This window comes from Gavia stellata, chromosome 8, assembly GCF_030936135.1.
Source record: "Gavia stellata isolate bGavSte3 chromosome 8, bGavSte3.hap2, whole genome shotgun sequence".
NCBI classification, from domain to species: Eukaryota; Metazoa; Chordata; class Aves; order Gaviiformes; family Gaviidae; genus Gavia; species Gavia stellata.
The window spans coordinates 32,522,624-32,664,291 of NC_082601.1; the positions used below are offsets into that span (position 1 = coordinate 32,522,624).

At 40.4% G+C, this 141,668-nt stretch overlaps 6 protein-coding genes across 11 annotated transcripts; 3 read left to right on the plus strand and 3 right to left on the minus strand.

Annotated features, from left to right (window-relative positions):
* The first annotated feature begins 1,173 nt into the window (after nucleotides 1-1,173).
* RFTN2 (raftlin family member 2) lies at nucleotides 1,174-34,239 on the plus strand. 2 transcript variants are annotated; one of them, XM_059820591.1, is made up of 10 exons: nucleotides 1,174-1,211; nucleotides 1,602-1,806; nucleotides 6,853-7,036; nucleotides 9,085-9,196; nucleotides 11,283-11,592; nucleotides 14,556-14,756; nucleotides 19,550-19,671; nucleotides 20,840-20,943; nucleotides 27,702-27,780; nucleotides 33,143-34,239. In XM_059820591.1, exons 2-10 carry the CDS (start codon nucleotides 1,668-1,670, stop codon nucleotides 33,410-33,412), a joined length of 1,521 nt encoding a protein of 506 aa, XP_059676574.1. In that variant the 5' UTR covers nucleotides 1,174-1,211; nucleotides 1,602-1,667; the 3' UTR covers nucleotides 33,413-34,239. The 2 variants fall into 2 exon arrangements, with proteins under 2 accessions (XP_059676574.1, XP_059676575.1); XM_059820592.1 differs by having other exon boundaries at nucleotides 19,553-19,671.
* A 4,813-nt stretch (nucleotides 34,240-39,052) lies between these two features.
* On the minus strand, nucleotides 39,053-49,749 carry MOB4 (MOB family member 4, phocein). Of its 2 annotated transcripts, XM_059820398.1 has the most exons (8): nucleotides 49,667-49,749; nucleotides 47,388-47,450; nucleotides 46,770-46,870; nucleotides 45,115-45,157; nucleotides 44,780-44,866; nucleotides 43,606-43,685; nucleotides 42,674-42,785; nucleotides 39,054-41,472 (listed from the first exon to the last, which is right to left on the minus strand). In XM_059820398.1, the coding sequence occupies exons 1-8, from the start codon at nucleotides 49,724-49,726 to the stop codon at nucleotides 41,341-41,343; spliced, it is 678 nt and encodes a 225-aa protein (XP_059676381.1). In that variant the 5' UTR covers nucleotides 49,727-49,749; the 3' UTR covers nucleotides 39,054-41,340. The 2 variants fall into 2 exon arrangements, with proteins under 2 accessions (XP_059676382.1, XP_059676381.1); XM_059820399.1 differs by lacking the exon at nucleotides 47,388-47,450 and having other exon boundaries at nucleotides 39,053-41,472.
* A 5,409-nt stretch (nucleotides 49,750-55,158) lies between these two features.
* Nucleotides 55,159-59,845, minus strand: HSPE1 (heat shock protein family E (Hsp10) member 1). The gene is made up of 4 exons (XM_059820400.1): nucleotides 59,788-59,845; nucleotides 57,593-57,757; nucleotides 56,088-56,177; nucleotides 55,159-55,516 (listed from the first exon to the last, which is right to left on the minus strand). Exons 1-4 carry the CDS (start codon nucleotides 59,788-59,790, stop codon nucleotides 55,466-55,468), a joined length of 309 nt encoding a protein of 102 aa, XP_059676383.1. The 5' UTR covers nucleotides 59,791-59,845; the 3' UTR covers nucleotides 55,159-55,465.
* Nucleotides 59,846-60,322: 477 nt separating this feature from the next.
* On the plus strand, nucleotides 60,323-70,592 carry HSPD1 (heat shock protein family D (Hsp60) member 1). Its single transcript, XM_059820770.1, has 12 exons — nucleotides 60,323-60,405; nucleotides 61,310-61,485; nucleotides 64,284-64,536; nucleotides 65,096-65,178; nucleotides 65,902-65,997; nucleotides 66,310-66,403; nucleotides 66,818-66,986; nucleotides 67,331-67,430; nucleotides 68,333-68,578; nucleotides 68,946-69,120; nucleotides 69,726-69,904; nucleotides 69,996-70,592. Exons 2-12 carry the CDS (start codon nucleotides 61,312-61,314, stop codon nucleotides 70,146-70,148), a joined length of 1,722 nt encoding a protein of 573 aa, XP_059676753.1. The 5' UTR covers nucleotides 60,323-60,405; nucleotides 61,310-61,311; the 3' UTR covers nucleotides 70,149-70,592.
* COQ10B (coenzyme Q10B) lies at nucleotides 70,448-84,082 on the minus strand. 3 transcript variants are annotated; one of them, XM_059820771.1, is made up of 5 exons: nucleotides 84,000-84,082; nucleotides 79,968-80,114; nucleotides 78,318-78,510; nucleotides 75,639-75,740; nucleotides 70,448-72,927 (listed from the first exon to the last, which is right to left on the minus strand). In XM_059820771.1, the coding sequence occupies exons 1-5, from the start codon at nucleotides 84,080-84,082 to the stop codon at nucleotides 72,760-72,762; spliced, it is 693 nt and encodes a 230-aa protein (XP_059676754.1). In that variant the 3' UTR covers nucleotides 70,448-72,759. The 3 variants fall into 3 exon arrangements, with proteins under 3 accessions (XP_059676754.1, XP_059676756.1, XP_059676755.1); XM_059820773.1 differs by lacking the exon at nucleotides 84,000-84,082 and adding an exon at nucleotides 82,217-82,465; XM_059820772.1 differs by lacking the exon at nucleotides 84,000-84,082 and adding an exon at nucleotides 80,481-80,570.
* Nucleotides 84,083-91,101: 7,019 nt separating this feature from the next.
* On the plus strand, nucleotides 91,102-114,507 carry SF3B1 (splicing factor 3b subunit 1). Of its 2 annotated transcripts, XM_059820208.1 has the most exons (25): nucleotides 91,102-91,155; nucleotides 97,340-97,506; nucleotides 98,834-98,935; nucleotides 99,632-99,746; nucleotides 101,582-101,661; nucleotides 102,859-103,026; nucleotides 103,157-103,391; nucleotides 104,192-104,404; nucleotides 104,762-104,883; nucleotides 105,547-105,744; nucleotides 105,836-105,937; nucleotides 106,667-106,846; nucleotides 107,291-107,377; nucleotides 107,503-107,773; nucleotides 108,050-108,195; nucleotides 108,284-108,430; nucleotides 108,577-108,702; nucleotides 109,100-109,321; nucleotides 109,572-109,754; nucleotides 109,854-109,965; nucleotides 110,052-110,172; nucleotides 110,587-110,718; nucleotides 111,594-111,866; nucleotides 112,360-112,576; nucleotides 113,886-114,507. In XM_059820208.1, exons 1-25 carry the CDS (start codon nucleotides 91,128-91,130, stop codon nucleotides 114,042-114,044), a joined length of 3,906 nt encoding a protein of 1,301 aa, XP_059676191.1. In that variant the 5' UTR covers nucleotides 91,102-91,127; the 3' UTR covers nucleotides 114,045-114,507. The 2 variants fall into 2 exon arrangements, with proteins under 2 accessions (XP_059676191.1, XP_059676192.1); XM_059820209.1 differs by lacking the exons at nucleotides 102,859-103,026; nucleotides 103,157-103,391; nucleotides 104,192-104,404; ... (15 more) ...; nucleotides 112,360-112,576; nucleotides 113,886-114,507 and having other exon boundaries at nucleotides 101,210-101,609.
* Nucleotides 114,508-141,668: the final 27,161 nt, after the last annotated feature.

Here is a 141,668-nt window from a genome sequence, read left to right on the forward strand (position 1 = left end):
AGAAGAGGACACTGAGGGATTTCCTCTTGGTTTCAGCACCTGGGAGCTTATTTTAAAGACTGTAGGATTGAAGTCGTAATTATTGCATAGGCTCTGCACTCAGAGATTTTTAAATTCTTCCAAAGTTAAGTAACTTCATGATGTGGATTTCAAAGGGGATATAGTCTGCAGACTTACCATTCCTGGTAAGTCTGTCTAACTTAATAAAAGTTAGATCACTTTGCTTGCAGTAGAACAGGAAGAAAACCACAAATGGTTAATGCCTCACTTGCAGTGATTGACTACATAAAATGTGGGCATTTCTTATAAGATTAATATTTTTCAGTGGGGAAAAAAAGTAAAAAGCTTTTAAAATTCAAATGAGCAGTTCCTTTCATCCAAAATGGCATTATGAATCTGTTTTTCTCTAGATGACTCTTAATTTCTCTAGATGCAGTCTAAAAATAAAAAGGTAAATTTTCTAACTGCCTATCCCAGCAGTCACAGGGCCTGAGAAAACAAATCACTGTTCCTTTTTTTTCCCATGCATTATCATGGTCTGCATCAGGTGTAAGACAGTTCCAAGTGACTGACAGTCATTAATGTAAGAGTAATGAGAGCCATTAATTGTACTAAGTTTTCAGGACCTAAAGAAGAATATACTTAGGAAACAGTGTTGAAAGTCTCTGGCTGTACTAACTGAGGTCAGCCTGACAAAGACGATTTAATTTGTTTAATATCCATGAAAAATGGGGAGCAAAGTCTTGTAACTATATTCATATATAACATTGAAAAAGTCTTTCTGATTTGAAGTGAGGAATATTTGTGTCATTTTTCAGTGTTTATCAAAACCAATTATGTAAGTTGATTTTAGCGATGTAGATGCTTATTGTAATCATATATTTTCTTGACAAGAAATTTCTTTACTACATATTTTTACATTATTACAATATATTACACTATGTTAATGGGGTTTTTTTCTTCTGGAAGAAAGTTCCTGTGGAAAGGAAATAGGAATCAAACTTTGAAATCTAAAATAAGGACTAAACTGCTTTTCATTTACTTTTCTACCCTTTGAGATGCCAGAAGCAATTTCCTCTTGAAGCTGACTTCCTTTCTGGAAATGATTTTCGTCTCCAACCATGTTGAGGCTCTTTTCTCATTCTTTCATTCTGACTAACTTGCTTTTTTCCCCTCTGACTTGCTACTGCAGTTGAGTAGAACTTCTGGAGGTAAGTAATTACAGACAAGTTTCTCTCTAACTTTCTTTTTCAGTTCTTGTCCCCCCACAGACCCCCCCCTCACCCAGTCAGTCTAGAAGGACAAACAAAGCACTGTTGGTGTCCTCTGCAAGAGAGCACTGATAGGGGGCTGGCTGTGAATTGACGTGGCATGGAAAATCTCTGCTAGTTTGGAGCAGCTCTAACATCGCTGCGAAATCAAGCCTACTCTTAGCAAGTTTGTAGCTTTAAATCATCAAGGGCTTACTGTTTCTATATTAAAAAATGAATGGAAAGTACCTTTTCTTTTTCATTTGGGAACTGGACTTTTTCCGTATTTGGATTTACGGCTAATAGAAAACAAAATCGAAGGGAATTATTTGGTTGCTTTTTTCCCTCTAGTGAGAGCGACAGATCTTGCTGCTCCCCCCACCTCTTCCTGCAATTTAATCATTTGCAGATCTTGCCATGGGGTGCGGACTGAGAAAGCTGGAAGACCCAGATGATAGCAGCCCTGGAAAAATCTTTTCTACATTGAAGAGACCACAAGTTGAAACAAAGACGGATTCTGCTTATGAATATGTATTGCTGGATTTTACTTTAGAAGGTATCTTTTTATGTTATATCTTTAATACTCTGAGAAAGCAAGGAATAGGATTTAACTTAGTTCTGTCTTGTTTGACTTACAGTAAATACTTTTATCAAAGCTAGCCAAAACATAAGACTTTTATTTTGAAACACACATCATGACGAAGGTTCTCACTTAGATAAAATTACAATGGAAACTACTGAAGTATTTTTAACAACCAAGCCCTCCAAATTACACAACTGTCCTTGTAAGGAAGCTGGCTAAAAACTGTTAGATATTTTCCTAGTTTCCCGTGAGTCAAATACTACCATCCATACTCACTTTGCATAATGGTTGTCTGAATTCAGTGTCATGGTTCAGAAAATACTCTGTGCCTGAGCATTAATTGAATAACCATTTTTTAAGATGTGCTCAACTTCCGAAAACAGGCTGGCATTGTCCTTGTTACTTTATGCAGAAGTAAGTCTGTCTCTTATTTGTATACCAGGAGTAGCTTCCCCTTTTATGCCCACACCAGTCTCTTGGTAAATACCTTAGTAAGAGTCTTAGTTTCATCTTACTGTTTTTTCCAAATGCTTTACTTGTAGTTGTTGAATAGTCTTTTGAAATCATGACCGAAGTTAAACAAAATTTGTATGTGTAGCTCAAGGCAGACAGTGCTCTGTGGGATACTTCCTTCCTGAGGGTGTCCCGTGTCTGACAGAGCAACTCCCTGTTCCACAAAGTTGAAAACATAAACAAGCCCAGATGGCTGCCCTCTGAGAACAGACAGCTCAGTTTTGCAGTCACTTCATAGTAACTTGCATTTTATAACAACCCAATCTACTGGAAATTCTTAATAACAAGGGTTTGAAGTAAATGCAATTGCTAGAAGGGTTTGATAAAGGCAGAAAGTATAAATGCATCTCTTGTTAACTTTTTCAGGAGCTTTTTCATAAACAAAACTTGGCCTCTCCTTAGTTTTAACTCTAAATTAAAGGACTGTAGTAATGATTTTATTTGAAATGTATCAGTCTGTTAATTGAAAAGCTGCAAGATACTAATGGAAGCCACACTCTATTAAGTTATAGTACTTGACATCCAACTATTGTTTTATTTATTTATACATATAGAGTTTCTCACTGGCTTGTTCTTCTTGAAGAAATAAAACTTAGAGTAAGTAGTAGTGGTAATGTGCTGGAAATAAAGCTAGGCTGCCTAATGCATTCATGAGTTACCTACTAATCTACTGATAATAAAAAGGATACTAAAACTTTAGAGACTGAAGATCATTTAGTGTTCTTAAACAGTCTGTGTTCTGAATAGTTTTGCTATATTTTAAAGCAACATGTTTCTGGAAGTGTTGTGTAAAGGATTTGTTGTAAAGGTGGTTGTGACTTTAGAAAAAGCACATCAAACAAGTGCAAATGAAGGTGCATCTCTGTATTATTTTAACCTATCACTACAGCAGTAAAGATTCATTTTCTCCTGTTTAGTCCAATATTCAAAAGTGCTTAGCTTCAGTGACCTACTGTGGAAATATGAATGCTAAACAAGAGATCAGTTTTGGATAGTTGCTCAACTTTTTTTGCTTTCTAACTAAGCAAGTGGATTTGTAAACACAGGTATCTTTCTGTTGAATAGTTCTAGTTGCACATGTATTTGACCTTAAAATATTTTTTTGTTTGAGGTCTCTACTCTTTAGAGCAAAGATCATGAATACAGGAAAAAAACTGGTGTATATACTGTCTTGGAGGCATTTCTGAATTCTGGTTGCTTATGAAACATGGAATTGGCTAAAGTACTGTGGGGCATATGTTGGGCTTTGGTTTTTTTTTTTCCCCCCCACACAAATCAACTCGCTCACATACTTATTGCTACTTGAATATCTTTTGGCTAAATGAAACCTAAGTGAGAGCTTTTTACCACTTCAGACCAAAGTTAGTTTTTAGTCTGCTGTCAAGTTGTGTGTTAAGTCTTCATGGCACTCTGTACCTGCTGATTTCCAGAGCAAGATCTTACCCAACATCTGAGGTTTCTGTTTGGTTGAGTGACTTGTTACTGCTGGATCTGGCACCAAGTAAAACAGCAAATCTACACTTAGCTTACTGTAGTATCTTATAAAGGGTACTATGTCCTGCATTAAGATAAAAGTATAGCAAGCATAAACGTATTATCTCAGTTTAATACACCTTCTTTTCTGCTTCATCAGATTTATGCTATGTGAAGTCAAAATGAGCCTGCTGGGGGGACTTTCAGGAGTCCCTGATCTTCTCCCAAGCCATGATGCAGATTAGGTCAACCATGCTGTAATCTAAATTTGCTGGCTGGAGTCCCTGCACACCTTAACTAGTTATCAGCAACGTATTGTACCTTGGCTTCTCCCCTTCTGGTCCCCAAAATACTCCCATCCCTACTGTAAAAATCAGCTTTGAGTTCCATGGAGGTTCTTCTGCATCAGGAGAATCCCAAACAAGAAAATTACAGCTAGTCTTTTATTTTGGTGGGATTGAACAGTGCAAAGGAAAGGGAGCAGTGGACTCTGAAGTGTAATTGTAAATGCCTGTCAAGAGTTGTAAATACCACCATCTCAATCATGAGGCATATCTCAGTTACAAAAACAGCTGTTATTTTTTGAGGTCCGTTTAAACCATAAAGTAAGGATAGTTTAAATACTCCTACTCAAGCAGAATGATTATGCCTTTTCCACAACTCCCCTATTAGGTAAAAGAAGGAATATTGAAAGGGTATTTCACATTAGCACATTAAGATGACATGCTGTGAAGTTCTTGTCACTCTGAATAACAGTATGAATATGTATGAAGTAGCTGTGTTGCTGTCAGCTTCAATATTATGCATCTGAAGTTTGCTATAAAGCTAGCAAGTTAGCTGTAGTTCTGTTATTCATGGAAGTACTTTGCCTACCTGTTGACAGCACATCAGGAAGGAAATTTTCTTAATGAAAAATGGTTAAGACATTTGCAAAATCAGTGAAGTGATGATCATGTTACATACATTCCTGCTTTTTTGGCTTGTGCACTGTAGAGCAGTTATTTCTTCAATACATATTTAATGTCTCCTGGATTTACTATGAGCGGAATCATGGGATGGAGGCGTTACTAAGGGCAAAATATCATCTGTCTATGAAAGGGAGGGCTGTGATGCTTAAAAAAAAAGGCAAGAAAGTGCAGCAGCCCTGTCCCTATGACTGAGAATGGCAGAGTTAATAGGTTGAGTTTGCCAGTTATCAGCAATAAACTGTCAATATATATGTTAGTGATACTTTTTGGTAGTGTGCAATGGTACACATTATTCTGGTTTCTCTTGATAACTTTTCTGAGCTGTTAAGGCTGTTGCAAGTGACAAGCAAAGTAGGCTTCCATTCCTTCTTCTCTTCAGTAAAAGTTGGTATTTGAAAGCATTTGAGTGTTCTAAAACATAAGTTTCTGGCTTGTTTGTTTTTTGGTTTTTTGATTATTTTTTTTTTAAAAAGCCCTCCATAATGTATATGTATCAGTATTATCACCATTTTATAGTGAGTAAGCAGTATAGAGGTTGTCGTTTTACAGAACACATCACTCATGAACCAGCAGAATTCCAATTCAGTTTATTAGAATAAAAGATTTAGGCAAACTAAAGATTCATATGTCTGGTTTATGATACTTTAAACCAGTAGGATAGGTAGACTTTGTGACTTGATGTGTTTTTGATAAAGTCCTTATATTCCTTGCTATTGCCCACTTACAATATAGGGCAGGTAGATAAGAGGATGTAAGAACATGAAGTTAACTCTAAGGAATACATATACAAAGTGGCAAATGAGATTTATCTCATTGCATTTATCTGTTCTTTTTTCTTTTATATCATTTTTTTAATTAAAGAATCAAAGGAGAATAAGTGTATTTAGTTGGTTTCAGTTTATTGTATGGTTTGAAAGGGTATGTTTAAAGTAGCATGTTAAAATGTTTGTATCTCAGTGTTGTGAGGTCACCTAATTCCAACTGAGGCATCCTTTAATACAGTTGAACACTGGTCTTAATGCACTTGCAAAGAGAAGGACCCATCAGAACACAAAAAAGTACATCACTTGCAGCAAGGGTCACTGATAAAGACCATCAAATTCCAAGCCAACCTGTCTTGTCATAAGAGTTTATATCTGCAAAGGATGAAAACTTTGATGATTGCAAATACATGCTGGCAAAATTACTCTTCAGTTACTGTCTGTATATGAGTATTGGTTTCCTGCTTTGTGGAGGCTCTGAAAGCATCTACAATTCCAGTTGGAGTTGAGGGGAACAGGAAATACTGACCATCAGACTTACTGTGGCAGAATATATAGTCTATTACCAGTGTGGAATCTTCCTTTTCTCTGTGCAGAAGCTGTGGATCAGACCATTCAAAAAAGGTTCTCCAAAAAGTCTTCCCTTGAGCTATGCAGTTTCCCCCAATAGCTATGTAGTACCTAGCTGTTGTCTACTGATTGGTAATGCTTGCACGCACTCAGAGGGATCCTCCTTAGAAATTAGTGACACCACATAGCTTACTTAGGTGACATGTACTTAAGTCTACTGGAAAAAAGAATGGGGACTGTTAAAATTTCGATCTACAATCCACAGATCACTTCTAAGGTATCTGAAAAAAAAAAGTATTTAAGAAAAACAAACCAATTGTTCCAGGCTTAGATTCATTGTATGGGAATTTACCTCACAACTAGGGTTGAAGGATACTGCTTCAATATGTTTAAGGCTTTGGCTAGACAAAAAAGCTGTTTTGTTAAGTTCAGACCCATTGTGTGTTTAGATGTTGATGCAGCTCTTAAATTAGCTTGGCAAAGCTAGATCCAACAGAAGGTGTTGCCAAATAGATTAAAAATAGATCATATTAACTTGTAAAAATATGTACTTTAGCTAGTTGAATACTGTTGAATCAGCTGTGAATCTGCTTCTTCTTGTGTAAATTGAACTGTAGCTTTTTAGTAAATGCCTTGGGATAGATTTCGTGTGGTTTATATAAAAGGAGCTCCCCCAAAAAGTATGTGGACATACACAGTATAATGTGCTTCTCTTCTGCTTTCAATGCTTTTAGCTTCCTCAAATCCAGAAGTTATCAAGATCAATTCTGTGTTGGATATAGCATCTAAGGTGGAAGAATATTACAGCAAAGGATACATTGTAGGAGCTGTTCATCCTATTATACTGCCGATTGGACATAGAAGGAATTTCCCTGCAAGTCACATGTATCGAGTGGTACTTTCACGATTAAAATTAAGGTAATAGTGAAATAATTTGAATACATTGGTCCATTACTTAAGCTATTTGTAAGTGGATTACTCAACATGTGTAATTTATTATCAACTTAAAATGCGCACCTCAGAGAATCAAATAACTGTTCCTTGTCTAGAAATATGAGCAAGTTAGTAACTTTTTTTAATTAACGCTAAGCACACAATAAGTTAAAGTTTACTTTGCCTTATAAATGTCCAAACAAAAATCCAAAGTTGCTTATCATAATTCTTGGGAAGATAAATTATTAGTTTACCTTTTTTATTTTTTATACATATTTGTAAGAAAGTATCATCTGTCTTAAAACTTGCAACAAATACTAGAGTAATAAGTTGATTTAAATTCTTTCATCTCTGCTTTTTCTTCTTCATTTTCAAAACTTCTGTGTTTTCACTTTTCCCATAAGAGCATTATTCAGGGAAAATTACCTATAAAGTGTGAATTACTTAGTTTGTCAGAGAGAAATAGTTTATTTTTCCTTCTCAATAAGAAGAAATAATCATTCTGTGATTGGGGGGTATACAAAAGCTTAGTTTTGACATTGAGAGAGAGTCAAGAGTTTGTGTTTATGGTCCAGCTCCCTAGTTTTGTTTATTACTCCTGTTTTCACTGCATTGTAATCACCATGTGATTATAAAGAAAATGTACAGAATTATACCGTTAGTTCTTTTGAATGCAAAGAAGATAACCTTTTGTTCTTATTTCAAATAATTAGAAAAGTAGATGTCTTAATGCAATAAGAGCTGTCATACTTCCCATTCTCTCCTGAGTCCTAGTGCGATGCACAAAGGTTCTTTGATTTTCTTTTGGAAGACCAGAAGGCTGTGAGTTGGAAGATAGCCCCTGCCACTCCAGTAATACTTCTGGAAAACATTTGATGGAGCTTCTCAAATGCTTTGCTTAAACAAGCATTGTCCATGGTATTTGCTGCTCGTACAACTTACCTTTATAAATTCATCCGCAAACAAGGTGAATGTTGTCCATGTGGGCAAATGCTTGAGTAAGAAAAGCAGAATACTTGCTCTCTGGAGCTGAGGTTTCTAAGACCTGACACTGCCAGCATGCAGCTCGCACAATTCACCTTATCCCTGTAGATGCGGGATCCTTATGAAGTTGTGGTTTGAACCTTTAGGCCCTTGAACAGGTGAAGGATGAGACCCTGCAGCCAACACATGAAACTGCTGGCTGTAGGTTCCCAGTTTCCAATGCAGCTGCTATATGTACCTATGTTGGTTCTCCTATAGGCAAATACACCTTCTTCGACTACTCTGTGGAAAGTTACGTTTATATTTAAGTGTGTCTCATTGATGTTTCATTCTAAAGCAAAAGATTGTGTGAAGGAAACATCAAATAAAGTATTATTGAAACACACCAAATATTGTTGTGTTGAGTAATAAACTAACTGGCTTTAAATAAAACATTAGGAATACTGTTCTTTAACTTCAAATGGAAGTTAAAGCTTGTCAGATTATCAAATCTGAGTGATTTAAGCGTTATCTAACCCAAAGTATTTGTTACTGCATTGTATTTTTAGTATTTGCCTGCGCTGTATTTCATACAATAGCTGTAATTCTGCTTTAGTTATGAAAACTAAACAGCAGCATGTTAACAGTCTAAAAGTACCATTTCTATTCATAGTGTGTCTTCTACAAAACTGAATCTGTTTTGTGCCTGCTAAATATATAGCTTAAACTTGTATTTTTTTGCATTATCAGAGATTTTTGGGTTTATTTATTGCAAAAGCAGGGCTGCTTGTCAATAAAGCTCAGTTTCCAGAAGACTTCTATTAAGTCTTCAGATGAAATTCCTGTTAAATATTAATATTCTTATCCTGACATTGTAATACACATACCTGCCACTTTGTGTAAGAAACAGAACAAAATACCAAAAACCACTGAGTTCTAAATAAAAGTATGAAGAAGCTTTGCAAGGATTTCATTCATAATTATTCCAAAAGAAAAGAACTGTATATGCAAGCATTTGCTCAAGTTAGCAGCAAACTACTGACAAAGACTGCTTTCTTTCTGTGTTCTAGCCAGAAGCATGCAGCACCCAGAGGACAAAGGCACCCTAGGCTGGTGATTGAGGAATGTCCTTTAATGTATGAAACACTGACAAATGAGGTAGTGAAAGAACTATTAGAAAAGGTAATAGAGGGTTTTTTCAAACTTCTCTTGAGATTTTTGTTTCTACCATATACATAAGTTATATTTAGTGCTTGATGGTTTTTTAGTTTTGAGTTTTAACCGTGGTTTATTTTACAGAAGCTACAAAGTCTTTTCTTGATGTGAAAGGAGTTATTTTTCTTCACTAGTTGTGTTTTTTAATTTAGGACTTAGTACTGAGCCCAGTAGTGCTTTGGGAGACTGACCACTTACACTACTGAAAGCAGAATCAGGCACAAACTCTCAGTCTTTTTAAAATGCTTGTATGACAGCTTTTTCTGGAATTAATATTAAAAAAAAATCTGAAGTTTTATGTTCTGGATTAAGAAAGGTATTACTAATGAACATGAATATATTCAATTTCTAAGAAAGAGATTTTTTTTTTCATTCTTTAACAGAAATACAAAATACACAGTTATTGTATTAAATATTTTACTTGGCACAGCTTTTGAAAATATTGTGTAGTTAAAAAAAACTAAAATTCCACTGGAAGGCAAGCTCTAGTTCTAGGGGGTTTTTTGTGTTTCACTTCCTCTGCAAAATTGAAGACTTGCTGAAACAGGAAACTATTGTTATTACAAGAGTTAGAGCGATATCTTTTACATTAGTTGCCAAAGGAAGAAGTAGAGGAAAAAGCATACTGGAGATCTTTAATGATCTTTGAAATCATCACAAAGTTGTTTAAAATTTCTAAATGGCTTGTTTTGAAATTTTCAGTTGTTTCAAATTTAAAATGGGATTCCATTACACATTTATACTATAAGGGTATTGCCAGCTTGGTTGTATATGCATACTAGACGAACTTTTAAAGGAAAAATACACTTGAAATTAGCGGTGCTTCAGTCTTGCAAGCAAATCTGGAACAGAAGTAGTAAGTGAAAATAATTTGATTTTTAAAATGCTCCCTGTGTTTTTAAAAGACTGAGGCAGTAATCCAGTATAAAATTACTTCTTTTCTAAATAAAAATAAAAAATATTAATCCATAAGACTTTGTGGCATTTCAGGAAAAAAGATTGTCATATTACCTCGTTTTCTGCATGTTGCTTGTCACATTTAAAATTGATTGTCTTAGAAGCAGCAGCTCTGTATAATCACAGTGATTGGCATATCATATCATTGCTGTACATACATAATGGTGCTAGATAGTAACACTTCAGTCTATCATGGTACTAAAAAGGAGTTTTAGTACCATCAGTTATTTGAGTGTTATTCACTCTCTTGATTATTCATTTATGTGAGTTAACTGGGTAGAGATTCTTCTTTCTCTGACCTCACTAATCTAGTACTTCCCAGGCAGTTTCATCTTTCTGGGCTGGGGTTTCTGTATTTTCCTGGAAAGACTTCATTGCACAGGGGAGCTTGTAGCACAAGATGGCAGCGGGATGGCCTTCCTAAATGGCAATGCTCCTTATCCCAGCAAAACAAACCCCTCCCTCCAAGAACAGACACATCCCATAGGTGTCACATATTCTACAGTTCTATTTTGAGACTTCAGTTCAGAGAAAAAGACCCACCACTGGCTGAAAGCAGAGTTAAGAGGGTTTTAATTTGATTCTAGCTCCCTCCTTTCTCTGCTCCTTCACTTTTCTCAGGAATAGTGAACCTGAGTAGCCTCTAAGGGAACCAGGAAGTAATGAATCATGACACATGACAAATAGATACTTCTATAGTATTAGTGGTCAGTAATTTTAGTATGACTGCTGTCACATGTTTAGAGAAACAATACTATTTATTGCACCAGTATACTGCTTATCACTATGACACAGCAAGTAAAATACTTTAGCTTTGTTCTAAATGAAGGGTTTTGTATACACTAAAGTCAGTAACACTGTTGGCCACCTTATTTGGCCTGAGTCCAAAAACATGATGGAAGACTTCCATTTACTTTGAAACATCGGCAGCATACAAAGACAAGCCACCCTCCTATAGTACAGTGTCGTGTCTTTATGTCCTTGAAAATCAACAGTTTAGTTAAACAGGACATTATATATATATAGTTTGTTAAAAAAAAAAAGTTATATGCCATTCTAAAATCACTTTGCAGATAAATTTCTATTGTAAATACAGGTTAATGAAGCTGCTAAAAGAGGAAAGAAGTTTGTGGGATTTGTCATGCAACATTTTCTTCAAACTAAAGCCTGTAATGGAACAAGCACAGATGGAAGTGCAGAGCTGGAATCAACGCTGGGCAGAAGAAATAGGGAACACAGAAGAAAAAATTCTGATGAAAACTATAAAAACTGGAATGAAGGGACATTGAGTGGTCACTCATCTGAGAGTGGGATAGAGGAGGAAACACAAGGAGAAAGCAGTCTTTTACACGATGCGGATTTCCAGTTTGGAAAAGTCAGTCCTGGTAAACCACAAAAAGGAGACGGTAATAAATGCTGCTTGTTTATTGCAGAAATAAGGTATTTTATTGAGCTGTTGTTTTAAAAAGGTGTTGGAAAAAAATAACAACAGCGTGTTCTGTTGTTTCAAATACTGGTTTTGGAAGATGCATCTTCCATAAATGCATACGTATTTCTAAAAAAGTTGCCAGTTGAGGAAACAGAGGTAATATTTACCTTCTGCTGTATGTATGAGTGAACTGTGGTAATATATTAAAATGATATTTCAGTTCTCATATAGAATATTGTAAATGTACTGTCAAAATTCTAGTTTGTAATTTAAAGAAAAAGGAAAAAACCCCAAACCAACCCAAAAAAAAAGTCACCCACAGTGTAATTCTGATTTTAAATGTGGTGCAAACAGATAACTTTTTTGCTTGATACATGTATAACACATATGTGGCAGTAAAAATATTTTATTTTAGAAGGGTGCAATTGTTTTAAAACCTTTCTGTAAATGTATATAGTTTTCACTTACTCTTAGTATTAAATCATAAGCATGTAATGGATTTCCAAGAATACGATTCCAGTTCGCCTGCTTGTTTCAAAACTGACAACAGAGATCCCATTCGAGCTGGAGCTGTAATTTTACATGCTTCTAGCCAACTCACATAATGTACAGCAACCAAATCCATTCATAATGGATTCTTTCTGGTTAACGTGCCTTCAAGAAGCATCCTGAAAGAGATCACTTAAATTAATGCATTGACCATGAAATCAAAGAGGATAATTGTTACAAAATGAATTTACACTAGAGAAAAGTAAGCATTAAAAAGCTGTAAAGGAAGGAAAAGTATAATTGAAAAAAATGTTGATGCTGTGGTAGAGTACTTAGTTGTAGAAGAATCTGAGATACTTAGTGTAGTCTCTGTGACAGATTGCCTGAAACAGTGACTTCTGATATTGAAGCACTAAGGCCTCCTGGTTTGCTAGGAAGGAAAGGTAAAAAGGACGAAGTAATCTAAACCATGAGAACTAATGCAAGATAGTATTGTGTAGAAAGCAGGCAGCATGAAACTTTTATGTCAGATTGCATTCTGACATAATAGGTTCTTCCCTGATGGGCCAGACATGTTTTAATTACTCTCAAAATCAACCTTTTCACTTTTCTGTCAGGAGTTAAGCACCCTCTCCACTTTGTAGACTGTCAGGATAATGACTCTAAGCACTGAGATAATCAATGTCCCTCTTATTTTTAACACTTGAATTAAAGCAGTTGGGGACAACATGCTGAGCCTTTATAGCATGATCTATTAAAGCTTAAGTCTTTCCTTACAGCTTGAAATAGTGGGTTTGCTCTATATAGCAGAATAGAAATCCTGTAAGCAAAAAGCAGAAAACCCTTGGTTCTGTTAAAGAGCTTTGTTTGTGCAGACTGGTGTGACCAGGTAGATTAGCAACCAGTGCATCCCCTACATACAGTGTTCTCATAAGATTCTTCAAAAAGCTTTGGGCCAGAATATGCTGGGCTTCTCTACTACTGGCCAAATACTCCGTAAAACTTATTGGAATGCCTGAGACAAAACTTACGAAAACACCTTTCTTTGTAAATGTTGTATGTAACCATCATTTTAAAAAATACTGATGGGAGTTTTCAAAGAAAGTCTTACCTGCATGTAGGTATGTACTACCACTTCAGTATGCCATTTCTATTTGGGTCTGCTTAGAAGATGCAAAACTGTCTGAGTTCTAGATTTAGGGGTCATAACATGAATTTTGACTACTTATAAACAGCACTTGCAGAGGCAAATTTCTGATACACATGAGCAATTGAATAGTTGTATTGGGGAACTTGATTTATATTTATTCTTCAGAAAAAAAATAAAGTCATGTCACTTTAGTGTATGGGAAAGGAGATTAAGGTTTGTCGGGATAAACACATTTATGCTAATACAACCACCTGTGGAGGTGAGACAACTGTAGAAAGGAGAGTCATCTCTTACTGATAGAGTTCAAAATTTTGTCCTGAATTTACTCTACCGTACTCCAGGCACCTGATGTCACTTGCAGTGGGTGTGGTAACACTTCTCAAAACAGAGAAGGCTTCTCACAGAGATTGGTTCAGACTACTTACAGTCCAAATCCTACTTTGGAAATCTCCCTTTATTTCTGGAGCCTAGAGAGACTATCATCTTAAGCAGGGCCATCTAAACCAACTTCCTTTGTTTTGGCAATGTAAACAGTTCTGGTTTCTAGAGTTTTATTTGTGTTATTTAGGCTGCTCAAATGTTGACGTGTTAGACAATCTGAGAGCATTTTTTAGCAACTGCTTTGTGTTATTTCTCCACAACAGTGACATATGTGTGAGTGTATTTGTAGAATACATATATATATCTAGGACTTTGTAACTTGTCACCAGTGATTTCCTAAAATGGCATGGATTTGTGAATTTTAATTTTTTATGAATGCTTGTTTATGACTGTGTAACAGCACTATATTAATGCCTAGATATAAAAAGCATTTGAGGGTATGCAGGTCTTGTGTGCTTAACTCACACACTTACCAGTTACTGTGTGGGAAGCCCCAGTAGGCAACTAATTATACTGGTACTTCAGTAATCTTCAGAAAATAATGGGTAAAAATCAATACTGTACAAGGCATTCCTAATATTTAAAAATTTAGAAAATTGTATTTAATCTTCAGTTATAATAATTTCAAATATTTGTAGTCAGAAGTTCCATGAATAGCAGAAGTGAAGCCTGTTTCCACTGGGTTTTTCTTAGCTCTAGTATATTTTTTCTATGCAAAACCCACCTACCGAAAAGGTTCAGTAGCAACCCAGCTGTACTATGTTCAAATTTTTTCTCGTATCCCAGAGCATACCCCCCTCACACCTCATCCCAAGTGTGTTTAGGGCTCAAGCTGAGTACAGTCACATCAGGAAACAGTATTTTTATTTTGGATCACTGTCTTCCAGAGGTTCATTCTTCTTCCTTTTTTCTTTTCTTAGACAAGCTGTATATGATCTTCAATGTTTTTGATGATGATTCTACCTGCTGGACCTATCATGAAGGTGTTTTGTCTATGAAAGTAACAAGAAAGGGGCCAGTTATTAGTACACTGGAAGCAGACTGGCTAGAATTAACCACGTTTTATTATAAACAAGGATTGTCCTTAATTGATTCTTTTGTACACTGGGAAGCTTCTAAAGGTGAGTACTGTCCCAGAATACCATGAAGCTTTTACTTGTTCATGTAGAACTACGTAATTTGGAAAAAGTAGATCACGTTTTGCTGCTTGGTGTGTAGGGCAGTATCTAAACATGTTCAAATAGTCATTGTAAATTTATAGAATCTGGTACCTGAAAAGGGAATAACTTGTTTTCTGGACAGTTACAGCTCTGAATAATTGAAATTTCTGCTTTCTTTTATCAAATTGAGGGTTTCCAAAGCAGGAAAATAGTGTGGTGTTAAAATGAAATAAACCTTTTGCGCTAGTTCCTTTTTTCTTTGTTTTGTTTTTTTAAAGGAAAAGATAATGGGGGGAAAAAAATAATTAGATACATGTTTCCCTGATGTTCATATTCTGCTGCTCACTGTAGATACTGTGCTGCACTCTGAATATTTCTAATGAGACAGAAGAGCACCCTGAGTTCTCATTGTGCTTACTGTACTGTTAAATCTAAGTCAGACTTTATGTGCTTCCTGCTTTCTCCAGGTCCTTGCTGGGCTTAAAAATTCTTTCCAAAACACCAAATTGCACTGAAATTCGACTGTTGATCCTGAAGTTTCAGGATGTTTCTGCAGGTTGTTCTGGTCAGATGTGGGCATACGCAGAGACTAGAGAAATCTGGTTTTGTCCTTGCCCTCAACTGTAGGCAGGTCCTCCAGGACCTTTTCACACAGCTGGGAGGGAGGTCTTCCCTGGTCCCTCCTGCTGCTTGCGCTCTTCTGCAGGAATCTTACCAGCTCAGTTAACACTCAAATTGTTACAATGGTAGAGCTACAGGCCACAGGATTTTCAAATTTCATTTTCATTCTGCCAGTCTCTGTTTGATCTCAGTTTTTGTTCTGGAGAGATCCTACTAGCTCTTTCAGAGCTCCTAGCCTTCATCCTTCTGATGAAGATACCCAAGCCCGATGCCAGCAGTGCTGCTGCTGGCCCAGGCCCATCGCTGCACACCCTGCTGAGCCCAAAATCTTGCCCTTTGGCAGAGCTGTGAGACTCTGCTGTACCACTGCTGACAACAGGAGAAGCTGTTTATTGGCTGAAGTATTTTGGACTCTAAAACTCCATTGTTGGTAAAACGGTAATTAAGAGATTCATTTCTATGTGAACTGAATTTGTCTGAAAGCCAGAAATTAGAAGTGTTGCAAAAAATAGTATGTGGCTACTGCTGTGCAATTACTTGAAAATAATGTGAAGAAAATGGTAGTACTCTAGTGTGAGAGGAACAGACCAAGAGAGTGTGACAGAGTTAATTGTTTCAGGATTTATTAATTATTGTAATAAATGTTGTTTGATAACAAACTAAGAATTTATACTTCACTAATGTGATACTTCATCTTTGGTTGGATTAGTTCATGTCTTGCTTGTACTAAGTTCTAAGTTGTTGGTGTTCCTTTAGAATTACTTATGGCAGTTCAGTGTAAGCAAGCAAAACATGGCTGCAACGGAGAAGTCTTGTAAAAAGTTTGTTGAAAAGGTTTCAGAGACCTTAAACCATTTTTGCAATACTCAGGCTGATTATCAAGTGCAGTAGTTTACTTAGTAATGTATTAAAGAGGTTTTCGTAAGTCATTTTACAGCTGCTTCTTACATGAATTGCACGAGGAGGGTAGAATTACTGGGGTTTCAAGTAGTTTTAATATTTACTATATGTCTTATTTAATGGTGGTTACTCTGATTTTAAATAATATGCATTCAGCATCCCCTTTGCAAGGCTTGGATGAGTTAAGAGCATAAATTAAAAGAAGTTTTAAACGTAAGATCTTTGGAAGTTTGTGGGTTCTTCAAAAATCAAACCCTGGAAATAATGAGAACTCTTCAGTTTTCATTGTTCTCAGTAGTTTAGTTCTGAATGTGAATCACTGCATTTCTGTAGCTCTACAATAAAGTAAATTTAGTGATTGTCAGAGAAACACAAGCGCATCAACATCACTATATTTACTTCAGATTGAATTTGGCAGCTAGTTCCTCTCAAACTGCATATTTTGTGCACATAAACAGTCCAATGGTACAGTTTGTATTGGTCATCTTTTTTGCTCTTAAATTATTATTACTATCTATTGAAGTTAGTGGAAGAACAAAGTTTTCTTTGGGGGAGGAGAGATGAGAAATCAAACTCCTAGTTTTCAATACAGATTTTTTTTAGAGCTGGAAAATAACTCTCTGGAGATATATTACAATTCACCGAGGGGTGGTTTTGGCAGCTGTTGAAACTAATCTTTGCAGCTGTTGTCCAACAGCAGTTATGCAGTCTTCCCATTCCCCTGTAGCTGTCTGCTCTTCTCTGTGTGAATAGCTATCCATCTTGAATACCCAGGTTATGACTTATTTAGGGATTTCATGCTGCCTCTTTGCAGCAGTTGGTGCTTCTGCTTCAGCCCCATGTGACTGGTATGTGTTTCAGTTACTCATGGGTGGGACACTACTGAATTAAACTGGATATGTTCAAAGGCACAGCTCACTATGTGGATGGAATTCTGCAGCTGATCAAGTGTCTGTAACCATAGTAAGAAATTAATTTAGCTACTGAGTTCTTAAGCTAAAGTGTTTGTTCTTGAGGTGAACATTGAAAAGTTTTATAACCATATAAGAGTTTGGCATCCACAGAGGGAAATCTAAAATATTTTGGGGGGAGAAAAAGTATTTAAGCACTTGCACTCATTACTAGAATTACTTCTTGTATGTCTGCATGTACATCTAATTGTCATCTTCACCTCACTTTGTTTGTTTGCTTTTAGACTGTGAGGTGTCTTTAGCAGTAGTTGTCCTTTTATACAGCTTTAGTGAAATGAGCAAATTTTAGCTATTGTTTTATTAAACATAAAAACACCAGATAAAAGTGAGGCAGCTGCAGAAATCCTTCACTGGTTTGGACTCTACAGATGTTCTGCAGAGTCAGCAGAATTCTGTTACTACCAGGATCAAAATGCAATACCCAATTTAAGGTAGGAAGAAGTTTTAACATAAAAAGAATTTTAAAAAGAAAAACCATTGTCAATTCTTAATAATTACCAACTTCTGTGTTCGGCTGCCAAAAGAGGATGCAGTCATAAAAACAATTCAGGTAAGTTCTCTTTTAGCAGCCATTTGGCTCATTGTAGTGTTTCCTCCATTTGTAGCTGCCTGGGAGGCTGTCATGATCATAGAAGTACCTAAGATTAGTAGAAGTGCTGTGGCAATATTTTTGCTTTTTCTGGTTTGTGTTATCTGTCATGCAGCACTTTTTTTTTTCTTTTTTTTTTTTGGGGGGGGGGGGGGGGTGGGCAGGGAGGGGAGGCAGTACTGATGTTAATGAAGATAAACTATTGTAATTGACAGATGGGCTGGTAAGCCAGTTAGCCACACATGTAGCTTTTTCAAAAGAGGTGATTTTTGACATGGTACACTTCATGAATTATCAGTTTGTCTCAAAATGCCACTGAGTGGAGGTGTCTTGTGTCACTAACTTTAAAATTTAGAGTTATTCTGTCACGGTTGAAAAATGATAGAAAAAGAAATACTAGAATATGCTGTAGGTGGACTGCCCATTTTAAGTATCTGCCTGAACACTGAAGAAAGGTCGAAGTCCATGAATTCATAAAATTGAGTATTTATGAATTATTAGGAACTGTGCAGATATTCGTATGTTTGTGCCTGAAGCGATATATTCAGTTCCACATACAATCACATTATATTTGTGTAATCTAAAAATAAAATAACATGTCCAATATCTCTACAAATGTGTGGAAGAGATATATATGCATGCAAGTATCTGAATAATCATAACTCAAACTACATAAATCTGCTACGTGCAATATGGTAAAAAGTAGTATGAATAAATAGTTGGTACTTTATGGTACATTAACAAGCATGCTCAAAAAAAATGGGAATTCCTGGTTTACATAGCACAACTTCTGTGCCAGTCTGGTCAATTTTTAAAACCAGACCAGTTGTTTTCTGTATTTTCTTTGTTTGCTAAGTGTTTTTTTTCTTTAAGTTTATTTGCCTTCCCTGAAGCTGTGGCAAAAACAATCATCGCTTTATGTCTCTTTGTGCAATATTGGAGAGGATTTAAATCTGATATTCTGAGGATTTTACTGTAATTTTACTGTTCAAAGTTGGTTTAAGATAGTCAGCTGTCAAGGTGCATCTGCACAAAAGGCTTCCCGACGGCACTTGGGAGGAGCAAAACCAGAAAATGAACCAGTATTTGATGCATAGCTAGTTTGGGCCAACCGGATACTGTCAGGCTTCGACAAGTGAGTCAGGGAGTTGTGCTCTGAAACTTCCTTCCCATCAGGAATCTTCCTACAATTACTTCTGTTTCAGGCTCTTCCTGTGGCCATTTACGTATTTATTTAAGTAACAGTAGCTAGGCTTTGCACTTCATGCTTCATTTATCTTTATGCTCTCTCCCACCACACCAAAAGCCATATTTATTGTCAGGCTTACAATATTGAATTTTAATAAAGAGGGTTTGTGCCCGTCTGCTGTGGGGGATATGTTGAATACAGGAAATTGGAATTCAGATTTGAGCATGGAAGAGGCTAATGCTTTTGAGAAAATGAAATGGTTCATAGTTCAATTTGTATAGAAACATGGTTTTGAATAGTAAGTTGACTTGCATACTTCAAGTTGTAACTAGACACAGAAATAACCACAAATTTGAGTTGCTGTCTCAGTTCATTTTATTTTAGAGGACTGTTCAATGAGAATAAACAAGCCCATGTGTACATCTCAGTAAGATATCAAACTAAAACTTTATATTTCAGTTCATATTTGTCTTTATGTTCACAGCAGACTATTTGCCCAAATCTTTAGAAGGATTATTTATCTACGAAGAAGAAGGTGCTGGGGTTCCAGGTTCTAACAGGAAAGGAAATGATGCAATAGTTGTTGAACAATGGACAGTCATTGAGGTAAATTGGTGATTATTTAGCAACGCTATTTCCTATGTATATTTTTGCTTGTTTTTTCCTTAGAATGCTTGTACCAGTGTTTGATAAACATTCAGGATGGTTTCTTGAAGCCACCTGTGTAAGCTAAACTAAAGCCTTGAGTCATAAGAAAGAAGTTAGGCCTGTGGCCCTTGGTCAGTGTGCATAAAAGAAATATGCCACAGGGATTCTGGCCTGACATTTACAAATGTTCATACCAACAAATACAACCATCAAAGAAAAGGTGTTTTGTTTTTTTTAAACATGTTTCAGACCAATTTAGACATAATTTCAGCAAGTGCAACTCTATTGACAATGTGCTGAAGTATTTTTAAATGAAAAGGGGAAGAAAATAGTAAAAACTAGAAACAGAACAAGAAAAAACTGATAGTGAATTAATTGAGTATGGTTTTCAGATGTATATTCTTAGTAAAATTTTACTGCTAAATATGAAAGACTTCATTTTTCCTAGTAAATTTACATGTACTACTGTAGCATGGTACAGCAATAAAATTTTTTAATGTTTTTCAATATTTTATAAGATTATTGGTATGAATTAATGATGTCTGAAAGTAATCGTTGTTGGAGGATACTAAGGGCTTATTTTTGAAATATTTAATGATAAATACGTTTATCAATCAATGTGAAAAGAAATAGCATAAAATTAAGTCCTTGTTATTAAAAAAAAAAAAACAAACAACATCACCCCCCCAAAAAAAACCCAATAAACCCAAACAAAACAAAAAAACCAATGACCAAACCCCAAAACCTTAAGTATATAGCTAGGTGAGATGTTTGTTATTCAGCTGTGAAGTAAAAACCTAAGTACATCAATTGACATAACCTATTATGGTGGTTTTAGGCATTAGTTGAGCAACATGACAAGTTTAACAAGCGAGATGTGCTTTAAATGTCTTGCTGAATCAGGGCTCATACCTAAAGTTAGTATGTTCTGTCTGTTTTCTGTAGTTTTGAACTTTTCAAATTGTTTTCAGTTTGAAATAGTGAATCTCCACCAAACAACACAGTTCGATATCATCTCAAAGGATTATCTCACTATAAATGGAAGGACAGTAGTTGTAATTTGTGTAGAAATGCAAATAAAACCTGTACAGAGTCTCTTTACTACTTTTTATAATTATTAATGTAGGGGTGTGAAATTAAAACAGATTATGGACCTTTATTGCACACGCTGGCTGAGTTTGGATGGCTCCTGACCTGTGTCCTGCCTACACCTATCGTACGACATGACAGGTACCCGAACAATAGATTACAGGATTTTTGGTGTGTACATCTCAGAATTATCAAGTGACTACTTGCATACTTAAATGTAAAAGGAAGAAAAATGCTAATAATGTTAACTGCATATAAAACTTGAGATGTAAGTAGCATTATGGTGGAATCTTTTTTACCACATATTTTTAGGACTACTGACTGCAGTGAGTTTCAATAGACCAATAATCCTTAATTTAAAATACATTGTTTATATCTAGACATCAAAGATTTCATTTAGGAAACTTTCTCACATACCCCATTGCTGTCTCATTGCCAGGGACTGGGTTACTCATATGCTTGAAGTTTAAACAAGTGTTGAAATGTTTCACTAATTTAGGACCTTGGTGAGTAACTGGTTTAGACTACTTAAGAAGTGATGTTGTCACAAGACAGTCATGCAGTGTTTATTGCAAATTAGGGAGGGGAATGTGCTAATCCAGCAAGTTATTGGGCTGTTTCTCTTCTTCTTTAATGTACATGCTATGTTTCATTTCAAATACAGTACCAAACTACTGGATTTCAGTTCTCTTATTCTAATATTTATTTAGATGACTGAGGGGGCTCTGTAAACATGAAAGAGCTAAATAGCAGACCTGGATCCCCTATAAGGTTCCAGGTTTTCTTTTTTTAACCGAAAAAAAGTACTGTGCTTTTCTTCATGGTATCAAGCTAAAAAATGGCAAATGAAACACTGGAATAGGCATACACCTCTTCTCTCTCTCTGTCTCTCTTTTTTTTTTTTTTTTTTTTTTTAATTCTCCCATTAGATTAAGATTGCCAGGGTTTGAAAACAAACAAATGTAGTGAGGCATGGCTTAGGGCTCATTGAGGATAATGGAAAGAGTGGGTGACTTGAGTAAACTTTGGATCCAGACTTTACTGTATTAAATCAAGACAGCATGAAAAAGGTTGTGAATGAAAGGTTCTAAGAGAACTGCTCCAAGAAAGTGGAATTTTGTTCAAGTGATTTGGCATTAAATTGACATTAAATAACTCACCCATGTGAGAAGGAGGTTTTTCTGGACAGAAAATTTTGGTGCTGGTGTTCTTTTGCCTGCGTTTTTTTCAATAGCTGATTTTAACCAACTGGTTTAAATGCAAAGGCAGAAGAAATTGTGGTAAAACAATATGGCATGTTCTGCTTTTTTTTTTTTAAGGGTCTCCATATGTTTTATTTTCTTCTGGAATTTATGAAATTCTGAATTTATAAAGCTCCTACTCCAGAGGGAAGGAGTTTTTGGAATATGAACCGAAATGTTTATAACTTAATTCATTTCTTCAAACAAAATTTCGTAGTCTAAGTGTATTAGTGTTGAACGTGGTGTCTTGTAAGGGTGTGTGAACCACGGAGCCTGGTTTTCATAAACAGCTGAAATTTCTGGCCAAATCTTAAAGCTTGAGAGTAGCCTTCGGGATCCAGATCTAATTCTTGAAGGACGTCAGTGGACAATGGGAGAGAAAGATTTTGGTAGTCATAGTGCGCTGTGGGTCATAGGATGAGAGAGAGATGTTAACCTCAAACATCTTCTAGCCCACAAGCATCCCTGTAGGGTTTGGAGAGCAGGGACAAGATTGTCCTGAGCAGCTGCTGGTCAACCACTCTGCGATTTCAGTCTGTGCTTGCTGCAGCCAAAATGATGCTATTTTCTACCTCGTAGATTGCAGAGCAAAGGCAGGGCCATTTAAAAGAAGCTAAGTGCTATAAGGGGAAAAAAAAAAATTGGAAAAAGTGCTGTAGGAAGTGCTAATAGATTCATTACACTGGACCTGTTCCTTGAACTAGTAAGAGGGTAATAATATACCAGCAAGATATTTAAGTTGCACTAGATGTCTGAAGTAGCATTGCTTCTCAGATGTGAAACAACCAGCCCATTAATAGCTGTGTCCATGCAAAAGGGGGTTGTAACCTGGCCAAATCTGAAGTTTCATTAATTTTGTATCAACACTAGAATAACTCAGACTAATAAAAAGCATTTGTTTTCTGGCCTAAATGGTTGGGTTGGTGTCTGCATGAATTGTATAATACTTGTCCTAGTGTAGCTTGTGAGATAATTTGGGAAGAAAAATGATAAATCATGTTTTGTGTGCCTATAGAATATCTAATATACAGCTATTCAATTTTCTGGGGAAAAAAAAAGTAAAAAAGCCCATGAACAAGAATTCCTAATTAGGAATTAAGAATTCTTAAGAGTCCAAAAAAGAATGTGTTTCTGTCTTGATAGGCTAAGTAGTGATTGATAAATACTATTTTTAGGCATGTTGGTATTCAAAGAGGAGAAGGAATTCCTGGGTGGTTACTGTGTGTCTGATATGAAAGATGCCATTACTGTTGTGGTGGAGTATCCTAGGAATGCAAGTTAAATGTCTCAATAAAGAAGGACACTTTATGCTGCCGAACAGCTGGTCTTTTCCCAGACCTGGAACTCTGACCTCAAAACCCAGCCTGAATATTAACAGACTTCAGACTGAAAAAACAAAATGAGCAACACTTTGGGATGATCTGGCAAATTCATGTTTGTATATTTTGTACAAATTCTGTTTTAAAAATAAATATTAAAAGAAAATTCTATCTAAGAATAAAATGTTAGCAGGCCAGCCTGCTCCCCATTTTTATTCACCTTAATGTTTTGCTCTTGATTCTCTGTCTTCCTCTTCTTCTACTTTATCACAGAACTCCGTCATCTCAGATCTTCTGTGATCTGTTCCTAGCTGTTTTGCCCACTGCTCATCTGCAGATGAAGAGTGTGAGCAACAGGCTAACAGATTCTGGGGGGGTGACAGGATTGTCATGCACGGATGTGTTCCCTTTTTTGGTTTTTACATGGTTAGGATTTGAAATAGTTTAAAAAGCACCAGGCTGTCATGTCTGTTCCTGTGTGGTTTTATTGTTGTTTGAAGTTTTTCTTTTTTACAGATATTTCTCTCCAGAAAATAAAATGTCCTGTCGTGTGGAGTGTTATGCCATGTCGTTACTGAATGTTATGGATCACTGTCCCGTTTCAGGCAGGGGCAGCAGTCTGTAGGCCTATTTAGTCCTTTAACTTCTTATCTCAATGGCTAGATCATGTTGGATGCAAGAAACATTTCCTTGAGAAATGTTATCTTTGCTGTTACAAATAGAGCAATGGTAGATGTCATATTCTTGAAACGTGCAGAGTTGCTATTTTCTGCAATGTTGTTTGAAAAATAAGCAGCGTGGGTTTGGGGGGTTTTTTTGATCAGCACACTATAAAACCCCCAGAAGTTCCCCTCTTCTGTCAATGATTCTTTTTTTCCAGGGATATGAGAAAACAGAGCATAAAAAAGCGCATATGGTGCAATGTTTGTTGTATCCATCCATATCTTGCGTATTTAAGTCTTGTCAGCAGTCAATTTTTTTGACCAAAAAAGCAGACCAAAAATGAATACAAGACAGGCCTACATAATATTAGTGACCTAAAGAGCTTCCTGCATTATATACAACTCTTACCTACTAGGTAAATGTCTTCAGGAAAATAATTTGACAGTAATTATGCCAAGATCAGAAACTGTGTGGCAAGGATAAAATCAATAGTCCTTTTAGGAGTTAAATCTAGTGAGTGGGGAAAAAAAAGATGTTAGAAGATATTTTGGTAACTTAGTGGTACTGTAGTTACTAATATGATATTATCATGAGTTTGTAGAATTTCATACAAGTTTGGTCTAAAATTAGAATTATTTGTAAGGTTTTTATGAATTTTTCATTAAACAGATCCTTTAAGTCAGGAGACTTAACTGTCCCAAGCTGGTGTCTATCTCATAACTGAAAGTCTAGATGCTGTGCAATTTCAAAGGAGTGCAAAACTTTAGTTTGGGAAATGCAAAAGAACCAAATCGGTTAAAAGAATTTATCTTGCTCCTGCTGTTCATTTTTCAGAAAAATTCGTCTAACCTTAATTTTAAGTGCTTTGTATACAAGATGTTAATGCATAAAAAATAGACCTGTAAAAATCAGAGCCATGGGCAGTACTACTTCGCGTCTAGCTTGATGATTGTTTTTGGGTGACTTATTAAATATATAATAAGAGGACAAATTTATTGCTCATACAGCATAAGCAGGCAAACAAATTGCTGGTGCTCTAACAAAAGAGTCTCTGTTGCTCTTCATCCCTCTTAAAAGAAGAGACAGGAACAAGGCTTCAGCAGCCTTACTCTGCAGTGACCTTTATTTCCCCTCGCTGATTACTGTAGTCCTTGAAAATGGGCAAGCAGACTGTCTACAAACGCTGGAAAGCAGGCAGGCAAATACAGTGCAAAAACACTGACTTTGTGGTTATTAATTTATCATGACAAACTACTTAATCTAGGTTTTAAAAATGCCCTGACTTACGAGGCAAAGATGGAATGTGGAAATGTGAGGGAAGCTATGGACTGGCTTGCGCTAAGCACTTTTTCTCATTTAAATTCTGTGGAAATCCCACTGTCATTGAATTCTTTGTGAATTAAGCTCATAGCCACTTTGTCGTGTGTGGCATTTTAATAAGGTCGGAATTACAAAATTGTTAATTTACTTATTGTCTACTCACCATCGTGTCCTTTCTCTGTTCTGGTAGAATCTGTACAAGCTGTATCTTAATGCTTGGGTTTTTTCTTTTCTCTGAAGGAATGCAGACGATGTTACAAAATAAGCCGTAGGCCCTTCCTCAAGCCAGGGACTGTGCTCAGCCTTCTTGATTAGAAGAAAGATTTCCCGATTGATATCATCAAAACAGACATAACTGAGGCAGGGAGGGACACCTAGCCAAGTGGAATAAGGTTGCAGGATTGCTGATTTCCTAGTCATGACATAAAATTGTAACATGTTTTCTTCTAAGGAATGCAAATTGTGAGGTAGGGATGCTCAGAGCAGGAAACCTTGTTAATTTAAGGAAACTAGTGAGTTCATTCTCCTACCTCCTTGTTTTCCCCACAAGCTGGAGTTTAGGATAGTTCTCTATTCTCATCCAAGGAAGACATGCAAAGATATGCCATGATCTGAGTTCAGCTGGACTGAAAGGAAGATCGTGAGGGGCCAAACACCATCACAAAACCATCATCACTGACTGTTGATCAGACGTAGCTGAGTATGTTGGGAGTAGTGCTATTCTGTGTGCTTTCTCAGAGCTTACTTCCAGAAGCTCCACTGGGGCAGACTGTTAACAAGCTCTTCCTGATCTCGTAGGAACAGTTTTAATCCCTGCTTTTTCTTGGAGCAAGTCCCTAATATTAAATATAAAATAATTCTATCAGTCCTAGCCCTGGCATGAAGCATGAATCAGTTATCTCAACTTTGAGTGTGGTTGTTAAGATTCTGACATACCCGTACTGAAGTACAAGCTTACATTATTTTAGTAGTTCTTTCTGTAATGTTGTGCATAATAATACTGTTTTATGATTGATAGAATCATAGATACTTCAAATTAACTCACTACATGTCTCTTGTGTTTCTATTGTGCTACTTTCCTTTGCACACTCTTAAATCTGTAGTCACTTTTCTGCCAAAGTATTTCAGTATCTTTCCTTTATATGAATAAAGATCTCACTGAATACTGCCCAGAAGTAGGAGTTGGGGGAAGAAGAGTTTATCAAATATACAAAATATAGTATCTGATAGTTAGAAGAGCACAGGAATTTTTTAAACCCTCCATTCTAGAGCTCTGGTCTTCCAATTCTTGCACTCTTTCAGTGCCACAGAGTCAGGCTTTGTAGTACATATGCAATCAATGTGCTGTCCTGTATTTCTGATGGAAAGGTGATGAAAATAAGTACATAAAAACTTAAAAAGGATCTACTACCAGTACTAAAAGAGTGTAACACTTTTGTTACTGATACAAGGTTTCATCTGATTGGTCTTGAAGAACAACTTTTCACATTTATATTTCTAAAAGTATTTCCTTTTGGGGGAAAAAAAAAAATTAACAGTACTTCTTTAAATTATATCTACCACAACAGCATCAACATTTGTAAAAGTTACAGGACGAAAAACAAGTTCCTCTTCCACCCCCACCCCCACCCCACCCCACCCCCCCCCCGCCTTATCTTACTACTTTATTTTCTTGTCCTTCCTATGCATGTACCTCCCATGGGCAAAACAGCCAGTGTCATTCATCTCATTGTGGATGTAGAGCTTATAAAAACTGAGCTGAGTCCTTTTATCCGTATGTGATGAGACAGCAAGCTTATCCCACTGTGTCAGATGTCATGTTACAACTGGAAACCATCTTTTAGTTAGCAGTAAAGAATGTTACTTCCCAAATTTCATACCATGAAGTATTGAGATATTTGTTGAAGCTGTGGATCTACTGAGATTGGGCCTATTTGCTGTGGTGTTAATAGGTAGTAATATGTTGGTGTATATTTAACAGTGAAGATTAGATGAAAGAAGAACTCTTTGAGGTTAATTTCAGGCATAAAGATACAGACTTGGATTAAAAATAGGAGCTCTGGTACTTAAACTTCCAAGAGGAGACATGTTAAATAACTCTAATCATAGTAATACAAATTTTTGTTTTATAACCATTTTCATGTGCAACATCTTAACCCAGGTCTATGCTTCTATTTTTTTTTTCTAAGTGTGATTACAGAACTGTTCAGGAATTAATAATCCAGTTAGTGCTTGGTAGTCTGTCCTCTTCTCACTCCTGGACTTACGTACACATTAATTAACTCTGAAGGTATGAATGTGTTACAGTGACTATTACTGCCTTTAAAGTATTGAAGCAATTTTCTTTAAATTTCAGTGAAGGAAATCTGGCCACAAAGCAAGTTGTTTTTCTTCAGAGACCTGTTATGTGGAATTCTGCTGTCCAGACACCAGAGGTGAGTAACATGTTTATGGTATTAATATAAACAAATTAGTACTTCACATAATGGTTAGGTACAGAAACAAACTAGATTTCAAAATTGTCAAAAAAGTGGCAGAAGAGGGTTTCACTTGAAACAAGTTCAAGTTTGTAGAGAGCTTTTGCAGCTGAACTCGTATGGTTTTTTTTTCCTCGGACGTATACCTCTTAAATTAAGCCATAGAGAAAAGCTAAGCATGCTAAAAACCTGGTTTGTGCTAAGGAATTACTGTGTCTCAGGTGGCTGAGGTTGGCTATGCTGTAAGTATTCCTTTAGAAGTCTTCAGGAAATCTTAGCTAAATCCTGGATCTGTTGCACATGGAAACATTGTATTTTGACCTCCAAAATGCCTACTTTCACACTTGCAGAAGAATACAAGTGTTAAGCTGTGCAAGGTATACTGTAATCTAGAGATTAACAGGGTGAATGGCTGTTAGCTGTTGCTGCATGAAAATGTGTGATAAAATAGAGGATTTAAAATTCCTGCAGCTGGACCTCAGCAGCTCCTTGGCCTTGTTGAGTGAGGGTCCCATAATAGTGGTTGTATGAAAGTGCTTTGAGGATTAAGTAACTGGCAGTCACCACATTCTGCCCCGAGTCAATGTCACAACAGTTACTGCACCTGTATAGCGCTATAGTAAATCCTGCTGTGGCCAGGGAGGGATGAACTGGTGGGTTCTTTGCCAAGTCTTTCAACATCCTCTGATGGATTTTAAATTTTTGTTATTTCTGTTTTTCCGTGGCCATTCAACCCTTTTCTAATCAACACAGCTTTCCTGTGATAGTCTTAAGCAGCCATGAAAACTATGGACGTTTTCACTCATGTCCAGCACCAGAGTAGTAACTTTACAAACTCTGTCATTCATGGTGGTATCATATACTACTATAAGGCAATGACACCTAGTCTCTTCTTTTGCCATCTGTATAAATAGTTCCACGAGTCTTTACATTTCTTGCATTCATATTTGATCTTTTTCTGTCCTTTTTACATTCTATCCTGACTGCTAACCGTCATCTGTATTTTCCTCTGCTTAGTGTTTCTAAAATATACTCTCCCTTTTTTTGTTCTTCAGGCTTTTATTTATCTCCAGCAACTTCCTTTACTGTGTCCCCTGATAATTAATACTTCCATGCCTGGAAGAACTGCATTCAACATGCGCAATTAAAATCCTGTTTTATTTTTTGTCTCTACTGTCGTCTCAATTCTCAGCTAGTTCTTGTACACTATCTATAATTGATTTCCTCATTTACAAAATGTGAGTGCCTTTTTTTTCTCTTCAGTGTTCTGTGTAGTCTCCCTTGCCAATGTCTTAATCTCCTTTTCCATTTGTGCCCCCTTCTAAATTCTGCCAGTTCCTCATAAAATTTTTTCCTTTAAATTCCCCCTGTGTACCAAGCATCTTCAGCTTCTAGCTTTCAAAGCTTCCGACCCCTGACCCCATGCCTGACTCTGTAGTCTTTACATTCTTTTCTAATACATTTCCTAATATGTTTCTGAAAGTATGTTTTGGAACATAATTTTGATATCAGTACTGTAAATATATAAAACCTTATGTCAGTCATTATCAAATAAAGTCACAGAATCACTAAGGTTGGAAAAGACCTGTAAGATCATCAAGTCCAACCATCAACCAACACCACCATGCCCACTAAACCATGTCCCACAATGCCTCGTCCACACGTTCCTTGAACACCTCCGGTGATGGTGACTCCACCACCTCCCTGGGCAGCTTATTCCAGTGTTTCACCACTCTCTCAGTAAAGAAATTTTTCCTAATATCCAGCCTGAACCTCCCCTGCTGCAACTTGAGGCCATTTCCTCTTGTCCTGTCGCTAGTCACTTGGGAGAAGCGACCAAGTCATACTTTTCCTGATGCTTCCCTACTTCCTTTAATATTTTGTATAATAAGGGCATGGATTCCTGATATTAATACTCTTTCCTTGGTAAGGCATATTATTTCTAACTACAAGCATCTCCTAAAAGGCAGCATAACTACATGACACAAGTTAGAACGGTTGAGACTGGTTTCTGCCAAGAGATGTAATACAAACCAGTTCTGTAAAAACACTCAGTCTGAGGAACTGACGAGTCTTTGAGATGTGGTTTAAATTAAAAATAGGAAGCATTATGCTCGCAATTTAAATTCTGTCACCCAGTTGGGAGGTGGTCAGCAGCTGAATGACCTATACATTCTTTGGTTTATACAAATAAAATGGTGGTGTGTTTTGTAGTCATTGTTTTACTTTGTTATAATGGGAAGCCTTTGACTTAAGCATTAACATACTGCGAGTAAACAAGAAATAGTTGATTTGTAGCTATTTACATCAGGATTACACTGTTTAAAATCTGAACAAACTTAGTATCTAAATGTGGTCCTTAAGTACCAGTAAATGTTTTACTTCTCCACCAGGAAATTTTAGTATGCTGAGGTCATTTTAGCATGGGATAAAGAGGTAGTTCAGGCTGAAGCTGAAACATTGAGCAGAGTAACATTTTCCTTCAGTTTTTCCCATTATGTTGTTTTCCCCTAAATTTTAATCTTTTTACTTCAATGTTTTTTTTACCAGAATATCTGAATTGGTGAACAGCATATTACCTTCATTACAATTGAAATTCATAGATTTGTTGGTAAGACCTAACTGGTATAGAAAGTCATGCTAGCTTTGTATTGAGTAGCCAGACTTCAGATGCAAAACAAGCTACTGAAATCTGAAAGCATTAACTTCTGCTCTAGAGATTTTAATAAATACATTATTTTAAATGTCCCCTGGACAGTGATGGCAGAGCTGTACAATTTTATCAAACGCTTGCAAACATTTCAGTAAAAACATTTAATTTCTGTGATTCTGTATTGTTGGGCATGATATTTTCATTTTGCTTTGTACTGCATATCTTTTCATTGAAGTTCAAATTACATTAAAGCTGTTGTTCAAAAAATTTTCATGTCCACAACTTAGGACGTTTTTGAAACACACAAATACTTAAGATATCCACAACATTGTGAGTTCAAAAAAAAAAAAATTGCATCACAGCTTATGTTTATTTAAGTATATCCTTAGCATGTTTGCAACCCAGACACCTGGAAGAATGCTACCTATTGGAGAGTCAAAACAGGAAACCAACAAGGCTCTTTCATTAACTGAATCTTAATAAGAAAGCATCCTCATACAGACCTTCTCAAACACTTAGCTGTCAAGCCCCCAGAGCCCTGATCACATCACTTTCCAGCTCTCACTGGGCAGCGGGGTCTGGCCATGGCAGGAGCTTTACCCCACAGGCAGCTCTAGCTGTTGGATCTCTGTGACTTGTGATCTGGAGAATGGCAACACTGGGTATGGGTTGCTTTGTGTGTTCAGGATTTTTTGTTGTTGTTTTTAATTGTTGGGTTGAAGTTGTTATTGCCATTTCTAAAGGAAGTCTTGCTTCGGTAAGAATTGAGGGGAAAACCCTTATTACCGGGTCTCTTACTCCCACAGGGTCTCTTTTTCTGAGGAGAGTGTATGTTATGTCCTCACAGCTCATCTCTCTGCCTTCTTATATATTCATGGGATAGTGTATTATGACTTGGCTTATGATTTATGTAATGGTTCAAAGGCCTCTTGGATTAGAAGGGCTATACTGTCTCAGTAGGTTCTTTATCACATACCTTTTGCTTTTCTAAGAAAGTAGTTCAGAGGAGGAGATCCAAGATTGAACCACACCGTGCTTAAGGGTTTTCTGTTCTTTCCTCTTTTTTCTTTTATTTCCTGCAGGCAGACTTCTCCATCCTCTTACCGTGTCATCCAGGCAAAGCTTATTTCCTTCTGTTTCTCCTGAGGCAACACTATTTCCCCTAAGTCTAATTTCCCAATGTCTCCTGTAACAGCTTCCCTAAATACATTTCCTTTGGCCACAAGGGCCATTGTTTTTACTGTTTCAAAAGGGCTTGAGAAAAAACTTAGCAATGTATAAAAGGGGGGCACAGAACTTGCCAGAGCATGGCAAAAACAGTTGTGGGGTGGTTTTGTTTCTTCAAGTGTTAGCATTTGTGCAAATTCCCCTGCAAGAGTGCTCATATCCTTTACCCAGCGAAATGCAGCTCTGTGCTGAGGCTGGATTCTTTCTTAGCTAAATGTCCTCCTTCTGTGGAGAGGGCTGTGTCCCCTGGCAAAGCACCTCCTGGTTTAGCAGTGTATGTGCTGACAGCAAGGCTCCAGGCAGAAAGCCAGGGCACTTCTGCCTTCCTGACCATGCTCTTCTGTTGTGACTCAAGGCACTGACACTGCCTCTAGAGATACTGCATGATCAGAAATCAGAGTACCTTGGGTAACTCCTGATGCTAAAATAAAATAAACTTTTTATTAATTTGTAATGCCTGAGAGGACCCTTAGCATAGTCTGATGGGTCTATTGTTTGCATAAAGCACAATCTGCTTACTTTTCTTTTTGACATTGGCAGCCATCACTTCAAGAAGCATGTCAGGAGATCCTAGTACTAATGTCAGACTGTACTTACACTGACTTCTTCCTGTTCACGGTCTCTTTAGAGCCCCTCGCAAATTGCTGTACAGGACAGCCTCTGACTTCCATCTGCGTAGATCCACCATGTGGATTGAATGCAGTTCTTGAGAAACTTGCCCTTATCTGAGGAGGCCTCTGAAGGTCTTTATCGGCAGAACGGGAAAGATGGGAAAGCATAGCAGTCTCACCATGAGGTGGATCAGTGGAAAATCTTCAGTCCTGTGAAGTGGTCAGATCACACTCTTAGAGCTCAATGTCGATGGAGTTTAATTCACATCTTTATCAAATATTGCACTCTTGTTGAAGCTCTGGGCCGCAGGGACCTCTGCAGCTGAGAGGAAGCTGATAGCAGGAGCTGTGCCACCCTTGAGCATTCATCCAGGCAGAGCACAAGTAAGGGCAGCACATGCATATGCCGTATGGCAGAAGGCATCAGTCAGGGTATGTTAGATGTGTATGTTAGGCACAGAAATCATGCTTTCCACAAACAGCTGACTTTAGCATGGGTTAAGACTTGTAAATCATTCTAAATCTGCCAAGTACTATGTAAGAATCGAGCATCGTTGGAGTACTTTTTCTTAGCATTCATTTGTGCTTTCTTGAATCTTGACTGTGTCTTGTATCTTCTTTGTCTCACTTGAAATTTATTTATAGAGGAGAAAAATGTATCTGTTGAAGGTTTTTTCTCCAGAGGAGTTCATAGTTTAAACCAGAGTATTAAATGCTGCCTTATGTTAAAATGCAGCTCACATTAAATCCATGCGTGACTCATTGCAAAGTGTTTGGCTTTTTTTTTTTCCTAAATAAGCTAACATTTAAACATCCTCTCGTATTTCAGAAGAAATCCTTAAGACAAGTTATTGGGGAGGAAAAAGGCAAAGTCTCTAGCAGAAGTGTTGGATTAGACACAGCTACTTCTCGCCCTGTAGAAGCTGGACAACCACCTGATGAGTTTCACCTATCTCCTTCTAAACAATGTTGGATCAAGGAGGGATCCTCCCAGTATGGAGGCTTTCCAGGATTCACTAGCAGTGATGGAGTATTAAGGGAACTGGATGATGGACAATTTGACCAGGAAGATGGAGTCACTCAGGTCACATGTATGTGATAAAGTAAGTAACTACATCAGATGGACCATGTACATAATTCACACAAATGTTTTTTTTTAAAAAAAAAAAATCATACTACTTTAAATGCATTGGTATAATCCTATGACTTTTCCCAGACTCATTTTGTATTTTTGTCTGTTTCTTTGTTGTGTTAATCCTACTGTAGTAATAATACTACTGCAAAATAATTTGGTTTTCTGTCTCTCTTTAATAGAATAGCTACCTGACTGGGTGCTCTGCTAACTTGTTAATGCTTTTGACAAGCAAGGAAGCAAATGCTGCAAAACAGTGACAGTTTGAATTGCGTAAGAGGGAAGGGAATGAGGATGTTTAGTATTTTCCAAGCTGAAGGAGTGTTTATTTTTTTTTTCTAAAGGGTGTTGTAAATATTTGTGGGGGAAAAAAGAAAAATGAACTATCTGGCTGTTAAGTTTTATTGTAACTTTCACTTGCCTTGCATAAATTCAAAAGCCTAGAGAAATGTAAGCCTTACACTAGAGTCTTAATAATTTGAGCTACATTCATACTTGGTATGTACAGAAAACCTCTGGAGGCTGTAGGCAGATGCTTGCCTCCTGTAATATAATTTCACCTATGCAGGTTTTTACCAGGGTTTCTTGTACATCTAAGACAAAAGGTATCCGAGCATATGGCTTGTATAATGATGTATTCATAATTTACTCATGAGTGGAAATTAAGAACCACTCACCCTCTGAAAGATAACTTGTAGTCTATGAAAAAGTAGTTTGAAAAACTTTGTAAGAAGCATTGACAGCAAGGTGCACAATGATGCTGATAATATAAATGGAGGAAGAAGTAGGCTAAACTTAATACGCAGTATTAGATTATAGACTGTATACAAATATGCTGATGTAAATACAAAAAAATTCTCAGCTAAATGTATTTCGCACTGGGTAAAGTGTATTCAACTGCATCAAACACCAGAAGGAATGTTCAGAGGAAAGGATGAAGCTGCTGTGCTTCCATCCTCACCATGGGGAGGAGCTGCTTGCGTTAAGGGAGGCTAACACTGGCAGGGCTCTGTGGGGAGAGGCAGGAACAGGAATTACTTTTATGCTGCAGTCTTGAAATTAGATTTTACAGAGGAGAAGCTAAATAAAAATGCATTTCCAAAAGATAAATGTGATTATAACTGAAAATTGCTTTTTTCAGTTAATTTTAGAAGCAAAACCTATAAATGCTCGTCACGTTTAAGCTAATGGAGAATTATTTGGTCAAAATGAGAAATCAGAACAGAACTGAGCAAATGTATTCACACCACTTCTCTCAGTGTTTGCAGTACAGCTCACACATCACCCAGGGCGTTTGATACCTGTCTGTGTGTGGTGTACGGCAAACAGAGAGAGAAGAGTTGTGAATACATTTAACTACACCACCCCACTTCCCTGGGGTGGTATCCCACCAGCTGCCGTGTGGGTCTCCCTGTCCACAGCAGTAGATGCTGACGCTAAATGCAGTGGGCAAATTAACGAGCACCCTGGGAGATGACCAGGCTGGTGGAAGTCTGACTGCGATCTCTGTGGCAGGACCTGTGCAGAAAGAACACTGGCAGAAGGTGCGTATTTCAATCAGCAGAAAGTAACTCATGAAAGAAAAAAGTTACACTTGCTGTGATAAGCAAAAGTAGTACAAAGCCTTAGTGCTATTTCAGTTTATTTTTACGAGGTGGGGGAAACCCTTTATACTTGCATGATTGTCATCATGGAAGCTTGAAATTATTATTGCTTTGGAGCTGCTTCCCAATTTCATTATGAAATTGTTGCAGGCAGGCTTATTGTTTATCTTTCACTTTGGAAGAGCAACTCTAACAACTGTTTGTAGCAAGTTTGGGGTTTTTTTCCAAAAAAATCCACAGCCCTGCAGCTGGAGACATTCCTTTAACTTCTTTTTCCTATTGCACATTGTTGAAAAGGGCACCTGCTATTTTCTCACTTGAATTTCTTAAGAAAAATGTTGGCAGCCTGGAAAAATAGTTCTGAATTTGTGACTGTTTTAAGAGCCAAATACATGCCAGTAGGGCAGCAGGAGGACCATGCATGTCGTGGGGAGCGATGGGAGCACAGGAGTACCTGTGACAGTAGGCATGGTACGAAATCCATTCTTGCCAAGGCTTCTCTCCCTGCTTTCCCACCAGCATCTCAAAGTCACAGATGTGGGGCACAAACTTCTTGTTCATTCCCTGTCTGGGGGCACCAGGTGGAGGAGGATCGCCCTGCTAACGGGGAGAGTGCTGGGCTGGGTGTTCTCTGCAGAGCCTGACCCTACCGCTGCTTTCTCATGCCGCCCACTACTCTGTGAGCAGCGGTCATGGTCATGCAGTAGCAGAGATCTCCTCCATGGTACATAGATGTGGAAAAAATGATCAAAGTACATGTTACATCTGTCTCTGGCAGAAAGCCAAGTAACTCTAACATATCAAAAATGGGGTAACAGCTGCTCTTGTGCAACTTGGAATATGTTGCTGTACTTAATGCTGAAAGTATTTTTCATGAGATATCCAAAACTCTTCTCTGTGTGTGTGTGTAACTAACTACTGGTGGTGTTCCATACAAGTCAAACCTGTAAAAGCAGCAAAAATGGATCAGAAAAACCTAGGAATTCTGAATATTCCAAGTTAAAGCTTTTAAAGCATATCAAAGAAATTACTGACCTTTTATAAAGCAGTATCCCTGCCTGAGATGGTTAACAGTAGTGAATCCTGAAACAAAACCGAAGTACAACTCTTTATATAACAAGTTACAATGTATAAAGTATTACATTGAATGCAGTTAATCTTTCTAGAATATGTTTATCGGGTAAGAAGAATCATTTAACTGAGATCGTTTCCTGTCAGCTGTTGAGAATGCAGAAAATTAAAATAAATCAGTATCTTTCTAAAAGAACTTTTCCCTTACGATTAATGGGATATACCCAAGGGAGATTCTGTTTTGGAACAAGGGCAGAAATTAAATATGCCCTGAATGTCCACAAGGTGCATTCTAGAACATCCCCACTTTCAGCAAGAAAGGCTTTTCTTAAAACAAAATAAAGCCATATTCCTTTTCAGTAGCCCACAGTTTTAACTGTGCTTTAGTCCTTCCTTTTCAATCTCACAGGTGTTGACTGTGCTGCAAACCTCTGTGAATTTCTTTCTAGTCTTTTTAATGCAGTGTAAATATGCTAAATTGCTTCCTCTGAACCCACTCAGCAATTCCTATATAGTTAAGGACAGCTGTTTTTATTTGAATGCCGTTTGTCTCACAGTATGTAAAGTTGCCCCTGCTGTAGAAACGTTAATCTAGATTGTTTTCCTAGCGCTCTATTGTCTTTCACCTCACAGGGCTATGTTTAGGCTCTGTACTGGGAAAAAATAAAATACAATTTTTCACCTGGGGGGGGGGGAAAAGTCAACCTGACAGGAACCAACATAGAGGTCTGTAAAGTGAGTGGCACAGAGAGGGTAGCAAAGGAATAAATTCTTCAGTGTTCCTTTTGTGATACAAGGACTCGAGGGATTTGTGGAAGTGGTAAGTAGCATGTTTGAAACAAATCAAGGTATTTGCTCAGCTAACTAGAACTCCTTGCTGCAGGACGCTGTGTGTAAAAACTACATGGGTTTAAAAGGTGACTGCAAAATCCCTCTAAGTAAAAAAAATCGCCCTATTCTCTCTGAAAGCCATGGAACCAGAAACTGTTGGAGACTGTCTGTGAAAGCTGGTCTGACTGACTGCGTGCTTATCCTGTTCTTTAAGTTACTGTAAACCCCAGTGCTTCATCGCTGGTGGGCATGTTGCTGCAAGACTTTCTTTCAAAATTGAGGGGGAGTAAGTTGCTTGCTCAGCCCGTGTGAAGACTGTGCAAGAATTATCTGACTTGATACACTAGTTGAAGAACACAGAATAAATCACCCATTTTCCTAGGGCGTGGATGCTGAAACAACTGAAATGCACCTAAAATGTATGATGGGAAATCTTTTGATTTCTTTCTTTGTAGTTAAAAATTCAGGAAGCCATCTGTATCTTGCTTGGAAAAGTGAAAAGGGGAGGGTGCATTTTGGGTGCAGGGGGTTCTAATTTAAATTACTTGTTTGATCACCTGCTCCTATATGAACTAGAGCATGAAGGTATGCCTTTATTAGTGTTGTGACCAGCACCATCCATTAATTAAACTACGTTTGTAAATCAGAAGAGCTGTCAGAAAGAGCAACTCTGGCAAGATATTTTTTTATGCTCCTATTTTACATATATATACATACACACTGTTCAGTTTTCATTTTACCAGAATGTATTTTACATTCTCATCTTTTTATTGAAAGAATTGCAAATCAAACTTAAGGCATGGATGCATTCTCTGACAAAAAAAGTAAGTACACTTATTTATTCAGTAACCAGGCTTCAATTAGGAGCCTGTGTGTCTGAACTGAAAGTCCTTTACCTGTATGTGACAACAAAAATGCCCTGCAGCTACTTAAAAGAACAGAGATAGAAGGGAACCAGTGCTGTTCATGAACCTCTGCAAAAGACTGTTTATACTTTCTGATTCTTAAATTGTTTGGAGAGGAAATACTTTTCCAGTGCTTACAAGCAGGGAGAAACTATCCACTGTAAAAAAAAATTTTGTGCTCATAATTGTCAGAAGAGTTTATTTATATACCTGGTCAACTGCAATAAACTGGTGTGTAATTTCTGTGTTTCTGGTCTGTAAAATACTATTTTCTTTTTGTAAAGCTAAGGTCTCTTCTGTATTTCTGACAGGAAGCTTCTCACCATTAAAAGCACTTACCAAATCAGCTATCAGTTTCTTTATTATGTTTGCCTCACACTGACATTTAAATAGGTTAGATCAATGTATACTTCTCCTCAAGCTAGAATTACTTTTTCACAGTCTTGTCTGTACATCCATACAGCTCACAAGGCAAAGCTTGTTAGACTTACAGCCATCTATTAAAAGCTGATTAGGTTTTCTTCCTTCTTATATATTAATCTTTTAAAGGTAAAAAGTGCAGGTTGCTGTCTGGAGAATTCCCTATGGGTTAATTTAGACAATAGTGTTAAGATTTAGACTTCTCAAAGCTGAATTTCAACAGCTGGTATGAATTGAACATTCCTGACTTCAGGTAAGCATAACTTGAAAGAGACTAAGTGTTTTAGGGGAACTGGTCTGGTGGCACGTTCTGAGCTGTTTAAGCAGATAAACTTTGACATCTGAGAAAATTAAAATCTTGAAAGAAGCAAAATCACTGTGGCTGACTTGTTGCAAGATATGGTAAGCCAAACATCAGGAAAAACCTTGGTGGCTAAGGAAAAAGTCATTTGAAAGTTATCCTTTGCTTACAGTATGCCCTTGCATCTGTGATGTGCTATCATCATGTGCTTATTTTGGTATCTGAAAGGTCCTCTTCTAGATCTCCCTTGCTTTCCAGTTGTAGAACCATCATTTTCTGATTGGAGAGATGTATAAATTTGAGGTCTGACTTCAAGATGCGAATGAGTATTGTATTTTTTTTACTTTTGAAAGAAGAAATACAACTTCACTTCAGCACACCTTGTAGCAGCGACGGGAGAGCACCGAACTTCCTCTTTGGAAGCACTCAGTTGTTTGCGTTTGTGGACGACATGAAAAATGAGAATCACTTACCAAAATATAGCGGTATGGATAAAGAAACAGTTTAATTTTATCCTTTTTTTTTTTTTTTACAATATAATTCAAAGACAGTCTTGATTTCCCTATTATGCAGAGTCTAAATTAAACCTGTTAATATTTATTAGATAAATCAATGGTTTGCGTAAGCTAACTGAAGTTTTATGGTACCATTCAGGCACATGTGTGTACATAGTACTCATGTAAACAATAGCAAGGGAAAATACAAGCAGTGTTTCACTTAGGCCTTACATAAAATCAGCTTAGTATAGCAAGTCAGCTTTACAGTGCAAATCTGAATAAGAATAAACAGGATTAAAACTTCCCGAGTTTTGTTTTGAAGTGAAACTCTTAAAGCGTAAGAGGAAGAAAAGAGGTTTAAAATTTAATGCAGTCCTCAGCACCACATCATTTTCTTCAGTTTTGCAGAGGAAATGTCATTAGCAACACCAGTTCCATGTTTTTGCCTGTCTCAGTCACCACAGCCAATATAAACATGCAGAGTGACTGTACAAAGAACCACACCATGGATGGTCCTACAGCAGACTGTAACAAAACTACATATATTTTACTACCTCCAGAATACAGTTGTCCTACCTGCAGTACAAACTTCAAGTTATCTATGAAAATCAAGTAACCTGGTCTATACATGGCAAGTTACAGCTAAGTGTATAGACAGTAACTAAAGCTACTTCCACTCAGACAGTATCTCATGCAACTATCCTGCTGACAATTAAATACAATGATAAACATGAGACAAAAAGAGCTGCTGAAGTACTTAAGCTTAGTCTCTCTATTTTCTCATTGTTTAAATTCCCTTTACATCCAGGTGGTACAGTTGCTTGAGGTGTGCTTGATTCATATAAAGAAAAATAGAATTTAAGGCATGTTTAGTATATTACTAAAAAGGACTTATTTAAAAATAGGTGGACTCCCTTCTTTCCAAGTAAGTAAGTACAACTTGGAAAACAAAGTATAGATTACAGAAACTAGCTGAGTTAGCCCATTCTAACCTGCTTAAAGAAATAAAAAGAGGGCCCCTGGCAACCTCAGAGAGAAACAACCAGCTAACTTCTCGAACAGCTAAGCAAAATTCATTTAACAGAAGAACACTGCTAGTGCTTTTAAGCCCTGCATTTGTGTATGCTTAGCAGTACATCTGCTATATTCATCTCTAAAACCTTTAGTTCTGTCATTCTAGATGTAACACGATTAAGCAGCACTCATGGAAATTGTCAGTTATTGCAAATCTGCAAACACAACTTGAAATAAACATCTGATAGGGAACAGAAGCATGAATCCAGATCTTTCTGTCAAAGAATATAATTCAGGTGAATGAAGAAAAACAAATGAACATACATCGAAAATATGATTAACTCTTGCAAAGAATCAGGTTCAACATTTCAAGTACTTAAAATGTTTTTACTAGGAATACAAGCAAAGACCGTGCTAGTGTGTTATGTAGTGTAACATGAATATTTGTGAGGTATAATCTAGAAGCAGTTGCCATAAATATGCACAGGTATAAGCCACTGACTTTACTGCCACAGTTATTTTTGAGAGAAGTTGCGGACTAGAGAACAGAAGTCTGCCTTAACACAACAGAACCTGTCCCCTGCTGTGCACAAACCTCCACTGTTAACAAAAAAAACAAGTCCACAAAGTATGTCAGATGTATATCAAGAATATATATGTTCAATAGCATAGTGAAATTATCCTTTTGGTATTACTAATACTATAGAGATCCTATTAGTATTTGGATATACACATACAGGAATATGCACATCCAAAAGTAAATCTTCGAAGCCATCTTAAAAAAATAAAAGCTAAATTAGGAATAAGCTACACTGCAAGAAGCTTCCTGCAGAATTATATATTTAAGGTGATAATCTTTGAACTAAGACTTAATATAGCTACTGCATTAAAAAATGGCTTGCTGTGAAATCTTAATCTCACTTTTTTCCCACCCAATCAGACACATCTTCAGGATTGTGATTCAATGATTGTTTAGCAGCAATTTTAGAGAACTGTAAATTCTTTTATTAACAGGCATTATAAACAGATACTACTACTTTTATTTAAAAACCATGAGTGCCACATTGATGAATATACAGCTTATGAATAACTTAAAGTATTTCCCGTATTAAAAGGCAATGCACACAGCATACAAAAAGTATACTAAACAAAGCTATGAGGATACGTGATTGAAGTGTCTAAAAATGATATATACAGTACATAATTAATGTTTTGTTTATATTCAGTAGAGGCTTTTGTACTGCCATTCCCATCATGCCTCACTCTCCCCTGACACTGAATTCTGCACTTCTTCTTCCAAAATTGGTACAATCAGGTTATCCTTGGACATCAGATTATACTTCATCACAAATTTAGTGAACCGGTGACACAAGAAAGTTTCATTCTGGAGATGAAAAAAGGAGAAAAAACAATATATACAGAAGGAATATTTTAAACAATTGAGGAGAGTACACTAAAAAAAACCCTGCTTATATGTAATTGCCTCATTAGATTTGCAAGTCTTAGAAAAAAGTAGTAATGCTTAAATGGTAGATTTATATTACTCTTAAATCTTTACTGCTTGCTTACAGTTACTGCAATTAACAAAAAACCCTACTGAAGTTCAGGCTTAAGTCACAGCTCAATTCAACAGCACTTAGACAAGAATATATTCAAATATCAATGTAGTCCTGATCCACTCTCTAAAAGAGAATTTTAAGGTATTGTGAAACTCCTCCTACATACACTATCCCCAGTGGAACAGAGCACAACCATTCCACAGCTTTTCCAGCAACCTTAAGTGGGATTTGGCAAAGGTTTCCTTTTACATCCAGCTATACCCCTTATCTCATCTATTAATTTATACTTTTCTACTTTAAAAAAAAAAAAATTGGAAGTTACTGGAGGTGCACAAGTTGCTACCAATTACTGTTTCTTTGCAGTTTTACAATTACAATCCCTTAACTGTTGGGTAACATATACAAGCAAGAAACATAAATACATAAGCAGTACTAACTATACAAAGTGCTTGACATTGAGCAATCTTTAAAACAAGATGAATTTGAGTTGTTTGTACAAAAACTCTCAAATTCTGACCTTTTATCCACATGAAGGGAAACCATAACTGGGTAAACTATACAAATTAATTTTCATTTCTATATATGTATGAATGAATAACATAGATTACAGTTTTATAGGAACTGAAATGCTACTATAATCAATACTTCACTTGAATGCAGATCTTCTTTTTAATCAAAAGAAAACGTGTAATACACACAGAATCACAGAATCATTAAGGTTGGAAAAGACCTGTAAGATCATCAAGTCCAACCACCAACCCAACACCACCATGCCCACTAAACGATGTCCCACAATGCCTCATCCACACGTTCCTTGAACACCTCCGGTGATGGTGACTCCACCATCTCCCTGGGCAGCTTATTCCAGTGTTTCACCACTCTCTCAGTAAAGAAATTCTTCCTAATATCCAGTCTGAACCTCCCCTGCTGCAACTTAAGGCCATTTCCTCTTGTCCTGTACAATTACATCCCAGCTACAATGTCAGTAAGTGCCCTTCTTTCAAGATGTAATTTGAAACTACTTACTTCGTATTCATCAAATATCTGCCGGTGATGAAAGTAAGCATGTGAAAATATTCTGTAAATCCTTCGGCACACTGATCCTAATTTGGCTACAGAGGATTCCTTTATGCTAACCCTGTAAGCACCAGGAGAAAGGTTAAAACAGGTCTACCACAATGACTACCAAAACAGATGTTGACATGAATTCTAACTCTTAAACTATACTATATAATCGTATATGAAATTTAGATTTTTGAGTTGCAGACATCTGTGTCTGCAATTGCTTATCTTTGCAAGGAAGATAAAAAAGTTGGTGCGTGCTCCACATTTAAAAATTGTACTCTGACTACAAAAACAGTTTTGCCTGTAGTTAAACATTAGTTTTCCTGGTAGGGGCTGGATTTCTGGTTTCTAGCATTGATGGGGCAAAGGGAAAAAGACTTCCAGTTGTACCTCCTTGCCAATACCAGACTCCTAGAAAAGCACAATTTTGACTTCTCCAGTTAGGTTTCCATGATCCAACACGTGGGCTGCCCATTCAATACACTCTGTCTTCACTGATGTCCCACAGGAGATTGGTGTTGACTTCTGGAGGCTTTCAGTGGCATAGTGGTTTAAGTCCTTTGAGTCACTCATATCTGAAGGCCATCCTGTTATTCAGGTTGGCACTACTCCAGCGGAAGCCCCATAACACAAACAGATACTAGTAAAACAGTTTCCACCTACAAAGCACCCATCAGCTCCAGTAAATTGCGAACTATTTAAATAGGTAGGAATTCCTCCCTGGCTTAAAGGTGACAATAGCTCTACTAACAAGTGACACGTGCTGCAGGATTTCTGGTATTTTCAGTAGTAGTCCATGAAAAACGTGTTATGCATTTCCACATGCTTTGTAAGTGTTGAGGTGCCACCTACTCCCTCCCTCTCTCCCGCCTCCCAAAAGAAAGCATTTTTACCTGCTGGGGAAATATTTATTGCTATTCAGAAGACATGCAGCTCCATCAAGTGTGTGTCTGGTGTAGTCTATAGCAGGACACTACAAAAATAGACAGTGAGCGAGCACTTGTATGAGTGCTTGCATGACATTGTCATATAACTTGTTTAAAGAAAAACATTTTAATTATGTTTCCTGATGCTTTTAACTTCACTGGTCATTTTTACTCCCAAAAGCTTCACATAGCTTCTCTGAAGGTCTAACTACATTTCCTCCTTAAGTAAGCCATTTCTTTTCTGTGTTTCACAACCTATGTAAATCATTTCAAGAAAAAAGTTACTATGGAAATGTGATTACGCACATGAGTAGTGAATTTTATGCATCTCCTTAAGTAAAGCTGTATAATAAGAATACGTACTGGAAGTACACTGAAAGATAAGACGATCGTTACCTAACAGTTCATTTGTTTCCCACATAGTCAAGTTGCCAGACTCTTTCTTTTACACCTTACCAAAAAGAACCAATACCTTACTCTGGAAGGAGAAATACAAAGATAAATGTGACAGACTGCACTATTGCCATAACCAATAGCAACAGAGAAAGAGCTTCTGAAGGCAAAAAGGAAAAAAAAAAAGAAAGATAGAGATCAAATGGTTCAATAGGAGATCTGAACAAGGTGTAAAGTAATGGGACACTCAGGTAGACAAGCTAGTGCCATGCTGATAACTGACTTGACATAAAGTATTTTTATGGCTCCACTACCTTTTAGGAGTCACTTCCCTAAGAGTGTGCACATGTGGTCACTTTCAGAGTGTCAGCTCAGGCTTATATGCCTAGCGCTATGAATCGAGGCCAAAACTTGAAGAGGACAGCTTATTCTCAGCATGTACTCTTCTTTCAGTTGAACAAAGACCTTTTTCCATTGAGTTTCAGGCTGTCTCAACACAAATTAAGAGAGAAAAGAGGGGAATGTGCAAAGTCTCTAACACTGGTATAAAGCAGCTCCTTCCTACCTCATCCCATTCTTTTTTAAGCCACTACAGAATGGCAAAGAAGGAAACCTCAAGTGATATTCTTAACCCACATAAGCTCTCAGTTTGAATAAGAAGCCAGCTATGGTGGTCTCCCCATGAACATATGAACTGTGAAGGAAAACCCCACATCAATGGGGTCAGTTTTCCAAAATACATCCGTACCTCTTTGGGAGTTTTATGAGCTGCACAAAGAAAAATCCATTGTTCGGTTGCTGTCATCTGAGTACATGTGTCTGGGTGACATTCACTCTGTTGAAACAATTGTTTAGTTGTGAAAACCACCCAACAGCAAAAATGAACTGATCTTTTAAAATCACTTTCTTGCCCTGTCCCCCACCAAAAAGGGTTATTTGCCAGAAGTCTTTAAAATCCTAAAAAACTCTTCCCTGAAACTACTGCTATGTGTATAAATTTAGAAGAAAGCTCTGCAAACTCTGCATCTTACAATACAGAAAATTACAATATATACAATATAAAAATATCAAGAAAAGAATTACCTGAAGCTTGACAGCTAGTCCATTGAGCTCAAGGCAGAATTGTCTAAAAAAAGTTGAACACAGCATCATCAAAATCAATGATTTGTTTTCCCACTGGAAACTTCTAATACAATACAAGGTTATACATTCTGATCTTCACAGATCTCTTGCTGGTTTTGGAAATAATTCTTGTAAAGTGGAAAAATACATCAGAACATAAAAAAAACCATACTTAAAGAATACCATCAAATAATTTCAGCTGATGCCACACCTGAAAAGGCAATAGGCTAAGAATTAACATACTATAAAAGGACTACAAGTTGAGAGAACAGAATTCACACCAGCATATTTTTTTTTACTCAGCAAAACAATTACATTTTAATTCTTACCTGACAGCAGAGGCTGAGCTTAAATAATGTACTGCAAGTGTTTAAGATACCAACTTTGCTAGGGCAGAAAGTGCTATTTCACAAACGCAGATTTTAAAAAAAAAAAAGACACTTCAAGAAAATTAATTTCTTAAGAGTAAGTTTTAAATTCATAGAGCTGGATCATTCCATCCTTCTAAGATATACTTACTCCAGATCAGTTAAGTGGCTAAAGTCCCACCACAGATCATTAACAGAGTGGGACTTCTAGAAATACTGCTTTCACTAGAATGAGCCTGAAAGTGCATTCTTTAACCCAAGAGAAATCATGCCTCCATCCTACAAGAAAAATGTGAATGAATTTTCCAAAAGTGACAAGTATTTAGTGACAAGTCACTTCTATGAATCGACAATGATTTTCAGTGTACGTGAAAGGACAGAGGAAATTCTTAAATGTGTCTTTTGCAACTGTATGTATACACTTTTTCCTCTTTTGAGGACTCCCTGCATCTACTGGAACTGTTCCAGACCAGAGGAGAGAAAGAGAAAACGGGAGGCAAAAAGTCAGGATATATAAATCTAGGAGCAGCTTAGAACTATTCTTATTCCTGAAAGTATATTTGGTAAAGTTGGAAGGCACACTTCTAAATAAAAAAAAAAAAAAAATATCAGGACACAAGGATACGAAGGTAATGCCAGGGAAAAAGGATTACTATGCATGTATTAACAGGGTGCAAACCTACACTACAACTGAAAAATGCTTTCAGGCACAAACTACCTAGGCTGAACATATGTTTTATCCTGCCTAAAACAAACTGACAGAAGGACAAAAAGTTTTGAGTTTCCTTACAACTAGAAAAAGAATGGTAAGACATCAGTACTCTGGCTTTCCCAGCTAAAGCCTATTTTCCTGCAAGTTCCAGAGAAAGCACAGGGAGCATGTGGAGTGAGGGAAATTATATTCCCAATTAGTGGAGATGAAGAACTGATGATACTAGGAGAAAGTGCTGTGGAAATTCATTACTGTATTTTCATATTTAAAACATGCTAGTACAACTTTTGAAGTGAGGTACAAACATTTTCTTAAAAAAACATCAAAAACACTAGATCAGAGAGCATCGTAAATCTTTAGAAAGAACAAGGATTTCAGAAAATAATTAATACAAAAGTATAAAAATATTTAATAGTAGAAATATCAAGTTTCATTTACGTTACTCTTGATCTGTCATATTCAAAAAGACTCACTACTACTATCAATTAATACAACTTGGAACTGGGACCCTATGTTGACAAAAGACGGATTCTTACCTTAAATGTTCGTACTTCCATACACCTTCATCCTGGCCTTCAGGAGGTTCAAGGATCTTATCAATGTTGGAACAGTCTGCCCTTATGTTTTGCTGAATATACTAGGAGGGGAGGAAAAACTAAATCTAGATCTTGTTGTAATTACAGTAAGACAGTATATTTAGGACATTACATCTTTGAGGGACTTACTGTTTCTCTTTACTTAAGTAAATGATTGATGGACTAAAAAGTTAAAGAGTACATGGGCAGGGTAAGAAAATTGGTATAAAAAAATGCCAGATGTGAAAAACGCCTTTCCTCAGTTAGAAAAGGTAAAAGAATGGGTAAATTTTACAGCTTTTTTACAACAACCTTCTCAAAACAAAAGAACCCCACAGGAATCCCCACCATTTTCTTAAATCTTATTTGTTTAAACCAGACATAGGAAATCTAGTTATTTCTGCATACACAATTAATAATTACAATTTTTTTAATATACGTAGGGTGCTTATGAAATTCACTCCTGTACAGCAACATTCTAAAGAGATGAATAGCATGCCCGGTTCCCTGTTTTTTTTACAAAAATACAAAACTTGGGAAACTGAACTCATTAACAACACTTCACGTAAATAAGAATACCTGCTGAACAGCTAATGTACTATCCATTTCTTCAAAGGATTCATCAGGCCAATTGTAGAAATCCTGTTAAAAAAAAAAAGTTTAAACCAATTTAACAAAAACAGAAGGGGAGGAAGAAAAGCGCACAACCTACAATAAGCTTGAACATGCAGGAAAATAGCTGTAGAGGTAGTTTATACAATTCCAGGAAGCTACATCTTAACAGAAGCAGCACACAATCCTGGCAAAACCAGGGTGAAATGGGACTTACGCTCCTAATGTCACAATAGTAGAACATCTTGAAATGAAAGTTGTGTGTGACTCAGCACACTGTAAACATCATCTCTCCCCCACATCTTGCTGTAACACCTATATAGCCTGTATTTTTTCTATGAAATATTTGCATACAGTGCCCTTTTTACATGTTAGACCATGTAAGAATGGGGAAGAGGTCTGTAGAGAGTAGCATCATACAATCATTACTAAACTAAAAATCCCAGTATATTCTAGTAATAACACACCACTGAAAACATCTTCTCTAAGCTGAGATAATATAATGCAGCGTTGGCCTAACTCGGTACTACATTCTCTTGGTATGGTCAGTATGCTGCATAACTGGATGGTTATCAGCTCTGCTAACCCACGGTGTTTAGTGCTGTTAATGATAAAGCCCTCCTGAAGTTTTACCTCAGATCCAGCTGTACTGCAGTGTTCGGCAGCAATCCACATCTGGTGCAACTATCATAGTCCCAGACATATGCATTTTCTTACTTTGCATTTTTCGCACCTAAAATTTAGTGCTACTCCCTCTCATTATTCAGAGATGCTGCACGTCAGCCTCCCATAGCCGTCCTAGTAGACCCAATGACTCAATGAAAACATTCCAACTGCTTAGCAATATGTTCTTGAAAGAATACAGGCATCTCCAGAGAAAGGAGTGAATATCCAGTGTTGAAATATCATTAAGTAATTGTATTTACATACTGAATAGCTATACCACAGTGTCATCCAAAATTAAAACTTAAATACAGCCACAAAAAAAATCACGATTGCATCACTATACACAAGATTCTTCAACCTACATGAACTTCATAATAGTTGACCAAATCTAGGCCTATAGTCAGCTTACTGTTTTTCAGAATACCCCAAATTTATCAAACAGAAGACACGCAATGTTCTGTTTCCTTCATACACTAAACATGTATAGAATGAACCGATGTACAGGGTTGTGTAATCATTTTACCTCTGTACATTATGATAAAGAATAGGAGGAGAAAAGAGATGGATTTTCCTACAACATCGTGTCATATACTGCCCCGTTTCCGACCATGAGCTCTCCTCACAAAAGCAGAGTGAAAACATCTTGCAAAGGCCCCACGGAAGATTACATCTCTGAAATAATCTGAAAAACGTAGTTTATGTGTTTGAGATACACCTTTTCAAGATGACCTCGAAAGCCCAGAAACAAATCCATTTCATTCTGATCGAGAGAAAGGACTGGGCAACAGCCCGGGTGCGCTGTGAGAGGGGCGCAGGTTACGGAGGGGAGGGCAGACTTCTCTCTCCCGAGGAACAGGCCGGGTACCGCCGACCTGACCGTGCAGAACTCCCAGCCGAGGTCCCCTTGTGCGGTCACAGTGATCTCGCTCGGCTGATCACGTATTTAGTATTTTAACAACAGTAATACGTTGACAGGTATTAGGAAAACAGCCCTGTGCCTGAAGCAAGCCCAGGCTCTAGGAAGCAGCCCTTCGCCTCAGCCAATACCCGGTTATTTCACAAGCGCCCGCCGACGCTGTCGGCATCCCCGGCACCGGCGCACCGCCTGCAACAGCCGTCCCGCTACGGGACGCGGCTCGACCCCAGCAGCGCACTGGACGCGACGCGACTTGTGCCCCCGAACCGGAGCCTGGCAACCCCGGGGAAGCGCGGCGCTCCCCCGCCGGAAAGCCGAGGGGCAGCCGGCGCTGCACCGACCTTCTTCCCCGGGCCCGGCAGACGAGTGCCCCGCGGGGAAGGCAGCCGCCACGGCCCCGGCGCCCGCGCCCCGCTCCCTCGCGGCCGGGTCTGGCCCAGGCCGCGGCCCGGGCTGCGGGGAACAAAGCCACCCCGCGGAGCGGGGCCCGCCGCCGCAGCCTGCCTGCCCGCCCGCCCGCCCCGGCGGGCAGCGCTGGGCCCCGGTAGGCCCGGCGAGGGCCGCGGCGACGCCCCGAGGGCCAGCCGGGCCCGGCGCCTCGGCGGCGGCGCTGCCCGTCCCCGCGCGCGAGCCGGCCGCGGGCCGCGCGGCGGCGGCGCCTCACCTGGGCCTTGGTGCCCGGCCTGTTCCGCCTCAGCACTGCCGTCCCCTCCGCCATGACCATAGTGACAGCGGCGCCAGGACCCGGATGCGGCAGCGCCGGGCGGGGCGGCGGGCGAGGGGGTGGAACGGGCGCTGCGGCTGCGGCGGCCGCCGCGCGGCGGGGAGCGGGAACAGCCGCGGGGCGCTGCTTCTCGCGAGAGGAGCCGGGAGGCGGCGGGCGGCCGCTCCCGCCCCCGGCGCGGGGGGGGGCGGCCCTGAGGGGCGGCGGGAGGCGAGGCGGGGCCCGGCCCCGGCCCTCCTCTCGTAGCAGCCGCGGTACGTGCTGCTGCTCCTTCTCCTGGCCGCGGGGGTGCGCGGAAGAGCCGTTCCCCACGCGGGGCTGGGAGCGCGGGGAGGCCGCGGTGGCTTCCGCGGCTGCTTAGGCCTCTCTCTGGGGCAGTGCCGTGTGGGCACCCGCCGGTTGCCTGGGGAGCCTCCCCGAAGGCAGAGCTTTCCTGTGAGGGAGCACACACCCGCCCGGAGCCCCCCGGGACATGGGGACGGTTTTAATGGTGGTCCCCGACACCTCCTGTCCAGGTCGCTCGGTGCCGGCCCGAGAAAGCGCGAGCTGCGCGGCGAGGCCGCTTTCACCACAGGGCTGGAGCGGGGAGCGGAGTTGTTGGTTTCGTGAGACGAAGTCTCCAGAGGTTAACGAGGTGGCTGGTGGTTGAGAAAATACATTCTTCAGATTTCACCCCGTTTCATCGGCATCCCGCTGTCAGCATCTGACGGTGCACGCTGTCCGCACGGTCAGTCCTCGCTTGCTCTGTGCAAGCCTCCGTACAACACAACTGAGTCTATCAACTTACGTACAAGATAAACTGTAAGGGTGTGAATTTTTAAAAGTGTTTACAGTCCTATATTAAAGATACATAGGTGTTAACGCTAAGAATAATGAATAAAGAAAAACCCCAACAACAGTGATTTGTGGCAAATACTTCAAAGTAGGTACAACGCCTTTCTAGGTCTTCAAAGGCAGGATTGATAGACTCGTCAGTTTGGTGTGCAGGGGTCACGGACTGCTGTGCTAATGGAAAACAGCGTTAGCTTGGGTTTCAAGGTTTACTAAGTCAGGTGTTACATGTGTTGACTGTATGTGGGAAGAAGACATAAAAAAGGCACTGTTAGCTTATAGCTGGCTGATAAATAGGTCCCTGTTACAAGCAAGTTGATATTTTGGAAAACTAGAGCAGCTCATACTACTGTAGGATAAGCAAGAAGAAAATTATTTGGAAGGTGCTCTTTTTCTGGGGAATAGGTAGTAGAAAGGAGTACAGAATAGGTAAGTACGGGTGAATTGGTTTTGTCTGTGAGCAAGAATGATGGAGCAACAAGGTAGAGACAAGATACGTCCCCTTATACAATCAATAAATAAATGGTTGCGGTTGTATGTTGTTTCCTGAAAAGTGAAGAACGTTGATACTTGATACTGCCCCTACTTCCACGCCATTTCAGAGTGAATGCTAGGTGTGGTTTCCCCCTCTCACTCAATTCATTTGCTCTAAATAACACATGCTTCCCCATGTCAAAACCTCTTCCTTCTACCCAATGAGAGTTAGGGTATACGTGAAACATTTCTCAGTTGAAAAACCTGAAAAATCTCTGATTAGGTTTTCCCATCAGAAAGCAAAGTGTATTTTGAATATTTATTTTGCTTGGGCAATGCCGTGACCAGGATCCAGCCTTGTTCTGGAGGCCAGGTTAAGAGCTGAAAGCTGGACAATGTGTGAGTGATGAGAAATGGGTAACGGGGTCATCTCCTGCCCGGGTGCATGCACCCAGCTAACCAGCAGTTTATAGTGACAGCAGTGGCAGCTCTGTTCACATTACACTGTAACACAGAGGTGGCATTCCTAACTACCAGAGTTCAGTTTGCGTTAGTTACTCTTTTACTCCTGGTCAGCATTCCTGCCCCAGAGGTGTTAGCTATTTCAGTCACGTGGTGAAACTCAGCACTCTTAGCACTTTGCGTAAGAAAGCATGAAAAGGTTAATAATGTTGGGAGAAATTGGTGGGTACAATGAAGGGTACAATGTCCTATTGCCTCATTAGATCAGCTGTAATCCAACATCAATTTTTTATGAGATTGGTATTATAATTAGCCAGTCCCAAAATAAAAGCAATTCTAGCTGTTTAAGTCCTTCAAAATTCAGCAGCTTGTTTGGATTTTTTTTGTTGGTTTTTTTTTCCCCCTATCATCATATTCAAGGTTTAACTCCTATCTAAAGCACAAAAGAGTTGCGGATTTGACTTTTCCATTTGTCCCTGACTTTTTATTTCATGGACGTCTTCCTTCTAAAATGGAAATAAATCTGCCTGTGAAGAAATACTTCTCAGAGAGAAATATGTATCTGTTAGTTCAATCTGCAACTGGCTCATGGGTTTGCAGAAAAAAGGAAAGAAACCTGTAGTGTTTCTTAATGAAGATGTTTAAGTCTGTAGGTTTCTTGTGTTGCCCTTTGATAATTAACCCCATATTCCTGGAAGCTGCTCATTATTTTTGTTTTATTGGATTTCAAGTTAATTTTAAACAAAATCCAATCAACAGTAATTTTGCTTTTTGGTTTTCACCTGGTCCTCATTGTCTTATGAGCTTCAAGAATGAAAAATTGAATATTTGGCCAAAATCTTACTGGCTATTCCTGTGCTGTTAGGGACCTGGCCTTCTTTTTTTTTCTAATAGTGAGTAAAAGTGTCATCCTTTTCTTAATATGGCAGGATAACATAACCAGGATGATAAAGGTTTTCTGAAAACAGTATAGCTGCTGCTAATGGAAGTTGTTCTGAAGTGTTAGGGAAAGTAGCGAAAGTAGATGGAGTCCTCCTTGTTTCTTTATGATTCAGATAGCCTGAGGAAAGGCTGGGAAGAACTGTATCCCCCCAAAAAAGCAGGTAGGGCAATATGTAACATTTTTGCAAAAATTGGAGCTTTGAAATAGTCTAGAAAACAGTGGAATAAAGACATCTATATTCCTGCAGGAACAACACAGCAGAGAAAGAGCATTTGTGGTTAATTCTGTCCTCCCCTATAGCACCTGGGGGTCACAGAATTTGGCATGCAGTCATGGACTAAAAAACAGTAACAGCAGATGGATCACCTTGGCTATGTAACGGTTGCCTTGTCCTTGCTTGCAGTGATAGCCTCATGGTGCAAGAATAAAATGTTCTCTATCGATCCATCAGACACTCAAGTGCGTCCTCCATTTGATTAGCCCTAGGGATGCTTCCCCGCCTCCCCGCCCTCCATAAATTACTTATTCCTGTGAAAGTTTTCATGAAACTGTGACTTTTGGGTTTAACCAGTTATGTAAAAAATAGTAGAAGCAGCCATGCTAAATATTTTATTAAATAAGCATGATACCAAGCTGCTGAAAATGTGCTGGGGCTGAAAGCATGAGTTGGAGGTGGGGTCGGGGGGAAGAGAGACTTGTGTGGTGCACACTCTGCAGCACTGCAGTGCGAGTTCAGGGTAACCCTGTGGGGAGCGTGCCGGTACAGCCGTGCTGCCTTGGCTGGGGAGTACAGCACTTGGGGCGGGGGGGGAAGGTAAGCAGTGCAAGTAGTAAGGGGGTATGTGCTACCTCTGGGTCACCTGCCCTCAGATTGCACCCCCCCAGATTGTAGTTGCTCCTCATAAGAACAGTAAACATTGTGAAATTATTTGTTGTGAGTGGGGACCCTACGTAAAGTGTGTCTCTGAAAGATACTATTGAGAGAAATGATGAAATGTTAGGCCTAAATATTTCTCTGTTTGGAGTTGCTTCCAACTGCATCTTTTTCTCATTGAGATGTCATCTAGTTTCTGTAAGGTAAGTAAGTAGTTTGTAAATATGTTAAATACCTTCCCCTCTTTGGTATGTGACTACACCAGAATACCTACCTTATCATGGAAGATAAAGGCATGCTCGCTCTAGCGGAAGATAATGCTTCTCAATGAGTTTGTGTTTCATTGCACAATAAATTGTCTTTTAAGATGCTTGCAGTGTGATAATCTTTCGTTTCAGCTGTAACATGCACTGCTGTAACCGCTAAAGTAAAACTGCATGGGGCAGATTTCAAGAAGTAGGCTTTTTATACTAAAATGTAACTTTTTTATTTCGCATCTTCCCCGTTAGTATGTATTTGTTCAGTGGGAGTTTAACCACCTCAATGGTGTAACTTTTGCCTGGTTTTCCTACAGCTCCAAAGTAGGTGGGTGGTAACTAGCCAACAAGCAGCACACCACCCAGCTGTGCCGAGCAAAAGACATTACAGCTGAGATTATCAAACGTAACTCCTAACGGAATAGCTGGGTGGTAATTGGCATCTAGGTAAAAAAGTGGCCCCAGCTCACCTCTGTGCTGCAGTTTAGCTGTGGGGAGGAAGGACCCGAAACTGCCCTGGCAGAGAATACATTGTGTTAAGACTATGTCAAAGCTGAAGTCCCCCACTGCAGCTACTGAAGTTCTGAAAAAGTGTTCTTCCTTAGTCCTTTCCTGTTACCTCCAGATGAAAATAAGGCTTATAATGTGAACAGCTTGAATGTAGCGAGAAAGAAGTACTACTTAACTACTGCTATAAACATTTTAGTAGCGACAACAGTCAGTATAGATTTGTTTCATTTCATGTAAGACTACATCAAAACATTTTAAGGCGGTGTACGTTCTCAGACTGCCCTAGACCAACATACGTATACCAACTCTGAAGGCATCATTAGGAATGCACGGTATCAAGTGCAGATTTTTGTGCTCCAGTGTGTATAACCTTGAATCCTTTTCCAAGGCAAGACAGCATGGTTAAAATACACAAACTTGTTGCTTCAGCATAACTTAAGTAAATGTCTTGCTATTTAACAATGTTGCATTAAGGATAAAGGAAATACAGTTTCTCAGATCAGCTCTTTACTAAGTTACAGGAAAGCTGGGTATCTGGCCTGAGAGAGTCATCAGTAAAGAAATTTGCTTTAAGATCAGCATCAGCCCCGATTTTGCTTGATTACCTTCTGGAAGGAACTTAATTGTTTTCTATTGGCAAAATTCAGTGAGAGATATGCAAGAAAAAACATTATAATTCTTATCTGCTCTATCTATGAACTGAATGATTTTGTTCTAGCACAGGTATGACCAGTACCAAGCTCCTTTTAGCCTGCTGTGGGACAGGCTGTTTGCAGAAGGGTAGTTTGTGTGCATTAATCTTCCAGTGTACCAATATCTTAGCTGTTGCTAAGACAGAAGTTGTTAAACATGTTATCTTAAGATAAAATTCAATGTGCAAGGGAGCTAGCTGAAAGTCCCCTTCATCACTGTATACACACTGCATCTGTGTGATAACCATTTTAAACTCATCTCCCAACTTCATACAAGTTTAGGGAAAATAACGTATTACTACAATTGAATTGTTTCAGAGAAATTAGTTAATGACACAATTGAGACTCAGTTTCACTGAGCAATAGCAGAAACTGAGACAGAAGCAGAAGAGTTTTAGAAGTTTATTGTAAAGACCTTTACAATCTCAGTACAGAGAGAAGGATATAAAATGATGTTGTTTGGAATAATTAAGGCTGGTGGGTGGTCATCTGAATTTCACTGTTCAGTGGAACTCAAGCAAGAGCAACCAATTTCTGACTATACATACTTTTTATTTGTGTTCCATCATTACAGTGAGATCACAAGTTATTTCAGAGACTCAATGCCTGTTTATTACAAAATAAAGGACATTATTTACATGATGAAAGAAAAATTTCAGTATTTTAGTGGAATGGATGACTGATACTGCAACAAGTTTAGTCCACGTATTTCCCAAGAATGTCACCATCTCTAAACAAGTAGTAGTCCTGCAAAGAAAAGAAAACATTAGTACCTGTCCTATCAGTTGTTCTGCAAATACTGTCCTGTTCTGAAGTCAGGGCTACCATAGTGACAAAGAACAAAATCAAAAGTGAACTAACCAACACTAGCTCTAACTCCCAACTTGTTGAAAATTTTTTTTTTTGTTCATAAGATACTCTTTGGGAAAGCTACCAAGTTACTGTTTTTAGTAGCAGGAAGCGCAAGAACTGTTAGCAGACAATTCTACAAGCTTTCTCTGTCAAAAGCAAGGATACACCCAGTAATTTCAAAGGCTTTTAGGGTTCCCTCTACTATATGCTTGGCACACAGAGCACTTTGTCCACCCAGCAAAGGTCAGGCCAGAGGTTTCTTTGGTTACTTCCTTTTAAGCAGGGGTGGAAGCAGCAAGTACTACAGGTACCAGAAGCTGGTTGGATTCAGCTGCTGCCATTTGAATACCAGCAACTGCATTTCTTGAATGCTGCTAACCCTACAAAGTAACTACACTATTTATCACTGGCAGTATGACAATTTGGGAACCAGCTTAATTTGCATTCACAAAGTTGGGAAACCCACCTTATCTTCTAGTACAATCTTAGTACCACCATATTCTGGTAGCAAAACCTTTTCACCAACTTTTACACTCACTGGCTGAATCTCACCATTCTGAAAGAAAAAAAAGGAATCCTTAGTTTTCCACAATATAGACAGATCTAATAGAATTCTTTCAAACTATAATAATCCATCCACATATAAAACATTCAGGAAGTCACAACAACTCTCTATTTTCATTGTACAGTGAAACTAGATTATACAGGTTTACTAGGAAGAAAAGCACACCAGTCAGTTCTCAAGCACTGGAGTCCTGCAATATTTAGGCAGTAGGACTGCAGTGACTTCCCAAATATAATTAATTTTCATTTAGTTTTGAGTGTAAATACAACTGTGAGGTCTTCGCTAGACATACTGAACAGGACTTCACTTAAAGAAAAAAAACCCCAAGACACCTGAGAAATTAAGTGACAGACCATGAAACACCCTTCTAAAATGATGGGAGAAAGTCTATTTCCATGTTCTATAGCCAAGGCTAATTTCTCCAAGCGCCAATTAAAAGTACCTTCCCTCCTTTGGTACTTTGATCAACTTGTCACTGTTACTGGCAAATGAGTTGTTTAGAAACACCTGATAATTTTATCTTTCTATTATAAATAAAATATTAGCACCATTTCACAATATAAAGCTTTAAAAACCAGATACTGACACAAAACACCATGATATGTATGGAGGGACTCATGGTAAAGAAAACGTCCAAGTCAACATGCCCAAGTTAAAATTTAACCTGTTTTTCACTGTTGCTACTAACTGCACACTACTTTGGTGGGGAAAAAACCCTTCTGATGCTGAAGCCCACAGCCATTGTCATTTTTGTGAAGACTGTCTTTTTTTTTTATAACCCCAGACGCATATTCAACATGCAAAATTAACAAAAAAATTATTTAGCACTTATTTTGTTTGATTCCTGATTTTCTTTTGTCCAGTAAGCCTAATCCTTATGGACAGTATTTTGCACAGTACAAGACAGCAAATGCCACATTCTGAGATTCCACCCTGCTCACAAGTCACAGAAATTTAGGCATGTAATCATTTTAACAAAGGCGGCTGCCGGTCCTTCAAGGTTTTGGCTGAGAAGTGATGAAACAAGATATGCCCCAAAACAATGTTTACATATTTAGAACTAAAAAATCCCAACCAAAATGGAAAAGAAAAAAAAAATCCCACACCACTACTGTTTAAAGCTACTTATAAATATCAACAAATAATATTGGTGTTTAAAAGGCAAGTATTTTCCATTTTACAAGTGATGGAAGGAATGCTGGAATTCAAGGTCAGAGCCAGTCAGGAGAACTTGAGATTTCTACCTTCTCTTTGAATCTGTACTTACAACTCCAGTCATCGCTGTCATCCATTTTTGTGAGCTATCACTAAATTTACACTGCAATGATCCCTTTCTTATGATAGTATTCCAGCTACCACCACACCATTACTAATTCTACCCAAATGTACTGCTTCAGGATATTTACCTTTCCTCTGGCTCCTGATCCAACTGCTACTACTGTTGCTTGTAGCACTTTCCCTTGAGCTTTTTCTGGAATCATGATGCCTCCTTTGGTTACTGACTCAGCCGCACATCGTTCAACCAGAACACGATCAAAGAGGGGAAGAAATTTCCTAAATGCCTTTCCTGCCTGTGGAAGTAATTGTACATTGTAACAAGAGGAATATTACAACAAAATCACAATTGAAAAGAGTTTAAAGAAAAACCCCAAAGTGATTTCTCTTTTGAGAGAAATTAATAGTTTAAGAAAATTGCTGAGCATTTATTTTTAATAGTAGCGAACCTATGCCACCTTTGATTGCATCAGAAATTGCTAAAGACAGAGGCAGATGCTGGACAATGCTGACACTTCAGCCGTAGATGTACTCCCACTGGGGGATGAACCAGCAGATGGAGCAGCCTCCTCCTCTGGCCGAAAAGCTCAGCAGGCTTTTAATCCCAAACCATTAGTTGCTATAGTTTGGTGAGCATAATTACCGATTATATTTAATATATTCATTCAGTTCACAACCAGATTTAATGATGATCAAGGACCTCTTGGGACAGCTGCATTTTAATTCGTGTAGTGGAGTTTCATAGTAAAGGAGCAAACGTCTAGCCAGGTACCCCGTATCAGTCTTTTTCAGGTACTTTCAAACCTTGGCATTTCATGTAATGGTATACAGCCTCTGAAGTTTGAAGTCTGAGGCGAGAATGCTGTTACTTGTATTGAGTTCTAGAAATAGACTACAACTTTACACGAAACTTTAGGTTTAAACCCCTAAAAATAGGAAGGCTGGCGTACTTCTACCTTTACTTCTTTGATACCTGTCTGTTAAGCGTTAGGGGTTTTTTTGTTCGGTTTTGGTGGTTTTTTTCTTTTTTTGCAACTCCCTACTGCTACTAGCCGCATTTCAGAAACAGCGGTCTAACTCCCATGTACTAGATAAATGCGAGCACTGAATCCCAACAAGCAGGGGTCAGGAAGAAGGAAAGATATGGCAACTTGCCAAGTCACATGGAGATAGTGCTCCACTCGACAGGTACCCAGAGCCCACGCTCACAGAAACAACTAGAAATGTGGGCCTGGCATCCACATGCCCTTTATGGACACTCATCAATACACACACTCTTTAAAATTGGGAGAAAACAAAATTACAAGCAGAGCATGAACAGAAAACAGTACGTGAAAGGCATGTGTCCCTCCCAACTGATGTTATTACCACAATGATGAAAAACAACGGAGGAAAAGGCTGCCAACTGCCATCGGTTTCATTCTGTAAAGATAGCAGCTCTGATCTTCTTTAAGACATGTTCTGCGTTTAACAGAACTAAGCAACCAGACTTATGAACGCAGGCATTTTAGGCTAAGTTTTCAGAACTGCTAATTCCTCACATTAGCAGGATCATTAGAACAAAGATAAAGCATCCCTGCAAGAACAAGGGCTGCTCTGCTCTTGCCCAACTCTCCTTCCAGGAAAGATCGCTGTAAAGCAGTTTATAAAAATATAGAGCACGAGTGATCAAGAATGCAACATAAAAGCTTTATTTTCACCTGCGGGCTCCGCAGGACCACACCGCGGCGTGCGCGGCCCTGCCCCGCGCGCTTACCGCTAACGGGACACTCCCGCTCCCGCAGGCGGGAAGAACCTCTCGCTGACGTGCCCGGGAGGCCGCGGCAGCCCCTGCCAACACCCCCGCCACCCCCCGGCCCGCAGCCTCCGCGCCTGCCGCTGGAACCGTTTCCACCCCAAGGACTGCGTGACCTTGCGGCGCTACCAGACGGCCGCGGACATGGACATCCCCCGCGGGGAGCGGCTCGCTGCTAATGCCCGGCGGGGCTGCCGAGCGCCGCGCCCCGCGGAGCCGCTGCGCCCGCAGGCGGGGGCCCGTCACCTCCCTCCCTCCCTCCCACGGCTCAGCCCGGCCCCACCGGCACGACAGGGACGGCCGCTGCCGGCCTCCGGCAGGCTGAGGAAACACCCGTGCGCGGCAGCGTGGCCGCGGGCTGCCCAGGGGCCCCCGGCGGCGACCCGTCCGCGGCGGGCGAGCGGGCGCTGCGGGAACCTCCCCCTTTACACCGCTACGGCACGCTCAGCGGAGCCGGGCCCCGGGCCCCGGGCCCCAGGCCGGCGGCGAAGGCAGAGGCGGAGTGCCGGGGCGCGGGCGGCGGGCACTCACCATGACGGCTCCTGCGCTCCCCGCCACCGAGTGACCGGGCCGCCGCAGGCACACGTGAGAAAGGTCACCGCATGCGCATGCGCGCCCGGCGCCCCGCCCCGGGGCGGAGCCCAGCCCCCGGCCCCGGCCCCGGTTAGCTTTAATTCCCCCGCTTCTTTTTCGACCCCGAGGCTACGTCCCGTTTCCGGAGGCCGCCGACAGCTCGGCGACGCCGCGAACCGCGCTGCCCAGCGCCCGCCGGCTCCCGGGGTCGGACACCCGCCCGGAAGTGAGGTCAGCTCAACTTTGACCTTCGGCGAGCATGAGCGTTCCAGAAGGTTCTGGAACTGGCGGGCCCCGGAACCTGAGTGGTTCATGCTGGAGCTTGCTGCGCATGCGCGCAGCGCGGCTGGCGCCCCAGCCCTGCAGGAGGCCTCCTCCCGCCAGGGGCGGGGCCGCGGCGGCTATGCTGGTTCCCGGGCCGGGCGGTGCGGGGCCCCACATGGGCCGGAGCCTGGCCGGGGGCGGGGCAGAGGCAGTGGGAGCCCAGCGCCTTCCCGCCCCTGCGCGCAGACCTGCCCGCTCAGCTCTGAGTCCGGACGGCGGAGGTGCCTGCTGCTCCCCCCGCGCTGCCCGCAGGTGAGCGCGGGAGCACGGCGGCTCGCCCCGCCTGGGGAGGGGGTGCCGGCGGGCCGGGGGTGCTGCCCCCGCCCTCCCCCTGCGGCGGCGGCGGCGGTGGTTACCGTTGGGGGGGAGGGGTGCCCGCGCGGTTAACGGCCGGGCCTGTTCGGGGCGCGCGATGCTAACGGCCGCCCGCGCGCCGCGCGGGGAGAGGGGTGGTCGTGCGCCCGCCCGGCGGGTGTGGTGGCTGCGGCCGGGCCCCCCGCACCCCCACCCGCCTGGGGGCGACGCCGGCGCGGCGCGGCGGTGCCCCGGCGGTGCAGCGCGGTCGGGCTGGCGGCAGGGGGCGGGCGGCGCTTGACCTTGCTGCGCGTGTCCTGGTGGAAGGGGACATGTGGCCGGGGGCCGGCGGGGCCCCGGGACCCCTCCGCGCCGCGGGGCGGCGGCCGCGGCCCTTCGCCTCCCCTCGTCCGGCCGCGCGGTGCGGGCTGCTCTTGCCAGGCGGAGCCGGGCGCGGGAGCCTCGCCCGGGCGCCCATCGGAACGGCACCGCTGCCGCCGCCGGCCTGCGCGGCCCCCCGCGCTGAGCCGCTGCCGGGGGAGCCGCCTGGCAAACGGAGCTGCCGGTGTTCCGCGGTGCGCTCGCGGCCTCCCGTCCTGCTGCCGGGGAGGGCCCGGCGGGAGGAGCTGGAGGCTGCTCAGTGAGGAGCTGCTGCAGCCCTGATCTTGCCTTGAGGACCTGGGCTCCCCAGCCCTGTTACTTGCGGTGGCTGGTGTGTCTCCATTTCAACCAGTCGAAGAACTATAAAACTTCACCGTCACTCGCTTTATTTCCTGAATCCTCTTTCCCCTCTTTTATTCTAAAATTACCTGTGCAAAACCGTAATGCTTACACTTTCTTTGGATTTGTTTTAACCTTTTAGACATGCTCCGTTTATCTACAGTACTCCGTCAGATAAGGCCAGTGTCCAGAGCGCTCGCCCCCCATCTAACACGAGCATATGCAAAAGATGTTAAGTTTGGAGCAGATGCTAGAGCTCTTATGCTTCAAGGAGTAGATCTTCTAGCAGATGCTGTAGCTGTCACCATGGGCCCAAAGGTAACGGAAGATTTTGTGTTTGTATTTTGCGTTAACACTTTGACCTGGTTGAAAACACCTTAGTGGAAAACAGTTGTTCGTTTCCTTCGGTAGAGCTGCATGATTACCATCTGCAGATCTGTAACACAAACATGTAGGGGTATGGACAGACCACTGCAGGCAGCCATACTCTCATTTTTGTCACCTGAACCATGACAGTGGTGCATGTGCTTTTCATAGTAACAAAGTAAAATGAATCGGATCACTGTGAAAGGTGCAGTATATTTGTTCAAACAGTTTGAAGGTTAAGGGGATGTGCATAATAGGTTACCATGGCTCAGTTGATAGCCTGTAGCAATGCAGTAGATAACTATCTCATGAGCCGGGTTAATTAGCATGTGGGGTTTGTTTTTTGGGGTTTTTTTTTTACAAATTGCAGTGTTTTTTCACTATACCTTTTAGTATTAACAAGTTGAAAGAGACATTGAAAGTGTAATGTTGAGTTTTCAGTTGGCTGGTAAATGTTATCAGTTTAAGTGAAATTCCATGGCAGATATTAGTTTATGCTGCTTATAGGACTGAATATAGTGTATGGTTCCCTGTAAATTCTAGGTCTTTTGGAAGACTAGCTAGTGTATTCTGCATAGTCATGCAATGTGCAGTAAGGCTTGAAATGAGATTCATTTTAAGGAAGAGACACTGACTTTCTTTGGGCTTATAGGAACGTTTGTTCCATATAATAACAGGATGTGCATGGTAGTTTTTCTCAAGGCTGCCTGGCCTCTGGAAAATTCATTTATGTATTTCTGGTGCATTTTTGGTGCTCTGTTAGCTTTATTCAAAGGCAAAAATGCCATAAGCTGAGCAGATGAAGGTTAAGGAACAGTGGTATCAGCAAGCTGTGGCTGTTTTCCATAAAGGAACAAAGTTTAAATGTAGTCAGTTAAGTTAACTCTTGTTTTTTTGGATCAGGCTACTTTGTGAATGCCTAAGTATAGTTTTAATGCACTGGTTAAAGGGCAGTTCCTGATGCAACTTACTGTAACCTTGTGGGTTTTTTGTTCCAGTATTCTCACTTTATCTGCTATTCGCTATGTATTTGTAGAGACTTAGGGATTGTACTGTAATGCCTGAGTCAGCTTTCAGCATTTTTAAGAAATATCACTCTGGTGAGGAAACTTCCCTTTGGCACTGTTCTATATTTAAAGAAACGTGGTTTGCAGTCTCGCGCAATCTTTTGATCTTGCTGCCAACATGTTGACTACTTTGTCAGAACTAGTTTATGTGAGTGCCTGGATTCTTGATATGCAGGACCATTCAAAATGCACGTGTATTTATTGGTGGTGTTTCTTTTTTCAGAAACACAAATAAAAAGTGTTTGAGTGTAAATCCTTTTATGTGATAAGGAGATTTTGTTCTGCCACTCTCCATATACCTACCAAACATTTGGAATAAGATCATGTCAAAATAGAGAATAAAATTAAGCAAAACAAGGAGAGACTATGTGAAGAACTTACCAGTAGCAGGATCCTCCAGAGAGTTTTCTTACTCTTGAACCACTTTTGGATTTAGGAGAAATGCAGGTCAAATGAAATAGCAGTAAGAAGACAGATGATGCATTATTTTGGAATAATTGTTTTATAGCACGACGTTAGAATTATGTAAGCTCAGCAGTTCAACGCTAGTAACTGAAGCGTAATGTTTATTCTGCAGCTTCTAGGGCCAGTTGTGCTTCAGAAGCAGCATAGCCTCACGCATGGCAGGAATCCCAAGTTAGTTAAATCACTGAGGCAGATGTGTGTGGGCTCTGTGCAAGCGAGGAACACGGTGCACAACAGCGGTAGCATGCTGTATGGGAGTCCTTAGCTAGCTTCTTGGCACGTGATCCAAACTGGTTGGAGCTGAAGCTGCACTGGCGTGTGATCAACTATGGCAGTGTCTCACCAGGAGCCAGCGTGGTCAGCTCTGAGCTGGACCTGACAGGCCAGGTGAGGGGACTTGTGCAGGGTCGGCCAGCAGAGACAGTGGTGAGGTGAGGCAGTTGCTCTCCCTTCCCCTCTTCCAACAGCTCTGCCTGTCAGGATAGCTGAAGAGTTTCAGGGCAGCAGTAGACCAGAGTTGTCTCCTTGCTCTTCTGCTGCTTCCAGCTCAAACTGGAACATGATTGATTGGGGCAGCTATTCAAGATACTGAATTCTTCTGGGAACAAGCAATCCTCTTGTGCAGGTGCATCTGCCCCGTGGTTGCTGTATGGTCCATAGTTTCCCGTATTAACTGTGTTGGTATATGTTGCAGAGGATAGTCCAGCTTTTTAGCTGAACGTGAGTACAGGCTAACAAGTTTGTTAAGCATTCTCAGTTCTCTTTGCTAATCACTAAAAAGGTTTGCAAGTCTCTGCTTTTTCTTTATTGTGATTTGATGGAAATTTTGCAAAGTTAGTTCAGTATGTTGCTATATTTTAATTTTAGGGGAAAAAACCCATGTTAGAGGGCATCTCTTCAATTATTTTTCTCTGTAAGGCCAGTCTTATTACCACAGACTCAGAAGTCAAGACTTCTGAGTCTGTGGTATTAAGCATTATGGCTAGGGAATGAAGCCTCATTCTGTGAAAATATAAAACCTTTGAGCCATTTTTCCAGTTTTGCAGAACTTTGGAAATGTGTGTGCTTGAAAAAAGTCGCAGCTGAAAGCTCTGTGCAAGGGGATGTTTCTGTTCGTCTGTGGCCGTTCAAAAGGATTTGCATCATTGGTTGAACTCATAGAGTAACATGCTGTGGATTATGTGGCTTTGATTTAATGTTTGTTTTTTGTCACACTAGGGAAGAACAGTTATTATTGAACAAAGCTGGGGAAGTCCCAAGGTGACAAAAGACGGCGTGACGGTAGCAAAGGCAATTGACTTAAAAGACAAATACAAAAATATTGGAGCCAGGTTAGTTCAAGATGTTGCCAACAATACAAATGAAGAAGCAGGAGATGGTACCACTACTGCAACGGTACTTGCACGTGCTATTGCTAAGGAAGGCTTTGAGAAGATCAGCAAAGGAGCTAATCCAGTAGAAATAAGGAGGGGTAATTTTTTTTCCCTTGTTTTTGGTGTTTAATTGCTGTCTTTTTACTTTTCATATCCCAAATTTGACTGGCTTCCTGAATAAGTTGCCTTCTTTTTGAAGAGCCACATAAAGCTTTATATGAAGAGCAATGTGTAGAGAACCCACTTGTTTCTGTTACTTTACTTACTCTGAAAAATTCTTCATTTTTCTAATAATTTTACTATTTTATATGTAGTTAACTTGTTTAATTTGTCATAGGTAAACTCCATTTGAAGCCATTTCTGCATTTAATTAATTTCTGATGAGTATATAAATTTACTGCTGCCATGTAAATCGCCATAAATGTGAATCATGACAGAAAGTGTGTCACACCAACTCCAAAAAATGATCACTAGGTATACAAATGATAATATGGAACTAGAACTGCCAGTCACTTGGTTTTGAACGTGCGAACTTTATGCATTTTTGCAATGTGGACTTCGGTTTGAAACTTAACCTGTTTGTGGGTGGTTGGGGCTTTTTTTTCCTGTGCTGTATACCTTGTTTTGTTCACTCAGAAGTATTCCATTCATCTTTAGGGGTGATGCTTGCAGTTGATGCTGTCATAGCTGAACTGAAGAAGCTGTCTAAACCTGTTACAACTCCAGAAGAAATTGCACAGGTAAAAAACAACAACAACAAAAAGAATTAAACAAAGTTTACATAGCTAATCTTCAGAAAAAGTTTTGTGAAGTCAGGTTTAAAGGAGCTAGGTTGTGGGTATATGACACCTGAGTATTGTTCTTTATATATATCAAGATTCAGAGTATGTTTCATTGAAATGATCTTCATGGTAGCACTTCCATTTTCTTAAGTTACTTAAAATTTCCAGTATTCTGCCTTCAACGACACTGCTAGAAGTTAGTTCAGAAGTAGGCAGTTTTTCTCATCTTCAAGTTTCATTCTAAAATGTGGTCTTAAAACATAAATTTGTGTACTTGGGAAGAACTGGCAAGAGCAAAGATGTGGATGGGAGGTGATGGCAGACTTCTGGGGGTGTGGCAGATCTGCTGTGGGAGGTTCAGGTTGAGGTGGGTGCCCAGCTGGGTCTCAGGCACACAGGTGTGTGGGCCTTCGTGGCGTATTTTTCCCCATGGTCGCAGATTCACATGGCCTATGCGTGCTGTGGGAGCCCCGTGCATGGGATCTGGCCCTGTGCTTGAGCTGCCCAAGAGCTGTTAGCGCTTCTAATGGAGTTCTTGGGTCCTGGTGTGGCTGTGCTACAGTCAGCTGCCCTGTCTTGTCAGGAAATGTGAGAATTTAAAATGATTATTCTGATTTTCTTTATAGGGGGGAAACAAATCATGTGTGTTGTGAAATGAGATTAAATAGCTTACTGTTGCAGGTTGCCACGATATCAGCAAATGGAGATCAGGAAATCGGCAATATAATCTCTGATGCAATGAAAAAAGTTGGTCGAAAGGGTGTAATCACTGTTAAGGTAAGAACTGGCCAACATGTGGACTAGGTGCAAACTATCTCTTCTCCAGTTAGGGCTGGCTTTTGTGGCACGTGATGTAGCTGCTGCTGCTCACATAGAGTATCCCTCCGTAATTCCTCCCTCCCCGGCTCCTTTAGATCAGGGTTGGATTGCTGTTCCCTTTTATAATCCTTTTATTTTGAAGGGAAGCACATAAAACTGATGTGTGATGCAGAGCTTTTCATTTTGATGCGCACAGTATGCTAAAAATGTATTTGTGCTTTTGGTAGTGAATAAAGGGTCTTTCATGTGGACTTTATTGCATCTAAACAGGATGGGAAAACTCTAAACGATGAATTGGAAATCATTGAGGGTATGAAATTCGACAGAGGCTACATCTCTCCATATTTTATTAATACAACCAAAGGTGAGTTAACAATAACACGTATCAAATACGTTACAGCAGCTCTTGTAAGTTAGAAATAATGGTACTTGTTATAAAGACTGTACAATCTGTTACTCTGCGTACCACGGCAGTAGGACAGGTGGGGTCCTTCCCCATCAGCAACTTCTAACTCTGGGTAAAAACTTGCAGTCTGTGGGGTGTTTCTCTTCTCTGCTAAGTGTGGACAGTGTCCATGCTAACATCAAGCTGGCCCTGCAACACTCCAGAACAACATGGAATTGAAAGTGGCGTCTTGGAGAAAACAATTTTTGTCTCTTCTTTTAATGCCATTAAAAAGTGCAAGGGTTGCTCCAAAGTAGCTCCTTAAGTCTAAGAGAATGCTTGATATGTTTTTTTGTAATCGGGTTGTTCAGATAATGCATGTTGTTTTTGCAGGGCAGAAATGTGAATTCCAGGACGCTTACGTTTTAATCAGTGAAAAGAAATTTTCTAGTGTACAGTCCATAGTTCCAGCTCTTGAAATTGCCAATGCTCACCGCAAACCTTTGGTGATTATTGCTGAAGATGTTGACGGAGAAGCCCTCAGCACTCTAGTCTTGAACAGGTGAGGCTTAAAATCCTTGCTTTTGGACAAATGCTGCTCTTTTTGGTGTGTTTTCATCCTTTTAAAGGAATACATACAAAAGCGTGTATTTGAATTTGCTAGTGTGGTACCGTTGTCTGTTCTCTTATCAGCACCAAGGAAATAGCAGCTTTTGTACGTAGCCATACTGTCAGTTTGGACAGAATTTCAGTTGTTTCCTGACTTCTTGAGCAAAACCAGCTCAGTTCGTGAAGGTCTCTTTGTTTGCTTGATTGTTAGAGCTGTACTGACATAATTGTTATTAGTAATTAGACTCATTTCTCTGAACACATGTGAAATGTTGCTCTCTGAATTCTTTCCTTCAGACTGAAGGTTGGTCTTCAGGTTGTTGCTGTAAAAGCGCCAGGTTTTGGTGACAACAGGAAAAACCAGCTTAAGGATATGGCAATTGCTACTGGCGGTGCTGTAAGTAATGATGTTTTATTGGCTTTTTGCTCTAAGAAATGCTAATGGTGTTTAAGGAGGAAAAGAACATACATTTTTAGGTCAATGGCTTGTATTGCTGTATTGCAGGCTGTGTCCTGTTCTTTCAAATATGTTACAGTAGCTCCAATGTTTGAATCTTCATGTTTTTTTAAAATGCAGGTATTGATCATCGCTGTGTAATACAGCCTTGACCAACCATGAGTAATATGTCCTTTTAACTGACTGAAGTTACACACAGTTTCCTTGCAGCATTTAAGTTGTTAAGGGGAAGGAGGAACACCAAGGAAACTTCTCAGAAATAGCAAAACTTTCTTGCCGCCTTATAAAACTGTCTTATAATTGCACAGACTTGAGTACGGCAAATTTCATTCTTTTAAATGTTTGGAATAGACTGGATAATTCTCTTTTTGTACTCAACTTCTCAAATAGTTGATGTGCTGATTAGCTGCTTTTTACACACTTCAAAATCATAGCATGATACTGGGATCCAAAGGTGGTCATTGACATAAAAGTTAGTCTTTAAGCTAAATGGAGCACGAACAAAACCAGCAAACTCTATTCTATTAGCGTCAATATTGATAACTTCTCAAAATACAAGGCAGACTGTAACACAACTCTACTTTCCGGACACTTTGAATCCGTGAGTTGCATTAGTCAGTCATGAATGAGAAGTTGGCAGCTCTCTATTCCATGAAGGCCAGGTTGTGAGGTACCTGCGTGCCTAGATTCTGTTAGGAGAAGGGAAGAGTTTCGTGCAACTTGGCTGCAGTAGTGTGATTGTTTTGTACCGTTAGCCTGCCGTATGTGTTTGTGTGTCTATAAATACAAAATTCTTGTATGGAGAAGCTGTGAATTCCAACTTCTCACATAATTTCTTTCAGGTGTTTGGAGAAGAGGGTCTGAGCCTAAATGTGGAAGATATTCAGCCTCATGACTTTGGTAAAGTTGGAGAGGTCATTGTGACAAAAGACGACACCATGCTTCTAAAGGGGAAGGGTGAAAAGGCTCAAATTGAAAAACGTATTCAAGAAATTATTGAACAGCTAGAAGTTACCACAAGTGATTATGAAAAAGAGAAACTGAACGAGCGATTGGCCAAACTCTCTGATGGAGTAGCAGTATTGAAGGTGAGAAGTTAAACTACTTAGGAAAGGGGCGGTATTGGTTCTTTATTGCTAATCTAAGTTACTACTGTGTGGCTGCCTTATCATCTTGGCAGTTGATTTGGATAAGGAATTTGGCTTACTACAGTGCTACACCTTGGCATTAAGAACTTGACGAAATAATGAACTAAAACCATGTGCTTAGGCTTCTTGAGTGCTGAGGTACAAAAGAACACTGCCAATGTGGGAGAGCATGGGTTTGCTTTCTGGCACTTTTCAGTTAATGGCTCAAGTTGGCTATTTAATTTTGCGACAGCAGTTCCACAGCCAGTGGCGCTCCTCCTGCCCAGGCTTCTTGTGTGGATCTTGACACGTGGCTTGCTTGTTGTAGGTTGGTGGCACAAGTGATGTTGAAGTGAATGAGAAGAAAGACAGAGTTACTGACGCCCTGAACGCGACCCGTGCCGCCGTAGAGGAAGGCATCGTTCCCGGCGGTGGCTGTGCGTTGCTTCGCTGCATTCCAGCATTAGATGCTTTAGCTCCAGCAAATGAAGATCAGAAAATTGGTAAGTAAGCTACTCGAACGTGTGTGTGGAAGTGTTAAGAATAGACTTTCTTCTGTCCTGTGGCTTGATAAGATTAAACACAGACTGCTTTCAGTGAGTTTTTGTTACTTGATCTTTAGAACCTCATATCCCCTTGGAACAGCGGTCTCTGCTTTACAGTGGGAAGGAGCTTCCACTGCATCCCTAACTCGGATGTGACAGAACCAGTAACAGTAAAGCAGCAGCACCCCCTGCAAAGAACTGCCAACCACTGACGAGAGCCAAGTTGACTGTTAGAGCCATTGCAGACAGACAAAAAACCTAAGAATGCTTAAGAGATTATGTGGCAAGTCTAAATGGAAAAAGGCCTTATGCCAACTTACGATAATAATGCTCCTTACTACCCTTTGCAGAAGTAAAACTAGAAGTGTGAATATCCTGCCATGATTTCATTTGTTGGCAAGTGTCAAGTAGCAGAGAACTCTTTTCCCTGGAACTGACAAAAATAGCTTACGTTCTTGCTCAGAGGGTTCTCGTTTTGTACTGATCTCCAGCACGTGAAGGCATGCCTTGGCAATAGAAGTAGCGTATGTAACGTGTAACTCCAAACATCCTTTTTCTTGCAGGCATTGAAATAATAAAGAGAACACTGAAAATTCCAGCAATGACTATTGCAAAGAATGCAGGCGTTGAAGGATCGTTAATAGTTGAAAAAATCCTGCAGAGTCCATCAGAAGTTGGCTATGACGCAATGCTTGGGGATTTCGTAAATATGGTAGAAAAAGGAATCATAGACCCAACGAAGGTAACGGAAAATAGTCTTAATTCTCAGCTTTCCTTCCGCCCGGCTCAGGTGATAGTCAGCAGGTATTAAGTTATTTCTTTCCTATCTCTAGGTTGTGAGAACTGCTCTGATGGATGCTGCGGGTGTTGCGTCTCTCTTGTCGACAGCAGAAGCAGTGGTGACTGAAATTCCTAAAGAAGAAAAGGAGTCGGCAATGGGAGGAATGGGAGGGATGGGGGGAGGAATGGGAGGTGGCATGTTCTAGTTCCTGGGAGAGGGATGTATCCTGAGCTGTGCTGAGACTGACAGTTCTGACTTGAAAAACTTCAGGCGTCAGTGCGAGAGGGTGGATAGTGACTGAAGTGAGGCTGGTGTTTAAAAGAATCACTGTAACCATCAGTTACTGGATTTCATTTAACACACGTGTAATTGTTTACAGTCATTGTCCATGCCTACAGATAATTTATTTTGTATTTTTTGAATAAAGACATTTGTACATTCCTGATAACTGGGTGCAAGATCCATCTACCAAGGTCCTGATTTAAACTTAATTAAGGCACTTGATACTCTGTTTCGGAATTTATTGGTGCTTGCCAGTACTAAGAAGAACTTGGAAGCCACTGTGCGTGAGATGAGACAATTGTGTACAAAGTAGGCAAATACACAGTTATGTGACCTTTATGTAATAAAACAAACTGCTCAAAAGTTATGCAATGTATCACCTTATTCATCTGCACACAAAGCCGTAGTCAGGGGAGAACCTTGACAGCCTGCTGCTGCTTCTAAGACTTACTAGAAATCTGACACTTTACACTTGGGAACAGCAGGCTGTTTCCCTCCAGGAAATGTTCCTGTGTCTAGAATGTTTCTTAGAAATACAAGTGACTCTAATTTTGGTAAGAAATACCAAAGCTGAGCTGACACTACAGTTCCTTGAAATATTAAACAATGCTGTAAAATAAGGCATGTGCATTGACTTTATTTTGCCCTGTCTATACTGCTTGTTTCATGGCTGGAACAGGCCTAGCACATCTTCCACAGCACTGTGGGAGGGAAAGTGCCCTGAGGGTATGAAACAGGTAAGTCTTTGTGCTGAGAAAGGGTTGTGGGGTTTTTAATACTTCTCTTGCTCAGGTGTAGTGTGTGGTTACCTCCGTGCCTTGAGACTTTCACCCTTGTCTTGCAGCTTTTTGGCAGCAGGCCCCAGGATTTAGTCTGAGTTACTTTGCACTAGGTGCTTCGTTACCCTCAAAAATGGCAGCTTTGTTGGCCGCCTGCTGTGTTTTTTGACCTGACACAGCTAACGACATTAACTTAAGTCTTTTCTGCCTTCCAGACTTCAAAACAACGGTGTTCCCAAACTTGTGTATGTTTATCTCTGATCATCTTAACAAACACAATTGCTTTAAAACTGACCTCTTCATCCAGCTGTCACTTTCCCCAGCTTCCTACCTTTAATAAGAACTACCTTTCACACATAGGATGTGTGACATTTCAATGGCTCTTTCTGGAAAAGTACCTAAATGGTCTGAAACTGCTTCAGAGCTGTCTGTGGCCTGGAACACACCTTCCTGTGTTATTTAATGCGCCATGCTGTAGTAACCATGCAGATTATGGACACTGTGGAGAAAGGACCAGCTTCAACACCTGACCTGAAGCCTCACCTGATTGCAGTATGGAACTTTTGCAAGGCAGCATAGGATCTGTTCAAACCTATTCACTTCTGTTTCTTCAGAGACGGGAAAGAGAATGTTAATGTACAGAATAGAACTACTGAAATTTACTGAACTACTGAAATCTTCTAATTTAATCAAGACAGCTGGTACCATCATAATGGACTGATAATTAGATGGTAGTATGGTACTGAAGAAACCTAAGAAGTGAGGTTTAGCTCGCTCAATCTGTTTTTTAAGGGCAAGCACCTTTGTGCATGCTCATCTGTGGTAAGCAGAGGACATCTTGTTCCCTCCTTCCAGGGAGGACAGCACTGTGGTACAGAATGTTGTGCAACTGTGCCCTAGTTCTCAAGGAGGTAAGATTTATTTACTTGGTTTAAAGTTGTGTTGGAACTGGGAACTGTCTGCATTAGATGAGATGTATCTACTGTAACCAAAGTGCAATGTGTAACAGCGAAGGAGGGGCAGGTAGGCAAGTTCAGTCTGCCAAGCATACTGTGAGTTCATCAGCATCTGGAGCCCAGACAGCTGAGAACCACAGGCTACAGCTGAGACTGCTGCACTCAAGTTACAGTACTCCTTACATTGCATGTTCCCCTTGTATTTCACTTCTGAAAACAGGAGTGTTCGGGCTGTGGTGTTTTCTTTTTCTATTGCAGTTGCTGGTCAGAATTCAACAGCAGCTGGAGCATCCTGATGTACCTTTGTCATTCATTTGGATTAAAAGCACTTGCTACTCAGTGCTTGACAAGCTGTTCCATACTCCCCAAAGCTAGAGTGTCGGTTTCCCTTTGCTGGGCCAGAGATGGCCCAGTCCATGCTGTTAAGTTACATTCACACTACTAATAACTTAAACTTGAGTTAATATATTACAATGCCGAGGAAAAACCCTTGTGCTTGGATAAGGCAGAACTTACACTCTGACTACACAAACTGTTTGGCAAGTTACTAAATGGCAGCCTGAGATACCTCGTGTTACAGTAGCTGCCAATTGTCTGTTACTGATAATGCTTTAAGTGGCACTTGATTGCAGCTTGAACATTCTATATACATCTGGCTGAACATGTGTGTTCTGTACAGTATAAAATCACACGCAAAGGTCAGATATGAAACAGATGCCCCAAAGGAGGAGCATGGCACCTCTTGTACATATGAAGTGTACAAACAAGTTTATAATGGAGGTTGTTACAATTTTCCCTTTTATGTGTGATGAACTTCATGAAGCATTAGCTCCCGAGGTATGCTTGTTTCTGGGCCGTGGAGTTTGGATGCTCTTCTTTCAAAGGCAGCTACCATCTGCTTTACCACTTCATCAAAAAACAGCGTAGCGAGTTTTGAGTGTAGAAGTGAACGAAATTCAAAAGAAACCTGTTTAAGAAAATAGAGAAGAATTGTTTTTCCTGTATCTACTGTTGTAGTAAAATGCTGTTACAAATAGACAGCTTCATTAAAGAATCTCCACTTAGTCTGCAAGTAAGCTATGGGAGAAAGAACAGTTAAAACTGAACTAGGGGTGAGTGTGTCTGTGAAGAAAAGCCTTATTCCTTGGTCAGAGGACGGTCTCCCTGGGCTTTTCAATTAGAAGAATCGTTTTGTTCCGTTCTCTAAAGTAATCGTTTCCATTTATCTAAACTAACTGTACTGTACTTAATAAATGATGCATCACAAAACATAGGTAAAAGACTTGGGATAATGAAAAGCTACTGACAAACAATAACTTAGTTACTTTGCACAGAGAACTCACTTGGGGACAAAAGCTGTCTGAAGAAAATCCTGCATGGCAAGACAGCAGACTTACAGGTAAGCTGGAGCAAACCTATGAGACATTTAAAAGCAGCTCGAAATAGTTACCTGTTAAATACCAACATTTTAAACCAGTCTTTCCACTTTGGTAGCTGTAGTTACAGTATGTTCAAACAAGGGCAATTTGCTGACAAAAGCTACAAATTTGCTTTTGTGTGCCATATCTCCTACCTGAACACCTCTCGACCTTTGCTGTGCTGAGACGGGCAGTCAATGTCAGAGCACAGTCACTCTGGTGAAGTCCTCTGTACCAAGCCCTCGGGCCTCCTCCTGCAGTGCGCAGAACTTAACTTCTACATTTTCCTTTAGCTACTGAATCTTGCAGTTAAACTGAAGCTACTGTAATAGTTAACAGTTATGGGAGGAGTGCAGGGAGTTCGCTTTCTCGACTCTCAAAAGAAACCACCACTTTTATGTTAAATAGCTTTCAGTTATGCTTTTGTGCTGTGCTGGCCTTCAGTCTAGTTAAATAACATTTCCCTAAGGCTATGGAATCACATTGTTTTGGAATACACAGCTTCCCAAAATGATTACAGAATTTTCAGGAAAAGAAACAGGTTGCTCTTCTGTGATTTTTATCACTCCTGCTATAGCATGTCTTTTGCATTGAGATTTAAGTATTTTTGCCATTCCTGAGGAATCGGCAGATTAAATACCAAATGGAGCAAATACAGCTTCTCTCAAGTTGCTTATGCGTAATGCATATTAACTGCAAAACAGTAGCACAGAAGTAATTAAACTACTTGGACTGTAAGCCAGGTGTAGCTTCATTTACATTTGCTTGACCTCAAGCATCAGTAAAATTAACATGCCTTTTGAAAGTCTGAGAGTTGTCATGTAGAGTTCTGCAGAGCAGCGATAATGAGTTTGGCATCATGTTCAGTAACTATGTAAAAACTTGAGGTATGGTATAGATTTACAAAGTTTGCAGATGGTAAAAATGGTGTTGTGCTTCGATCTACACACCCCAAACCATTTAAGAACTGAAACCAAACTAGAGAAGTTCCCTGCTGTACGTAGATGTCTCCTGGCATCAGGCTGGCAAGACAGTGATGCAGTAGCTTGTGGGAACCAGCATAACCCAAATCTCAAATTACATTTTCTAAAGTAGATGAGCATTCTTGAAACCAAAGTTTTCTCTCATAAGTATTTGTAATTGCATAGTATGTTTTGAGAAGTTTGTTGCGAAACGCTTATCGTCCCTATCTGCACAGGCCCAGGTCAGTAGCAGGAACTGGCACTTATTTGCCTAGAGAAATTCAAATACCATGAGCAAATAACATGCAAATATTGTTGCCAAATCCTGTAAGAAATATATTTTCTTGAGTGCCTATACATTCGTTTTTAGTGTTGAACTGTATGAAGTGCAATACAGCAATACGTTGAAAGTTATTAACCCAAGGAGATTAATGTGCCAGTTTACAAATACTCCAAAAGCTCTTTTTCCTCTTTACAGAAGATAATTTTTAAAGCAGAGTATCCCAGTAGATGGCAGCAGGATCAACCCATTTCCGTGTACTTCTGTAGCCTGTTCTGAACATCAGCTTAGTTATGTGCTCAATGCAACACCTACTCTTAACACTATAAAATGTAAGAAAAAAAAACGTGATGACAGACTAAATAGACAAAATGGAAAAGCAATTAACTTGAGTGGAAAACAACTTGTCTAGGAGTAACAGGCTAAATCAGATACTAGATTTAAAGAGCAATAGTCTTGAGCTGCATCATAGAATAGAAAGACAGCAAAAATCTATTCTATCTGTATTACACATGGAAGGAGTAAGACTTAAAATACATGAAAGAGTAAAATTGTAAGCCAGGAAATGAAATTGAATAAACTGCAGGCCAAACAGGACAGATGGGAGAATACCTACTTTCTGGTACCAAGAGCACTTAGGTTGTAGAGTAATTAAAGGAAATAGCAAAGTATGTTTAGTATTTCTCCCTCTGTATTTGACTGTCTGAAAACTTCAGCATGTTTAGAATTGTACAGTGAGAGAGTTGGTGGGAGATACCAATCCCTAGACTGTTTCATGACAGGCGGACACCACACAGAAGACTGCTGGCTCTAAAGGACACTAGTGGTTTCCATGTGGTAAAGTTTGCAAAATTTATTTTGGATGGTAGTAACTAAGTTGTTTTCCATGCATATATGTTTTTTAAAAAAAATAGTACCAGCCATTTAAAAAAAACCCAAACAAACCAAAATCCAGGGTTGAAGATACCGTTACTATGCCCTCTTCCAAGTATGTGGTAGTCTTAATTACAATACTTACTGAAAAATCCAATGTACATGTCCTTGGATAACCAGGGATACCTGGGCTGAAACGCCACACTGTTTCCAAGTGATTAAATAGTTTTCCGTCTGTACAGGATGCCTAAAAGAAAGTTTAAAAAGTCAAGCTACAGTTAGGCTTTTACAGATGTGACAAATGGGTATTACTGAAGTTTGCACTTGCATTTTGTCAGACAGTGAACGATATGGCATAGCTAAAATTATTCTTATAGTGCAGCCAGCATAAGACCCTATTTGCACAGTGTCCTTTATGGCAAAGTAACTGAATCCCTTTTCAGGGAGAGGAAAAATTTTTGTGTTGAGTCATTAAACAGATCTCTAGTATGATGCATAGAACACCAAAATAATGCTAATGCTATATACCAGAATTTTGAACGACACTGTTTTAAGCAAAGGATATGGTTATTTACTGGTTTTATTTTTTTCATTACGTGTACAGAATGTTTTACATACTAATATATAGACTGGTAGTCTTGGGCTATAGGAATGCTTAGCATCAAAACAGACCTGATTGAAGACAAACTCCAAACATCTTCTGTCACAAGATACTGTCGTCATCAAGAGCTACCATGAAGTCAGTAAGACTATACACTCAAGTTCGTAATCAGCTTATACGTTGGCTTTTAGTTACTGGCAAGCCATATTTAACTAACATTTCAGGAGTGCTTGCATACAATCCTACTTTAAAACAATAAAGTATTTGCAGTAGTTGACTTAATGGTTTTCATGACAATAAGGTCCTTATTTTCACTCATTTTGCTTTTAGCACATATGGCTAACTTTGTGTGGCCATATTTATAATAGAAAAAGATTGGCAGACACATGCTTCAAAATCATCTAAATATATAATGTCAGTTGACTTGGAATTTCTAGAGAGAATTTCTGTAACTGTTTTTTAACTCTTTTTTTTTTTTACAGGTCTTACTGTTACCACAAGCAGCTCTGCTTCAGCAAGACTACCCGTGATTGAAAGCAGTGATAAGGTAAGCTATCTCAAAGACTAATCAGCAGCACAAAGATACCTATGTTTTTTTGCCCAGGAATGAGATGCAGTGTCTCGCTACTTCTACAGCAGAAAGGGGAGGAGAAGAGGGAAGATGAGACAGGAAGAGCTGGGCTTGCTTTTCCTGCTGCTGCCAAAAGGGCAGGAAGAATGGGAAAACTGCCAGTGTGTCCCCCTTGGTCCCAACCTTCTAAGTAGCAAACTCACTCCGTGCTTTCCTCTGTGGCAAGAGCTGCTGCCACCAGTCTGATTCTTCCATTGCTCAAGCACTGCTGCTGTAAGCAACAAATCCATGCTCATTTTGCCTCCACCAGTAGCCTGCTATGCTAGGCTGCCATGCAAGCTGCCTTTGCCCAGAGTTATTTCTGAGGACACTGACGTAGTCCAAACACACGGTCGCTTCTCTAGAAATGTTCCTATGGTTATATGAACATAATGTAAACTTCTAGGAAAAATAATCCCAGCAGAGAAAAGGCTAGTAAGTCTAGGAGGAGGAAATCTAAAGAAATGGTTCTCCTCACTACTTTCATGGTCTTTTCTGAGACAAGAAATGCTCTTTTGAGTGAATTAGAGAGAAAAAGAGTTAGTAAGCCAATCTGATAGCTATGTGAAAGAAAAAAGCCAGTGTTGTCAAGGAAGAGTAGAAAGGGAAAGCATGTAAAATGCAGATTTTTCCATTGTAGCTGTTAAACTTTCTTAAGAAAGGGAGAAAGACATATTTTTTTCTTTCCAGAATCAGTAAGTATCTTGAATAAAGGCACTTTGCAATTCGTGTCTCCCTTGTACTTAAGAAATCCAGTTTCTGTTTTGAGCAGTGTCTCTTAAGAGGAAGCCTAGAAAAGAATAGTGAAATAGGATATCCAAACAATTATCTTGAACAGCAATCAACTGCTGTAATTCAACCAGTTATTCAAATAAATAGTCCAGATCTGCCACATGAAGGGAGAGACAGTTTTACTGTAAGGAATCTGTTCTGAGCTGTTCCTAACCAAATCAGATTTGAATATATAAGGCAAACTAGTCAGAAGATCCAGACGTCATTTAAAATTTCTCCCTTGACATTTTTAATTATTAATCTTGAAAAGCTGAAAGGAAGAGAAATACAACTGCTTCTCCTCTGAACAAATTAATTCTAAAAATGGACTTTAAATCCACTCTTCCATCCTCTCATCAATACACTGAATAATAAGTTCTTCAGCAGATCCTACACTTAAGTTTAAGATTTCTCATATTAGCTAGTTAAAATTGTCAGAAGAAAAGTAATGACAGATACAGATTTTGCTAAGGCATCAGAAGCTACAGTTGTCAAAGATAACTTTTAAGTCAGTACTAATTTCGCATTTTGAGAGGCTTGGACAAAATCTTAATAAAACCAAGCAAAAATGGTATATTTTCATTAATGGCTGCTAGTTTCTTCAGCAAAAGGAAATTAAAAAGCAATTCCGCCCCCCCCCCCCCCCAGCCCATTTGGCAGCTTATGTTTTAAAAGCACATTCAAATTCTCTCCAGTTAACCTAAGTCTTTAAACAAAAGCAACACAAGTTTTGAGCCACAGAAAGCACTTCCAGCATCAATTTTGTTTTGAAGCACCAGTGAATTGTTTGAATTTCAACAAACAAAAGTTACAGAAAGTTACAGCCAAGAAAAAAAAGTTACCTTAACTAAATGTGGTCTCACTAGGGTAACAACCGATGTATACCTCTCTACTACAGGAGGGAATCCTATTTCTAGCTGTGCTTTGCAGTATCCAGAGCGCTTCGATAATATATCTGACTTCTTACACCAAGGAACAAATAGTTTGTAATTCTCCACAACAGCAACGACTTCATACATTTCCTGCATAGAATACCTGGAAACAGAAACATGAACATTATTTACAAGGTATTTTAACTACAAATTCAGTATTAAAAAATTTCAAAGATGGTATAAATGACAATTTGGAAGGTGATCATACAGTTACCTGAAAACACTACCACTGTTTTTGGAAATTAAAAAGAGGAAAAAAAAGAAGTCGCAAACTAGCAAAAGTCTTTGCATAAAGATGCAAAACACCACACAACATCCAGCAGTAGAGTTAGTGAACAGTGAGCCTGGTGTCTGGTACTTTCTGCAACATTGGGTAAATACGCATACATTTCAAATGGAAAAATAGGTTTTCCAGCACAGCTATGTCTTCATTTAGGTAGATCTTAGACATTCCATGTAAAGAATCCACACTTCATGGCTACCAAGAAAAGGTGTATCAAATCTAAAGTACTGTATTTCATAAGGTTTAAATACAAGAACACTACTTTCCTTATTTTAGCCCAAATAAAAAAGCTTAATTAAATAATACAAGCAATGGAAAAACCTCATAGCATCACAGAATGGCTGAGGTTGGAAGGGACCTCTGGAGGTCATCTCGTCTGACCCCTCTGCTCAAGCAGGATATTGAAATCGTATGAAAGAAAAGGATGGCAACATTTTAGTTGATTCTACTGTAATGTGGCAAAGTATTATATAGCTACGGTTTTTAATTTTTAGTTCTGACTCAGAAAAGAATTGAAGTGCACGCTTAATTCCATCTATGTTTAAAATTAAGTGTACATTCAAGAGTACTCAACAGTGAGTATTATTGAACAAAGGCTCTTTTTAAGTGACTATGCAAAAGCTGTTGCAGTTCAAGAGCTATCACAGAAATGAATGTTAAGCATAGTCAAAAAAAATATGCTAATAAATAGTTCATTCTGTTGTGGACCAGAGCCCGGGGGCAGATCCCAGTCTCATTAACTGAACTAGCATTTTCCCACTGGCTTTACGGCAAACAGGATTTCAAAATATTTTTCTATACGCCTAAGTTTCTTCATCACACGGTTAATTATTTTCCTTCTATTAAAGAAAGAAGAAAATCTCGAGAAGTGAGAAGTACAACATAATTTAAGTGCAAACATTAGCACATATTTGGGACAGAAGGGAACAAAAGGAGAGTTTTCACACCTGTTGGTTTATTCCCATTTCACCAGATGAAATTAATAGTGTATTCTTCCTTTTCGGGGTTGTTTTTGTTTTGTCATGGAATAGAAGGGTTATTTCTGCTATTTCTTTCTATGGGGAAAAGGTTTTGGGTTCCTACATTTTAATACTCAATTTCAGACTGGAAAAGCCTGATCTTTACAAATTCTGAAAGTCAAAACTCCTTCCCCAGTCTCCAACTGGGCATATGTCTTCAGGGATGCTCAGTCTTTGAACTTCTAGCGTTTCGGATTAATCACAGCAAACACAAAATCAATAAGCATATAAAGTCTCTTTCCACATGTCTATACAAACCCTATAATTCTTCTTTCAGAATATTCTTTTCTTTTATTTACTAGTGGAGCAGCAATGTTGAAGAAAGTTCTTGAAAAGGTATGGCTCATTACAGGTACTTGCAAAGGAGAAATTCTGGTCATCAGAATATCACAAGAAGCCAAGTGCCTGAAACAGTGAAAATGCTTTTAGATGTGTTTTGTATCAGCAAAATAAATAACAACACATTTAGGTGAGACAAACAATCTGTTGTATAACATTCCAGAAAATGTCAGATTCAGGTGAAAAAACAAAGGCTCATAACAGTACACAAAGTGTTAAAAACACAAGGGGGATTTTTTTTTTTCCTCCTCTTAGGAGAAACTAAAAATAGCCCCCAGTCACGAGAAAAGTAACTGCAGAGTAAAATACAAAGGCTCCTGTTAAACGTTGGCTTCATGGCAGCCTGACTTCATGTACAAGCCTCATATGCACTTAATTTGCAGAACAGGCTTTCTTAATAGCAAAATCAAGGCATAGTCTGCAATACTTTACCCTTCTGGAATATGGAAAGAAGAAAAGGTTCCCCTTGGAGATACAAAGTTGAACTCCGCCATAATCCCTCTCTTAAAAGGACAGTTTCCTTTTGAAAGTCCTTTCAGAAAGTGCAGTGCTTACCCAGCTTTCAAAATTTCCTTCAGAAAATATCATGCAAAACCTTGGACACAGCTTTTTCATAAATAGAACTTAACAAATTACCTTTAAAAATGCTAGTAATTCTAAGATTGCACCTCAGTGTTCTCTGTTTGTGAGCATCTACACTAAAATCTAACAAATATTCATTGTGATTAATAGGTCTGTTCTGCTAAATTATTGATTTTGCCTAGATCAGGTCAGTTAAGACGCAAAATGCCACCTCAAAAGCTCTGATTTTTGGCACCAGGAAGTTAAAAATGCCACTATTTGCTGTCAGTGTTTCTACAAATGTAAGCCAAAGAGCAACCTAGGTCTTTTTCTGTCCTTTCTCTAATTAAACAATCAGGACTGTACTTCTGGATTCACACAGTCAAAAACTGAAACAAGGTTCCCCACTTCGCATTAGACTTGTTTGGTGGTTTGTTTGGTTGTTTTGTTGGGATTTTTTTTAAACACAGTGAACAGATAGATTCTTTTTTTACTAACCACGAAAGTAGTCCAGCAAATTACAGTTACTGATTTTAAACAATTACAGTTATTATTAACATGTTCTTTAAAAAGCAAGATAACTTTGAATTCTAAAGAAACATAGTAATAACCCAGGACTGACCACATTTGCTTATATGGTCACTGTATTAGGACACAGGTAAATATAAATTGGTATTGAGTTTAGAGGAAAATAATCATCACCATCAGCCGAATAGAAACAATTTGTACAGACTTTTTAAAAAAGAAATAAGCAACTGTGATACAAAGCAAGATGACTGGCAGCACAGATTGTAATCACTGCAGTTGAAAATGAATTCCTTAAGGTGGGACAGAAGTATGGTGTCGAAACAAAGAAAAAATAGGTCGACTTTAAAAATCTTTAGACAACAAGCTCTGCAAATGTTTGCAACTGTATCTCAAGGGATGTGGACATAGTCTGTTTTTTTCCACACAGACTGTTCAAGACTGCTAAGGAAAAGCATTGCTTTGACAGAAACGCTGGAAGCCTGCCAGTAACATTGTAGCTGCCTCCACCAGATTCATAGAAAGTGTTCAAATGTTTGGACCACACCTCATTCTGGAGTGCTAATTCAAATTACTTTCTCCATCTGGGGCTACGTATAGTACACAGTCCAAAGGAATTGCCAGGTTTCTTCTCTTGGTTTGGTTTTACTGTAATGCTATGCCAGTATATTGTTTCCTACAGTTTTATCTAGACTTGTTTCAGCTACAAGGCTGAAAAACAATCTTTACAAATAATCTTTTAGCTGCTGTAAGACAATGTCCTTTTCACAATTATATTGCCATTGAAGGAAGGCAAGGTTAAGAGAGGTTATAATGCTAACAGACATGGTGAGACTCCATCTCTCTCCTGGTTTTATCTGAAGAAAAACAGATGCTATGAGAATGTGCTGGCCTCAGTCCCAGTTCAGGAAAGCACACCTCTTCAAGAAATCACAAAAGCACGGGTTTCAGTGGACTGTCACACATGCTTTTGTGAACCTGATCCAAGGCCACAGAAGAAAAGACAAGTCCATACTAGAATTCAGTCACACCTATCACCTCTGTATTTATCCTCTGACAATAATACAACCATATCCACTCACACTGCTCTTACTGGCATCATTCAATTCCTGCCACTTGCTGCTTTCTCTCTAAACATTTGGGCACTGATCACAGCATCACCTGACTTCCATGACCTGAAAAGGAAGCATTTACTGGTGTATGGTATACATATGTAAGTGATCTATATTCAGTGATTATTTTTAATAGCCAAAAAAATCTCTAAGCCTAAAAATTAACCTATTTTTGAAAAAAGGGATCTCGAACTCCTGACTGTAAAAGACTGAAATGAGCATTAAGAGCATGCTAGGGCAATTGTGTTTACTGTTATCCCAACTGTTACTTCCATAAGGTTAATGATATCTGATGGCCGTTTTATGGTCCGCGAGGCATGGGTTGATTCTTTGTCGACAGCTGTTCACTTCCCCCAAAAAATGAGCGTTGCCAACAAGTGTCCTCATTAGCATCTCGGTCTGAATAAGCACAAGGGACTAATTTACCACCTAAGTCCTTGAAGTCTGCTACTCAGCACAGTAAGGGGTCTGCCGAGTTGACAACAGGTACAGAATGTACACCAATGACAACTGCAAGACATGAAAGCACACCCAGCTTCAAGGCTACAAATAATAAAACACTGTTTTGGATTCAGCTTGCACTTGCTGAAAACCAGCTGCCAAGACTCTTGCAGCTTACACTAGAAACATTTTCAAACTTAGGTTGCAAGCAGTTACTTAAGGAGTTTACCCTCAATTCAGGACTCCAATATATTACTTAAAAAACAGCAATTTTGTTTACCAGGATTGAACTATTTTAATATTGCAAATACATCTTAAAAACATGAAGGATATACAGTAAGAAATGTAGTCCAAGTACGATGACAGGTTATACCATTGCTCGGTAACAATTATGTCAAATGACTGCTTGACATTTGACATCATGAACCAATCTCTATTCCACTTTTTCCCTGTTTTTATGAGGATGACAGTAAGACTTTAAGAAAGAAACACAGCAGCACTGCCATAACAGTTAACAGGTGAACGTGAACCTGTTTTTCTCCACTTCTAAGATTTTAAAATTACACTCTCGCTGGTCTGCTTGTTCTTTTTCTTCCAGCTACAAGATCAGCTCTTCTCCCAAAGTGTATTTTGTTTTTCGAGTCGTTCCAGCCCGCCTTACATGCGATCAGGGGATAAGAAACTTGTCGGGTTATCTGAGGTGGAAAACATCTGGGCGTTTTACTCAGCTTTTCGTTTCTTTCGTGGTTTGCTCAAAGTTATGCAACGGGCTTAAGCAAGGAAGAGGCAAGTTTATAACCTGAAAACCGTTTGTTCTTTGCATCCCCACCGGCCGCGCTGAAAGGAGCCGGCAGCTACCGAAGCTGAGGGCACCTCAGCCGCCCCCGCGGCACGCCGAGCCGGAGGGGACCCGGGAGCACCTGCCCTCTCCCCTTCCCCACAGCCACCAGCTGCTCCCCGGGGCGGCGTCGCGCTCCCCCGGGCGGGGCTCGCCGGGCAGGGGCTCGCCCCGCACGCAGCGTCCCGCGGGCTGCAGGGCGCCCGGGAGCGCTCACTCCGGAGCACACTGAGGGACCGCGCGCCTCAGGCGGCCCCACCCCGCCCCCGGGCCCGGGCCCGGCCCTGGCCGCGGCGCCCGGGGGCTGCAGCGGGGCCGCCCGGCGGGCGGAGGGGAGCCGGGGCGGCCGGGCGCGCCGAGGGGCGGTGTGGCGGCGGGGCCCCGGGACGGCATGCCACCCGCCGCGGCGGTGGGAGGAGCCGCGGTGGGGCCCTGGCTGTCACCCCCGCGGCCACTCCGCCTCGCCCCGCGTACCTGACAGCGGCCGGGCGCGGCGGCGGGGCGGCGGCGAGCCCGCCGGCCAGCGCCCTGCCGAGTGCCCGGCCGCTCCGCGCCATCTCGGGCCCCGCTCCTCGCCGGCTGCCCCGCCCGCCCCCGCGCGCTGCCTAACGGCCGCCAGCGGAGAGCCGCGCCCCCGCGGCACGGCCCAACCGCCTATCGCCGCTCGGGGGCCGCCGTCACGCGCTGCGGGCCCGCCCCGCCGCCGGCCGGCGCTGGCGGGGGGAGAGCGCGCAGTCACGAGACAGCTCGGGCTGGCGCGGGGGGAGGGGGGGAAGAGGCCCGTCTCCTGATTGGCCCGGCGGCGCGCGAGCCCCGCGCGCGGCTATAATTGGGCTTGTGCGCGCAGGGTCCCCCCCCAGCGCCCCACGGAGCCGAGGGGCGGTGGCAGCAGCAGCAGCGAGGGCAGCCCGGCCCCTTCCCCGCCGCCCTGCGGAGCGGGTGGTACCGGCCGACAGCCCGCCTCCCCGGGGCGGGAGCCGTTCCGCTGGGAGCGCCGGGCCGGGCGGGCTCCCGCCACAGCAGCCGCGCACTGCGGGCCCGCCCGGACCCTCTGCGGGAGCGCGGCCTCCGTGGCGGAAGGAGCTGGCGGAGCGGCTGGGTAAGAGCCCTCCGCGGAGGGGGCGGCCTAGCAGGGCCCCTCGGCGCCCAGCCGGGCGGGCGGCAGGCCCTTCCCGCTCCCTGCGGGGCACCCCTTTATCCCGCGCGCCGCCTCACCTTCCCTCAGCGGAGGGCTGCTCGCGCAGGTGTGCAGCAGTCTGGTGCTTCGGCTGCCTCTGCTCGATGCAGGCTAAAGCTTAGAATGATCAGTATCACTAAAACTTACCAGTACCTCCACAGACCCGACTGTAATCCCACAGCATCGTTTTACTACAAATTGGAACAAAAAACTCCTCTTGTTACTTACGCTTTCTCATAATTCGCCTTTCAAATACAGCCTCCTTCAACAAAAGCGTGTTTTACAACTATCCTGCAATTGAAGAACTACTGTTTAATTTGTCTTAGCATATGTTTCATGTTATATGTAAAATCGTGTTACACAGAAGTTGTTGAAAAGTAAGTCTGCAAAATCTATTTCCATAAAATAGTGGGTGTTTGAGGTTTTTTTGTAATTTAGTACCTGGTGGATTATTCAACTCTTGATTTGGGAATCTTGAACTGAGACGTAAGACATCGTAGTATTTGCGCATTCTTAACTTGAACATGTGTCTGGGCTGCATCACGCTAGAAAAATGGCTTGGATACATTGTCAACAATGTCTCTTCAATATGTGATGAACCATTCCTACTCAATTAAATGCAAACAGAATTTTACATCTGTTGTAAATGAAACTATTTTAGTTAAAGCATTTGCATGCTGAATGGGAGAAGATTTCTGGACAGAATAACAGTTCAACTACCTAAGTCCACACATACATCCTCTTCAGAAAAGTCCTCATAATCATCTTGGCATCCTTGCCATTAGCAAAACCACTCATTATTGAACAAGAACACCACCAATTTGGATAACTGAGACTAACTGGAACAGCCCTTACTTCAGTACATCAGGGTATGGTGTTTTTCAGATGGGCTGTCCGGTAACATGTTCTTCATATTGAATTTGATGAAAAACAGAAACATGTAAAAACCCATGTTCTCCAATGCAGGAGAAAAATGGCAAAGCCAGAAATGAAAAAAAAAAAAAAAGCCCAAATCCTTATTACTAATCTCATCTGCGTGTTTTATCACTTCCATTAGAGCTGTTCTTACTTGCTGGCTTCTGTTTTTGCCATGGGCGTGTGTTCTGTATCTGTTGTTCCACCTTGCTTCTGTGGATCAGGAATTACCTTTTTGAGAGTTTGATGTCTTTTAGCATTTAGAATAACTGAAGGACTAATTGTTGAGAAGCACAAGATGATGGATGTCTTGAGGGAACTCTGAGGTTTTTTTGCTTTATTTTTTTTCCTTGGTAGGCTCAGAAATACAGTCCTTACAGTTGCTTGATATCTGCTGTTGGAAAAGAGATTTGCATTTACTAACTTTGACAGGAAGAGTGGCCCAAATTAATATTTAACACCAGAGAGACACAAGACATTTCTGATACACCAGAAAGAACCATGCTGTATGACCAAAAAGAATTTTTTTTCTAAATGCTATTTTTGTAATACGACCTTCATGAGAACAGGTTCAGCTTAAATCTAATTACGAGGTTTATACTGTTTTAAAAACATTTGAGAATTTTAAAGACCCTTTTAAGTGGGCAGAGAGACAGAGTCAATCTTAGATGAGGCAAGCATATCCCTGTTTAAGAGTAGACTATTTTTTACACAATAACATCCTGCTGTATTCCTACAGATGACTGAATAGGGCAGCTAGTTTAGTATGTTCCTTTCGCAGCCAAAGATATGCTGAGTAAAGCAAAAATAAAACCATTGTATTCCTATTTATAAAGGGGTTTTGAATAATACTTGCCACTGAAATATCTCAAAATTGTAAGGTCTGGCAACCATACATTTAGGTTGGGAGAGATGATCGACAAGCATAGGTGATGATTAAGTTGCTAGTTACATGATCTGCAAATGATGCAGCTAGGAATTAAGGGCAGATTTACTATTTTGCACTTAAGTGGATTAATCAGGAGCCACAATATAAAAATCAAGAGGATTTTGTTATATTTCATATAGCACTAGTGAACTGGGTGTTGCTGGCATAGCAATAATTAAAGTATTTGGCTGTAAACCTGTTGTGCAAAGGCTTAGATTTGTTACACCTTCATAAGATTTTGGTGGGCCTGTAAGTCCAAAAAAGGTTGAAACCTCAGTCGATACTTACAGCCAGTTTTGAAATTCCAAACAATAAAGGCCGTATTGATTTAACTGCTAAGGAAGAACACACTGAACCACCCGGACACCACCCTCAGCTTCTCGCGGGTTGGGGAGGGACCGCTGTTGGGGGAAGGCTGTGGCTTTTGCTTCTCCACAGGGCTGGCACAGTCCTTACCCAACCACTCTCCTCCTGCCAGCCCTGGGGTGCTGTGCCAGCTGGGACACAGGCCTCCTGGGGGCCTGAAGCCTGCTTCCTCTTGAGGCAAAACCTACAAGAGGATCCTCAGACTCCCCCAGGGGAGCCCACAGTACTATAGGAGCACGGATGACTGCCCTGTCCGCTCTTTCATTTTTGTTCGTCAGCCTGTCCTCACCAGCAGCAACAGACAGAGCAGGAGTGGTTTGTGTTCAGGTTACGCACCTATCTACTGTGCTGCAAAATACAAAGCAGCCCTCATTCAAACCCCTCCAAAAAGTTTATCATCCAAAGTGCGTTTTTTGAACTCACTGGCTTTTCAGTGAGAAAAAGGGTCCTTTCTACCTTACTACTTCGTGACATCAGAAGCAAAAATGGGACTGGAAGAGATTTTATTTCATGCTCTTTTTCTTGCTCGTATTATGTGATAAACTTTCATTAGTTTCTATGGAGCTGAAACATAGCTGCTGTTGTTCAGTATTTCTTCTCTTTAAGAATTTTTGCCCTTATCTTTAATAGACACATAAATGTCAGTAGACTGTCCCTGGCACATGAAGATAAGCACAGACCTGTGATAAATCGAAGGACTGGGAGTTCAGACCACATTTGTGGCATTTTGCATCGTGTCAGCTCATTGTGCAATTCTTTATAGCGGTGGGTATGGGGGAAAAAATGAATACAAATAGAAAGTTCTTTTTGGAAGACTCAGCGGGAGGGTACAGTCAGAAGCATGGCTTCTTTGAGTGAACCAGTGCCAGAAACTTCTACTGGCATAATAGATGGGGTCAATCAAGGACGGGCAAAGTGGCTGGATACTTCTTTCAGCAGGAGTGCCAGTTAGTGATAGCTTAAGCTGGCCATGAAATTGGACCTGAATCTGTTACGTAAAGCAGGACCTCCCAGGTCTGTAACTTAGGTATGATTCCAGATCTGCAAAGCTTATGGGCTCTTAAATCCAATCTGTTTCCAGTCCATACAGGAATCTCCGTGAAGTGTATGTACATGTGTATGTGGGGGAAGGGGATGCAAACTTGGGGAGGCAGAATAGGACTGGTAAACCACTAAGTTACTACCCTGTCTGTATCCTGTGGAAGCTAAAAGTATATATTCAGGGCTTTGACAGGCACACGCAAAGAGCCTGGGGCAGCGTAAAAAATTGGGGGAGGGGGGAGAGACATAAGCAGAAAGCAGTTTTCTCATTGCTTCATTACAGCACAATTCCTGTTTGCTCTCACAACATAGAACTCCCTTTTTGGTGGGAAATGGCATATTCCAAAACTGCTATTTTACAGTGTTGCTTGGGATCGCAACCCCTGAGCTCAGTTCTGTTTAGTAACAGAGGAAATGCAATATTGCAACTGCTCTGTCTAACATAATTTGGAAGTCAGGCTGAAGAAACGAGAGAAAGTTATTGCAAATTGATCTTCATAGTGAACCCGAGCATGTGACATTTACTTAAAATAGTTACGTGCATTAAACTCTTGCAGTAGGGAATTACTGTCTGCCTCGACCTTACCCTCACACGTCCCTGGGCAGCTCAGTAAATATCTCCTTTTGTGGCCTATGAGTATGTGCAAGTGCATCTCTCTAGAAACGCAGAATGTGAGTTTAATAACATTAAGAGAAGAACCAGAAGACCCTCTGCACCTTCAAATGACAGTTGTTCTTAGGAACATTTGAATACATGTAGTTATGTAAAATATTACAAGCAGAACTGTTCAGCAAACTTCTGCAAGCTAAGCAACACAAAGCGGACAGATGTATGGATCGATCAAACATACATATTCACACAACACACAACCTTGGCTTTATTTTCTTTAAGACAATCCTCAAAAAGCTGTAGTGTGAACTACCAACTTTCATAAGGGGAATGACTAGCGAGTAGTGAATATGAGTTTTGCCTTCATACATTTATCGCCCTTTTTGCAGATAATTTATACCTTTTACCTTCTCAGAAATTCTCAAGCTGATTCAACTTTGCTTGTTGCAAAGGCTTCTGAGGAGACTAGAAACATAGCAGTTTTACAGTAAAACTGCACAATAGTAAATAAGCTATATAAGATTACATATTACACTGTGTTATGAAATATCATTAATGTGTTGTATGATTAAGCAATCACAGACTTTGAGCTTCGGTTGTGTGGCCAGCCTTAGTGTTTTACTTAAGCTTTTGCTTACTAGTACTAAAAGGTGAGAGAATAAAAATTAGCTCATTCATGACACTTGACTATAAGGGAGAGTTTCCAGGGCTTTGGGTGTGGACAGAATCAATCTCATTCAGTTATGATGTATACTGTAGGCAGTGATGGTGAAATATGTATACATTACATCAACAGAACTGGAGAAAAATAGTTTGTAAATGAAATGCAGAAGCTGCATGAGGACGGTTATTGCAGAACAGCTAAACAATTTCTGTTTACATTCCCACCTAGGTCATGACTCATAAACCTCTGATCATTCCTCCTACTCTCTTCTAGCCTATGTCAAGTCTGTCCGTGTCTTTGTTGAACTGCAGAGTCCCAAAATGAACTCCGTCATCACGTACTCCATCAGTGGCTTTGACTGTGCCAAGTAAAATGAAATGATTGCTTTCCAGGTTTTATATGTGATGCCACTTTTAATGGCCTAGAATTAGATTCACAGATTAGATCTGCAGCAGCATGTTGCTACTGATAGACATTTAGCTTTGATTTGCTATCCATGTGCAATCACTTTCTGATTATTTTGGCTATTTTGAATTCATATACTTGATTTCAGATTCCAATATGTAGTATTTTTTGCTCTTTGTTATTAAAGTTCACCTCCTTGATCTTAGATTATTTCTTGTATGGCTCAGTATAGGATGATTCTGAATTCCTTACTCTACCTGCTAGCAGCTTTTGCCTGTTTGGTGTCGTCTGCCAATTTCAGAAACATGGATTCCATTCCCTCTTTCAAGCCCTTACTAAAATATTGAATAGACTTGATCTGCCTGAAGTGCTGTCATCCAATTATGCCCCTATCTTGTGGCAAGTATAAATATATATGCTTTTTTCTGATACCTAGCAACTCATCTGTTGGTACTGGGCCAGTTACCCTGATAAGATTTGGGCAAACAGCAGAGCATCCCAGTTCCAGTGGGACCAGCCCTCAGGGAGAGACCAGTATCTATGAGAAGCAAGTTTTCAGGAAACAGTAACATGTTTGATGATTGCATTTTGACTGTCCCCACGGTATACTGGAAGTGTCATCATCTTTTGGTGTCTCAAATGGGAAGACGACAGCTTGTAGCCATTCATTCTCTTCACTAGCCTGAGGATAACAGAGAAGCGCTGAAGTGCTTGTGCCTCCATACACATAATGGCTTCTTACTCTTGTGTGAAGGCCGGCCGGAGACATTGTCCCTTACGAATGGCCTGAAAAGCACGGAGGGAGGGAACCGCTACACTTACACAGATAAACCCAGGTGGTGTGAAAAGATGTGCATCAGCATGGGGACAGTGCTTCGGGGGGAGTGGAGCTGGCTGCACCCCACCCAGCTCATCTGGCCCGGCACCGCAAATGGCTCAGCCCCCTTCGGAGCCCTGTCCGGCGCTCCCGACAGCCGGCGGCCGCTTCTCCTGCGGCCAGCGCCGTGAGCAGCGCTACCGCCCCTTCTCCGGCGGCAGCGGGGCATGCCCTGGCATCCTCCCTGCTGTCAGCCCTCCACCGGGCTGTCAGGGCCGCTCCAGGGCCATCCCGGGCCTCTCCCCGCGGTCTGCCCTCCCCTCGGCCCACAGCGCGTCCCGAGCCGTGCCCACCCCCCCTTCGCCCTGTGCGGGACGGACCGCCACCGGTCACCTCAGCACCCGCCCCCCAGCGCCCGCCTTCGTGCCGCTCAGCCGCGCTGTCATTCGCTGGCCGCGCCTTCCATCACGAGGTGGGCGGGGCTTGGGCCCTGGCCAGAGAGGCTGCCCAACCGACAGAGTGGCGTCTGCTCGCCGCCGGTACTGCGCTTGCGCAAGGCGCCAGCGCCTCGCGGCGCGGCCCACTGCCGCGCTTGCGCACTGAGTCTCGGCCTTCCCCCTTGTAGCGGAAGTGGCGGGGCCGCGCCAGTTCCGCCTCGGCGTTGTTCGCTCTGGACAAAATGGCGAAGATCGCCAAGACTCACGAAGGTAAAAAGCCCAAAGAACACCCGCAGCGGCGCTCCCTGTAGCTGCGCGCTTGGCCATTGTCTTTTGGTTGTGTTTCTCCCCGACTCTGGGCAGCGTCAGACCCAGCTCCTCGGGCGGGGGCTGGGCGGGCTCGCCCCGCGGCGGGCGGGCCAGGCCTGTTTGTAATGGCGTCTCCGCTTGTGTCACCGCCATGCCCCGGCCGCCGCCTCGCGCTCGGCGGCTGAGGGGGTGGGGCTGCGGGAGCGGGCCGGGGGAACCTGACTTGAGGGGGGGGGACTCTCTCTGTGCACGCGTAGGGGGAGCGGGCGGCGATTGCCGGGCCCGCGCGGCGGGGGGAGGGGGGGGGACGGCGGTGTCGATTAGCTCCGGTTTTGCTGATGGGCCCGGTGGCGCCGCTGGGGCACGGGTCCCTGCCGGGCTCCCGCCTGCCGGCAAGAAGCCGGGCTGAGCAGCGTTTCTAGGCCGCCCGTGAGCCGCTCCTCGCCTCCGCTCCCGATCGCTGCGCGCACCTCCCCGCCCCCGGCCCTCTCCTGGCGCTCGCGTCGAGCCCTCGGCAGGCGCTCACTGAAAATCCGCTGTACGCCGCCTCAGTTCCGTTCCGCATCGTGAATGGCAATAACACACGTTTATTCTCTTGACCGAGCCCTTCGGCCTGGGTCCGCAGTAAACAGGAGGCCAGAGAGGGAGGGTGGAACGGGTGTTGCCCGCCGAAAGCCAGCATGGCCTGGGCTGTTGCTAAGCGTTGTGTTGACGTGGTGCTTACTGAGAAAAATGCCCCGAAGGAAGGGAAAAAACAGCGTGAGGTCTCAAGCATTTCAGCTGGCACTTCAGCACAGAGTTCCTGCCGGCTGGGTGTTTACGTAGGTAAACTGGTCTCTGAGCGGTTTAATAAGTGAGGGCTTTCATAGGCAGTACGTTATTCTCGGAGGTGCTGTGTGGCTATGTTCCCTACTGCTTACAGCTCTTTACAGCATGAATCAAAGCGTTCTTCTTGGACAGTGTCTGTGGTTTGCCCTGCTCTTAAATATCTTCAGGCAAGGGAGAATAATTTTTAGAATTGTACTGCTTCTCTGGTTTTGCTTTTGGGTTTTTACTCATGTTTCTGTGTATGATAGGTGATCTGCTGTGTTTTATGTAAGTTTACATCCGTAATTCACTAACCAAAAACTATCTCTGGACAGTGGTTGTACACTGTGAGGTAGGCAGGGCGCCCCAGGTATTCATCATCTTTGGGGGCAGTAAGTTTTGCACTGAAAAAACTTTTCAAATGGAGAGGCATCATCTCCTGTGGAAGTGAGGTTAATGTAGTCTTTAACACTGCAGACCTCATTTGATTTTATGGATGAAGAAAAGCTTAAACTGTTATCCTAACTTTTTAATTTAGTTTTATTTGATTTTTTTAGTATTCTAGAACACTTTTATAGAATTATAGAAATTGTCTTATCTTTTGTTTATATGCTATGACATGCGTAAGGCTTGTGTGAGATACTTACTACCCAAGTGAGTATTACCCATCACAGTGCTCTGCCTCTCATATTAGCTAAAGAGCTTTTAATAATAAAATAGTAGAATTGTTGTTGGTGGTGGGTTTTTTTAACTTAAACTGCTTATTTGTTGAAGCAAATGGTGGTCCATTGAATTTAATTAAAACATTGACACGCTTCCAGTTGCATGTGTTTTGATTAGTGTTGTATCAGAGCTGGTTTTAAGGGGAGGGTATAGGTAGTTAAATAAAAAGTTATACATAACTGGGTATGAACATGTAATGCTTTCTTTCCCAACATGCAGGTATTAGCTGAACAGCTTGATTATTTTTCTTCGGAGTTCTATCCTATTGTACTTACTTCAGTTCCTGACTGATTTTCCAAATTGAGTCGTTTGTTACTAAATTGTCTTAGAAGATTTTTCACATCTTTGTACTGTTTATTAAATACTTGTTGATTGATGTGTTCAAGACACAACTTGAAAGAGGTCTCAAAACAGTTTGGGATTGTTTCAGTTACATAGCTTAAGGGGGAACTCTTTGTTTTAGGCTGAAAAGTAAAGTTTTAAATAACAGCTTATAAAGCCTCAATAAATGCTTGAGTTTTGAACGCTGTTGAAGGTAGTTTTTAATTTGCATAATTTTTTTCTTGCTCAGAAAAGAACAAGGATATCTCCAAATATAATAGAGAGACCTAACATGTATGAGGGTGCTAAAGTAGCTAGAAATAAAGCTGCACGGGGCAAGCTAAATGTGCAAAAATATGATAAGGCATGAAAACATAGAAACTATTTACACTGTAAAAAAAAAATACTACTTCAGTACAAGGTCTGATTCTTCTTTCTTTTTTCATGCTGAATAATTTCTTACACTCCAAGTGTTGTAAGTAGAACTACAAGTATGGTAATGGAGTATGTATTTTGAGAAAGGCTATCATGATCTGGCTGTGAGCTGGATTTTCAGTGACGTTGAATTCAGATATGTTGACTTTAATAGTATCCAACATTTATGGTATGTTTCAAATCAATTGTGCATGTTAAAGTTATTTCTTGTAAAATACCAAAATTTACTGAATAGAGTAAAATACAGACAAAGGAATGATCAGTAGGATATTATCCCCCCACCTTTTTTTCTTTAATCCCACTCCCTTCACTGTTTCTCTGTCTTTGATTGAAGTTTCTGTTTATGTCCTGGTTGACTAAATCATCAAACAAGTACTTTGCTTTACACAATGTATTTTTAAGCTTTGTGATTACTCTTTCTTAATTTGATTTGTATTTAAGTGCTTTGTTAAATAGGATGTGAGCTTTTTCAAGAAAGTGCCAGTTAGATCAAGGAAGGTATGCACATCTTTAATGTCAAAATAGTCTTACCCAGCTAAATACGTGATGCTTTCTAAACTGGCAATCGGGCTACCTCTGGCTGCAGACCTTTTAGACCTTCTGGTTAAAGGGGTTTTGTGGCATGTCAAATGGATGTTCTCTTCAGAGTGCTTAATTTAAGCTAGCACTTAGAGACTGCGTGGCATTAGTTGAAAATTATGGGGCCATAAGTGGGGGTTTGTTAACCCTGTAGACTTTCTTTTATGGTATAGATAACCCAGCAGGTTTTGCTGTAAGAAAATGAGAATGCTCCTTAGTCTGCAAACAGTTGTAGTCATTGTAGTTTAAAGGAGAAGGCCAATAATAAATGAGGTCTGTATCCTCTTCAGTAAACACAGCTATTTTAAAAATAAATAAGAGAACAAGGCCGTAGTATGTAAAGTGTTGGTAAGAACTATTAATGGGAAAATATTTTTGTATTAACACTTTTGCTGCAGGAATCCCATAATTGTTTTAATAGACTGTTGATGGTAGTAGTGTTGGGAGCCCATGCAGGGTACTTACTGGTGCTTTATTTGGCTGAGCTGTATGGTCAGGTTGATTCAGTGGACAGATGATGGAAAGGCTTCTGCATTGTAGGCAAGATCTGTAGGCTTTTTTGTGTTGAAGTTGGTTACATCAAGGGATGCACAATGAGGACTTAATATGCTACTAAAGAGGCAGTGTGTTGTTCTAGTGGCTGCTCTTTAGAAATAAGAAACAATGTCATTGTACTCAAAGCACTCCGTGCTAGTAGTGTTATCCTTGCTAGCAACGGAAGCTTCCAGTATTCCCTTTTACCCCAGTGCTGCATTGCACCAGGCTGCAAAAGGAATCGGGAACTTCATCTGCTCTTTGGAAAAAACAGAAATAACTAAAAAAAATCTGTGAGAAAAGTATTTGAGGTATATCAGTTCCATAACCATGCCATAGGACGACTTTACAAAAATGGAATACCTTAAGATGACACTGGTAAGCAGGATATGTGTAGTACATCTCTGAAAATTATCAGAGACCTCTCTGGACAAGACAGGGATCCCTAATTTGGCAGTAGTTTCTTTCTGCTGTTTCTCTAGGAAGTAACGTATTGGGGAGCAATGTGTCTCAAGTTCTGAACTTCCCTGTGCTGTGCACAGAATCCTGCTGTGCAGGATTTTAGGGGCAGCTGGATGTACTTGGGGGCAGGATTCAGCTGGTCGTCATGGCCAGCAGTATAAGGCTTTTATCAGGTTTCAGCTTCCTATGAGTTCAGGGCAGATACCATGAGTTTCTGTAATGCGGAGGTGACTGTCCAAATTACCCTGTAATAGATATCTGCAGAAGTTTGATGGAAGCCCTTAACTGGCTGGAGCAAGATTCTCCTTATCAGCTACTATGATGTATCTTCTGTGCATGGGACTCTTGATGAGTTTAGAAACATAGTTCCGCTGTTTCTTTCTTTCCTCGCTGGACCACTGCAGGAATTGCAGATTTGCTGTCAAGTTTACTGTGCTTAAAGTGGAGTCAGTGTCTCTAACTGGCAGTCATGCAGGCTGCACATGAACACTTAATCCTGGTATTCTCTCTCATAGCTATATATCAAAGATTTGTCAGGTAAAACTAGATGTTCACTTACCTCTATAGAAAACATGCGTTTGTACAGGAGGCATAATTTGACTTACAGTGGTTTGTTTTTTTTTTTATTAGTGGTGGTCTGTGATAAGAAAAAGACCCAGCCTTGACTTTAAGTCTTGAGGTTTACAGGGCTGACAGTTTAAACTTTTAAACTAAGCAATTCTGATCTGCAGTCTTTCAATCATTTAAAAAAAAAATAAATAAATTTGCCAAACCCCCCACCCTGCCAATTTATGTTTCAGGTTCAATAATTTGGATTAACAATAATCTTACCTTTTTTTAAAAAAAGTATTCTGATCTTAATTTTTGCCAGGTTTTTTAGCAGATGTTGTAGTATAGTGTCTTTTGCAAGATACCTCAGGGGGAAAACCTTGTGAAATTTATTTGTCCTGAAAAAGAGAACTGAGCAACGATAGTTAAAAAACTGGTGAATAGCCAAGAGTTAAGGTTATTTGTGAATAGAATTTCCTGTAGCTTTTGTAAATTGGCAAATTTCCCTCAAGTTAACATAGTAGGCAATACCACTTCGGATGAGAGAACGTGAGTCACAGAATCATTGAGGTTGGAAGGGACTTTTGAGGCCATATAGTCCAACCCTCCTGCTCAAGCGTGATCCTTGGTATTCCTTCAGCCATGAAACGCAACTCTTGGGTATTTTTTTGGCCATGAAAACAATTGTTTGATCTACTGAAATTCACATTGTATGGATAATTGTCTTCACATATCTATTGAATCAAATAAAATTCAGATGGAAACAGTAATAATTTTTATGGAGTTAACTATGCCTTGATATACCTACATCACAGTTACATTTGTTGAAGACAGTTGGATTACTGTAACTTATTTTCTTGTTGCATTACAACATGTAGGAGAAAAGCATGGTTTAATCTGGTTCCTTGTTTTCAGGGTTAACACATGAATGTTCTTTCTGAAAGTATCAAATTTCTAAGGTCAAAGATGGCCACCAGAGTTCATTAGAGTCAGACTCTGATATGGTAAAAGAATTACAAAGCTCTCATTTGTCCTGGTTGAAGGGTAAGCTTTTTGTTAGCCAGAAGAATAGTAGACTTTTCAAAAATGGTGGTGCAGGCAGGAGAACAGTCATGAATAAATAACATTTGAGCTGTTAGAGTGAAAAGAAACTGGTCCTAACGGGTTTTTTTTTCCCTAACTTGGTATCCAGTGGCATATTATAGGGTTTTTTTATTTGTTAAAAGATAATACAGCTTATGTTAGATAACACAATACAGTGTTGTTTTGTTAAATGTTCTGAGATTTGACAACTCATGCGGTAGCTCTTTTGAACAGATTTATTTTAATTAGCAAAATCGGTTTGTTAATTGGTGATAATATTTTGAAAGCCTTTTTAATGACAGCATTATATTCATTGAGAAAGTGTGTTAGTGTAGTGTTGAGAAATATTACTGTGGTGTAAATTACCTTCTCTGCTATCTTTGTTGGAAGATGAGATACGTTAGCAGTGGGTTTGAATAGTTTGCTTTAGGCCATACAATTGAAGTAATCTGTGCTGGATAATATTACAACTTAAGGAAAAGCTGCTTATAGACATCGTGATTTTAGTTTTATGTGTCATATTTGTTTATTTCTTTAGAGATAATCTTTGAAACTGGGTGGAAAGCTCAGATTGCTGTACATAGTAACATGAATATTACATTCTGTGTGTATGTGTAAAAAGACATGTGGGTTTTTTTTGTCTTTACCCTAGATATTGAAGCACAAATTCGAGAGATTCAAGGAAAAAAGCCTGCTCTTGATGAAGCACAAGGAGTAGGCCTTGATTCCACAGGATATTACGATCAAGAAATTTATGGTGGCAGTGACAGCAGGTTTGCTGGATATGTCACTTCTATTGCAGCAACTGAATTGGAAGATGTAAGTGATTTTATGTATTTGTTTGTTTAGGGCATGCATTCTAAGTATATTGCAATTAATTTTGAGCAATTTTTAATAGCAGTTACTGCAGTAAAAGCAGTTATTGTCATTAAAGCCATACTGGACCAAATATGTCTTATCCGGGTAGCTTGTAAGTTCTAAGTTTGGCTCGTATTTCATTAATTGTGCTTTGAAAGTCATGTAGGCCCAAACAGAAGGCAAAAAGTTGTGGCCTGGTACTTAATCAGTGTTAGCCTTGACTGGAATAATGAACTTTGTTCTGTCGTTGCTGCAAGATGAAACATGATGGTGAAAAAAAAACATCTAATAACACTTGAGCCAACAAAGTTAGGTGATTATTTTAAAGATTTCTGTTTCTACTTCATTTCAAATTTCAGAGCAATTTTTGAGAATTGGCTTTTTCACTGTATTATGTTCTTCTTTTGTATCCTGCTTGTAAGATTACTTATGTTAATTTATAACGTTAAACATTTGACCATATTTTCAGTTGCAAGAGCAGTTAGAAACTGCAGTTCTGACCGTATATAGGCAACTACATATTACACTGAGTGAATTACATTTTTAAGAGGAGGAAAGATTGTTATGTTCAGTTTAGTACTAGTTGATACATTTTTTTTTTTTTAGTGATGTGTAGACTTATAGGAATTCCTTAATTAAAAATTTCCATTACAGGGTCTCACTGAAATCAGTTCATAGTTCTAGGAACAGTTTTTCTTTTGGATTGATGTAAATTATTGCACAGAAACTGGCTACTAATATAAGGAAATAAATGGCAAAAGCACCTTACACATTCTGAGTCCTTGTTATTGCCATTGTGGTTGAGAAGGTATAACTAAATCAACATTAATATATTTCTGAATTTTTTACTGTTTCTGAAGCCTTTTTGTAGGGTTATTTACTGAAGTTTTGTTCTATATCTGGCTGGCTTTTAAGAAAAAAATGTTTGAATTTCTGTGCACCAGTTTTCACATGCCAACCAGGGAATTGTATCAGTAGTGCTAATATGAAGTACAGACTTTTTTGTATAACTAGTGTAGATAGCATACTTGATCAAATGTTGTGTATTGCAGAATACTTGAGTCTTGCAGAGGAAAAAGTTATCTTTTTAGTGATGTGGGTAGGTTTATCTGATTCAGCAGTTTGGGTGTAATAAAGCAAGCTATATGAAAAAGCGTGATAAAATTTGGAATTAACTATTCTAATGGTTAATTTTCATCTTTTCTGTGACCACAGTATGTTAATGTGACATTATTTTATCTAAATATAATATCAACATGACAAATTTGCCATGTCTTTTTACTGGCAGGATGATGATGACTACCCTTCTACAAGTTTGCTTGGCCAGAAGAAGCCAGGGTACCATGCTCCAGTGGCATTGCTTAATGACATACCACAGTCTACTGAACAGGTACATCTTAATTTAAGGCACAATAAAATACTGTTTTAGGTATTAGGGCAAAGAAATGTTAGTTTTTCGAGACCAGGTCTTGTCTTCCGGAAACATAAGATGTATGTAAAGGGCTATGATATTTTAATTTTGCTGTAAGCTTGTTACTGCTTTAGTTCAGAATTCCACAGGGTCATAAAAATTGGCACTTCTCATGTAAAGGCAATGTGGGCATATATGCTAAACTATTAAAAATTTTTGTTGATAGGACAGATACGTCAAAAATGAAAATAACTGGAAAACTTTATGTCCTTTATACTTCTATTTTTGTAAAGAAAATGTAATCACTTAGGGTTTTTTATTCCTGGAGTATTTTTCTGTGAAATTTAAAAGCATATGAAGTAGCATTAAGTCCCCCTGCAAAAAGAAGGGAAAAGTTCACAGCATGAAATGCTTTGGTAACAAGTGAATAAACTTAACTTCTGACAAGAATTTGCTATTTTAATTAATAAAAAATTCTGTGTTAAAAAAAGAAAATTCCAGTTACAGAGGTAAAATTTGTATTAGCATAGTGTTTTGACATTCCTACATAGTTGAGATTAAAAATAAAGTAGTCCTTTTCAGTAATACTAAAAACGAATACAGGCTTTGGTCACCAGATATTTTTCATATTGTTTTTCTTACATATGTGACTAACACGCTTTTTTCGGTTTTTAGTATGATCCTTTTGCAGAACACCGTCCTCAAAAGATTGCAGATCGGGAAGATGAGTACAAAAAGCACAGGCGGATGATGATAATTTCCCCTGAGCGTCTTGATCCTTTTGCAGATGGTAATTTGTTTTGACTTTTCTATACCCTTTATGAAATTTGTTGTCTTTAATTGTCTTTAGCCCTTTGATTTCTGTTGGCATGCTTATAAACTTAGTTTTGATTTAAACATCCCCTTTTTATAGAGATTTGGTTGAAAACCTAGATGCCATATTCTTCATCTTTATAATACAAGTTTTCTTTCCAGGTAGAAGGACAAGAAAATAATGAGCCATTGCCATAGAAACACAAAGGGTTAAAGGTTTCTCTTTTCATTTTGTTTTGGGTTGTGCATTATACTTTGAACAACTTGTGTATGGAGTGCTCAGATTCTTTCAGTACCTTGAAAGTTTTCATTCCAAGTCATAGATTTACAGGGTTACTGCTTTTGAAATGCTAGTTCTCAAAATAGAGCACCTAATTCTTACCATCCTATGTAAACTTAGGTGGTATAGCTAAAAGAAACAAAAGCATATATAAGACTTTGATACTATTAATAGTTCAAGTCTGTTCTGATAATTTTAGAATGCAAGTCAGGAAAAGGGGTATAGTGGGTCTGACAGAAAGTTTCTTCAGGTGAGTGAGTTTCACGTGTGGCAATAAGGTGCCTGTTGGCTTAAAATTAGTAGCTATTTTGCAGGTTTTACAAATTAGAATTTCAGCCTGCATGAATTAATAGGGATATTAATTATTTTACTTGCTTAATTGTAATTGATATAAACATGTATTGTCAGAATTCACAGGCCCATACTAACTGTCCTTAATTTCTTTCCTACAGCAGTACTGCTATATGCCAGTCCTGTCTGCATTCTTAAGGGTGCAGTTCAACACATCCTGTGTAGATTATGGTGAAAAAGTATTCCAAAGGAAAGTCCTATCAAAGCTAGTGTCAGAATGACACAGCCAATTGGGCAATGATCTTCAGCATAGAAATGTTTAAGAAGTTTATTTTTTTCCCTAAATTATAATGCTGTACCACTTGTATAGCAAATCTGCACATTTTTCTTAAAGAAAAGTGTTTTTCTTGACAAGTCTCATTTTTATTAACTTGGGCTTCTTGTAAATTATTTAAAAGTGTAATTAACTCAAGATACACAGCATAAAACAACATATGGTATACAAAACCCATTACCTGTGAGTATCATTGTGGTGGTATATGTACTGTATTGCATTCAGCTCCCAATCACAATTGTACCTTGAGAAGAGGGGGAAAGTGTCATCAAACAGTTTTTTGGGGTTTTTTGTTTTGTTTGGGTTTTTTGTTGAAGCCCTTTTACAATATGACACTAGAAGATCTGGGAGACGTGTCCAGATTTGTCAAACTTATAAATGGGTCTTTATGATAAAACATTTTAAACATTACTTAGGTATGCAATAGTTATTTATAGTCAGATAACAACTAGGATTTAACAGCTTACACAAGGTAATGTTTTGAATATAAATATCTTTCCAAAGTGTTACTAATGGTAAAGAGATAATTTTCTAGGCTTCTATTCTGCTGCTTGAAGTCAGAACTGCTGATGGAGACAAAGGCACGAAAGTGTACGTATTCCGGATTAGCAACCCAGGAACCCATCACTCCTGAAGACTCTTAACTGTGTTGTCATTTTATCATTTATATCGGCTTTAAAATATTTGTTTGAAACTGCAGTAGTTATGTTTGTGTTCAAACAGGTTAAATTGATCAGCAAACTGAATAAACGTAAGATACATGTAATTTTTAAAATTTTCAATCAAAAAGTAAAATTAAATGATCATGGAATAATATAATATTAGAGCAGGACAATAGAAAAAGTCAATAGTTTCTGCTTATCCTGTACTCATTGTGCTCCATTCCTGTTGCTGTTCTCTTCCGCAGGAGGGAAGACACCAGATCCTAAAATGAATGCCAGAACATACATGGATGTTATGCGTGAACAGCATTTAACAAAGGAAGAGGTGTGTGTGGAGAGGGTTTTCCGCTTGAACTTAGTTTCATTTTACAGCCTTTGAAAGCATGTTAAGAAAGTGGGAATGGAAATTTGGTTGACTTCTTGTCTTGACTTAAAAGTTCTTGTCTTTGGAAAATCCTGTTCTTCACATGTTCCAAGTCAGTAGAATTTAAAGATGAAAGTTTTGAAAAGCTCCTGTTCTATATACTACCTAAACAATGGATGGATAAATAGTCTAATATGTTTTAATCTGGATTTTTTTAATAGCACTTGGACTTGTTGTTGTTTATTTTCTTTCAGAGGATGAGAGACAAAAACTTAACAGTTACTGAGGGGTATTCAGTGTCAGAGATGTTTGTTTTTCTGAGCTCTGTGAAAAGGGAATCTAGGGAGGTTTTAAAAGACTTTTGTTGAAGCACTTACAGCAGATGTTGCAGTACTAAGAATTGGTGTAAAGTTGACATTTGGTTTTAAATATTAAAAAAAAGTAAAAGTGCATACTTTATTCATGGGTATTAAAATTCATTTTAATAGGTAAGAAGATATTGGTAATATAATCAAATTTCTTCTGTAACACCTAGAGTGCAATCTTGTTAATTGGAGTAAGATCTTGGAGTTCCATTGACCCCTGTAGATTTATATTGATTTACCATACTTGACTTACCTTAATTGAGAAATTAGTTCATAATTTTGATGGTCTTACGGTTCATGGACCCATTGATAAGTGAAAAACAGCCTGGGTTAGTGTGCTATTCTAACCATGTAATCTCAGAATTTTAAATAAGAATTTCAGGGCTTTCTTATGTTGTGGGATGTAACTCACATAAACACATTTGCTAACTCATCCACCTTTAATTTACTGAAGTGGAATTTGTTTTGAACAGATGTGTAATGATTTTAAGGCATACGTATAGGTGACAGAAACTGAGCATTCAAAATTCTCCATGCATTTGCATTTGTTGTAGTAATGGCTTTTATAAGAAATCCATTTGAAAACAGCCCCTCCAAACACATAGATGCTCTGTCAGTATAGAAGAATTTGAAAAGATAATGAACTTGCAGCTAATTACAAGTTATTTGAGCAAAACCTCAAAAAGTAGCATAAAAAGATAGGATACAGCTGAAAAATGTCTTTTAAAGGTATAATCTAAAGAGGCCTTAAGAAACCTGTATCTTATATTTGTCTTTTTGTGCCCTTGAATAGAGGGAAATTAGGCAACAACTAGCTGAAAAAGCTAAAGCTGGAGAGCTTAAAGTCGTCAATGGAGCCGCATCTCAGCCACCTTCAAAACGCAAACGGCGTTGGGATCAGACAGCTGATCAGACTCCTGGTGCTACACCTAAAAAACTGTCTAGCTGGGATCAAGCAGAGGTAATAATCCTAGTGTTGATCAGCTTATCTACAGAAGACATTATTAATGCTAATCCTCTTGAAGAGTAACCAGCAGTCTTTTACTGTATAGTATGAGAGGTATTAATGCTTTTGGTTTTGTCTTGTATAGACTCCTGGACATACACCATCTCTGCGATGGGATGAAACTCCAGGCCGTGCAAAGGGTAGCGAAACGCCTGGTGCCACCCCAGGCTCAAAAATATGGGATCCGACTCCCAGTCATACACCAGCAGGAGCTGCAACACCTGGACGGGACACACCCGGTCATGCAACACCTGGCCATGGAGGTGCCACTTCCAGTGCACGTAAAAATCGATGGGATGAAACACCTAAAACAGAAAGAGGTATTTATGATGAACTGGAAAGCACATAATAAGTTTTCAATGGTTAGTTGTATAGGATTTTTTCACCTTAAGTAACAGTAGTTTCAGAAGTTAGGCAAGAAGTAATTATATTCTGACATCTAGTGGTTGATGTGAAGTGATGTTTTTCTCTGAGTTTGTAGCATTGAATTCTGTCTGTTAACTCACATCTGTGAAAGCACCTCAGCTCAAAAATTGAATCAAAGTTTTGTGGTGTATCTAGTGACTGCTGCAGTTTGGGATTTTAATGTGTAAAGGACATAGTGAAGGAGCTTACGTTGAATTGCTTTTCGTGATACATTTGTGTGTTGTTTTTGAATTGTTTAATTTTTTTTAAGAGGTTAGCACTGAAACAAGTTTTGGAAGCATTTTCTCACCTGCCTGATTTGAATGAAGCTCATGTGTCAGAGAACAGTGAAACGCCATTGTTCCTTAATGCTTTTATCAAGGGAATATGTGGAGTACTTTGCCCAATTTCTAGAGTATCTGAGTTCTTTAGTAGTTTTTAGAATTTTTCCCATTTATGCTAAGATTCAGCAAGAAGATGACATGCTTTTTTCATAAAATGAAGTTCTCTGTGGGATGTTTTTAGTGTAATGCCTGTGTTTTTTCAATATTCACCAAAGTAGTCTTTATTTTTTGTCTAGTGTATTTGTTTATTTGATACATGTTGATTTGTGTAGACAAGAGGATGAGATATTGAAGATGGGTTTGCATATTGATTCTATAGTTGGAGAATATACTGTTCAGCTTTCTGCAAAAATTGGCTTGTTTTTCCTTAGATACTCCGGGACATGGCAGTGGATGGGCTGAGACACCTCGTACAGATAGAGGTGGTGACTCCATTGGTGAGACACCAACCCCAGGAGCAAGTAAAAGAAAGTCACGATGGGATGAAACACCTGCTAGCCAGATGGGTGGCAGCACTCCTGTTCTGACACCTGGCAAAACACCCATTGGTACACCAGCTATGAACATGGCAACTCCTACACCAGGTAAGCCCAGTCCATTCTCTAAGGCTTCACTTTCTTTTGTGGAGATGAAACATTTACCTTTATATTGTATTTTGAAATAGACTTCTGTCTAAGGTGTTCTCCTGCCTGTATGAAAGTAGTCAGTATATGCTCAGTTTACCATTTTTAATGCCTACAGCAACTCGGTTATGGAGGGAGAATGGAGACTAAGGTTATATGTCTGTTCCTGTTCAGTTTAGTTGGTGAAAAATTGATAAAAGGCTCTCTAAAACTACTGGCTACAGATTTCAAGCGCTATGGAAACTTCTGCATACAGATGATTTTCTTTAAAAAAAAAACAAACAAACTTTTTAAAATTTTTCTTAAATTTGAATATAGGTCATATCATGAGCATGACTCCTGAACAGCTGCAGGCTTGGCGTTGGGAAAGGGAAATCGATGAGAGAAACAGACCACTTTCTGATGAAGAATTGGATGCTATGTTTCCAGAAGGATATAAGGTAATTCATCTGGATTAAAATACAGCAGACTATGATGGGGTTTTTTCCTGCCAGGGGATATTGATTTTTTTTTTTTTTTTTTTAAAACAAGTAAGTTGTCCCAGAAGTAGAATGTTTAATGTTAAATATTGATTATTGATTGTAGATGTTTGTTTGATTTGGCTAATGATTTATTGTAAATCCATTAGAAAGGGAGAACTAAAGGTGATCTCAAAGGCCAGTCGTTATTCTGCTTCTCAATGTTGGGAATGCCTGTCAAGGCCAGAAATGAGCTCTGAATGGACTGATAAAAACATTAAGTCCAGATGTAGAAAAACATAGAAGAGAGTCACAAATTCTAAGTCAGCAAGTACGCTGTGTTGATGCAGATATTGAAGTGCTTCTTTAATACTTTGTAAAGAGGCTTCAAAGTTTATTATCCAAGTTCTCAGCAGTGGAAGAGAGCTTTCTTCTGAAATACTGTCAATACAGGATAAGCACAAATACAAACTGTCATGGTGAATTTGTTTGTATTGCTGTGAACATGGGATCTAAGGTATGCAATAACACTCGCACAAATCCCCAAATAAATAAAATGGAAGATACAAGTTTAGTACTGTTTTGTATTTGATGGCTTCCTTTTTTTATATCTGTTGTGATAAGACAAATTTTGTTCTTCTCTAGGTTCTTCCTCCACCAGCTGGTTATGTACCTATTCGCACTCCAGCTCGTAAGCTTACAGCAACTCCAACACCTTTGGGTGGTATGACTGGATTCCACATGCAGACAGAAGACCGGACTATGAAGAGTGTCAATGACCAGCCATCTGGCAATCTTCCATTCCTAAAACCGGATGATATCCAATACTTTGATAAACTGCTGGTAAATGAGATTTCACTCATGCTGATTAAAGTTTCCTGGTTTCTTTTGAATATGTAGCAATGCCTATTTATTTGTCTGGAATTATTTGTAGGTTGATGTTGATGAATCAACTCTGAGTCCTGAAGAACAGAAAGAGAGAAAAATAATGAAATTACTTCTGAAAATAAAGAATGGCACACCTCCTATGAGAAAGGTCAGATGCATTTATGTAATTTCATTTTTCAAAAATATGCAGTTGTTTTCAGGTTTAGTTTCAGTAGTCTTTAGGATTCTCTTTAAGATAATCCCTTAAACTTTGATATCTGTTTAGTGCTTTCTTCCTCTTCTATGTGTGTGTGGCTTTTTGTTTGTCATTCAATGTAATTTAGTATTGCAGCTCTTTGTACAGTAATGTCAGTCACTAAATAATATATGGCTGATATAATTTTTTTTTTTACAATTATGAGAAACCAGATTTATAGTGTTTTTTGCTTACAGGGCTTGTAATTCTCTGGATTTTGTTTCTTAAGTTAGCAGTGTAGCTTTTAGTTAAGTTTCAGCCTTACACATTATCCAATATGTTAGCAGTCTTCTCCGCACAGTTTTGCTTTAAATTGACCATAGCACCAAGCTGCCTAGATGCAAGTAAGTGCTGTATAAGCTACTTTCCAGGTGGAGCCATTCTTAATATTAGACCAGGAGCATGCTTTTCTTGGAAGTTGAGCATATGGGAGCTAACATCAGGGTGGTTCTCTTCACACATTCATTTTTAAACAGATCAGCATAAAATTGTTTGAAGTAGAGTTTTGCAGTGGTAGGAGCAAGTATTTTGAAGCTTGTGGTTACAGTGAATTAAATTTTAACTTGGTTAATATCTACCTGTTTTGTAATTGTTCAATGTTGTTTCCTTAGTTTAACTGATAGGCTGTTTGGTTTTGTTCAGGCTGCGTTGCGACAGATCACTGATAAAGCTCGGGAATTTGGAGCAGGGCCGTTGTTTAATCAGATTCTGCCTCTGCTGATGTCACCAACGCTTGAAGATCAGGAGCGTCACTTGCTTGTCAAAGTCATCGACAGAATTCTTTACAAACTGGATGACTTGGTCCGACCGTATGTACACAAGGTCTGTTGCAGTTTGCTATTTCATCTTGTGATTTGCTTTTTCTGATCATTGCTGGGAGAAGTGTTTATTTTACTTGTATATCAGAACATATACCTTGTTTTTTTTAATATAATTGGCTTTCATATTTCTTCTTAAGCCAGACTCTAAGTTCTTGTAGTGTGATCAAAGTGTGGGCTTTATAGTATTAAGGCATGATGTAAATATGATATATGCACACTTCGGGATAGGAAGGTGATCTTATCTGATCTACGTATTATCTCCAGGCCAGGTCCTTTAGAGACAAAGAGCTGTAAAAAGAGCATAATAGATATAAACTTTTCCAGTCATCATAAAGCTTTAAGTTTGGACTCATGGAATCATCTCTGTTTCATGGAATCTAGTAGGGCCAGAAATACTACTAAAAGTATTAATGAAAGAAGGTACTAATTTGTTCATCTTTTTTAGATCCTTGTTGTCATTGAACCACTGCTGATTGATGAAGACTACTATGCTAGAGTGGAAGGCAGAGAAATAATTTCAAACTTGGCGAAGGTAACATTCCATCCTTCATTAAGGCACTGAGTTAGCTTACATATAGCATGTTTACAGGCATGGCAGAAGAATTAACTGTGCTGTTCATAAATCCAATTGGTATGTTTTGTATGTTTTTCCTTCAGGCTGCTGGTTTGGCAACAATGATCTCCACAATGCGACCGGATATTGATAATATGGATGAATATGTCCGAAACACAACAGCTCGAGCCTTTGCTGTCGTTGCCTCTGCTTTGGGCATTCCTTCTCTGTTACCCTTCTTGAAAGCTGTCTGTAAAAGCAAAAAATCCTGGCAGGCTAGGCATACTGGCATCAAGATTGTACAGCAGATTGCTATTCTTATGGGTTGTGCTATCTTGCCTCATCTGAGGAGCTTGGTTGAAATTATTGAACATGGTAAGTTCTGCTTTCCCAGGCGGAGATTTTATTTTTTTTTAATTCAATTTATATTTGGAAAATTTTTCATATCTTAGTGAGGCACAGTGATAGTAAGGTCCTTGTTTTGCATGCTCTTTTGACACCGAGAAACAGCTCAACTGACTCAGAGAAGAATAATCGTTCAGTTTTCCTGAAAATAATTTACTCCTTTTTATGCTGCCCCTCTATTTTTGCTGTTTTGAACTTAAGTCACAAAAAGTACAAGAAGTGGTACTAAACACTATTCTCTTGCAGGTCTGGTGGATGAGCAGCAGAAAGTTCGCACCATCAGTGCTTTGGCTATTGCTGCTTTGGCTGAGGCAGCTACTCCCTATGGTATTGAGTCATTTGATTCCGTTCTGAAGCCTTTGTGGAAGGGTATACGTCAACACAGAGGAAAGGTATATCTAAAATACTTTCTTTAGTTTGAACTGAAATGGATGTATACCTTCTGTAACTCATTAGAGACATATTTCTGCATTTAAATAGGGTTTGGCTGCCTTTTTGAAGGCTATTGGTTACCTGATCCCACTCATGGATGCTGAATATGCAAACTATTATACCAGAGAAGTCATGCTAATCCTTATCAGAGAGTTCCAGTCTCCTGATGAAGAGATGAAAAAAATTGTGTTAAAGGTATGTCAGAATGATTGTTTAGCATTAATATGGAATATGTATATTTTTCCTTTGCTTGAAAACCCCAAAAAACCTCCAAACCAAGCCAAAACCCCACCCAACAACCTAAACAGAATTAAAATGGTTGGATTTTTATTTCCTGTCAGGTGGTAAAGCAGTGTTGTGGTACGGATGGTGTTGAAGCAAACTACATTAAAACAGAGATCTTGCCACCTTTTTTCAAACACTTCTGGCAGCACAGAATGGCATTGGACAGAAGAAATTACAGACAGGTATTTTGTTTTTGTAATTGGAAAATTACTTACAGTAGAATAAAATTCACATTAGAATGTTCATTTAGGGTAGATGCTTAATTTTGTCTTACATGTCCTGAAACTGAATTTTGTTTGGACTAGCGATTTGGAAGTTGCATAGCTAGAAAATGCACAGGTTCTTAGGAGGCTGTCAAGACGTCTGTGAATATGAGTCTACATCAGTTGTAAGGTGGGGTAGTTCACCCCATTTGTGTTGTTTAAAACAGTAGATGACTTCTAAAGGTAAAAACAGTTGTTTGTAGTGCACCTAACATGCATGATGCTGTTTCTCCTCTTCAAACTAGGGAAACTTACATTCAAGGTGTAGGAAGTAGATTTTAACAACATTTACTCACTTAACATTTGTATATTTCAGTTGGTTGATACAACTGTGGAACTGGCAAATAAAGTTGGAGCAGCGGAAATTATTTCTAGAATTGTGGATGATCTGAAAGATGAGGCTGAGCAGTACAGAAAAATGGTCATGGAAACAATTGAGAAGATAATGGGAAATCTGGGGGCAGCAGACATTGATCATAAACTGGAAGAACAACTTATTGATGGTATCTTGTACGCCTTTCAGGAACAGACCACAGAGGTATGGCCAAGGGTATTTAGCATTTGGTTCACTTTAATTGTAAGCTAGCTCACTGTTACTTACACAGAAATGTATGTTTCTCAGTTAGATTTTTAGAATCCTTTTTTAGATGTCAGTGCTCTAATCATTGAAGTCCAGAAACTAGCTCTGGAACGTTAGCATTTTAATAGCAATTTTAGATGATGTCAAGTTTAATTAAAATATAATGTTGCTTTTGGTCTGATTTTCCTTTTGTTGTTTTTACATTCAGGATTCTGTGATGCTGAATGGTTTTGGCACAGTGGTTAATGCTCTAGGCAAAAGGGTTAAACCCTACTTGCCACAAATCTGTGGTACAGTTTTGTGGCGTTTGAACAACAAATCAGCTAAAGTTAGGCAGCAGGCTGCTGACCTGATCTCTCGTACTGCAGTTGTCATGAAAACTTGTCAAGAGGTATTGTATTGACTTTTTTCTACCAAATTTGCTGTAGTATGTCATAGTAATAAGAGGGGGAGAGAAATTTAACTTCTAAATCTTTTTACTTGGTTGTAGGAAAAACTGATGGGACACTTGGGTGTTGTGTTGTATGAGTACCTGGGTGAAGAATATCCTGAAGTACTGGGCAGCATACTCGGAGCACTTAAGGCTATTGTCAATGTTATAGGTACGTTTATGTGTTGATTACATGCCTGTTCAAGAGCAAAATTAAAAGGCATTATAAAACTAAATATGCCTCTTTGAATTCAATAGGAATGCACAAGATGACACCACCAATCAAAGATCTGCTGCCACGGCTTACACCTATTTTGAAGAACAGGCATGAGAAAGTACAGGAAAATTGTATTGATCTTGTTGGGCGCATTGCAGACCGGTAAGCTGACTAATAATAAAATATTTGACCCTCTGTGTGGCCAATTATTGTAGCAAAAGCTGAAGTTGAGTATCACGTTCAGCATCTGGGCATTTATTGTCATATCTCTTGATAGTTATTAAGTTGTGCATAAAGCTTAAGATGAGATATTTAGCAGATGGTCTGTTGAATGTGTTGTAATTATGTTATTTTGCAAACAGTTTATAAGTAGTATGTTGTCCATTTATGCAAACTTAAAATGCACACAATATGATAAATTTTGACTAAACTGTTAACCAGTGAAGGTCTAATTAAGGAAATTGCTTAATCAGTATCTCTCTGTTGATAGCAAATGACTAGGTGCTTCAATTTATGTGGTTTTATTTCAAAACTTCTAACATCACTGAAGAGGTAACTCACTTTATTCTCTTTCAGAGGTGCAGAATATGTTTCTGCAAGAGAATGGATGAGGATCTGCTTTGAACTGCTTGAATTATTAAAAGCTCACAAGAAAGCTATCCGAAGAGCCACAGTGAACACTTTCGGTTATATTGCGAAAGCTATTGGGTAAGTTGGTCTGATGCTTATACACTTCTACAAACAGTTACCTAACATAACGATGATTGTGAGTTTTCTGGTGAGAAATATTCACACTTATCTACATTTAACACGTTAAATGTGTAGACTTGATTTTACTCATTTTGTAGAAGGAGAATAGTCATCTATTCTTCATTAACACAGGGTGCTGCACTTTTGAACTAAATTTGTAGATGAGCAAGGTTAGAGTATAATTTGGTAGTAAGAGCTGTTTGTCTCGTGAATTATTGATACTGTGATATGCATTCAGACCCTCTCTGTATTCTTTCACAAACTCTGCTTTAAATACTCAATCTCTCTTATTTTTCCCCAAATCAATACTTTTATTGATTTGCAAAGGATTTTTGGCCACTAAGGTGATACTGCAGGTCAGCAAATTGTAGAATGAAGCACAATTCCTATCTTTATGCATATTCTTAAATAAGTGACCAGTTACTGACTTAATGCAGATACAGCAAGCAACCGAGGAATACCGTAACCGTGCTTGCCTATGTCTATCAATGTGTATGGTTTTATACAAGTTTGTAATTGCCTGTGGGGAGTAATAGAGTAATAGTGGGGAGGCTACTCCTATCGTCCAGAGTTTACAAGAGGCAGAACAGAAGACAGGGGTTTTTTTTAGCTTTTTTGCTAAGTCTAGAGAAAGTAAAAAGTGTTGGTTATGAAAATAAGATCATGCAGTTGCTTAAGGTGTTTTGCACTTTCATGGTTTATGTTGTTTCCCAGTTACCTAACTTTTTAAGAGCTAAGCCATGCTTTTCTGCCACTTGCTGTTTGAAACTCAATTATTTTATCCGAATCCTCACTGAATGTATTGACATGGGTATGCACGTTATCTCTTCCAGACCCCACGATGTATTGGCTACACTGCTAAATAACTTGAAAGTACAGGAAAGGCAGAACAGAGTATGTACTACAGTAGCAATTGCTATTGTAGCTGAAACATGCTCACCTTTCACAGTGCTGCCTGCACTCATGAATGAGTACAGAGTTCCAGAACTGAATGTCCAGAATGGTGTGTTAAAATCTCTTTCTTTCCTGTTTGAATACATTGGTGAGATGGGAAAAGATTACATTTATGCTGTTACACCATTGCTTGAAGATGCTTTAATGGACAGGTGAGTGCACTTCTCACTGTACACGTGAGTGTACAGTTAGCCATAGTCATATATTTTAAGTATATAGCTGGGTCTTAATGATAGCAAATAAACATATTGTCCTTGTTTGTGAAAGATGTTAAGTGATCAGCATAATTTGGAAGTCATTGTCTGCAAATAATTCAGATTATATACTTATATCTTACTAATATTTTTGAAGATTGAAATGATACAGGCATCTTAAGTGAGTCAAGACTGCTTACATTCAAACAACTTTTGATTTCTAGTGTTAGTACTTTTGCTGCGGAATTAGAGTGCAGTAATTTGTCAGAAAACTCTGTCTTTTTTTAATTTACTGATTTTGTTGTTACTCGGCTTCTGGCTGTCAGTAAATATGGGTTAAAAATGCATATTAGTATTTTTAGAAGAAGTTTTATTGAAAAGAAACATTATGCTTGTCCAATCATGTTGCTTCTAAGTATAATTTATTAACAGTCCATTGTTCTCTTTGCAGGGATCTTGTACACAGACAAACAGCCAGTGCTGTGGTGCAACATATGTCTCTTGGTGTTTATGGGTTTGGCTGTGAAGATTCTCTTAATCATTTATTAAATTACGTATGGCCTAATGTGTTTGAAACCTCTCCTCACGTCATTCAGGCAGTTATGGGGGCTCTGGAGGGCCTCAGAGTTGCTATTGGTCCCTGCAGAATGTTGCAGTATTGTTTACAGGTACGTCCTCGTGTGTGCTGGGATAGCACAGACAGCAATTAACAGGCAAAACTTCTTTCCAGGAGACAAAAAAGTCAACTGAAGATGGTTTTCAGCAAAGGAAAACAGGGTGGCTTTTTGTCTCTTTAATCTTTAAACATGGCATTCTGTACCAAGGACTTCAGAAATATGCAACAATCAGAGGTTTTGGTATTGTAAGATAGCTGAATACATTGAGGAACTTGCATAGAAGTAGCAGGTAACTTAGAATGTAAATCGGCTAAAACAGCCTGGCACTCTGACATGTAAAATGGAAGCATTTCGCAAATTTTGAGGACACTAACTAATTACTGGGGAATTAATTAATAGTGCAAGGGGTTATGAAGAACAAGTAACAAGTGAGATAAATAAATGAGAGGATAGGCTTAATATTAAATCAACATTATTTGTCATTAGCCAAGAGAAACAGTAAGGCATTAAAACTGTGTAAGAGTGAAGCACTAGAAAACAGTGCTTTGGTCAGAATTTATACCAGTACATCAACACTAGTTAGTTTAGCTTCTGTAAAAGCATATCTGGCGGTAAAATGTGAAGGCTCCTTTTCTGTGTAATTGCACTTAACAGTTCTTGCTGCATTGGCTATAGAATCTAAACTCATAACAGGTGGGAAGCAAGGATGAATGTAATGCAGATCAATGTAGAGAAGATGTGACAGCATTTTATTAATTATTTGCAGATATGGAATTTCACTGTGTGGTTGGCTTTTTTTAATGTGGGGGGCCTTGGCACAAAGATACTGACATGAGTAGGAAGGTGAAAGACGTCTCTTGCACAGTGTATTTTTTTTTTTGCAAATACTACTTGTATATTCTTATTATATAGAACTGTTTTTTTCTAGAGCTTTCACATTCTGCTAATTTTTTTTAGGTTTAATAATAGTTTATCTCATGTATTCCTACCTAGCTCTCTCTGCATAAATCACAGTCAGCAGAGCCAAAGATAAGACTCAGTTCCAACCAAATATACTGCAGCAGTTTTTAGTTTTTATTTTAAAAGAAGAATACAAAACTAGAAATACATTCAGTAAAATTTCTCCCTGCAGAAAAAAGATAAGAAAATCTGTCTCTAAACAGTACTTTGTTACTACTTCCTGGTTTAGATAGTTGCAAAAATTGGGCATGACATGTTTAGTGTACCTTGTTTTGTTATAAGTGGTGTTAGTTACTGTAGTTGCTTTTTTAAATGCTTATTGTGCAAATCTTGATTAAATTCAATAACGGGCATTTAAACCTTAAGCTTTTAATAAATGTTGTTTTCTTCTGTTCTCTAGGGTTTGTTTCACCCTGCCAGGAAGGTCAGAGACGTATATTGGAAGATTTATAATTCGATCTACATTGGATCACAGGATGCTCTGATAGCACATTATCCAAGGATCTATAATGATGAAAAGAACACCTATATTCGTTATGAACTTGATTACATCTTATAATCTTCTTGTTCAGTTGTTTGTGTTTAATGCACAGCTGTTCTTCAATTAAACGCTTCAGATTTGATGATGTAAAATTTTAAAATATTGGAGATCAGTATAGAGCTGGTCAGAGGCAGAGCTAGGAATCCAGTAGCATGATTTTTAAATATGTCCTTGTTTTTTGATGTTAAACAGTTAAAGCCAGTAGTGACCAAGAAAACAGTGATTACAATGTACTGGAGGGATTTCATTTTGGATTCATCTTTATGAAGATTTAGATTTCATTCCTTGTGTTTAAAGGGGAAGTTTATTTGAGAAATAAACATTTGTGTATAAAAACTAATTTCTGTGTGGTTTTTGGACAGAGGGGCTTGTAAAACGAGTCCCTTTGGATTAAGTATTTGTTCATGTAATAAATAGGTGGCCTAAAACATTTTAACCCTTTTTGTCATCCCTGAGCTTTTGAATAAATAAGAAAAATGTATCAACTGTAGTTAATGTGTGTATCTTTGTCATGCAATAATGTAGCTGTAGTCTGGCCGATGGTTGTAGTAGTGGCAGTTTTTCATGGAAAAAGTAGTGTTTAATTGCTTGTTGTTATTATTGCTTCATCCGTGGTATCCTAGTTGTGGGGATGGATTAGCCTGTTAAATTTTCGGAAGTTAAGCAGTTTACTGTAAATGGTATGTGTAAAATCGGTTGTGCAAAATATGCATCTTGATCACATTTAGCATGTCCTTTAGCACGTATGGCTGTATAAAAAAAAAGTAATATTTATAGGCTGTGCTATGATTCCTATAAAGAGCTGGGAAAGTAATATCCTCAGCGCCTGAGATGATGAGGCAATTTCTAAGCATGTGTGTGACATAGGTAATGCTTCATCTTGAGATGAGAAAAGCATTCTATTTCCTCATTTGTTTTATTCTTTGTGTGTGTACTAAAAAGAAAAAGGTCTTGATATCTGACGGTAAACCACATAAAACACAAGGTTAAATCATTCTGGTAGTATTGTACATTATCGTATGTTTATAAGATAACAAAAGGTAGTAGTTGGCTATCAGGCACGTTGTTCTGAGAGTCCTTGATTCAAGTTGAGTGATTAAGTTCCATCTTATCAAGTTGAATGCAATGTTGTTAGCTGACTTCTCTTTGCTGTTTTACATAAATGCGCGATTCTTTAGCTGTTCAGCATGTAAGAAAATTCCACCCTACCTTTCAAGGTCTAAGTTTTTGTTAGGGGCTTGGGGTGGCTCAACAACAACTTGGGACCCTTTTGTTTATGAAGGTACTAATTTGTTAGGAACTGAAAGAAGTGACTTTTTTCAGCAGTGTGCTTTATTCTGAAATTCATTAGGTGAGAACAGCTAAAACTTCTTGGAGTCTTTATTGCTGAACTGTTCCCATGGAGAGTAACATGTGCATTCTAGTCTATTTCTAGTGCTTCCTCATTTAATAATATTGTTTGTATTACAGATGGCCTGCCATCTTCATTTCTTCAGTAGTTCTGCAAGGTAGGACCAAACAAGTGCCAACAGAGAGGGTGGAGGGCTGAAAAAAGCCACTAAGTTTTGAGGGACTGGCCAAAAAGAGAGCTCTGAAACAGGTAGGAATGGATGATGGCTCATGACTTCTAGATGCATTTTAGCAAAATAGTTATTTTATAAACAAGTCAAATTGTAAAAACTTTCTAGTAAGGTGGAGGGGAGCAACTTCAGCTTTTTCTCTTTTTTTTTTGTATTTTTCAAGCTCATCACTTTAATTCTTAGAAGTCTCTTCATAAATCTTTTTGAGGAAGGTACAAACTGTTTTTGTTTGGGGGAGGGAAGGGGGAGGGAAGAGGGAAAGGGGAAGGAGATCTGTTTGATGAAAACAGAATTGTACATAAAACTGTGATGTTTATCTTTGGTTTTTTTGATATCCCAAGTATCTGGTATAAAATCAAGTTTGAAACAGCAGTATTGAAGAGCAATTCTTTATATGCTGTGTCATCAGTAGGCCTTTTTTTCTTTCCTGAGTCTTTTGTGCATTTGTGGACCTCTTACCTAAAAAGGCCATCTCTGGGTCATATGCGGTTTTGATGTGACTTTCTAGGAGCCTACAGCAGCTCTTAAAGAATTTTGCTTATGTTCTTTAGTGATCATACCAAGTTTTATTTAGCACAGGCAGATTAAGGGGACAGTATCTAAGAATACTGACTTCCATTTTTGTTCTGCCTAAGGGCAGAAAGTTTTAGGAAAGGAAGTTACTATCTAGACATACTAGTATGACATCTGTCCATCTGTAAACAAACATGTTTCTTTTCCATTACAAATTAAAATCGATAATGAACAGGAAAGTTCTACTCTGAGGCTGTGGCTGGTGCTCATCTGCAGATTTCTGATTCTGAACATCAAAGGGCAAAGTGTTAAAATGAATGGAAAGATTGGGTCACTCCAATTTAAATGCCATTAATTAATGCTTAATTAATTACTAGCTTAATGTGAAGGAAACAAAAGATCTACTTCTGCTGTTTTGCTGCTTGTTTATAAAATGGGAGTTTATAAAACAGAGAAGTTTGCCTTGCTACAGAATTACTGTGTGGTCTTTGGTAAATACAGGTACAAGCATAAAATCTCAATGTCCAGAGAGTCTCTCATCTTCTTTATTTAGGTTTCTTTGTAAAGGGAATCAAGTGTTCCTTCCCAGACTTACCCCACCTCCCGCTTTCCTGGGTTTACATGCAGCTCCTAACTTTATCAGTGAATTGCAAAAGAAACTCTACGGACAAAAACCTCACTGCCAGCCCCGATTCTTCTGAACAGGCTCATCCAGTATGTGGAATGAAATGGAGGGACCTATAGGAGAAAAAAAAGGTATGTGATTTTTGTATTTATTGTTTTAAATCAATTACAATGATGCATTTAGAAAGGGTCACTGAATTAAGAGACCGTAAGCCATACTGCAATAAGCAATACTGCTTTGGGCTTTTCCTAGTTTAGAATATTTGATTTTACAACTTCATGTGCTTCTTGATTGTAAGTGATTTTTTTTGTTTCTTTCTTTGTCCTTTTTAATGGAAGGAAGGATGGAACAGTTGTGTATACCGACATTTCCTTACAGTCTAAACTTCTCCATCAAAGCATGCCCCTTTACAGCCTGAGCTGATGAGGCTAAAATTAGCCAAGGCCAGCAGTTATCCTTAAGGTATGCTAGTCTTAAAAGATGGGGAGAAATTTTTTTGTGTTTTGTCTGAGCTACTTTCTGAGAACAGCAAAAGATAATGATATAATGTTTCCTCGACTTCTGTGTTTACTTGTAGTTGGATTCTCTTACCTCTGTCTCTTCTGATACAATTTCACACATGTACACCCCCTTCACTTCTACTGTTCTGATTCAGTTGTACCCACTTCACTTATACTTCTTTTTTTCATGGCATCTATCTAATCTGCGTCTCTCCACTCTCGTTCTCTGCACCAAAACCTGTACTCTTCCCCCTGTGTCTGTGTCAGACTTATCTTCCCCCCTGCATGTCTTGGCACAGTAGCTGTGGTGGCAGTGAGGGCACTGGAGAGAGATTCTCCCTGCCTCTGTTTGTTGCACTTGCAGCTGCAGCAGTTCTTGGATGCATGAATAACCAGTCACTGCTGGAAAATTCTCACTCAGCTTCTGCCGCTCAGACTGGAGCGTGCCAGGTACAGGGGGTCTTGAAGAATATAGCTGCCAAACTCCAAATTGTTTTGAAAAGACAGGGAGTACAGTGTGCATATATATCTATACTGGCAAGGTTGGTACTGGTCTTCCTTGTCTAGCCTGAGCTACATGGACTGCTCCTCTGCCAAGTAAAATGGAGATGGAGTCTGTTCAGTGGCTTTTTACATTCAATTTCTTGATCCTATAGTACAGTCACTGTAGGAGTCCGATGGACCTTGTCAGGGTGTTCCTGTCAAGACAAGGAAACAGGATGCCAGAAGGTTACTGAAATGCTAGATTTTCTGTGTTGCAGTTTTGTATGTACCTCCAGAGGGAACATTGTAAAGCTTATTCCAAAACAGAGCAGAACTTCAACCCCCAGTTCCTGCTTGAGGCAGAGTTGAGGAGTTCTAAGTTAGTAAATAAAGGTTTGCAAATAACCCTGAAATGTATTGGCAATTGTAATTAGAAACATAAGGTAAATTTTAATTTACCTTTTTTCAGAAACCCTGAGATTGCTTAAGGATTGGCAGTTTTTTCAGAAGAACAGAATTTTGATGCCCAGCATAAGGTTTTGGGTTTTTTCTGTCAGAATTTCAAAGAATTATGCAGCAAAGTATGGATGTGATGATTTTTAAGTAAAATTGCATGTAATAGTCCTTAAAAATTAGCAAAACAGACTTCCAAAATTTTGTTCTTGTCAGTGAAGGAATTCTGCTCTCTGAAAAATGGTTCATTATGAAGTAGCTTCTAACATGTTAAGAAAGGTTGGAGCTTAGTATGGTTGTATAAACAGAATGATCTTATCAATAAATGTTAGGAAACCTTAAGAATGTTTGTCATCGCTGTGGCATATATTCTGTGCACTAGCTTTACGTACAAACCAAACCAAAGTGTTTTCCTTATCAATTTTACATCCATGTGACTCCCAGAGATTACGTGGTACAAGTGTTTTCTCAGTTGCTTTTCACAAGTTTGTCTCTTCAGGCTACTTTCTTAAACCTTTTGGTGCAATGACTGTTGTGAAATCAAATTTCAGACAGCGTTGCATCACGCTGATTATTCTCCTACACATTTTTCTCCAAGCTAAGCAACATATTTTGCCTCTATTTAAGCTGCTGTAATGAATACCCTCGTTCACTAATAGACTGGGGTGGGACGGGAAACAGCTTTCAAATTTGTGGATCTTCACTAAATGTGGGAAGTGTTGATGTGCGAGTAAAGTGATTGCCTGTTATTTAATGTACATCTGTGAACCAACTGCAGAATCTTGCTCTTTGCCGGTTGGTTAAAAAGGAAAGAGGTAAATGTGACTCTCTCTGGTGATCCAAAGTATAAATCTGTACATCAGTGTGATGCTGCATGCTGAAAAGCCTTGAGTCTCACCAATAGTAGCTGAAAGAGATCTCTGCTGCCCCTGGCCTCCAGTGATGGCTTTCCCTCAGGTCCATGTGGTTTAAACTGCAACCTTCCCTGTGCTTCCCTCCCAGTTGTACCCCTTGAAACTGTTGTGGGCTGATCTGGGGATTGTTAAGGCCTCCCAGAAGCCTGGTTAAGAGATCCAGTGCACCACTGAATGTGGAGTGCCTCTTCCTTATCCAGTTATGTGCAGTCACACCTAATGCAAGCCCCAGACCAAATGTTCTAGAAGTTATGAATAAGTTGTTTTATTTGCAAGCAAAACAGCAACAAATATTTTACGAATTGTGACTAAATGAGGGAGTAAATGAATGGACTTGATATGCTTATCGCAAGACCGTATCTGATGGATCTCAAGTCAGTTACTGTGTCCCCTCTTGACAGTGATCATAATTAGAGTTTCAAGTTTTCTGAAAGCTTGCTTTGTTGATGAAAAGAGATTTATTTGTTCATTTGCTTGTTTTTAAGATCTCTAGGGTCTACATCCATTTGTTTATTCATTCTGAGTCTCCTGTTCCTTTCACAAGTAGGCCACAGTTTGGTCATCTTAATATGTAAGTGTTCCTTTCTGTTGATAGGTAAATGCTTCTTTGCTTTATTAGCACCCATCTTCTGCACTGAGCTGGCTAATAAACTGGTTCAATGAGCTGTACAAGTCATTCTCCCCCTGCGCGCCCCCCGCCCCGATCCCCATTTCCTCTGACAGCTTGTGTTTCTCACTGAAGAATGCCATCTTTCACTGGTCCTAATGCTCTGTACCAGTTTTTTTGTGCTAAAGCCATACATGATACAAGCCTTTGAATAGGCTAGCTGTTGTTCATTACTGGCTTTTAATTGAGACCAGATGTGATGGCTGTTAACCACTGTAGGGTGACAAGGGTCTGAGGTGACTTATTTCCAGCCTTCTCTTAGGTAACCTTAAAAACAGTGACCTTCAATCCCTGCCTGTCATCCAAAACAGTAGAACAGGACTGTGTTCAAATACAGTGACTTTTGCTTCAAAAGCCATACATTTTTGTCTCTGTCGAAGTCTGAAGTCTCCAAGGATCTGTGGATCTTAAGCCCAACTGATAAAAGGAATGGAACTGGCCATTTATTATTTTAGCTAATAAAAGAGGATATTGTATATTAGTTTTTTCACATTCCAAAGCACTAGCAACAGAATGAGGGTTAAAGGCATCTGATATTCACAATTAAAGAATAGAGCCTTTGTTTTTAGCACAGTATGCAGCTGAGACAGAAGGAATAGGCCAGGAAATGAAAAGCAGGTGGCTTGTGTTTGAATTTTTAAGACCAAAGAAATGACCTTCAAAAAAAGCTATTTCCTCATTTAATAAAAGTAAGTTAAATATATACAGTATCATTTAATTATTCTCTACATTGTTTTGCAGATGTTTCTGTACATGTATCTTGTATTTCATCAGAACAAACACGGTGATGAACAGATTTGTCTTAAAAACCCTGCTGAGATACAGTTAAAGATTTCTGTAACACTGGGTTCTTTTCAATTTTGACAAGATTGGAAGGTACATAATATCCAGTGAGAGCAGGCAGAATTTTTTGTCTTACTGCAATATATATTAGACACTCAGCTGCATACAAATATTACTGTTAATATTGCAGTAATAATACTACCAGTTACATGATACTGTGAGTCTTGTATCAGTGCCTTAAAAAAACCCAACCCCCTGACACTTAAAAAAAATGTAAGCAAAATCAAGGGCATAATTGTTTCTTATTCCCTCCTGTTTATTATGATAGTTATTGTAAAACTTGTAACTATGGTAACTTAAATTTAGAGTAAGGCATCTGTAAAATAAAATGACAAGTTATCATTTAATACAATTACCATTTTTTTTCAGGTACAGCTTTCATTTAAAGCTTAGAACACTGGAGACAACACACTTTGCAGATCAGCTTGTTTTTGTTCTCTTGAAAATGGTGAATGTGACTTTATAGTGACAAGCTGTAGGGTTGTTTTGTTACCCACACAGCAGTACAATTGTAATTGCCATTAGAGCTCCACAGAACTCTGTATTGCAGCTGTTGTCTCCTGCAGTGGCAGGCTGTATCATAGGCTTTGCTGTTTGCTCAGACGATGCTAGAGAAGTGTATTGGACCGCAGGTGTAAAGCTACTTCACCAGCTGACTGGGGTCTGCAGCACAGGCCCCATTGCCGCGTGCTTTTTCGTGGCAAGAGATTCATTCACACATTGTGACTTGAGAAGCACTCTCAGGTGGTCGCTGAGAAGCTTCTCTTGTGGCATTCTCCTCCTAGAAACTGGGCTTCCTGCTTAGTATCTAAATTAAGGCTAGAGGTGCTTGTTGATATGGGTGTTTTTGCCTGTGCGAACTAACACATTGTTAAACATGTTCTACAACTTCTTTTTGTTAAGGCAAAGTGTACTTTTTTCAAGTAGTTGATTCAAAGCCTGGTTTATCTTAATTAGGTATCGTATTTCCAAGAACAGTTTTTCTTGTCTGCACTTACACTGTGCTTCAGGATGTTGTTTGAAATTTTCTGCCACCTGCACACAGTGTATGATAGGCCTAGGACAGCAGCTGGCCAAGATTCATACAAGAAACTCAACCTTACTTTTCCTAAGCTTTTTGCTGACTATAATCTGGTATTCTTCTGAAGATGCAAATGGGCTTCTTCCATCTTTGTCCAAAATGCTTCCCTGCTAGTCATCACCACCCGATGTTTTTTTTGATTTTATTGGTTTGTGTGTAAGATTTTAGTGGAATGTTCTTGCAGAGTTGACAGGAACAAAGATGTTTAATTACTGAATGCTGTCATATGCATATCATTTGCCTTACTCTTTGTAGGAAGATACAATTAGTAATTGCACTAGCCTTTGCACGGCTTATATATTAAGATCTTTCTCTGAATCACTGTCTGAAGATGGGAGAATGTTTCCAGTATTAATATCCATACTTGCCCACACGCAAGTAAAAAATGCATATATGCTCCTGGGCGCAGCTTGGTTTTTCTCTTGTGGCCAGTTACAGTTTCTTTCTACACTGCTTTGTGTTGAGGTAGCTCTTGGGCATTTCAGTCATTGGAGAGAGACAGGCCTGCAGTACAAACTGTTTGGATTTACTACACTTTCATAGGTTGGTTATTCTCTTGGTGTTAGAAATGCAAGTCTGCTGTTCATGACAGCTTGTCAGCTGTCAGCTCTACATGCTTTATGCTGATGTAATGCCATCTACCACAGGTCATCCACCCTTCAAAAATCTTATTTTTCATGTAGTACAGGATATGCAGTCATTTAAAACAAACAAACACCCCCCCCCCAAAAAAAAAAAAAAAAAAAAAAAACCCAAAACCCAAACCCACCAAACCAAAAAAAAAAACCTAACCCACAAACAGAATCCAGCCACCACCACATTTGCTTTTTAGCTTGTATCACTAGTTGCTTGGATTGCATCCATTTTGATTGGGTACTTTTTAATCACTTTCCAAGCGAGGCTTATAAAGCTTTCTCCAATGTCAGAGAAGAGGCCCCCAGTAAGGGTCTTTGTGGGCACTGCTGTGAGGGATGCCTATGTGATATAGATACTGCCATTTGGGAGATGTTTTGAGACTTCCTGTGCAGTTCAGCTGTCAAAGAACTTCCTGATACATCTGTTAAAGGTTTTACCTCTGTTCTTGCTTCCTTTGGATTTCTTGGGGCCTCCTTGTTACCTGCCTCTGGAGCTTTGCTGTTTTGGATTGTAATCTTTCCCCCCAAAGGAATTAACATGCATCTGATTTGTAATACTTCTGTTACCATTGCTTGCAAATCATCTAACTGTAAACACATGCAGTCCTTTTATTCTCCCCTGTTTCAGGAATGTGTGCTCTTTCCATTGATAAACAAAAGGTGTAACCCTCAACCCCACTCAATTTCTCTCTTAACACCCCAATTGATGAGCAATTATTTTAAACTTTTTATTTCAAATATGTTTAATCTGTTCAATTTTTATATTGTTTTACTCATATGGTTTTCTTCTTTAATTGGATCATTTTCTTGTTATATCACATCCATTTCATATGGCTTAAAGCCAAAACAAAACTCCAGGTATCCTAATCAAGCTGGTAGTCCTGGACTTTGCCTAAAGTACCTGCGACTGTTGTGTTTAGCTCAAGTGCTTTCTTGTTTACCCCAGAATGTATTTCCTGAGGATGGACAATTAAGGTCTGGGTCCTTGGTCCAGCGTTATGTAGAATAAGCATCTTAACAAGCAAACAGCTTTGCTTTGTTGTTTTAATTTAGGGTTAAAATGTGGAACTGTCTAGCACATCTTGTGTGTTGTCTCGTCAAAAGTTTCGTTTACGTGCTTGAAATCAGGCAAGTGTGGGTGTAACGAAGGAGCAGTGCATAGTGGTTAAAGAATAATAGTGGATACTGGGGCTTCCTGCTCTGCCAAAGGATTTGCTCAGTGACTCCATTGCTAAACTTTTCTGGAAAACAGAAATTGTGACACTTAGTTCATGGAAACAAGTCTGAGGGGAGTCAAAGGGACCTTACAATAAATTAGAGGATGGTTGTTACCTTCTTCCAAAGAGGTGTGGTTGGAATAGAAGAGGCCCTGGCTAAAGCATTGGTCCCAAAAGGAGAAGAGGAGGAAAATGTATTTGGCATGCAAATTACTGATTTTTATTTGCTGTTCTCTTGCATTTTATCTGTGTGTACATTGTATGTAGTTACTTTGTGAAGTTCTCTGTTTCATTTTAACTACTGTTTATCCCTGAAAGTTGACACTTTTAACCCCAGTTTCTACAAGGATGTATCTGTTGGAAGAAGGCATTTATAGTGGGGAGACCATGGGCTTGGTGGTAGTTTTAGGGCCTGCAGGAATGAGTGCCAGCATCTGACCTCTGAGGAGACAGGAGATGTAGGTCTGCAACTGAGCTGGTAAAGCCACTCTAAATCCTGTGAGAGTTGCATGAGGCCACCCAGCTGCCTGGGCTCGAGCTCCTGGGCTGTGTGCACCGAGGGAGTGCTGTGCTTGCAGTCCCCTCCTCTTCCTTCTTCCAATGGTATTGGAGTGGATTGATCTGTTTTATTCTCCCTCATATTCAAGCAGTCTAAGAAATATTGCAACTTAGTAGCTGTTGAAAATTTAAACATTTACTTGCATCTGGGGTAAATTATTGCAAGGCACGTTTAGAGTGGGGATTCTCCCCAGCAGTCTGCCCACAGGAAGACATCCGAGAGCCCAGCTGGTGCTATTTACTGTGGCAGAACAATGCTTTCCACCCTTCAGGAGGCAGGTTCCCTTCCCTTTCCAGGACTTGGCTGTGTCTTATTGCTGTGATAAGAATGCTTCTTAGTGTTTCTTTTTTCATATCAGCTAAACTGAGTTGCTGGAGTGAACTCGGGCCATCTGTCCTGATGCTGGAAAGGAAGAGTACAGCCTGCTGTCAGCTATCTTAAGCTGCTAGCAAATCAGCAGTGTGACATGGAGGGCTTAGTAAGGAGTCTCACGCTGAATTGCAGACCATCATGATTAAAACCAGTCTGCCCTGCTTGGCATACTGGTTCAAGATGTTGCTGCTTAGTGGGGAGCATTCTAGTAATACAGGCGTAGCTTTTCCTGCCTCTGACCGAGTCCTCCTCCCCACTTCCACATAAGTGGGTTTGAATCTATAACATACTGCTTGGAAAATTACAGTTTCCTGCATAGTCAACACAGAAAGTCACGGAATCACTGAAATACTGTGCTGAAACATGTTGTTTCCTGCGCTAAAGGAACTGCAAAACCTGCCAGGAAGTGCTGTGTGATAGGGGTGTGATTTGTAACATGTTATTTATTGTAAATACTAGTTACTTCTGCCATGGCTGGATGGCAGAGTTAGGATGTTAATGCATTATTAAATCATTAATACTAGTATACAAGCACAATTTTTTTAATGCGAAGTAAACAGTCAAAAAAGTTATCCTGATTCACGCAGTTTTGTTTTGTGAGATAAACAAATGAGCTCTCACCTTGCCATTCCCCAAAGATGTAGGTTTGACATTTCTGAACTCCAACATTCATCTCCCATACCTGAACACTGGCTGCTTCATGGGGCTGTTTTTCTACCAGCAAGGTGTTTTTTCATTCTCGCTGTGCTCTCGGATTTAGGGAATTAGAGGGGAGTAAGGCAGATGTACCATAAGCTTTATTCCCCGCTTTATTCTTGTAGCTGTATCTGTGATTACGTCTGGAGATGTTAATAGTGACATTATCTGGAGCGCAGCCATTGACCCCATCTTGTGATCTTGCAAGAGGATCAGGGAAGACATCTGCACTCATGCAGAATCTTACCAATGTCCTTGAGGCATGTGCAAGTGCAGGGCCCATCTGTATGGGCTGAATCCATAGATTTTTATCTTGGGACTGGGCATGCATGCTGTGCATTATTTATTCCATCCTTTGCTGAGTCAAAATATTGTGCAAAACGCATGTTTAAGAATATACAATGCTAAAAGAACTTTATTGTGTTCTGCATATGTAAAAGGTACTTCACATTATTTTTTAAAAACATATAGCAGATGCTCACATTATATGAGCTCTAAAAGGCTTCTACAGTGAAAGACAAATCCATTTAAAATGAATTTGAATAGACTGCAATAGAGTTACTCAATCTTGGAGTCATGACTTTCCTCTCAGATACCTTGTTCCAACTCACATAAACAGAGGGCGGGCTCCTAATTTCTTAGAGGGAAAGTAGGGTTTAGTTGGAAACGCTTCGTATTTTAGTCTGTTAGATCTTTCATTTGTTTATTGAAGACTCTCAGCAGTTCTTACCCACAGAGGCTGCGTTGTGGTAAATGTGCAAGATGAACTGATGTTGATGCTGTGTTCGTAAGTCAGAGCAAGGTCATGTGCTATCCAAAAACCCAGCACAAATAAAACAGGTCAGCCGTAGGTGGTTCTTATTCATAGCACTTTCTGCATGGCCTTCACCAGTGTCAGTAGGTCCTGTGGACTTTCCTAGGATGCATTGTGCAGGCCATCAGGCAGGTCATTATAATTTCACTAACTTATTGCAGTTAGGGACGGATTCCTGCCTCTTTACCCTGTTTCTCTCCAGTCACTATAGGGCTTTACGAGACACTCCTGATCTAGAGAAATTTTTTTTCCCCTCCCAGGAACACAATAAGCCCCTGTCAAAACAGTTGGTTGTTTATTCTGATGAATGTATGTAATTATTAAAAGCAGAACAACCTCTTGGAGAAATGGAACCTCCATCAAAATCTTAAAAATTCTCCTTCCATTACCTTGTTTGGAAATGAAAAGGGGTTGGGGTAGAGAATGCTTTGTTTTCTTTTTCTTTGGAAACATCCTTATTTGGCATCTGTAAAGCATTTACATTCCCTAGTTCTGGATCAAAGTCCTTTCATGGCTCATGTTACTTATTTCCTTCTTTAACTGAAGCACAGAAAGAAAAATGGATTTTTCCTCCCTCAGGCTTACAGTATAAACCACTGTAAAAAGTAAAATCCCAGTTTTTAGCAAGGAAGTAGTGAGAATGAGGAATAAAACATCTTAATGTATAATCTGAAAAACCACCACCACCCACTTCAGAATGAATGCTATCAGTAAATGCAAGTCTCTATGGCAGTTATGAAGCATGTAAAGTAAAATTTAGTAAAACTAAACTGAGATAACTATGCTGCTGGATTTCCTTCGTTCCTCATGTTGCAAAGGTTTGTGCTCTTCAGGGGAGGAACTTTGTCCTCTTCAGCCTGTGTAGTGGTTAGTGTAGTTGGTCAAGTATTGGGATACAAACTGCGGTTGGACCAGGCACCAGAAACATTAGAAGCAAAACACTGTTTTGTTTTATTGTGTGATTGGCAGGATGAAATCTGGGGTTGGTGGAATTATTTTCTGATGGAAGAACAAGAAACTCTGTGAATCAGCTATGACACGTGATCTTGTTTTATATTTGCAGGAGAGTGTATAAAGTTTTGTTTTTGAATACAGAACAAACTCTTTCCAAGTCTGCCCCTCCCAATGATTCTGTGCCCCAAAGAGGTTGGTGTTTCTGCTTATTTTCAGAGCTGTGCTGGCTATTCCTCTGACTTTCTGCCTTTTGTAGATACATGGAGCTGAGCCCAATCACCCCCTTCAGTTTGCAGACAACCTTCTAGGTTGTGGCCTGTGACCATGAATATTGACTCTCTGTTGTTTCCAAGTATTGCTAGAGCAAAAGGGTATATAATGGCTGTTGCTGATTTATCTTCTAGGATGAATTTGGATGTCTGTCAGTTTTAGCATGGCCTATGATTCAACTAGCTTGAGGTAAGCCAGTACCATAATATATGTACCCTTTGTTCCCCCAGCTTTGTTCTCCTGAAAACAAATCATAAATTCTCATCTATATTTTAGTGTATTCAGGTATTTTAATTGGTTTACATCACAGACCTTCATTCTGCGAAGTTCTAGTCTAGTGTTCTCTTTTTATAAGGGAATATATAGTAGTGCATAGCATGTTTTATATTTAACCATAAAGCAACATGGACTACAGTCTGTTAGGCTGATTTGTTTCCATTAGCTTTCATCCAGCAGATCTGAGCTTAATCTAGACTTCCAGCATTCCTCCAAAAATAACGTTACTGACACCCTCTGTCACATCATTCTCCCCACAGAGCTCTTGCCCACATAACTGCTCTGATGGAAGGGAAAAAAACCTCCCTTTGGATTATGAGCTAAATCCTAACATCAGAGACAAAACTGCCACAGTGCTGCTCCCTCCTTGGTGGTAACTTCATGTTAGTTGCTGTGTGCTTCCACACCCCTTCTAATTAAATGCAACTTCAGGGATGGCATTTCTTTCTTCATATGACTTGAAAAATGAAACCTCTTGCTGGCTTTTGGGCACTGTGAAAAATATAGTTGAGTTTGGAGAAGGGATTTGCTAGCAGAACAGTCCCAAATCTTACCTGAGTCTTAGAGCTGGTGTTGGACTCATTAGGTCCTGGCAGAGGCTCAAGCATAGGCCCTTTCTTCCTCTCTACACACTGAGAATGGACTGATATGGATTCCTACCTAATTTAGCTTATGCAATGCTCCTCACTTCCAAGACTGTGACCTTGGACAACCGACCTGGTTGTTTCTTTCCAAAATTATTCTGGTTTGGCTGATAGATTTTGACATTGCTGGTATGCCTCCATCAGTGTCCCATCGGCTGTACCTAGTACCAGACAGAAGTGAAGATTACGCAGATACTAAGAAGCAAAAAGACCAAGGACATGAAATCGTCTACTAAAATAATAATAATGTCCTGATGCAACCGGGATTAAAATTTGGTATTTTATGTTAGTGCAACAGTTCAATGAATTTGATCTTGAGGATGAAAGTAAAAAAGAGACTCAAAGCTAGGGATTACAAATAACTAATTGCTGTAGGTTATTTAGGTGAAGTGAGTGTATGAAGAGAGGTTGGTGTAGTGTCCATTTCAAATATGAATGATATCTTTCTAATGAGTATGACTCATTAGATAAATACAACTTGTACAATTACCTGATGTTGCACTCAGAGGGGTACACAGGATGTTTCAGTGTAACAGGAATCCTACCCCCTGGAGACCATTTGCTGAGTTCTTTAAAGGTCAGGCATACTTCAAAATGTAAGTCAGCGGAAAATGAGGATTTAGATTAAAAAAGAATGCTTCAAAGCTGGTTGAATCACTTCAGACGATGAATACTGGAAGATTCTGCTTTTAAAGTCCAAAGACTGTTGTCCTCAGTTGCAGCGGGAAGGAGTGTGTAGGATTTGAATACTTTAAACTCATACATACTTACACTATGTACAAGGAAGACCTAAAAGTACTTTTCATATGTCTCTTATTTTCTCTCCATGCTTCCCCTAGAAGATTAATGACACAGGAGATTTAAGATATTGCATATATCCATAAATGGAATAGGGCTGAGAACAGAAAATTTAAATACCCAGCTTTCCTCTTGCTCACTTGTTTTCCCTCATCTTTTTTTTTTTTTTTTCTTCATTTCTTTTTCTTCTTTTTCTAACTTTAGTACCTTAACACCAGTTGGTATAGTGTCTGTTTTGGTAATAAGCCCGGAGTCCACAGCCAGGTCAGCAGGTCCATAGTGTGGTAAAGTGTCCAATGTGGGGTTTTTTTCTGGGTTTTTTGGGTTTTGTTGTTTTTTTGTCTGTTGGAAAACTTCAAGCAGAATCAGATAACTTCGTATTTACCAGGAAGGAAGGACAGGAGATAAAACTAAAACCCCCAAACAAACAGGAAAAGAACCCAGATCTCTCTTGGCCCTCTTTATGTGATACAAGGCAGCAAAAAGCATAGGCTTTTTCTTCCCCCTTGTCCTGTTCTCACTGCATCATGTGAAACCTTGTCCAAAGCCTGTGGAAATCGTGTGTTTCTGCCGACTTCCCTGGTTTCTAGATCAAGCACTGTGCTATGTGACAAATTGCTGAAAATTTTGCTGCAGTTTCTTGTCAAGGATGGTAAAGATAGATACGTATTTGCACAGGCCTCTAACGCATCACTTTAAGAACTGGGTGAGCCTAATGCTACCGCTGTCAGTGAAACCCTCTTTTGCAGAGGTGCATTTCTAGACTGGTGTAACCAGAAAGGAGTTGCCCCAGCTTAGCCTGTCTAGTTGTCATCTGCCTTAATTCCTCACCTGTTTTCAATACCTAGTACTAGTTATGTGGACATCTGCCAGAGAGGTGCTGGCTAATACCAACTGTAAGAACACCTTAACGTTTGGGGAGTGTGTATTCCTTTTTGGTTAACACAGCAGAAGGCTGCAATAGTTAGGATTTCAGCTTCAAATTCAGTTTCCAATTGTATCGTATATCTAAGCTTCTCTGTGCATTAACTACATGGCTGCAGAAGTATAATCAAAAAGTACTTGAAATGAGAGGAGGCCTGTGTCTGGATAAGAGGAGGTGCTGCTAAGGTCATGTCTTCTCCCCTCTCTGCCCTTATCAGTGTATTGATTCATTTTGTTTGATTTCTCTCCCCCTCCTGTGTAAATATTAAACAAGTAGATCTAGGAGGAAAAATAACTTAATGAGATACACTCTCCTTTGGGAAAAAATAATAAAATAAATTTCACCTTGTGAAAATAAATTATACAAAAACAGAAGGGAGAAGACTTTGAGAGGGCAATGACAGGCAGCTTGAAGCATCTGCTGAGGTGACCACCCCCCTCCCAGCACCCAGTCCCCTGTGTGCTTTAGCAGTGCAGGAGGGGGAGATGGGGACAGCAATAATTAGTTAGTCTCTGTTGTTTCGCTTGCCCGGTCTCCTGCTGTGGCCTGTTTGCCCTTCTATTTCAAATTCACACAGCTCTGTATGTTTTCGCTTGTTCCCATCACTGCAGTCTCATAATAATGCTTGTACATGACTCTAATCTGACTCCCACTGAGTCTGTAAGGGGGAAGAAAGCACAGTAGGATGTTCATGTGATGCTGTTAGAGGATAGGCGACAGGTAGAGACCAGAGGCGTGCTAGATATCTGAAGTCATCAGAAACGGTTAGAGCTAACAAATATATCTTCTGCCATCAGTCCTGTTTTTCATCCGTGCTTAACAGTGGCAAATATGCACTGCTAAGTATTTACTATTTACTTTAGCTTTCTTCACGAAGCAGAAGCCAAACACACATCTAGGAGCAGTTGCACCCTCCATCTGTGAATGGTCATCCCGCTTAAATACAGCAGCAGACCTCACTTCAGAGGGCAAAACAGAGCTGAGCCCTTCCCCTGCCTCTGCTGCTCAGCTGTACAGGCAGAGCAGGAGCAGGGAGGAGGGTGGTGGTGCAGACTTTTGGCTGCCTTAAAGTGACCACATCCTGTTAGTCTGATGTTACTGCAGCCTAATGTAGAGATCTGTCTGTCTCAGATGTGGGGATCCAGCAGATAATTTGCAGACACATTTGCATTGCTGCAGGAGTATCAGTGGTGCAGGGAGAACTCCTGACCTTGCTCCTGCGCTTGGTCCATTCACCCACTTCCCACCCATGTCCCTGTTCTCTGTGACATTTAAATACAATGCAAATGGATTTATTTCAACAAGGTTGCTTTCTTTTCCTCTAATGCAGCTCCCAGATACTGTTTTCTTGATGCTGCCTGGAAAGACTAACACTGACCCTGTGATGGCAGAGTAGTGCTCGGAGCAGCAGTCAGTGGCCTTTACCTGAGATCCTTCCCCAGCCGTGTCAGAGTGCCACGCCTCGTGAGGTGGGAGAATTTCCTTGTACAAGCAGGAAGCCAGGTACCATGAGACCCGGCTGCTAACCTGGGACCATGCAGGAACACTCTGGCATGAGAGAGAGTTTGATAGTTTCTCAAGTCCTAAGTCAGTGCCCAAACCAAGATTTGCACTATTACACCACGTGAAAGTGGCATGTGAGATCTTTAAACAAAGGGCAGATCGTTTATGATGATGCTTAAGTTCTGTTGAAGTCACATGCTTAAATCTAAGCGTGCCTGGGAGTTTTGCTGAGCCGATTGGGTGTAAGAATACTATGTGCTTTCCTGACACAGAATCTGAATGAGGAAGCGGCTCATGCGTGTACGACTGATAATAGCAAAGGGCGTTCATCCAGTTTCAGGTGGAACTGGAAGAACTTTGGTTTTGCTGGGGGCAAAAAATCAAAAAAGCAGAGGCCTGTTATAGTGGGCCAGTATCCTACAGAGCCCTATTGTGTTAGGGCCAGAAGATAAGCAATCTCAGTATGGGCAACTGCAGAATGTTTGGGACAGTTCTGTGCTTCCTTGCTGTTGCGCAGAAATTGCTTAAATGCTGAAGTTCAAGGCTTCATATTCCTATTTTGCTTTTTAAAATATGTAATGAGGGGGTGTTTGTGTTTCATAGATGAGTTCAACTGGACGCACAGAATCCTCTAAGGACGGGGCACGGGTCAGTAAGGAGCAAATACAGCAGCCATCCTTGAAGGGCTTCTTTCCACTTTCCTGTCAGAGGGCCAGCATAGCCCTAGGGCTTTTTCCTTCCCAAATACAGCTTTAACCCAAGATGACAATGTCTGGCAAACTCAAGCATATTCTCATTAAGGCTCCTGCATACCTGATGATACTTGTTAATGTCTCAGTATGGAAAGCCAACATAATGCTACAGCTTTGAGAGTTGCAGGTATGACCATTACTTGAAAAATTAGCTCTGGATACAAATGTCTTTGTGCCTTTTCTTCCCAGAAAAGACCGTTGAGGATACCGCATCATTTCACGTGAAAACGTGCTATGAAATTACTGTTATGTACCAGCCAGGGCTAAGAAGAAGTGGAGTAAAATGGTTCAGAAGAGAGAGTTGGTTCTGCAATCAGAAGCCTGTAATGTAGTTGTTTGTGCTATTTTGTGAACAGGAGAGGAGGACGTTGTACTTTCAGAGAAATCTTGGACTCCTTTACTGTTATGGTAATAATTGTAGCACTGTGACTAATCTTGGCAGTTCATGCAAATGACACTTTAAATGGATAATGTAAATGTAATTGTAAGGATCTCTCTAAACTGGGTGCTGCCCTGTACATATGGGATGCGAACGCTTTCTGTTGTCCTGCATGCCCCAGGGGGACCTTCCCAAGGAGCGGCATTGCAGATGGTTGGTTCTCCCAGACACCTTCCTGTGGGTCCTGGGAAAGAGGAGCTAGCACGAGACTGTGCTTGTTGGGAACAAAAAACTTCAGAAAAGTATTTTAACACTAGCTCACATCTAGCCCAATTATTTACTCCCAAGGAACTGGGCTCCTACTGCATTAGCATATTTCCATTCAGATGGCATACCATCAGCTTAGCTCCCTGACAGGAGATTGTCGGGGGTCCCAAGGAAGGTACAAGGGTTTGTACCAGATTCTTAGATCAGAAAGTGAGGGCAGCACAGAGCAAATCTGAAAAATAATTTTCCTTCTGTACCCACCAAGTTTAACTGCAGGGAAAATGCTACGGTGAATGCCAGTTTCTTGGAAACAGGCCTTTGCAATGGAAAATACCAGACCAGACCTTTCCTTATGATGTTGGAAGTTCCCTCCATTTTCCCTCTTCCTTTTTTTGCTTGCTCTCAGCTGGAAGCTAACTTCTGCTTACTTCTGACCTCTCTGTGGTGAGCATGTGTTTCGACAGAGCCTGGGAGCGGAGTGTCAAAGCAGAATTTCCGGATTGAATCAGTGAGACACAGGCAGGCTCCTGTCCACGGTGCACAGCAGTGCAGCGCTGCCAACTGCCCTTCTTAGCCTGTGGTTTGACACAGAGCAAATCCGCTGATGTAAGCGTAATGCTTCTAGGTATTCTGGTATGATGAAGACCATAAGGGGTGAAGATACTAAAAAGAAAAACTGCCAGAGTTCATACATTCCTAACAGGTACTGGATTCTCTCTTGCTGCTTTTATATTTTTTTCTTCAAAAGACTGATTTAGATGAATACAGTTTTTCCGTTAAGACCCCTTTAAAATAGATGGAGTCAAAATGTGTTGTAACTTGTATGTTATTTTTAATCCCCATTTATAATGATGCCTGAGAAGCCTGAAACCAACATCTGTTTCCTTCTTGGATTGGTTTTCTTCCATGGGAGACACTTCCTTTTTTTTTTTTTAACTACTTGAAGTCACCCTGCTCTGTAATCAACGGTTGAAAAGTCATAAATCACGGTCACATCGGATGTGCCGTGGGGTATGGGAGCTCGTTACTGCAGAATCTCACTTGTGGGGAAATACCTGGCCTCTTTGTGCAAGACAGGGCCGGGGGAGAGGGAATCTTCAATCTTTTCCTGTTCAGTTACGTGTCCTTGGAAAAATGTCATTACCCTCATTAGCCTTAGCCTGTTTGTAAATCCTGTTGCTGTGCATTGTGCTAATGATTTTAATCAAATAACATGCTCCAGGGATTCAGCTCTTCAACTCTGCGGGGCAAGAAAGAAACTTACCCCTTCATGGTTTTTCTTCTCCGCCTCCCCCCCCTTACGTGCTGGGCTGTGCAGTCTTTGCTCTGGGGCTGGTCACACTGACAGCCTCATCTGAGGGTGGAACCGAAGTTTCCCCCAGGTCAGCCCAACAGGAACAGTGGGGATGATGCTCCTTTTCTTCTGCAGCATGCACAAGGGACTGTGGGGCTTGTTTAAAAAGAAGTACGGTTTACCTGATGTGCTAGTCTGTGACAAATCAAATAATAGATAGATGTGAAAAAACTTGTCCTTGTCAGGAGTTACCCCGTTCTTGCAAGGCAGCTGTTAAAAGCATTTAATCCAAAACGAGGTAAAAAAAACCCCCAAAGATTTGATGTCAGCTCTGCCCTTCCCTCTGATAGTTGTGCTTGTTCGATGGGATTTGGCAAACACTTCACTTAGCTCCTCTGCAACTGCGTGCGCCCATGGAAAAAGGGGGAAGGTAAGGGCCTTGCCTTCCCCTTTCGCACTAGTTTGGAATAGCGCGTTCCCCGCTTTTTTCCCCTCAGCGTGGGGGGACCCAAAGCCGGCCTGAAGCCCCCGCTCCTCCTGGGAGCGAAGCCCCTGCCCCCGGCCTGGAGCTGAGTGGGGCTGTCTGCGGCCCCCGGCCGGCAGCCCCCCCTGAGGCGGGGAGGGGGGACCCCAGCCTCCCCCTCGGGGGCCACCGCCGTCCTGAGGGGACGGGGGGCGCTCGCGTTTCGGCTCCCTCCGCGTTCCGCCCGCGGCGTGCGGCAGGTGCCCCCGGGCACCCCCGGCGACCGCCCGGGCCAGGCCACCGCTCAGGGGCGGGTCCGGGTGGCGGGGCAGGCCCGATCCGGCGGCGCCGCCCCTGCTGCCGGCCACCGCCGCCCCTCGCCTTGCCCGGCGGGGCAGGGGCGCCCGAAGCCCCCGGGGCGGCCCTGCGCTCCGCTCCGCAGGCACCGACCGCCGGCGGGAACAAAGGCGGCGGCAGGCGGCGGTGGCGGCGCGGCCCGTGCGAGGCAGCCCGCCCGCCCCTGCTTCCTGGGCCGGGCCGGGCTGGGCGAGGCGAGGCGGCCTCCGCGCCCCCGCCCCGCCCCGCCGGCGCGGAGCGGAGCCGCTGCCGCCGCAGCAGCGCCGGTCGCGGGGCGCGCTCGCCGCCGGAGCTGCATGTGCGCGGGAGGAGCGGCGGAGGATGGCAGTGCTCAAGCTCGCCGACCAGGTGGGCGCCGCGCCGCGGGGCGGGCGGGAGCGGGGCGGCGGGCTCTCCCTCAGCCTGCCGCGGTAGCGCGCCCCGGCCCGGCTCCGCGTTGTGTGAGGCGGCCGAGCCGCCGGGGGAGGCCCTTCTGCTCAGCCGGGGGCTCGGCGGGGCCCGGAGCGGAGGCGGCCGCGGCCGCGGCGGCAGCAGCGCGGCTCCCCCGTTCCCCGGGGGCTCCGCCGCTCGCCGTGCGGTGCCGGGCTCCCCGCTGCCCCCCCTCCCGCCGAGCCGCCGCAGATGCGCTTCTCTTCGCCTCCCGGCGGACATTGTCTCTGCCCGCGCAGGCGGCATGTGCGGGCGGGCCGGGGCCGGGGCCGGGGCCGGGCAGGGCGCAGCTCGCCGGGCGTCGCGGCGTTGGCAGCCCGGTGCCCGCCGCAGGCACTCGCCCGGCCCCCGCCGCGCAGCCGAGCGTGCCGCCGCCGCCCCGCGGACTTCGGTGAAATCCTGGCGTCTCCCGTCGGCGAGGTGGGATGGAAGTGGATGTTGGCTCATTTAGAAAGGCCTCTTGGCTCTGCGTAACCTTCCTTGGGAATTCTCCCTCGCTTTATTGCCGTGGCATACATATAAATGATTTTTCTTGTCGCCTTTTTACTTGGGAAGTGCCTGTTCAGTTCAGCTGTCGTCGTTGTTCGCAGGCTACTAGGAAAACCGTAGTAATAAACCCTTAGATCGTGTTAAACTTAGCAATGGGCAGACAGCTGTAATCAGTGTTAAAGTATTTCTTATCGCTGGTAGTTATAAGCATTTAAAAATATTGAGTAAATTGATATTATGGCTCCCACACCCTGATTTATCCACATACTCTACCAACTGTTACACACTTTGCGTGCTTTAATCTGCTATTTTTAATTTAACGTGGTCTGCCTGTGATCTGCAGCGTGGGTGTCCTGCAAGCCTCAGACCTTCCTGTTGGGTTCAGAAGGACTGCCCGTAGCCAGCCCCTCTCCAAATACCCCTCACAGATCACAAGCCTCGCTTGCGGTCTATTTGTGCTTTCCTAAGAAAATCTTCCACATGCACAAAGCCGCTACATAACACGTTGAAGAGAGTTTCGAAAGGAAAAAAGGATAAAGCTGCTTCTAAAGTAAAAGCGGTGCTGTGTGACCAAGCACAGTCTATGACGCGTTTTCGCGTGTAACAGAAGGCAGTATTTACGGGCTGTCTCCTGGCACGTCCCTTGAACATCTTCATCTTTAGATGTGGTGCTTCTGACTGGCAAAGAAAATGTTTCACACCGTGAAGCTTCACTACCCTGTGGTGCACAGACTGAGTCTCATAAGTAAGGAGATTCAGGTAGGATCTGCGTATTATTAAAAATCCAAACAGCAAGCATTAGTATTAAAAATACAAACGTTACAGGGGACCAAAATTGTACCATTTCAGTCCTTTTCACATGTTTAATGAAGCCCTTGAATTTACTGCCTTTAGAGTTTTTAAACCTTTGCTGAAATCTTGCAGCAAGGATTTTGCTTCAGCAGCAGCAGAAGTCAAAACAGATTTAAGTCAAGTGGATCACATCGTAATGAAGTCTGTATTGCTATAAAAAACAATGACAGGCTGTTGTCTTAGCGTTCTCCCTTCTCTTCTGAGAACGGACGAGGTTTCTTCGAGCTGCCATTGTGCCCCTGCAGCGCGCCTGCTTTGGGGATGCGCAAAATATTGGTGGTTCCTGGTCAGGCTGTGGCCTGTGACACTATATGACAGGCTGATGGTTTTTGTTTGTGGGTATGTGTCATTTACGAAGTGGTATGTTGGTCGACCCATACTCCTCCTACTGGATCTCTTTTGGTTTTCTTCAGTTTCTTCATCAGATCTTTTTCTTTCAGTTCTGAGAGGCAGGAGGAGGGTATGTTCAAAGCTGGCTGTGGTGCTTCCTCTTAATCCGAGTGCAGAAGTTTACATGTGCCTCTTTCTGTGTATTCAGAGCCATTGCCGGCGGAGCTTTTCCAACATGCAGCCCAAGCAGTTGTAACCAAGGCACTGGGGCTGCGCAGCCGGCAGCGGCAGCTCCGTGCGCATCGGGCCAAGCTGTACTTTTCATCTCTATCAGGTTTGAAGAGTGCCGTCCCCAGGCTGGCCCACTTCTAACTAAGAGACACAGTAGCAGCGGCCCCATATATTTATAGACAGACCCAGGCAAAACAGAGGTGGAGCTGGGATGAAGAATGATGTGCCTGGGAAGGTTGACATTCCTGTAACAACTCCTGCCCGTGCTCAGGCTCGCTGAGGCTGCAGGAGCAGGCTCCTTCTGCATTTCTTCCTGTTCTTGAGGATTGAGGCAATTGTGGCAGCGATAACTTGCAGCGATTCAGAAAACTGTTTCCTTTTGCTTAAAACCCAGAGGACACATTAGTCCGTGTGCTTGCAGTCTTCTGCAACAAGAACTGCAGTACGTAGAACACTGCGTGCCACATGTACCTGCAGCTGTCGGGACCTGGGCTGCTGTGAGCATGGGCTGCTTTTTGTGCACTGAGTGTGAAGTCTGGTTCAGGTCTTAGTCGCAATGCTTAGCGGAGGTTGACTCTGAAATCGAGAGCTCTCTTCTCTGCCTGTCATTGTGATTTCTGTAGCATGTGCTTTCCTCTGGATCCATGACTTTCTTGACCAGTGAGGAGAGCTTCGTGTAGCAGAGGACTAGAGAACCCCCATGCTGAGAGTTTAAACACGTGTTTCTCCAAGTAACCTGTTTCCTCCTCGCCTCCATTCTTGGCTTCTCTTACCAACCGCATCTAACAGCACATGGAGCTTTCGGACAGCTGAGAAATTAATCACACTGTTTCTCATACAGGCTTTTGAAGACAGACAGACTTTCATTATTGCTTCTTTTCTGATATAGCTGAAAGGTGCTAAGGTATTGCTGTGCTTAATCCTTCAAAGAGATTATTGGTACTTTTGGCTGCATTCACTCCTTAGGCAGGAGAGCTTAGTTTAAGAGTTTAGCATCAGCGTAGGTTACTTGAATTTGCTTCCAGTGATGGTAATTGCTAGCTCATCAGTCGGGCCACAAGAAACCCTTAAATCGTTTAACCACAGGAAATGTATTCTACCATCATTAGTTTCTGCATGAATTTTTTCCAGGCCTTCCTGTCTTCAGTAGCCCCCCCACTAGCCATTTTTGAATGACTAAATGTTAAACTGAAAACAACCTAAGATAATTCATAAAAATGAAATTAAATGCCTAGGATTGTAATCTTTGTCTGTAGTGATGTGTCTGTGCAGTTGTAAATGTTCTGATGTTCTGAATACTTCAGTTGTCATATACAAATATTGCCAAACTTACTCTAAATCTTAAAACTTTTATCCATTCCTTTTTATTTTACCATCTCTGCAGTGAATGTTGATTACAGCAAGCATGCAAATTGCTTTAAGGACTGAAAAAAAATTTTTTTTTCAATTCTAAGAGTTATTGCTGTCTTGTTCCCCATCCAGTTTATTCGTTGTACCTTTTCCATTTTGATAAGTGTTATTATTTTATATTACGTGAGGGTGCAGTTGTATGTGATAAAAGCCTTTGCATTTAAGCTAGAGTTCAGAAGGAGCAGCAGAAAACTGCTTCAATGAGTGGGTGGCCAGAGGCTTTCAGGTGTGAGTTGCACTGACACAGCTCAAGCCTGGCTCTGCGTGTATGATGGGGCATGAAAACCCTTGCTGTGCCCCTCGGGTTCTGTTTGAGGAAACCTGCTTGCTGCAGCTCTTCATTCCTTCCTGTATTTTGAGTTGCCATTCCCTCCTTCTCATGAGCCTCCTTTCCCCTTCGCCAAAGCTCCCTAAGGGTGAAAGTATCGATTGTTTTTTGACTTTTGTGGCTGCTTTTTGAGCAGTAGTCATTGCCTGGACCCATCTCTCTCTTGTCCTCCAAGTAACCAGCAGATGCAGGGTGCTCTCCCTGCCTACTGCCTGCAATTCTTTGCACGTCTTTTTCTTCATACTTGCGCTGAGTAACTTCGTTTCTTGAGAACTGTTTGTTTGCCACTTGCAAACTTTTCAAGAGAAAGCCTGTTAGTCAAAGTCCTGCTGAGCGTGCTTTTTATCTTCAGGGTTTCCATTGATGGTTCTGGGCAAACACAGACAATTGGTCCTGTCAGTGCACTGTTGAGAGGGTAAAATATCTTAAAATATTTCTCTACGTAAACTTCTGTGAGTTAGTTTTTGGAAAATTATTTTGGAAGGATCTAAGTTTCTGTAGTGTCTCCATCTCATTTCCAGGCTTGCCTTGCCAGCTGAGGCTCTCCTTGCAGGACTGCCAGCAGTGCCCACAGGCAGGCCTGCAGGTTGTCTCTGTAGCTAGCTGCGTCTTCTTCTTCCTGTTTAAAGCCAACGAAGTCACTCTGTGCGTGGCTGTGTTTGATTTGGGATGCCAGCTCTCTGCCTATGCCAGCCGAGTTGCCTTCATATGCCTCGGCACAAATGCGCCCATCGTGCTGTGTTGGAGGCAGCGACGGTCGGAGCAGTTCCTGCGCAGGGACATCCTGCTTGTTGATGTCTGTCAGAGGGTGATGCAAGCTTTCCCCTGCCTAGTTGTTGACTATAGTTATGCATGTTTACAGGGGAGATGCATCATTCTGTCTTTGAAAGACGCTGCTATAAACAAAAAGAAAATGGCAAGTTACCTAGAGGTGAAGCCTGTGTAGCTACTTTTAAGAGATGTAGTGCTTAGTGTTTTTATGCCTGCACTGCCAAATTGGGTGGGAAGCTTGCTGTAAATCTGAGACAGATGCAGGCTCTGTCTAGCCTTGAGCCAGTGCACCTGGGGGCTCAAAATTTACCGTGACATCAGTGTCACCGGCTCAGGCCCTGTATGTATACAACAACATAATTCTTTTTAGTCTACCCTTACAAGCATGCATATGCATGCATAAGGGTTATGAAGCCCCGATAAATGGTTAGTGTGTGCACTTAGGCTGCTATTAACTGCAAAACCTCATCCTGTCTCCTGCTATTTTGCCTGTTGTCCTTGATTGCTGAGAGTAATGCAGTGTGACTAGAACTGAAAGGACCATTTCTCTCCCTCCCTTTCCCAAATGTTTTCCTGTGTTTGACAGTTCTCTGCTGACCATCAGGATCCTTTTTGTTATGGTCACAGAGAAACAGCATTAAACAGATGTTTAAATAATTTTAAACAGATGTCAAAGATCATAAAAATCGGCTGGGTGAAGGCTGGACTTGCATCTGAATACACTTACAACCGAAATGAATACAACAGTAACAAATAATCTCCTAACAAAACCAATTAAATTTCCAAATGATGGAGTGTCTTTAACTCATTTCAGAATCATCCAATTGACAAGACTGTCTTTCTGTTTATCCTTTCTCCCTGACAAGTAAAAGCATCTGAGAAGATGCCCCTGAATCTGCTGTATAAAATAGGAGTAATCAACCTGTGCCCGGTGGCCACAGTCAGCCCACGGGTTGATTTTGCGTGGCATGATTCCTCCCCTCCTCATATTATTGCTAGATAATACTGAGGTATATATTAATTTGCAGGCTGCCAAGTGTTTTTGAAAGTGCTCACAGCAAGGGAGAGATAATCCCTTTTAGTACAAAATACTCAGGTAGCCACAAAACAAAGATAACTGTGGGGAAGGAAGAAGGAGGAATTTACCCACAAGGGTGTTTCTCTCTTATTTCTTGTGAAATGAAAATGTGGTTGGACCAAAATAACTCCACCGCGGCAGCCATTGGCTTTCTAGAGCTATGATGTTCCTAGGCATGCCATACATACTGCGAGATGTGGCTCCGTGCGTTTTAAAATAAAATAAAAACTTTGGAAAAAATGGGATGTACCAGCATTCCTGCCCTTGTTCAGACCTGTAAGGATGATGGTTGCTGCTGTCTGGTTTAGATGGCACCTGAGCTCTGACATGTAGAATCACAGAATCATTTAGATTGGAAAAGACCTTTAAGATCATGGTGTCCAACCGTAAACCTAATGCTGCCAAGTCCACCACTAAACCATGTCCCTACATGTCTTTTAAATGCCTCTAGAGATGGTCCTGTTCCGAGGAGGGGTGGGAGGAAAGCTTTGAGTTGCCAAAGAGAGCAAGATACAGGCTTGAAGAGGAAGCTGCTTGCTTTTTTTGGTCATGGCTTCTGTAATAAGTTTCACTTTCTGGTAGTTTTGTAGCTTGTTTCAAGGTAAACAAGAAGCACGCTATTCAGGAGGATTTCTGGAGTGGTGTAGCATGCTCAAGTCTATCATAGGTATTTCTTTAGTAGAGAAATCCTCCAGGAGGTTTCTGTTCGGTAATACTGTAAGGCTTTTGCAGTGGTTGCACCTAGATGCCTGGGCTGTTTTGAGGGGGTGTGTGCCTGTCATGTTTGGATGTTAGTTTTCTTGAATTGCAGATGGCATCCAGCAAAACTTACCCTCCCGTGTGCACTTGAGGTATGGTATTTTATCCCTGCATGACAAGTGCCTCATGAC

Excerpts from the sequence above, each read along its gene's own strand:
- RFTN2 (XM_059820591.1), top strand. The coding sequence starts at position 1,668 with ATGGGGTGCGGACTGAGAAAGCTGGAAGACCCAGATGATAGCAGCCCT. Across the intron at positions 11,593-14,555 it reads TAAACCACAAAAAGGAGACG|ACAAGCTGTATATGATCTTC; the intron begins GTAATAAATGCT and ends TTCTTTTCTTAG. Across the intron at positions 14,757-19,549 it reads ACACTGGGAAGCTTCTAAAG|CAGACTATTTGCCCAAATCT; the intron begins GTGAGTACTGTC and ends TTATGTTCACAG.
- MOB4 (XM_059820398.1), bottom strand. The coding sequence starts at position 49,726 with ATGGTCATGGCGGAGGGGACGGCAGTGCTGAGGCGGAACAGGCCGGGC. Across the intron at positions 46,871-47,387 it reads GTACATTAGCTGTTCAGCAG|TATATTCAGCAAAACATAAG; the intron begins GTATTCTTATTT and ends CTCCCCTCCTAG. Across the intron at positions 44,867-45,114 it reads GACTAGCTGTCAAGCTTCAG|AGTGAATGTCACCCAGACAC; the intron begins GTAATTCTTTTC and ends TTGTTTCAACAG.
- HSPE1 (XM_059820400.1), bottom strand. Across the intron at positions 56,178-57,592 it reads GATCAGGAGCCAGAGGAAAG|AATGGTGAGATTCAGCCAGT; the intron begins GTAAATATCCTG and ends TTTTTCTTTCAG. Across the intron at positions 55,517-56,087 it reads AGATTGTACTAGAAGATAAG|GACTACTACTTGTTTAGAGA; the intron begins GTGGGTTTCCCA and ends TTTTCTTTGCAG.
- HSPD1 (XM_059820770.1), top strand. The coding sequence starts at position 61,312 with ATGCTCCGTTTATCTACAGTACTCCGTCAGATAAGGCCAGTGTCCAGA. Across the intron at positions 61,486-64,283 it reads CTGTCACCATGGGCCCAAAG|GGAAGAACAGTTATTATTGA; the intron begins GTAACGGAAGAT and ends TTGTCACACTAG. Across the intron at positions 65,179-65,901 it reads CTCCAGAAGAAATTGCACAG|GTTGCCACGATATCAGCAAA; the intron begins GTAAAAAACAAC and ends TTACTGTTGCAG.
- COQ10B (XM_059820771.1), bottom strand. The coding sequence starts at position 84,082 with ATGGCGCGGAGCGGCCGGGCACTCGGCAGGGCGCTGGCCGGCGGGCTC. Across the intron at positions 78,511-79,967 it reads TCTGAAAGAAGAATTATAGG|GTATTCTATGCAGGAAATGT; the intron begins GTTTGTATAGAC and ends TTCTGTTTCCAG. Across the intron at positions 75,741-78,317 it reads TGAGACCACATTTAGTTAAG|GCATCCTGTACAGACGGAAA; the intron begins GTAACTTTTTTT and ends ACTTTCTTTTAG.
- SF3B1 (XM_059820208.1), top strand. The coding sequence starts at position 91,128 with ATGGCGAAGATCGCCAAGACTCACGAAG. Across the intron at positions 91,156-97,339 it reads GATCGCCAAGACTCACGAAG|ATATTGAAGCACAAATTCGA; the intron begins GTAAAAAGCCCA and ends TCTTTACCCTAG. Across the intron at positions 109,755-109,853 it reads TCATGAAAACTTGTCAAGAG|GAAAAACTGATGGGACACTT; the intron begins GTATTGTATTGA and ends ACTTGGTTGTAG.